This window comes from Microplitis demolitor, chromosome 9, assembly GCF_026212275.2.
Source record: "Microplitis demolitor isolate Queensland-Clemson2020A chromosome 9, iyMicDemo2.1a, whole genome shotgun sequence".
NCBI classification, from domain to species: Eukaryota; Metazoa; Arthropoda; class Insecta; order Hymenoptera; family Braconidae; genus Microplitis; species Microplitis demolitor.
In genome coordinates, this window is record NC_068553.1 from 16,604,690 (window position 1) to 16,748,868 (window position 144,179).

Consider the following 144,179-nt stretch of genomic DNA (forward strand, 5'->3'; position numbering starts at 1 on the left):
TTGACTTTAGCCCTCTCACTTCACCCCCACTTTCTCCCTCTTACTACTCACCCTGCGCAGTAGACGATTTTACTGGTATCGGATTTTTTTCTGCGCAGGTAGAGAGGGATCTCCCCCCAACTTCGACCTTACGTCCGAACTACCCCTCAACCGTGCCTACGTGACCTGACCCTCTTCCCCCGTCCCCGCGACCCCCTTGTCCAAAAAAAGCTGATGCAACAATTTTCAAATTAAAATCATTCGAATAAATTTAATGAAATTTTTATATATTTTTATGCTAAAATGTATTTATTTTTATGAATTAATGCCAACACAACCTAATTAACTCAAGTACAAATGCTAATCATTCATACAAACTCCTTTGACTGTTAATTAAACAGTATAAATCATAAAAAATGTCCATCAATCATTAAATAAAGTCATCATAGATCTTATATTTATAGATCTTGATATTTTATAGATCTAATAAATTACTTTCGGGTTGAATAAATAAGTTTTCATGATAATTTATCGAACGTTAAAGTAATAAAAGTTTCAAAAGCTTTATTTTTTCATTCATCCTTTTTTACAATACAACTTTAAATTTCATTCGCTTCCCGCGATAATAAGACGCGCGTATCTCAGTACGCATGCGAACTAAAACATAAACACGTTCAAAAAACTTGTCGTGTCTTTAAAAAAGAACAGTCGACGTAAATAATATAATTAATTATTATTCTTACATTATTAATCTATTATATTCAAATTAATAAACTGATTTGAGTGCTAATTAAATCGCTCGTAGCAAGGATATTAAGATGAGAACCTAAATAGCTACATTAGTCGCTGTTCTGTTGACATTCTAACCTAATTTCATTTGTCAAAATATATAAATTGAATGTATTCACAATAAGACCGCAGTAAGTAACAATTTTACAACAAACTCATTTAAAATCTATTATTTATTGATCTTTAATATTCCTACGTAAAAAGTCAATTTTTTTTAAATTAATTAACTACAAATTAAAGCATCATAAATTGTCTTTCTTCTTCCTGAGTGCAATAACTCTTTCCACTTTTGTATTCAAATAATTAAATCACATAAATTTATAACTCACTAACAAACTTTTAATTATAATAATATTTATTTCAGATGTACACAAAAAAAGTCAGATGGTGATCAATAGATGTTTTTTCTAAATGTACGTTAATTTTTACATTGATCATTATTAATTCTAAATCATGAATTTAATATGATTTACTTAATGAACAAGTTTGAATCCTAATTAAATTGCTAGTAACAATATTATAATTAAGATGAGAACCGGAAAAGCAACAGAAGCCACAGTTCTGTCAATGATCTAACCAAATTTTATTCGTGCACTAAAATAAACTGAACTTATTCAAAAAATGACAGGAGTAAGAGTAAGTAATAATTTAACAATTGATACATTTTAATTCTATTCTATATTGTTCTTCAATACACCTGAGTTAAAAGTCAATATTTCTAATTAATCAATCATAAATTACAACATTATGAATTGTCTTTCTTCTTATTCATGAGGGATAAAACTTTTTCGACTTCTATATTTAAATAATTAAAACACGTAACTTCATTACTCACTATCAAACATCAAATAATAATAATCTTTGTTTCAGATGTGAAAAAATGTATCCTTAATCAATGGATATTTGTTTCAAATGTACATCAATTTGTACGTTGCCCACCAAATTGACGGAATTTCTACCTATGGCACAAGAAAGAGGGTAATAACTAATGAATTAAGGAAGCTAAAATTTTATTGTGATTTCGGTAAGCAAGCAGTCTTTTCAAGGTCACGAAAAATACTATTTTCTTTTTTCATTTTTCCTTAATTTGATATAATTTCAGAATCGAAGAAAACGCGTTTGTAGATTCTCTAATTGTCGCAGTGATTTGAAAGTGTTCATTCATAGAGCATGATCACATGCAAGTGCAATTTATTATATAATAAATATAATATATAATTATATTATTTACGTCGACTGTTCTTTTTTAAAGACACGACAAGTTTTTTGAATGTGTTTATGTTTTAGTTCGCATGCGTACTGAGATACGCGCGTCTTATTATCGCGGGAAGCGAATGAAATTTAAAGTTGTATTGTAAAAAAGGATGAATGAAAAAATAAAGCTTTTGAAACTTTTATTACTTTAACGTTCGATAAATTATCATGAAAACTTATTTATTCAACCCGAAAGTAATTTATTAGATCTATAAAATATCAAGATCTATAAATATAAGATCTATGATGACTTTATTTAATGATTGATGGACATTTTTTATGATTTATACTGTTTAATTAACAGTCAAAGGAGTTTGTATGAATGATTAGCATTTGTACTTGAGTTAATTAGGTTGTGTTGGCATTAATTCATAAAAATAAATACATTTTAGCATAAAAATATATAAAAATTTCATTAAATTTATTCGAATGATTTTAATTTGAAAATTGTTGCATCAGCTTTTTTTGGACAAGGGGGTCGCGGGGACGGGGGAAGAGGGTCAGGTCACGTAGGCACGGTTGAGGGGTAGTTCGGACGTAAGGTCGAAGTTGGGGGGAGATCCCTCTCTACCTGCGCAGAAAAAAATCCGATACCAGTAAAATCGTCTACTGCGCAGGGTGAGTAGTAAGAGGGAGAAAGTGGGGGTGAAGTGAGAGGGCTAAAGTCAAGGGGCAAAAGGGTCAGTTGGCACCCGACACCCGATGTGTAGACATCATAGTCGGGGTGTCCAACTATTTTTAAAAATTCTGTTGACTTCTTTTGCAAGAATTTTTTTTTTTTTATTTCCATTAACGTCATCAATAGTCACCTTGAAAAAAATTTTTTTTTTTTTTTTTTTTTTTCAACAAGCGTTTTCGCAAGTTGAAATAATTAATTTTTTTTTCTTAATTTTTTTGTCTCATCAATTAAATACAATAGTCAACAGGATTTTTATTTATTAATTAATGACAATTATTTAAATAGATTATCAGTGGATTTCAACGATGAAAACTCTCTTTCTGATGTCTTGACTGGAAGGAAGGATGGAAGCAAACAACACTGACTTACCTCGACGGACTGCTAGCTGTCATCCTACCAGCTGATCATCTGGCATCGTTCGGCAGGGAAATAAAGTTATTTCCCTGTTGAGGTTTGTTAATGTTCGTTAAATTTTGTCACTTTCTTTTCTCTTCTCTATTATAATCTATTTATTTGATTTCATTTTTTAATATTTATCAACGGTTCCGTATCTTTTTTTTAATTTAAATTCGTTACAATTATCAATCGTCGAGTCATTTAAATTGAATTACGGTTTTTTTTAATTAAAGTCGAGTCATTTACATTAAATTCAGTTCTTTAAAATTAAATTCAAGTCATTTACAGTAAATTCAGTAATTTGATATCAGAGTCGAGTCATTTAGATTAAATTCAGTTTTTTAAATTAAAGTCAAGTCATTCGCGTTAGATTCGGTTTTTTTGAATTACAGTTGAGCGTTTGCATTAAATTTTGTTTTTTGAATATAAATCGGGTTATTTTCAGTAAATTCAGTAATTTTACATCAAAGTCGAGTCAATTAAATTAAATTTCGGTCTTTTCAATTAAAGTCGAGTCAATTAAATTAAATTTCGGTCTTTTCAATTAAAGTCGAGTCATTTAAATTAAATTTCGGTCTTTTTAATTAAAGTCAAGTCATTCGCGTTAGATTCGGTTTTTTTTAATTGCAGCTGAGCGTTTGCATTAAATTTTTTTTTTTTTAATAAAAATCGGGTAATTTAAATCAAATTCAGTTTTTAAAAATTAAATTCCGGTCATTTAGATTAAATTCAGTTTTTTTAATTAAAGTCAAGTCATTCGCGTTAGATTCGGTTTTTTTGAATTACAGTTGAGCGTTTGCATTAAATTTTGTTTTTTGAATATAAATCGGGTTATTTTCAGTAAATTCAGTAATTTTACATCAAAGTCGAGTCAATTAAATTAAATTTCGGTCTTTTCAATTAAAGTCAAGTCATTCGCGTTAGATTCGGTTTTTTTTAATTGCAGCTGAGCGTTTGCATTAAATTTTTTTTTTTTTTAATAAAAATCGGGTAATTTAAATTAAATTCAGTTTTTAAAAATTTAATTCGGGTTATTCAGATTAAATTCAGTTTTTTCAATTAAAGTCAAGTCATTCGCGTTAGATTCGGTTTTTTTCAATTGCAGCTGAGCGTTTGCATTAAATTTTGTTTTTTTGAATAAAAAACGAGTGATTTAAATTAAATTCAGTTTTTAAAAATTAAATTCGGGTCATTTAGATTAGATTTCGGTCTTTTTAATTAAAGTCGAGTCATTTACATAAAGTTTCGGTCTTTTCAATTAAAGTCGAGTCATTCGAATTACATTTAGTTTTTTTGAAATTAACGTTGAGCATTTACATTAAATTTACTTTCTTCTGATTAGGGTCGAGTCACATAAATTAAAAATTTTTTTTCTTCTTAAATTCAATTTATTTTTTAGTTAGTAGAATTAGAAACATTCGAGTCATATTTATTTTTGGGGTGTGAATTCATAAACAACAATACATATTAGCTTTTTAATATTAGAGTCACTCACATTTTATTAGAATTAGATCTTTAAGTCGAGTCATTTAAATTAGCGTCATTTTTTTTAAATGTCGTGTTAACTATATCAAATTTAGCTTATTAGAAGTAGAGTTAATTGAATTACAGTAGATTCATTCGAGTTACAGTAAATTCGTTCAATTTTAGAATATGCCATTTAACTTGAATTAATTTTTCCAAGTAGAGTCATTTGTTTTTTTAAATTTTGTCTTTTTTTTTATTACATTCATTTTAATTAGAGTCATTTGAATCACAAGCAGTACTAACCGAGTAACCTTTTTTTTTCTATAAATTGAATAACTCCCTTCTGGAGTTATTGTATTTTATTTTTTTAATTTAACATGGGGTGTAGATTGATTAGTTATCAATAGCCTTCTGCTATTGATAATTCAAACATAACTTTTTTTTTCCCATCTCACACACATACACATACGCTCTTTGCGTTTCCAACTCTCTCTCTCTCTCTTCTATTTCTTATCTTTTTCTTAATTTTTTTAATCGGGGTAATTAGATTAATTAGTGGACCAGTAATAGGTTTTTTGTTGAGAGTATTCTCTCAGTAGAATCACGCGTTTAATTTTAGAGTCAACCAACCCTTCCCTAATTCATCTCTTTCTCTTTCTATACCACCACCTTCACCCCTTTTTTTTAATAATTAATTCGCGTTGGGTTTTTGTCCGCGAAATGGGATATTGGTCTAGTGATTTAGTTGGGAGGGGGTTTATGGGTGTTAGGGATTATAAGGACATTTGGTTCTTATAATTTATTTAGAATTAAATTCACGCGAATTAGAGTCTGAAAATATGTATCGCTCTATAGATCTTAAAGGCGAAAAATATTGTTACGCTGTTATGGGTGGCCAACCATAGCAGCGTATATAAAATATTTTTTTTATCCATTAAAAATTAAAAAAAATTTATTTTTTTTTCTTTTTTAATGATAAAAAGTTGAAAAAAGAAATTTTCCCTGATCAGTTTTAATTTTTTTTGAATTATTCTGTCCCACCCTTTGAGTACCCGGGTGCGATTTGGGTGCCGGTCTCAATTCATTAAAAATTTTTCTGATCAAATCTTTTCTTTTTTAAGTGTTTAAGCGTCTGTAGAGCGATATGTGTTTTTTATTTTTATTTTTTTATTCAATTAATTAGAGTCACTTTTGCTGCGTTAGTTAATAAGTTAGTTATACTATAGGAGGGGAATAATATAGGACTAGGGGTTTTGATGTCACTAGACTGATCGGGGGAGTAGATTAATTAAATAATTCGGGGTTTTTTTTTTTTAATTAGAGTCATCCCATCTCTTTCTTCTTAATGAGTGGTAACTCTACCACTCATTTACTCTTTCATTTACTACACACTTTACCCCCCTTTTTTTAAAAAATTCGAGTATTAGCGTCACGGTTTTTTTAGATATTGAAGTTACTGGTCCAGGGGCTTTTAAATTAGAGTCAATTTTGCTTTGGGTTCTTTTTAGCTTCAATTCTTTTTCTTTCTCTCTCATACACCCTTACTTACACTACCCCTGAGACTCTGTTCATCTTTAATGAAATCGAGTCTCACCCCACACGTCGCCGTATAGTCGAGGTTACTCACAACCTCGCTTACGGCGACTTTTCTCCACACACCAATCTACACCCTTAACTTTTTTTTCCCTTAAATTCATTAAATTAGATTTAAATTAAAAAAAGACACCTGGCACTTGGGTAGGTGGCATTTGCATTAGAGTCTTGAATTTACTCGTTAGTACTGCTTGCTTGTAGTATTTATTTGATTAGAGTCACTTTTAAAATCGAGTTTTTTAAAATTTTTTTTCCTTTAATAATAAATTTAATTTAAATGGCATTTCCGCGTAAAAAAAGAGCCTTGGCACTAGGTCAGGCTGTCGCGTTTTTAAATTGTTAGTTTTTTTATAATATATGTCCTGATCTTCTGGGCTGGTACGCATAACCCTCCGGTTCGATCGATGTCGGTCCTTATTGGTCGCATGCTATAAGAAAATCTATTATTATCATGTTGTTATCGGTGTTATCATTATTATTGTTGTTGTCATAATTAATAACAATATCATTACCACTTTATGAGTGAGATAATGATAGTGTAAGTGGCCCGGGCAGGTCACATTGCACAATTGATATTAATATTGACTGCAATGGTTTTATTGATGATATCGTAATGATGTGATTTTATAGTGACTTTTGTGTGCGATCAAAACGGGGATTCGATTTATCGATTGGCTGGTGGCCTAATGCTACGCATACGGTTCGGTTTTGATGGTAATATATTATGTCGTTTCTATTATTTTTCGAAAAAAAACACACAAACACTTATTTTTTTTTATCACACATGTATTTACACCCCAATAATTTTTTTTCTAACTTCAATTTTATAAGATTAGAGTCATTTGAATTAACGCCAGTTTTTCAATGGTAGAGTCATCAATGTAGAATCATATTTACAGAATCGGAGATATTTTCAGTAGCTTCAGTTTAAAATTTTTTTTCTTTCAATCAATAAATTAAATGTAAATGCTCATTCACTTTTAATTTTTTATCGTCATTTAATTCGAGTCATTTAATTTAACGTCAATTTGATAGAAGTAGAGTCACTTTATTTAGAGTCGTTTTTTTTAACAGTAGAGTCATCTTATTCGAGTTATTTTTAAAAAAGTCGAGTCATTTAATTTAGCGTCATTTTGATACGGGTAGAGTCACTTAAATTAGGGCCATTTTTTTTTTAATTTTTTGCTTCGATTAAATAATTTAATTTAAATGCTCAGTTATTCTTAATTTTTCATCGTCGTTTAATTCGAGTCATGTAATTTAACGTCAATTTGATAGAAGTAGAGTCACTTTATTTAGAGTCGTTTTTTTAACAGTAGAGTCATCTTATTCGAGTCATTTTTAAAAAAGTCGAGTCATTTAATTTAGCGTCATTTTGATACGGGTAGAGTCACTTAAATTAGGGCCATTTTTTTTTTATTTTTTGCTTCGATTAATTAATTTAATTTAAATGCTCAGTTATTCTTAATTTTTCATCGGCATTTAATTCGGGTCATGTAATTTAACGTCAATTTGATAGAAGTAGAGTCACTTTATTTAGAGTCGTTTTTTTTAACAGTAGAGTCATATTATTTGAGTCATTTTTAAAAAAGTCGAGTAATTTAATTTAGCGTCATTTTGATACGGGTAGAGTCACTTAAATTAGGGCCATTTTTTTTTATTTTTTGCTTCGATTAATTAATTTAATTTAATTGCTCAGTTATTCTTAATTTTTTATCGTCATTTAATTCGAGTCATTTTACAAACAGTCGAGTTACTTCATTTAGCGTCTATTTAATAGAAATAGAGTTATTTTGTTTAAGAGTAGAGTCGGTTCTCGTTTTACTTAATGATAGAGACCTGGCACTCGGTCAGGTTTCACTATAATCTTTTAAATTTCTATTTTTAATACATTTCGATCGTTATTGCTCGTATATGTTAAGAAAATCTGTAATAATCATGCTGTTATCGGTATTGTCAATATTATGGTTGCTGTCATAATTAATATCAATACCATTATCATTCTATAATGATAGTGTAATTGGCCCTGGCAGGTCACATTGCACAATTGATATTAATATTGACTGCAATGGTTTTATTGATGATATTATAATGATGTGATTTTATAGTGACTTTTGTATACGATCAAAAGGGAATTCGGTTTCAATTAAGTAGTTTAATGTGAATGCTCATTCATTTTTATTTTTTTTATCGTCGTTTAATTCGAGTCATGTAATTTAACGTCAATTCGATAGAAGTAGAGTCACTTTATTTAGAGTCGTTTTTTTTAACAGTAGAGTCATCTTATTCGAGTCATTTTTAAAAAAGTCGAGTCATTGAATTAATTAGGGCCATTTTTTTTTATTTTTTGCTTCGATTAAATAATTTAATTTAAATGCTCAGTTATTCTTAATTTTTTATCGTCGTTTAATTCGGATCATGTAATTTAACGTCAATTCGATAGAAGTAGAGTCACTTTATTTAGAGTCGTTTTTTTTAACAGTAGAGTCATCTTATTCGAGTCATTTTTAAAAAAGTCGAGTCATTGAATTAATTAGGGCCATTTTTTTTTTATTTTTTGCTTCGATTAATTAATTTAATTTAAATGCTCAGTTATTCTTAATTTTTTATCGCCATTTAATTCGGGTCATGTAATTTAACGTCAATTTGATAGAAGTAGAGTCACTCTATTTAGAGTCGTTTTTTTTAACAGTAGAGTCATCTTATTCGAGTCATTTTTAAAAAAGTCGAGTCATTGAATTTAGCGTCATTTTGATACGAGTAGAGTCACTTAAATTAGGGCCATTTTTTTCTTGCTTTGATTAATTAATTTAATGTAATTGCTCATTTATTCTTAATTTTTTTATCGTCATTTTATTTAGCGTCAATTTAGTAGAAGTAGAGTCAGTAGTTTTTTGAAAGTAGAGTCACTTGAATTAGAGCCATTTTTTTTTTTATTTTTATTTCAATTGAATTAAATAATGTAAATGTACTTTAACCCCCCCCCCCTCCGCCCCTTCTTTTTTTTTTTATTTTATTGAAGTTGATTCGTAGATTCGAGTCATTTGTTAAATATAAAGTCACTTAAGTTAACGTCGTTCTTTTAACAATAGAGTCATTTTACTATTTATTTATTTAGTTTTGATAGCATTTTAATTATTATTAAAAAAAAAAAATTAGATACGCGAACCGTACCCCGACATGTTTATTTTTTATCTTTCTTTTTTTTGCATTATTTAGGAATTAATTTTAGGTTTAGAAATATGATTTTTTTGAATAGATTTCTCAAGGTTACGGAACCTCATCATGAATTGTTTAAATTTTATAAATTATTTTTTTGTTCAGGTTTAGGCGTATAATTATTTTTTCATTTTTTTTAGTATATTTTTCGAGATTCTGGGGACTTACTTAATCCTTACCCTATTGAAGTTATTGGGCTATTAATTTCTTTTTTTTTCTTTAAAATTTTTTTTTTTTTTCAGGTTTAGGTATATGATTTGGATGATTTTTTTCCTATATAATTTATGACGTGTCTAATCAAGAGTCCAATGGAATCTATTGACATGACTGGCCTACCAGGACCAGAATAATTTTGAGGACAGTGATGTTGCTGAACATCAAGGACAAGGTGATGCAGATCCAAGGACACACCGCTGCTTTAATTTTTTTTTCTGGTGGATATTTATTTTCAAATCTTTTATTTTTTCCATAAATATGTATCTCTGTACTTAATCTATTGGGATATATATCTTAGTTTCAGATCCAGTCAAGAAGAATAAGGATATCCATGGCTGCCAAGGAATACCGAGACCAGGAGAAGGAGGACCAGGACCAAGAAGAAGATGAATTATTTATTTAATTATTTATTTTTATTATTTATTATATATTTTTATTTTTTTATTTAATTTTAGCCAAATTGTAATTAGTTTTAAATACTTATTTTGTTAAGGTGTGAGTGTGATGGATGCTGTAAGAATGATTTATAATTTATTAATTTAATTTATATTTTTATTTTGTAAGAATGTGTACGAGTGGCATGTTTTTATTGCATGGCTTGTGCTTGCTTGTTTTTTTTTTATTTTTTTCGGGTTTGATCGCATGGTTTTGTTTGTTTATATTTAATTTAATTTTATTCCTCATTCTTCCCTTCCCTTTTAATTTTAAGTGTGTTTTTTTTATTCGGGTTTGACTGCATGGTTTGGTTTGCTTTTATTTAATTTACTTTTTCCTTTTTTTATTCCCGTTCCCTCTTAATTTTAAGTCTGTTTCATTATTATTAAATTTAAATTTAAGAGTGTAATCAGTGTGTGTGTGATTTTGTTTATTGGGATTTCCAGGCACGGATACTAATAGTAAGTTTTAATTTTAAGAAATTTTTATTTAATTTTATATTTATATATATTGAATTGTATTTTTTATGTATTTATTTTATAATTGTTTAATGTATAATATTTTGTATTTGTATTTTATTTAGCTTTTTTTTGGTCACCAATCGAGTGATCACTGTGTTGGTCGGGTTTTTTCACTGGTAAAAACCTCCGATATAAACCGATAGATTCCGGGTCTATCGGATTTTTATCGGAGTATTTTATCGGTGTCGAGGTTTCCCAAACGGGCTATTTTCTTTCTTCCAAAAGAAAATAGCTTAGACCAGTACAATTGTATTTTTAAACAAATACAATTGTAGGTGAATGCGCACAGTATAGGAAGTCGGTCCTCAGCCGCTTTTTTTTTTTTTTTTTTAAATAATAAATCCTAATATTTATTATTTTTAATTGAGCATTTATTAATGAAAAAAATAACCTTCCCTTTATTTTTAAGTAAATATTTTAGTTTATAAGTAGAAATAAGTATATATATATAAGAAAGTGAAAAATTATTATAATTAAGAAGAAGCAGAAGAACCCTCATAGATACAGGTAAGTAAAACAAAAAATTATGAATAATTAAGAAAAAAATAATATATTTATTTATACATATAATAATTTTTTTTTTACAATATTATTTATATTTTTTATCCGTTTCGTTACAAAAATTTTTATTTCCCGTACGATATTGATGCTAGTCAGCTGCTAATAATAATTACAACAATTTTTCACGTTAACGTAACAAATTAAAAATCTTTAGTTTATTCTTCTTAATTGTTTTTTGAAGTATCAAAATAATTAATTTTATTTTCATTATTAATTATTTTTAATACTTTATTGTTCAATAAAAAAAAAACTATTTAACTGAATAAAAATTTAATGAAAAATACTCTTTACACTATTAATATTTTGTTATTTAAAAAACTTTTATTATTTTAAAATAGTTACGTTTTAAATACATAAGTTTAATTATGAGCGTGAATGTAGAAGACATCAGACAAATTTTAAATAAATAAATAGATTAAATAGCTAAAAAAAAAATAAAATTAAAAAAACATACGCATTAAAAAAATTTCGAAACTAACAAGTGAATTCTTTTATTTATATTTATCCATTTATTTATAATTTTAAATTTGTCTGATGTCTTCTACATTGACACCCACATTTTTCCTGCTTTTTTTTTATATGGTTGTTTAAAATTCAAATTAATTTAAATATTGTGGCTCCACCTACAAAAATAAAAAGAAAATACATTTTTATAAATTGCGGTAAATAACCCAAATTAATAAATTTCCGGTGAAAAATAAATTGCATATGTATGGGTAAACGGGATATGTGTGAAAGACACAAAGACCTACCCTCGATTGTCTATTGATACGTATACATAAATCAAAGAACAGATTTAATATTCCAATAGGAAACTGTAGGAATCAATCCTAAAACGCCATGTGGGAACCCGTATAGGAATCTAGGCTGGATTCTCATATGGATTTTTTTAATAAGATCATAATGATGAATTATTATTAAATATTTCATGAATAATCTCCGTGTTTATTCGGTCTTGAATTGACTTCTTGTGTACCATTTTGATTTAATCGAATTATTTTATTTCCGCTAACCATTGTTACGTTGAAAAAAAATATTATCAGCTTCAGCAATTATCGAAGACATCAAATATTGTATAAATTCTACGTGGTCACTCTTTTCAATACAACTTGATAATTTGTTGCTATTTTTGGTTTTTTTATTGGGAGATTTCGGATTTGCTGAAGCTGTGATTATTGCGATTTCTTCTTCAGTTAAAAATCTTTTTAAATCATCCACAATCGTCAAAAATTAAAAAAAATTTCAAATAAATTCCTACTAGCCACTTTAGCTTACAATTTACGGTAATTTAATATTGAAATTACCCGAAATTTTCTGTCCGAATTTGCCGACAATTTAACAGCAAAAGTTGAAATTAAAATTTTACAGTTTAATTTTTCTTCAATTTAAAGGTAAATTTTTACAAAAAAAAAAGTCAGTAATGTTCATTCTTAGCATTTCAAAAGGTAAGCAAATTTATGCTTCAAATTGTCTACAATTAGACGATAAAAAAGTAGTTAACAATTTTTCAAGTCAAATTAACAACAAATTGCCGCAAAATTTACGTGAAAATTGCTAACTTTTTTCTAGTCAACTTTTGAAGTGAATTTTTCACTCTAATTCGGCAGTAAATGTATGTCAAGTGCAATAGCAAGTTGCAGACAAATTGTCGTAAAAAATGGAAAAATCCAAAGTTGACGGAAATTTGACGAAAAATTCAAGAAAACTTTTGCTTAAGTAAACTGTGCTATTAGGGGTGTTTCAAAATTTTCTTTTACAGTCGGAAAGTCCTTAAGCGCCACCTAGGAAACTTGACAACACCCAAACGAAACTTTTTTTTTCATGGGGCCAAAAACATGAGCGTAAATCAGCTGACAATTTTCAATTTCCACTTTTTAAATAAACAAATAAAATGTCAATAACAAAATTTAAAAATAATACCCGCCATTTTTTGAATTTCATTATTTCAATTATTAAATTCATTTGTTTAAAATTTACAAATTTTCTCACATCCGCTACATTTACTCATGAAAATCAGGCTTGAATACTCTGCCTTCACACTCCATTTTATTAAAAGACACGCAGGTTAGATTTACAAGTACTTGTACATAAGGTTACATTAATTGTGTTCGTAAGTTTCACGCAGTTTTCAATAATAAAAAGTAAAAAATAATTAAGTGCCGGGCAGTAAAATATAAATAAATAAATCAATCATGAATGACTTGGAAAAATACTTCGACGTAATGAATTCAATGAAAAAAGGAAATACGCAAAAAGTAATTGATATAGTAGAAGAATTTGGTTTATCATTCTGCTCATTGCTGGATGATGGGTATAAACTACTTTCTGTTGCCGTTGAAAAAAATCAAGTAGAAATGGTGGCTAATTTATTGCACTACGATGCAAAAGTTAACAGCGATCGTGATATCATGTCACTTCTTCAGATAGCTGCCATAAATAATAACACGACAATTTTCAAAATGCTCCTGGAACGCGGTGCTACAATAAATTATAGTCATATTTATAATAAAAAATCACCAATTAAGTTAGCAATTGAGCACAACAATATTGACATTGTGAGACTTATCGTTAAGCATAAAAATTTTGGAAAAAAATATGATCCGTCACTACTGCATATGGCTGTCAAGAACAACAACTTGGAAATGGTTCGATTATTATTAGAAACTGGTGCGGATGTAAATGAGTATGATGATAATGAATCAGCTCCAATCCATGAGGCAGTAGTTTACTGCACAAATGATATTTTGCAATTATTATTAGACTATGGAGCAGACATTAATGCTAAAAATAAATATGGAGACACTCCAGTTTCTTTGGTTTTAATGCATTCTTATGACGAAACTCCTATGATGCATTCTCATAACGTAATTCATATACTGCCTAATTTTTTTACAGTGCCCGTACCTCACACTATAACGAATAAAAGTAATTTAGATATTCTTCTAGATAATGATGCAGACATAAATAGTCCCCATATCCGTAAATATATTCTACGTACTTTTCAAGGCATGCGTCTTCATGCTAATAGAGGTGTTGAATACGGTACTTCGGAAAATAGAAAATGCATTATTAAGCATATTGTTAAATTAAAAAGTCAAAACGCACCACTATCTACAGACTATGATGAATTATTGTCTTCTCTTGTGGAACACCTGCCGTATGATAATTATAAAAAAATGTGTGAGCAAGAAATACAGAGAATTATTGTAGAAAAAATACCAAAGTCGGGGATTTCATTTCATAACATTTTGAGCAAAAATAGTAATTTTTTAGCTGCGTATGCGAAAAATGAAAATCATCAGAGGTTCATATTTTCGGGTGAAGTTTTACGAGAATTTCCGATTTATGGATCGGCGATAAAAATTCGCTTTTTGAAAGGATTAGCAAGGAAAAATTTACTGGAAAAAAGTACTAAAATTTTTAAAAATCTTTTTCCCGTTGCGTCTAAATTGTTGTCTTATGGTGTCGATAATGTATTTGAATGTTTAGATAATGATGATTTAAAACATTTTTTGCGAAAGTTCCAGTAAGATAATTAATTTAAAACATGTATGTTGTAATAAATTTTAATTATTTACTTTTAATGAGTTTTACGTTTTTTTTGCCTCCTTTTTTTTGAATTGTTTTAATTTAATAATTATATTTATAAATCAAATATGTGATTTTGAAGTTAGTAGACAATCAACAATTTTTGGATCTTCTTTTTTACCAAATTAATTACAAAAAAAAAAAAAAATTAAGAATATGCATATGTAGACAATTCAAAAAACTATAGGTTCAATTTTTTCAAATAATTTTTTTTTTATAATTTAGTGCATTAGAAAAATCCAAAAATTATTTGACGTCGGCTAACTTCAGTATCGTATTATCTTCAGGACCATTAAAAAAAATATACTGAAATTAGCCGAGGTTTAATAATTTTTTTTTTTTTTTTCACAAGAAATTATAAAAAAAATTTTCAAAAGAAATTTTCTGACCGAATATGCTGACAATTTAACAGCAAAAGTTGAAATTAAAAATTTACGGTTTAATTTTTCTTCAATTCAAAGGTAAATTTTTACAAAAAAAAAACTCGGTAATGGTCATTCTTAGCATTTCAGAAGGTAAGCAAATTTATGCTTAAAATTGTCTACAATTGGACGATAAAAAAATAGTTAACAATTTTTCAAGTCAAATTAACAACAAATTGCCGCAAAATTTACGTGAAAATTGCCAACTTTTTTCTAGTCAACTTTTGAAGTGAATTTTTCACTCTAATTCGGCAGTAAATTTATGTCAAGTGCAATAGCAAGTTGCAGACAAATTGTCGTAAAAAATGGAAAAAATCAAAGTTGACGGAAATTTGACGAAAATTCAAAGAAACTTTTGCAAAGTAAACTTTTGCTCAAGCAAACTGCCATTATGGAAGCTTCAAAAATTTTCTTTTACAGTCGGAAAGTGCGCAGGCGCCACCGATGAAACTCGCGCGTGAACGTAACTTCCTTCGTCATGGGACCAAAAACATAATGAGAGTAAGTCAGCTGACGATTGTCAATTTCAAATTTTTAAATAAATAAAATGTCCCGTTGTGTCTGAATTGTTGTCTTATGGTGTCGATAATGTACTTGAATATTTAGATAATAATGATTTAAGATATTTTTTGCGCATGTTCCAACAAAATAATTAATTGTAAAATATGTATGTCGTAATAAATTATTAATTATTTACTTTTAATGGGTTTTACTTTTTTTTCTGCCTCGTTGTCACTTTTTATGGATTAGTTGCCATGGAACCATAAGTAAATATGAGTCTAATTTTATTTTTTACAAATTCCTAATAATAAAAATTATAAAAATTTACAGTGTGCAGATAAAAGTTGATAAAAAAAATATTAGCAAGAAATATTTTTATTAGAACAAGTAATTTTTTTAAAAAAGGCGCGAATGAAAATTCAATTATAAACTAATTTCAAAAAACAATTCTGATAAATTTTAATTTCAAGTCGTTTTTATGTTTAACAATAAATATATGTAAAAAAAATCAAATTTTTCAAACAATTAGGCTTTTTGTACCTAAAATATAAATGTCTATTTAAACAAAAAAAATAGTTTTTGAAATTTTATGACTAAAAAATAACAATCAATCTGATAAATAAATAATAAATTTCCAACTATAAATTAATTTATTGTTATATATATTCTGTACAAACATATTTACATATACAGTTCATAATAATATAATAATAATTTTACCGTGCCCAAATAAATTTTTAAAAATAACAAAAAGAATTATTAGTGACTACAAAAATGTTTTACAATAATTATTTTAAATTAAAACAATAAAAATAATTAGATTTTCTATTTCGCATAATGTACATCTCTTAAGTACATTAAATTGAGCAGTCTAATGTCAGAACTAAACTATTAGAATGTGAATTTTGTTCCTGTGATTAATTTATAAAACAAAAAAAAAATACTATCATAAATAATTATAATTAAAAAATAAAACTATGGAATTGTTTCATTTAATATTTTAAAATACTATATATTTCTTCAACGATTATAAATCGCAAGCTATTATCGTTTATATATTTTCATATATATATATTTACTCAACATCTTTTCTTCTTTTTTTTATTTTTTTTCTACAAGCGCGTAACATTTTTTCACTCATTTTCAATTAATTAACTAGTTAATTAATTAATTAATCATCAGTTCATTACATATATACAGCTGTTCTTTTCACACAATTATTCAGAAAGTATGTACACAACTTTATCATAAAATAATTTTATAAATAATTTTTTTACTCAATATCATTATTATTTTTTTTTATAATAATAAAATTATACACTCGTGTTAATTTTTTTATATTACCGCATTTACTTTTTTTATATACATTACCTTATAACTGATATATGAAAGAAATTTTATATTTTACTTGAAGTTAATTATGACATTCGATTGTTCAAATCGTCGATAATTGTAAAATTGTACATGGATTTTTTTTTTATTTAATTGACAGCCAATTGTTGGACAGTAAACATTTTTTTGGTTTAAGAGATTAGTAATTTTTTTTAAAAACTTTTTTTATATAAATTATTGCTTTCAAAAATACAACCAAGAGATCCGCAAAAAAAATTCATTCCAAAAATATTCGACGTGAAAATTTTAAACTTGAGACATTAGAATTTTAATTAAATTTTTTTTTAACTTCCGTAGATTTGATAATAAAAAAAAAAGTTCATCCAGGATTTTACAAGAGAATCTTCTAGTAAAGACGTTTTTTTTTTTTTTTACCCTCGTTCCGAAAAAGTTTCCATTAAAAACCAATAGCTCAATAAAAATAAAAAAATCATTTATAAAAAATTTCAAATTCAAAATTTTTAAAATGAGGGTAAAAATACAATTTGAAAAATATGTTTTAGTAATTTTTTTTTACTCAAATTTCGGATATAAAATCCTAGATACTTTTTTTTACTGTCAAACTACAAAAGTTTAAAAAAAGTTTCCCTTGAAGTTTAAATCTGTCTCAAGTTTTGAATTTCCACGTCGAAATTTTTTGAAATATTTTTAGAAAATTTTCTCTACACGGGTAAGAAAATAATGTGCAAATAAAACCACTGAATTATAAAACCTTTTTTTTCTTTAAAAAAAAGTTTAAAAAAATTTGAATTTGAATTATTTTTTTTTTCTATGATTCTGTACTTGGATATTAATTTATAATTTGAATTACACAACATACCTATTAAATTGACAGTGATAATTCTGATAACAATTTATATAATAATTCGATGGATTTATATATTTTTTATTGAATAAATTTTGGTACTATTCTTGACCAAAACCTTCAGTTTCTTCTATTGCGTAATTCAATTTTTCCACCATCTGGTCGTAACTTTTGTACGGCGGTAAATCTAATCTGTTGAAACAAGTATGAGATCTTGGTAGCCAAGTATCCTTGCCAACTTTTTCAATACAAAATCGTTGGGGTCCATTACTTCCTGCAATTTTAAATAAAAAAATTAATTAATTGTTAAAAACTAATTGCTAAATAGATCCAGACTAGATAAGATTTTTTTCTCTTATTTTAAAAATAAATAATCAATAACTTTACCCATTAATTCCGCAAATCCACCGACAGGTACTCGACATGTTCCCGTAACAAATTGTAACAATCTTGCTCTTTTTTCATTGTCTGTTGTTCGTACAAACTACAGAAAAAAAGTTGTTTAAAAATTACAAATGACATTTATTTTATAACTCAAGCGCATTCTCATACAGTGCCGCCACTTTTTAAAATGTTTAATGACAACTGCCATACGCGTATCAAAGTATTATCAATTTAAAAAAAAAATTAACTCACAGATGATAAAAATTGGGAGTTCAACAAAATTTGGAAAATAAATTTCAGTAAAATCTTCATGCAAATTGTATAACTCGAATTTTCAAATTTTGTAAGCAAAATTTCGTTTAATTCCTAATTGATAACAACTGTAATTTATTTTTTTTAGATTTTATACCTCGACGACACTTGTAATTCCGTCGTCTTTTTTTTAAATTGAGGTTTCAATTTTTTTTTTAGTTAATTAATAAAATTTTGATACGCTTATGACAGATGGCATTAAAAAATTTTAAAAAGTGGGGGACTGAGTGAGAAGGGCCGTAATAAAAAAAAGTTATCGTACCTGCCAGAACCAAAGAACTTGTTTACTATTTCGCGTGTAATGCCGATAAATAGAATTACGTTGCCAATCATCAACGTCTATTTCCTGCATACCACAAAGCATAAGCTCAAGCTCACGTTCGTCAAAATATTTGAGCCATTCCAGAGGTACAACAGAATTGAAACCTTCTAAAAATGCTTTTGTTTGTTCTTCAATCCCTCTTGTCATTCTCCATTCTGTCATTAATCTATAAATTAAGAATAATTTATTTAGTATTATATTAATTTATTATTTTGAAAAATTAAATAATATACTACCTCATATATTCTTCTTTGTTTTCTTCAACGACTCTTATTTTATCACCGTTTTCTTTTAGTTCATGATGAATGACTTGACCGAGTATTTCAAAGTCGACACTATAATACAGCTCTAAGCCACACTCGTCAATGTTATTTTCTTTTATCCAGACGAGTGACTTGTAAAATTCGGGATCAATAGATTCAATATCTTTCATTATTAGTTTTTTATTTAACATTCGTTTGTAAAACGGCATCGTAAATCCACTATAGATAAATCGCCCATGATATAAAGCCTGTAGAAAATAAATATATTTATTTTAAAAAACTAACTTCAAAATTTTCCCGCTAAAATTTAAAAGTTATCAATAAAAAAAAAGTGTAATTAATTGTTTGTAAATATCTCTGTAAATATTGAGTTTTTGAAAAAATTGTAAGAAATATTTTTTGTAGGGCTTTAAATTCTCTATAAGAAAGATCTCTTATACTTTTTTCAAAAACTCAATAGCTATTGAGATATTTTGAGTTAAAAATTCTAAGAATAAGATACAGAAATTTGGAGTTTAAAATTGTCTGGGATTTTTTGTAAATATCTCAGTAAATATTAAATTTTTTAAAAAAATACAAGAGACCTTTTTTGTAGCGCTTTGAATTCTCTATAAAAAAGATATCTTATAATTTTTTCAAAAACTCAATAGCTATTGAGATATTTCGAGTTTAAAATTTCTATAATTAAACACCAATTAAAAAATAAAAAATTACCATTGCGATGAATCTCCCGATAAATTTAAAATATTGCAGATGATCTGGATTAACATAAGACGCTGGATTTATTTGTAAACTATAATTACTCTTATTAGCATACTCAAATAAACAGTACATTGGATTCAAAACTTCGTGGCTTAGTAAGAAAAACCATTCTCTGGAAAAAAATATCAAGTAAAAAAAAAAATAATTTAATAATTTATTTATTAAATAATAATGATATAGTTATCAATTTAATTTAATTTACCTCGAAACTCCACCGTAATCTAATCCCTCTTCACCTTTAAATATAATATACAATCTTCGTCTCAACGCAAACGCCTCAGCGTTCATTATCTGATGATAAGAATCTTCAAAAAGTGTTTGTCGACTGACACTTATTTTAATATGATTAGGTAACGCATTGGTTTGGCACAAAAACCTAAATTGTGATAATTTCCACCGGAAAGAACGCTCGTATGCTCTTGGCACACGATAAATACCTTTTGGTCTATTAAAAAAAAAAAAAATAATAAATATTAATAATTAATAATTGATTAGTAATTTGACTTGGTCATAAACCTGCCTAATGTCTCTCCCCTAAATCAGCAGGTACTGAGTCCAAACAGCACCCACTTAACCACTTTTTTGAGTTTCGTAGCAGACATCCCGTTATAAGCCTCCGTTAAAATTACATAAATTATAAACTAACAATAGCAACAAAATATCTAAATTAATTATGAAAATTTACTATCGATCTTTCGCGGATAATAATTTTATAAATATTAAGTTAAATATTATTTATTGGTGATAATTGTAATGATTAATTACAATTAAAGCTTCTGTTACAATTTAAAAGTTTTATTTAGCATTATGTTGATCAATAACAATTATTATTATTATTACTTTCATTAATACCCTTGTCATTATTATTTTTTACATTACAATTATTATTTGTGTAAAAAGATAAGTATTTATTTTAGCGCTATAAGCACTAGAAAAATCGGGACACTGGCGCATGTGACAAAACGTAAATTTGACGTTTAAAATTATATAAAATAAACACAGGCTTATAATGCTGTGCTAGAAAGAAAAATTTGTTTCTCTGAGAATCCTAGAGATATCCTAGACTAATCCTAGACAAATCCTAGAGAAAACTTAGAAAAATTTGTTTCTTTGAGAATCCTAGAGATATTCTAGATAAATCCTAGACAAATCCTAGAGAAAACTAAGAAAAATTTATTTCTTTGAGAATCCTAGAGATATCCTAGACAAATCCTAGAGAAAACTTAGAAAAATTTATTTCTAGCACCTACAAAAACTACTTAAAATAAGTAGTCTAGAACAAAACTAAACGCGCGGTAGAGATACTGGAATTTCACAAAAAATTAACCCTATCCCCTAGACCAGGCTTATGACCTTCAACTAAGTAAAAAATAATTACCCTTTAGGTGCTCCAGGTCTCGGATCTTGGAATGTAGTAGTCCGTGTATTGTGATCAACAAAATATCTTACACCATCTTCAGTAAGACGTATTTCCCAGCCATCAGGCAATGGCGGCTCATCAATACCCGTCTCCTGACCCTGAGTCCTCGGATCCTCCCACTGCGTCGTTCTATTCTTATGATTGACATAATAAACTCTTCCTTCCGGTTGTTTTCTACGCTCCCACCCAGCAGGGAGTGGTCCAAGTGCATCATCTTCATCAGTCGCAACACTCGTTGACGGACCAGCGACAATCGGCTGTCCCCCAGCTTGGGGATAAAGGAACCGTTGGTTGCCCTGTTGTACCACGAACTGTCTCTCCCCTTGCCACTGCTGGAAATGTTGCAGTCGCTCAGTATTCGGTCGCTGCCACGTGGTGCTGCGGGTATTATGATCAACATAATAAATTCTTCCCCGTGGATCGCGACGCACTTCCCATCCAGGCGGCAACGGCTGCGGTCTCTCCCACGAAGTACTTCGCGTGTTGTGATCTACGTAATACCTCCGTCCATAAACGTCATAGCGCATGTCCCACCCAGGTGGTAAAGGTTCTTCAGCAGCTTCAACATCAGCAACAGGAACAGCAGCAGCTTCACCAGAACCCGGTTGCTGAATTTGATCATTCGAAATAACCACTGGAACTACAGGTGAATTATCATAACGTCGTTGTGATACATCCGGTAGCATCATAGACGACACGATCTGAGAATTATCATTACGTCTTTCAGCGAGTAATCGCAACCCAGTTGTTGTTGTCGTTGCCGTTGTGGCTGTTGTTGATACTCCAGGAACTCCAACTCCTCCGGCAACTGCCACTGTGCTGTCATCGCGAATACTATCAACTGAAAATGACGCAGGATTATCACGTGACATTTCTGTATGACGTGACCCAATATTGCCATCATCTCGTGAAGTATCAAGAGGTAAACGAAACGTAGCTACGGTATTATCACTGCGAGAATTCAATTGATCTGGATGAACACGTGGTCCAATCAAAACTCCATTGTGATCATCGCAAATGTCTTTGGGTAGTCGTGATCCGACACTGGATCTTGATCCATTGCTTGACTCGCCTGACAAACGACTGGATCCGACAGTAGTTCTTGATACTGATCCGTTGTCAGAAAGCGGTGGTAGTCTTGCTGATAAAACCGCGTTGCCCATAACATTTCGCGGTGTTCCGTTTGAATTGATCAAGACCGACTGTCCGAAATCACTAGGGTCATAAACTAGATATGGGTTTCGATGCTGCGTTGGTGCTGTGTTTTCAGTTCCTTGACCGCGCATCAGTGCACGGATCCCGCCGTTTAAAATACTGCGATTATTTGCTGGGTCTGCTGAATTAGCAGCACCCAGGGGATGCGAGCCAACTGATGATGTACAGGCTGGCTGACGTACCTGCTCGATGACAACTGGCGGTGTCACTGTCGTCATATCAATTTTCAGACCATCGAACAGAGTCACTAGTTCGCCGACTTTGGCTAATTGGGAGTCATGTTTACTTTCGTTTATCAAATCGAGTGTTAGCTCTAGATTTTCGAGCTTCCCACTGTAGTGTGACAGTATCTGGAATAGACTGATACGTTTTTCACCGATGATTGTGTCTTTGCGAAATGTACTGTGGTCTAGTAGACGAAAGTGTAGTTGAGAGTATGGTGTCACGAGGATTGTAAACTCCTCGTTCCATTTTGGCTGATAAGTTGCTTTTGACACTTCAGTTTTACGAGGACTTTTGTCGTCAACTGAAAATTCGACGTAAGGATTTGGCTTTAGAAAGGATGAGCTGCGTAATATTGCAGCTTCAACTGTAAAATTATAAGATATTTTTTATTATATTTCAGATAATTAATTAGTTAATTACAGGGTGGCGACAATCTGGGAATATCATGGAAATGTCAGGAAATTTTGAAAAATATCCAGGAATTGTGACAGTTCAAAATTTGAAAATTTTTCAATAATACAGTAGTCAGAAAAATTACGGGATAAAATGGCCATACAGTCGACTCGTCATAAGCCTGGTCTAGAGACAGGGAAATTTTTTTGAAATTTCAGTCTTCCGTGGGTTTAGTTTTGATCTCGACTACTCGTTATAAGCCTGTGTTTATTTTAAATAATTTTAAACGTCAAATTTACGTTTTGTCACATGCGCCAGTGTCCCGATTTTTCTAGTACTTATAGCGCTAAAATAAATACTTATCTTTTTACACAAATAATAATTGTAATGTAAAAAATAATAATGACAAGGGTATTAATGAAAGTAATAATAATAATAATTGTTATTGATCAACATAATGCTAAATAAAACTTTTAAATTGTAACAGAAGCTTTAATTGTAATTAATCATTACAATTATCACCAATAAATAATATTTAACTTAATATTTATAAAATTATTATCCGCGAAAGATCGATAGTAAATTTTCATAATTAATTTAGATATTTTGTTGCTATTGTTAGTTTATAATTTATGTAATTTTAACGGAGGCTTATAACGGGATGTCTGCTACGAAACTCAAAAAAGTGGTTAAGTGGGTGCTGTTTGGACTCAGTACCTGCTGATTTAGGGGAGAGACATTAGGCAGGCTTACGATGTGGTCGACTGAGAAAATGACCGAAAAAAAAAATTTCCAAATTTTTGCTCGTCTCAACAACGATTTACGAACTTCAAAAAATTTTTTTCGTTCATTCTTTCGTGGCCACACTGTTGTTAATAAATGAATCAATAAATAAATGAACTTACTAGTGACACTGAGCTGATGAAATCCAGATGTTCCCACTTCACATTGAGACATGGTAATCAATTTATTGAATTATTGTTTGATTATTTAATATTTCCTTTATTACCACAGTAATCATAACATCCTGCTTGAGTCAATACTGTTGTTTCCTTAAAAAATAAACAAAATAAAATTTTAAACTCGATCTTATTAAATAAACAAAATAAATATTTTTAATTATTCTACACAGATATGAATGGAATTCAAAAACACATGAGTTGACTCATCAACTTTTGCAAATATTTATTAGTTTATACTTATATCACTTACATTTGTGATTTTGTTATTTTATCTAAATATATTATTTATATAAATAAATAAAGTGTTTTTTTGGGCTCTATCGCAATTAAATTTTTAAATATTTAAAAAAATATGATCCAGGTCAACAGACAATTCAAATCAATTGCAAAAAAGCACATGTAGAAAATTTAAAAAACTATACGTGTAATTTTTTAAAATATTTTTTTTTTAATAATTTGTCGTTTTAAAAAAATTTTGAAAATTATTCGGCAGCTAACTTCAGTCATAAGTTCACCAACGTCTAATTTTTGAATTTTATTTTTGAAATAAAAAATTATAAAAAAAACTTTTTAAAAAATTGGACTTGTAGTTTTTTAAATTTTCTACATGTGCATATTTTTTTAAATTTATTTTTTAAAATTAAATCATTGAAAAAAAAAATTCAAAAATTTTGAATTGTCTTAATTTGAGAATCATTAAATTTTCTTTAATTTATTTTTCAGAATATAATTTATCTCAACTACATTAAAATTAATATAATACATATATTTACCCATATATATATACATATATTACATATATGTACACTACATATTTACAATAGAATAATTTACGTAAAAAATTACAGTTCAATTACGGAAATTATCATTATTATCTTTTATTAAATAAAAAAAAAATGACTGACGTACAGTTTAATATAATTTGCCAAATAAAAAGTATATATATGTATACTAAAATATATAAATACCCGACGAATTTTATGATTCATTAATTAAAAAATAAAAATGATGACTGATTACTGTCATAAAAAATGCCAACCAAGCAAAACTTGTAATCGTCAAAAGACAAAATTTAATCATGAAATTACATTATCTGTCCATATAAATATATATGTGTATGCCTACATGTAGTATATATATACATATATATTATGCATATTAAAAATATTATTTTAATATCTAATTCAATATATAGTTTACTAACCTAAATGGGCGATAGTAATTATCCAAAATTTATATATATACATTGCACACTTAAATCACAATTAATATATATTGTTTATTATTAATAATATATATCTATGTATTTATTATTATATTTTTTGCATTATCATTGAATAAAGAATGAACTTTACTATCAGTGAACCACCATTTTGCCATACGTCAAAATGTATATAGAAAACTAGATCTCCGTTGTTGAAAGAAAAATGAGTATCAACACGTTTATATCAAGAGGAAAGACGAAGAGGATAAAAATATTACGAATTAGTGATAAAAAAGATAGAAGAAGAAGAAGAACCAAAGAAAATAGTAATGGACATTAACACACTAAAGATGTCGCTTTTAAACTGTCTAAATAGTAGCGGGAAAAATTTGAATTTTATTTAGCACAAATAATGAGTGTAAATGTTGCAGACATCAGACAATTTTAAAACTATAAATGAATAGAGTAAATATTAATTTTAAAATTTTTAAATGCCAACTTTTTTATAATTATATTTTATTAATTATTTACTCCATTTATTTATGACTTTAAATTTGTCTGACGTCTGCTACATTCAGTCATTTTTTAAATTACATATAAAAAATTTTTTGAGTATAATGTAGCATGAGTGCGAATGAAGCAGACATCAGATAAAATTCAAGTTTTCTTAAATAAATAAGACGTACAGATGTTCCCAAGTAAAGCTTGCTTTTGTGTCATCTGTAATATAAAAGTTTGAAAAATTAAATTACAAATAAGTCATTTAAAAGATTTTTCAGTTAAAATGATTTTTTTAAGAAGGCAAAAAGAAGAAGAATTTTCTATGACTTCTAGAACCAACCTAAATAGCACAACTTTAAGATGTTATAAAAATATCTTTTAAAAGGACAATAAAAATTTTATTTTGTCTCAAAGCCAAGTTTTTTTTTAATTAATAAGACATACAGATGTTGTATGTACAATTTCTCTTTAAATTAAATTTTTTTCAGTCAACGATTATAATTACAGTGATATGTTGACAGAAAGTATCTAAAATACACATACCAGTAATTTACTTTTTCAAAACGGCTTGCACGCAAGGTTCCCAATTACGTTTACCGAAATTGACTTATAGCTAAAATGACTATGAGCGGTAGTGACACCTAGCAGAAATGATCTAAAATAAATGGAACGTGAGCCTAAATTTCGAATAACACACCAAACCAGAATGCGCATGCGCGAATATTTAAAACTATAAAACGGATGTCCAATAAAAAGTTCTTTGCAGATATATACTGAAATTTTGTTTTATTTATTTCTAGGTATTATTTTTTTTTACTTACCTGTATTTATGTGTGTAATTTATTCATCATAATTAAATTTACTTTCGTTTTTTAAAAAACGCTTATTTTTATTTGTAAAATTAAATATTTAATTAAAAATAAAGAAATGGTTTAAAAAAAAAATAAATAATTAACGAGAATTGAAATAAAAATTTATTATTAAAAAAACAAAGCGATTAAGAACAGACTTTTTACGTACATACACTCGTAAATAAGTAGACATGTAAAGTTTTATAAATGCGCATGCGCGAACATTTAAAAATTTAGGAAATTTATTGATGATAATTTGTTCTTTTTTTACTTTCTTTGTTATTTATTACTATTAAATATATGTATGTATATCTTATTTAGACATATTTATTTATATACATGTACATTAATAAATAAAATATTATATTTAAACAAAGGAATAGTATTTTCTTATTTAAATCAGAATTACTCCATATAAAAGAATTTTAATTAATTAATATAAAACAAAACTACTAAAAACAATATACTAATGCACATGCGCAAATACTAAAAAAAAATACAAAATCTCTCGAAAGGCATTCGGTAGAGATTTTTCATTTCTTTTTATACTATATATTTATAATTTAATTAGTATGAATATTAATATTTGCTTCTCTACTACAATATTTATTTTCTGTACGACAAATATCGTTCAGGAAATAAATACTTTTGTAAAGAAGCAGATGAAAAATATAAATAATATTGTAAAAAAAAAGAGAAAATTATAGTATATATTTTTCTTTATTTTTCATAATTTTTTTTTTGTTTATTTGATTGCATTAATGTTTATTATTTTTTTTACTTACCTGTATTTATAAGAATTCTTCTACTTCTTTTGAATTATATGGATTTTTCACTTTCTTATTAATAATATACTTAATTCTATTTATAATCTAAATGTTTAATTAAAAATAAAGGGAAGGTTATTTTTTTATTTATAAATGCTCGGTTAAAAATAATAAATATTAGAATTTATTATTTAAAAAAAAAAAAAAAAAAGCGGCTGAGGACCGACTTCCTATACTGTGCGCATTCACCTACAATTGTATTTGTTTAAAAATACAATTGTACTGGTCTAGGCTATTTTCTTTTGTAAGAAAGAAAATAGCCCGTTTGGGAAACCTCGACACCGATAAAATACTCCGATAAAAATCCGATAGACCCGGAATCTATCGTTTTAAATCGGAGGATTTTACCAGTGAAAAAACCCGACCAACACAGTGATCACTCGATTGGTGACCAAAAAAAAGCTAAATAAAATACAAATACAAAATATTATACATTACATAATTAACAAAACAAATATATAAAAAAACATAAATAATAAAATTTTATAAATAAAATTTCTTAAAATTAAAACTTAATAATAATAATAATATCCGGGCACGGATATCTCAATAAATAGAATCACACTCATTCATCATACACTTAAATTTAAAGTAAATTATATTCATACACACTTAAAGTAAAAAGGAATGGGAATAAAAAGAGGTAAAATTAAATTAAATAAAAGCAAACCAAACCATGCAGTCAAACCCGAATAAAATAAAACACACACTTAAAATTAAAAGGTAATGGGAAAAAGGGAAAAAATTAAATTAAATATAAACAAACCAAACCATGCGATCAAACCCAAATAAAATAAAATAAAAACAAGCAAGCACATGCCAAGCAATAAAAACATGCCACTCGTACACATTCTTACTCTATAAAAATATTAATTAAAATCTTAAATTATAAATCATTCTAATATCATTCATCACACTCACACCTGTATAAAATAATTATTTAAAACTAAATACAATTAATCTTAAATTAAATTAATAATTAATAATAATAATATTAATAATCAATTAATAATAATTATTCTTCTTCCTGGTCCTGGTCCTCCTTCTCCTGGTCTCGGTATTCCTTGGCACCTATGGATATCCTTATTTTTGTTGACTGGATCTGAAACTAAAATATATATCCCAATAGATTAAATACAGGGATACATATTTATGGAAAAAATAAAAGATTTGAGAATAAATATCCACCAGAAAAAAAAATTAAAAGCAGCGGTGTGTCCTTGGCTCGGCAACACCTTGTCCTCAATGTTCAGCAACATTACTGTCGAAAAAATTATTCTGGTCCTAATAGGCCAGTCATGTCAATAGATTCCATTGGACTCTTGATTGGACACGTCATAAATGATATAGGAAAAAAATCATCCAAATCATATACCTAAACCTGAAAAAAAAAAAAATTTAAAAGAAAAAAAAATAAATTAATAGCCCAATAACTTCAATAGGGTAAGGATTAAGTAAGTCCCCAGAATCTTGAAAAATATACTAAAAAAAATGAGAAAATAATTATACGCCTAAACCTGAACAAAAAAATAATTTATAAAATTTAAACGATTCATGATGAGGTTCCGTAACCTTGAGAAATCTATTTAAAAAAAATCATATTTATAAACCTAAAAAAAATTCCTAAAAACAAAAAAAGAAAGATAAAAAATCAATATATCGGGACGCGGTTCGCGTATCTAGTTTTTTTTTCTAAATAATAATTAAAATGCCATTGAAACTGAAATTAACTTGACTAATTGCAATAAACTAATTCATTGAAAAAAAACGTGACTCTAAAATCAATGACTCTACTTTTACAAAAATGACTCTAATCAAAGTGGCTCTACTTTCAAAAAACTACTGACTCTACTTTTAATAAAATTACGTTAAACTGAATGGCTCTACTCGTTTAAAAATGACGCGAATGAAATGACGATAAAAAAATTGAAAATGAATGAGCATTTACAATAAAATACTTAAAAGAGGTTGAAAATAAAAAAAAAAACTGACTCTAATTTAAGTGACTCGACGTTTAGAAAACTTACTCTATGCCTATTAAATAATTGCTAAATTAAATGACTCTACTTTTATAAAAAATGACTCGAATTAAATGATGATAAAAAAAAGGTGGGGATAAATGAGCATTTACATGAAATTGATTAATTGTAATCGAAACCCCTTTTGATCATATACAAAAGTCACTATAAAATCACATCGTTATGATATCATCAATAAAACCATTGCAAACAATATTAATATCAATTGTGTAATGTGACCTGCCAGGGCCAATTACACTATCATTATAGAATGATAATGGTATTGATATTAATTATGACAGCAACAATAGTAATGATAATACCGATAACTATATAATAATATAGATTTTCTTAGCATATACGAGCAATGAGGATCCAAATTGATTAAAAATTGAAAAAACTATAGGGTAACTTGACCTAATGTCAGGTCTCTATTACTGAAGAAAACAAAAACTGACTTTACTCTTAGAAAAAAATGACTCTACTTTTTTAAAAATGACTCGAATTTAATGACAATAAAAAAATTAGGAGTAAATGAGCATTTACATTGAATTGATTAATTAAAGTTAAAAATTTTAAAAACTGGCTCTAATTCAAGTGACTCTACTCTCAGAAAAATACTCAGTCTACTTCTATGAAAATTGACGCTAAATTATATGACTCGACTGTTTAAAAAAAGACGCGAATTAAGTAACGATAAAAAATCTTAAACGTAAATGAGCAGTTGCATAAAATACATTCATTAAAATAAAAACTATTGAAAACTGACGCTACTCAAAATGACGCTAATTTTGTAAAAATGACTCTAATGTAAGTGACTATAAAAAAACTGACTTTAATTCAAATGTCTCTAGTTTTATAAAATTGAATTTAATAAAAAATAATCGGGGTGTAAAAACATGTATGATAAAAAAAAGTGTGTGTGTGTGTGTGTTTTCTTTCGAAGAATAATAAAAACGACATAATATATTACCATCAAAACCGAACCGTATGCGTAGCATTAGGCCACCAGCCAATCGATAAATCGAATCCCCGTTTTGATCGCACACAAAAGTCACTATAAAATCACATCATTATGATATCATCAATAAAACCATTGCAGTCAATATTAATATCAATTGTGCAATGTGACCTGCCAGGGCCACTTACACTATCACTATCTCACTCATAAAGTGGTAATGATATTGTTATTAATTATGACAACAACAATAATAATGATAATATCGATAACAACATGATAATGATAGATTTTCTTATAGCATGCGACCAATAAGGACCGACATCGATCGAACCGGAGGGTTATGCGTACCAGCCCAGAAGATCAGGATATATATTATAAAAAAACTAACAATTTAAAAACGCGACAGCCTGACCTAGTGCCAATGCTCTTTTTTTACGCGGAAATGCCATTTAAATTAAATTTATTATTAGAGGAAAAAAAAACCGATTTTTAAAGTGACTCTAATCAAATTAATATTACATGCAAGCAGTACCAACAAGTAAATTAAAGACTCTAATGATAATGCCACCTGACCAAGTGCCAGGTGACTTTCTTAATTTAAATCTAATTTAATGAATTTAAAGGAAAAAATTAAGGGTGTAGATTGGTGTGTGGAGAAAAGTCGCCGTAAGCGAGGTTGTGAGTAACCTCGACTATACGACGGCGTGTGGGGTGAGACTCGATTTCATTAAAGATGAACAGAGTCTCAGGGGTAGTGTAAGTAAGGGTGTATGAGAGAGAAAGAAAAAGAATTGAAGCTAAAAAGAACCCAAAGCAAAATTGACTCTAATTTAAAAGCCCCTGGACCAGTAACTTAAATATCTAAAAAAACCGTGACGCTAATACTCGAATTTTTTAAAAAAAAGGGTGGTAAAGTGTGTAGTAAATGAAAGAGTAAATGAGTGGTAGAGTTACCACTCATTAAGAAGAAAGAGATGGGATGACTCTAATTAAAAAAAAAAAAAAAACCCGAATTATTTAATTAATCTACTCCCCCGATCGGTCTAGTGACATCAAAACCCCAGTCCTATATTATTCCCCTCCTATAGTATAACTAACTTATTAACTAACGCAGCAAAAGTGACTCTAATTAATTGAATAAAAAAATAAAAATAAAAAACACATATCGCTCTACAGACGCTTAAACACTTAAAAAAGAAAAGATTTGATCAGAAAAATTTTAAATGAATTGAGACCGGCACCCAAATCGCACCCGGGTACTCAAAGGGTGGGACAGAATAATTCATAAAAAATTAAAACTGATCAGGGAAAATTTCTTTTTTCAACTTTTTATCATTAAAAAAGAAAAAAAATAAATTTTTTTTTATTTTTAATGCATAAAAAAAATATTTTATATACGCTGCTATGGTTGGCCACCCATAACAGCGTAACAATATTTTTCGCCTTTAAGATCTATAGAGCGATATATATTTTCAGACTCTAATTCGCGTGAATTTAATTCTAAATATATTATAAGAACCAAGTGTCCTTATAATCCCTAACACCTATAAACCCCCTCCCAACTAAATCACTAGACCAATATCCCATTTCGCGGACAAAAACCCAACGCGAATTAATTATTAAAAAAAAGGGGTGAAGGTGGTGGTATAGAAAGAGAAAGAGATGAATTAGGGAAGGGTTGGTTGACTCTAAAATTAAACGCGTGATTCTACTGAGAGAATACTCTCAACAAAAAACCTATTACTGGTCCAATAATTAATCTAATTACCCCCATTAAAAAAAATAAGAAAAAGATAAGAAATAGAAGAGAGAGAGAGTTGGGAACGCAAAGAGCGTATGTGTATGTGTGTGAGATGGGAAAAAAAAAGTTATGTTTGAATTATCAACAGCAGAAGGCTATTGATAACCAATCAATCTACACCCCATGTTAAATTAAAAAAATTAAATACAATAACTCCAGAAGGGAGTTATTCAATTTATAGAAAAAAAAAAGGTTACTCGGTTAGTACTGCTTGTGATTCAAATGACTCTAATTAAAATGAATATAATAAAAAAAAGACAAAATTTAAAAAAATAAATGACTCTACTTGGAAAAATTAATTTAATTTAAATGGCATATTTTAAAATTGAATTCAACTCAAATGACTTTACTGTAATTAAAATGACTCTACTTTTTAAAAAATTAGTTCGATTTGTATGATTCTACTTGCAAAAAAAACCGGAATTTTGTATCACTTGATACAGAATTTAATTTATTAAGAAAAAAAAAAAAGGCGGTGAAAAATATGTGACTCTAGTTCTTATAATATGTACGTGACTCTAATTTTGAAAAGATTATGTGTATATATGAATTCACACCCCAATATTAAATATATTAATTAAAATTTGAAAGATGACTCGAATATAAATGATTCTACAGATTTAAAGATAAATTTAAACGTTCGAATTGAATTCTAAGAAACTAAAAATAATGCAAAAGACTCGACTTTAATTGAAAAAGAAAAAAAAAATTAAATGTAAATGACTCGATTTTAGTTTGAAAGAATTGAATTTAATTCAAATGACTCGACTTTGATTTGAAAAAAACTAAATTTTATGCAAATGCTCAACTCTTATTTAAAAAAACTAAAAATATTGCAAATGACTCGACTGCAAATTAAAAATACTAAATTTACTATAAATTATTTGAATTTAAGTTGAAAAAACTCAATTTATTACGAATGACTCGAATTTAAGTTCAAAAAACCGATCTAGTTTCAAATGACTCGACTTTGATTTGAAAAAACTAAATTTTATGCAAATGCTCAACTCTTATTTAAAAAAACTATATATATTACAAATGACTCGACTGCAATTTAAAAATACTAAATTTGCTATAAATTATTCGAATTTAATTTGAAAAAACTGAATTTAATTCAAATGACTCGACTTTGATTTGAAAAAACTAAATTTTATGCAAATGCTCAAATCTTAATTTAAAAAAACTAAATATATTGTAAATGACTCGACTGCAATTAAAAAATACTAAATTTACTGTCAATTATTCGAATTTAATTTGAAAAAACTGAATTTATTATGAATGACTCGAATTTAAATTAAAAAAACCGAACTAGTTTCAAATGACTCGACTTGGATTTGAAAAAACTAAATTTCATGCAAATGCTCAAATCTTAATTTAAAAAAACTAAATATATTGTAAATGACTCGACTGCAAATTAAAAATACTAAATTTACTATAAATTATTTGAATTTAATTTGAAAAAACTGAATTTATTACGAATGACTCGAATTTAAGTTCAAAAAACCAAACTAGTTTCAAATGACTCGACTCTGATTTGAAAAAACTTAATTTACTGTAAATGACTCGACTTGAATTTGAGAAAACTGAATTTAATTCAAATGACTCGAATTTAATTTGAAAAAACTTAATTTTAGTTGAAAAAACCGAATTAGTTTCAAATGACTCTACTATTCATAAGCGTAATGATTTTAATTTAAAAAAAAAAAAAAAAGATACGGAACCGTTGATAAGAATTAAAAAGTGAAATGAAATAGACAGATAATAATGGAGAATAGAAAAGAGAGTGATAGAAACCAAAAAACAATAACAAACCTCAACAGGGAAATAACTTTATTTCCCTGCCGAACGATGCCAGATGATCAGCTGGTAGGATGACAGCTAGCAGTTCCTTGAGGTAGGTCAGTGTGTTTCAATTCCATCCTTCCTTCCAGTCAAGACATCAGAAAACGATAGTTTTCGTCGTTGAAATCCATTGAAAACCTGTCTAAATAATCAACACTTTTTAATTAAAAAAAAAAAATACTTTTGACTTTTGAAATTTACTACACGAAAAAAAAAATTAAGAAAAAAAAATTAATTATTCCAACTTGCGAAAATGCCAGTTGAAAAAAAAAATTTTATTTGAAAGTGACCATGAATCACGTTAAGGAAAAAAAAAATTAAAAAAAAAAAGTCAAAAGTATTTTGAAATATAGCTGGACACTTCGACTACGATGTCTACACATCGGGTGTCGGGTGCCAACTGACCCTTTTGCCCCTTGACCTTAGCCCTCTCACTTCACCCTCACTTTCCCCCTCTTACTACTCACCCTGCGCAGTAGACAATTTTACTGGTATGGGCTTTTTTTCTGCGCAGGTAGAAGGAGATCTCCCCCCAACTTCGACCTTACGTCCGAACTACCCCTCAACCGTGCCTACGTGACCTGACCCTCTTCCCCCGTCCCCGCAACCCCCTTGTCCAAAAAAAGCTGATGCAACAATTTTTAAAATGAAATAATTTGATTAATTTTAATAAAATCCTTATGTTTTTTACATTAAAATGCATTGATTTTTATAAATCAATATTAATACAAGCCCATTCACTAAAATTCAAGTGATTATCATGAATGCAAACACCTTTAAAACGTGATTAAAAAGTTAAAACTATCAGAAAATGCACTTCAATTATTATTAAATATAATTATTATGCATCTAGATGTTTCATACATCTAATAAAATAACTTGCGAACAAGTCTCGAGTCTTATTTCAATCAAAATCTTTTTTTTTTGTTAATTAAAATAAAGTTATTTGCATTACTTTTATTTTTAATCAACTAAATTTTTAATTCAAAAAATCTTCCGCGAGAATATGCCGCGCGTCTCTCAGTGCGCATGCGACCTTAATTGTAAACTCACCCAAAACATCAGTCGTTTCTTGAAGAAAGCAGCTGTCATAAGTTATAAAGTTAATTATTAATTCTTAATTATAAACTTCTTAGGATTTATTTAATAAAGTAATTCATGTGTCAATCAAATTGCTTGTAAAATTATTAATATAAGATTCGGATGAACATCAGTAGCCACAGTGCTGTCAACAATCTAACCTAATGTTGTTTGTCCATAATAATAAATTAAATTAATTCAAAATATGACAGAAGTAAGTAATAATTTAACATTCAACTGATTTAAAAATTATTATTTATTGTTCTTCAATATACTCGAGTTACAATCATTTTTTTCTTTAATTAATTAATTATAAATTACAATATTTATCTACTGTCTTTCTTCATCCTAACGAGTGAAAAAATATTTTTTATACTTTTATATTTAAATAATTAAAACACCAATTTATTACTTGCTACTAAATATTAAATAATATTAATTTTTTTTTCAGATGTGCAAACGAAAAATAATTAATCAGGAGATCAATGGATATTTTTTTTAAGTTGACGTCCATTTGTACATTGCCCACCAAATCAAAGAAATTTTTTACTAAGAGACTAGAGAAAAGCTACTGGCTACTTAATCGAACACAGAGAATAATTTTATCATGTATTTTTCCAATGCGTTATACTCTTGGGTGAAAAAAAAAAGTATTAAGTGAAAAAACAAGCGCTATATAACTGTCTACATTTATTAAGATGATGGAATTACTGTTGAGAAGTGACGATGATCAATCAAAAATTTTCTACGATCATGACATACAACTCATTTACTTTTAAAAATAAAAATTTATTCCGAAAAAACGTGGCATATTTTTGCGAGAAATTTTTACAAAAACCAATGAAGATAATAATCTTCTCTTCCATGAAATTAATGTATGCCGCCCGTGAATGCTGATAAGGTTTAAATTTATACGTTCAATCATTGATTATTAATGACTCATCTGTTCATTATTATCTCTTACAATTATTGTTATTTTTACGCTAATTATTTCATTATCGATACGCATGTTTGTATAATTGATATTAATTACTTTATTAATTAATTCAAGTGTTAGGAAAAACAAATAAAATATAACGAATGTTATTTATAAAAAAAAATTCTTTACTACTTATTTTAAAAGTTTCCACGATTTTTTATCTTTAAATATTATTGATTATTATCACTTATTACTACTCGTAATCACGTGACGAATGTAAGAAACTGTAAACTCAATAATACTGACGATTATTATGATTAAAGTGTCAATGGGCTATAAAAAAAATGAAACGTGATATCAATTCATCAATGTTTATCTTCTATAAGATCACGATAATGAATTTAACGTCACGTTAACTTTGATAAAAAAATTTAAATATCAATTTATATTTTTCTTTCAGTCATTCATTCATTAATAGTTTTTTACTCGAGTTATTGAGTCATTGTAAAAAAAAATCACTTTTAAGTAAATGATTTCATTTATTTAACGATAAGACAAAATAAATTAACAAAAACAATAAACAGCAAATAAATTCATCCAATTTATTTGCTGCTACAAATTCAAAATCGATCTCTTGAAGCAGCTATTACAATTTGTCTTTAATGTAATCTAATTTATTATTTTTTTTTTTTGATTAAGAATAGATAAAAAAAATTTTCAAATGACATTAAATCTAAATAAATTATTGATTAATTTACATATTTTCTTTGTAATTATAATTAGAATTACAGATATTTTTTTTTTAATTAAAAGAATTGATGAATATTTGTATTTATTTTTATAAAATTTATTTTAAAAAAAGTATAATAATAAATCTTTAATATTGAAGATTGAGAATACGTTGAAGCAGTACTTGACGTTAAGTGAAAAGAAAAGAGGCTTGATAATTGTAATTAAATGTTTGAATAAAAATTTTGTGACGTTAGAAAAATATTTCTTAAAAAAATCGGTAGAACACCTCCATTGTAGAAAGCAATAATTAATAATTAGCCTTGAAATATTAATCAAGCTAATTGTCGATTGTAAAACGCCAATTAAGAATACCAAGAACAAAAGTTGTTGTTAATTTTCAATGTATGATTAATTGATATAAATCTTATGATTGGATATAGGAAAAAAAAAAACTTATAACTGATCCAATAAATGTACAGTGTACAGAATTCATCGATGTCCAGATATATAGATTTATTATACAGATACAAACGACTTCTTTCGTTGTCTCTCTTTATGATTATTTTAATAATTATTAATAATATTATTATTGTAGAATTAAATTTTTAAAAAGTTATAATTAATAATTTTTATTGTACGTTAGTATTTAAATGTTATTTAGTGTACAGATTTATATAATTATAAGAAAATAGATAAAAAATTACAAAAAACCGATAATATAAATTATTTAAATTCAGTCTTGCTAAAAATCTTAATGTACATGCCTATATTACGCTAATGCGTTCAGATTAATTACTTGATTTTATTAATTACAGTGTATTGAGTTGCTGATCTCCTGATTAATTATTTTTTGTTTGCACATCTGAAAAAAAGATTACTATTATTTAATATTTAGTAGCGAGTAATAAATTGGTGTTTTAATTATTTAAATATAAAAGTATAAAAAATATTTTTTCACTCGTTAGGATGAAGAAAGACAGTAGATAAATATTGTAATTTATAATTAATTAATTAAAGAAAAAAATGATTGTAACTCGAGTATATTGAAGAACAATAAATAATAATTTTTAAATCAGTTGAATGTTAAATTATTACTTACTTCTGTGATATTTTTAATTAATTAAATTTATTATTATGGACAAACAACATTAGGTTAGATTGTTAACAGCACTGTGGCTACTGATGTTCATCCGAATCTTATTTTAATGTTTTTACAAGCAATTTGATTGACACATGAATTACTTTATTAAATAAATCCTAAGAAGTTTATAATTAAGAATTAATAATTAACTTTATAACTTATGACAGCTGCTTTCTTCAAGAAACGACTGATGTTTTGGGTGAGTTTACAATTAAGGTCGCATGCGCACTGAGAGACGCGCGGCATATTCTCGCGGAAGATTTTTTAAATGAAAAATTTAGTTGATAGAAAATAAAAGTAATGCAAATAACTTTATTTTAATTAACAAAAAAAAAAAAAGATTTTGATTGAAATAAGACTCGAGACTTGTTCGCAAGTTATTTTATTAGATGTATGAAACATGTAGATGCATAATAATTATATTTAATAATAATTGAAGCGCATTTTCTGATAGTTTTAACTTTTTAATCACCTTTTAAAGGTGTTTGCATTCATGATAATCACTGGAATTTTAGTGAATGGGCTTGTATTAATATTGATTTATAAAAATCAATGCATTTTAATGTAAAAAACATAAGGATTTTATTAAAATTAATCAAATTATTTCATTTTAAAAATTGTTGCATCAGCTTTTTTTGGACAAGGGGGTTGCGGGGACGGGGGAAGAGGGTCAGGTCACGTAGGCACGGTTGAGGGGTAGTTCGGACGTAAGGTCGAAGTTGGGGGGAGATCTCCTTCTACCTGCGCAGAAAAAAAGCCCATACCAGTAAAATTGTCTACTGCGCAGGGTGAGTAGTAAGAGGGGGAAAGTGAGGGTGAAGTGAGAGGGCTAAGGTCAAGGGGCAAAAGGGTCAGTTGGCACCCGACACCCGATGTGTAGACATCGTAGTCGAAGTGTCCAACTATATTTCAAAATACTTTTGACTTTTTTTTTAAAATTTTTTTTTTCCTTAACGTGATTCATGGTCACCTTCAAATAAAATTTTTTTTTTCAACTGGCATTTTCGCAAGTTGAAATAATTAATTTTTTTTTCTTAATTTTTTTTTTCGTGTAGTAAATTTCAAAAGTCAAAAGTATTTTTTTTTTTTAATTAAAAAGTGTTGATTATTTAGACAGGTTTTCAATGGATTTCAACGACGAAAACTATCGTTTTCTGATGTCTTGACTAGAAGGAAGGATGGAATTGAAACACACTGACCTACCTCAAGGAACTGCTAGCTGTCATCCTACCAGCTGATCATCTGGCATCGTTCGGCAGGGAAATAAAGTTATTTCCCTGTTGAGGTTTGTTATTGTTTTTTGGTTTCTATCACTCTCTTTTCTATTCTCCATTATTATCTGTCTATTTCATTTCACTTTTTAATTCTTATCAACGGTTCCGTATCTTTCTTTTTTTTTTTAAATTAAAATCATTACGCTTATGAATAGTAGAGTCATTTGAAACTAATTCGGTTTTTTCAACTAAAATTCAGTTTTTTCAAATTAAATTCGAGTCATTTGAATTAAATTCAGTTTTCTCAAATTCAAGTCGAGTCATTTACAGTAAATTAAGTTTTTTCAAATCAGAGTCGAGTCATTTGAAACTAGTTTGGTTTTTTGAACTTAAATTCGAGTCATTCGTAATAAATTCAGTTTTTTCAAATTAAATTCAAATAATTTATAGTAAATTTAGTATTTTTAATTTGCAGTCGAGTCATTTACAATATATTTAGTTTTTTTAAATTAAGATTTGAGCATTTGCATGAAATTTAGTTTTTTCAAATCAAAGTCGAGTCATTTGAAACTAGTTCGGTTTTTTTAATTTAAATTCGAGTCATTCATAATAAATTCAGTTTTTTCAAATTAAATTCGAATAATTGACAGTAAATTTAGTATTTTTTAATTGCAGTCGAGTCATTTACAATATATTTAGTTTTTTTAAATTAAGATTTGAGCATTTGCATGAAATTTAGTTTTTTCAAATCAAAGTCGAGTCATTTGAAACTAGTTCGGTTTTTTTAATTTAAATTCGAGTCATTCATAATAAATTCAGTTTTTTCAAATTAAATTCGAATAATTGACAGTAAATTTAGTATTTTTTAATTGCAGTCGAGTCATTTACAATATATTTAGTTTTTTTAAATTAAGATTTGAGCATTTGCATGAAATTTAGTTTTTTCAAATCAAAGTCGAGTCATTTGAATTAAATTCAGTTTTTTCAAATTAAATTCGAATAATTTATAGCAAATTTAGTATTTTTAAATTGCAGTCGAGTCATTTGTAATATATATAGTTTTTTTAAATAAGAGTTGAGCATTTGCATAAAATTTAGTTTTTTCAAATCAAAGTCGAGTCATTTGAAACTAGATCGGTTTTTTCAACTTAAATTCAAATAATTTATAGTAAATTTAGTATTTTTAATTTGCAGTCGAGTCATTTGCAATATTTTTAGTTTTTTTAAATAAGAGTTGAGCATTTGCATAAAATTTAGTTTTTTCAAATCAAAGTCGAGTCATTTGAAACTAGATCGGTTTTTTCAACTTAAATTCAAATAATTTATAGTAAATTTAGTATTTTTAATTTGCAGTCGAGTCATTTGCAATATTTTTAGTTTTTTTAAATAAGAGTTGAGCATTTGCATAAAATTTAGTTTTTTTCAAATCAAAGTCGAGTCATTTGAATTAAATTCAATTCTTTCAAACTAAAATCGAGTCATTTACATTTAATTTTTTTTTTCTTTTTCAATTAAAGTCGAGTCTTTTGCATTATTTTTAGTTTCTTAGAATTCAATTCGAACGTTTAAATTTATCTTTAAATCTGTAGAATCATTTATATTCGAGTCATCTTTCAAATTTTAATTAATATATTTAATATTGGGGTGTGAATTCATATATACACATAATCTTTTTAAAATTAGAGTCACGTACATATTATAAGAACTAGAGTCACATATTTTTCACCGCCTTTTTTTTTTTTTCTTAATAAATTAAATTCTGTATCAAGTGATACAAAACTCCGTTTTTTTTTGCAAGTAGAATCATACAAATCGAACTAATTTTTTAAAAAGTAGAGTCATTTTAATTACAGTAAAGTCATTTGAGTTGAATTCAATTTTAAAATATGCCATTTAAATTAAATTAATTTTTCCAAGTAGAGTCATTTATTTTTTTAAATTTTGTCTTTTTTTATTATATTCATTTTAATTAGAGTCATTTGAATCACAAGCAGTACTAACCGAGTAACCTTTTTTTTTTTTATAAATTGAATAACTCCCTTCTGGAGTTATTGTATTTAATTTTTTTAATTTAACATGGGGTGTAGATTGATTGGTTATCAATAGCCTTCTGCTGTTGATAATTCAAACATAACTTTTTTTTTCCCATCTCACACACATACACATACGCTCTTTGCGTTCCCAACTCTCTCTCTCTTCTATTTCTTATCTTTTTCTTATTTTTTTTAATGGGGGTAATTAGATTAATTATTGGACCAGTAATAGGTTTTTTGTTGAGAGTATTCTCTCAGTAGAATCACGCGTTTAATTTTAGAGTCAACCAACCCTTCCCTAATTCATCTCTTTCTCTTTCTATACCACCACCTTCACCCCTTTTTTTTAATAATTAATTCGCGTTGGGTTTTTGTCCGCGAAATGGGATATTGGTCTAGTGATTTAGTTGGGAGGGGGTTTATAGGTGTTAGGGATTATAAGGACACTTGGTTCTTATAATTTATTTAGAATTAAATTCACGCGAATTAGAGTCTGAAAATATATATCGCTCTATAGATCTTAAAGGCGAAAAATATTGTTACGCTGTTATGGGTGGCCAACCATAGCAGCGTATATAAAATATTTTTTTTATGCATTAAAAATAAAAAAAAATTTATTTTTTTTCTTTTTTAATGATAAAAAGTTGAAAAAAGAAATTTTCCCTGATCAGTTTTAATTTTTTTTGAATTATTCTGTCCCACCCTTTGAGTACCCGGGTGCGATTTGGGTGCCGGTCTCAATTCATTTAAAATTTTTCTGATCAAATCTTTTCTTTTTTAAGTGTTTAAGCGTCTGTAGAGCGATATGTGTTTTTTATTTTTATTTTTTTATTCAATTAATTAGAGTCACTTTTGCTGCGTTAGTTAATAAGTTAGTTATACTATAGGAGGGGAATAATATAGGACTGGGGTTTTGATGTCACTAGACCGATCGGGGGAGTAGATTAATTAAATAATTCGGGTTTTTTTTTTTTTTTTAATTAGAGTCATCCCATCTCTTTCTTCTTAATGAGTGGTAACTCTACCACTCATTTACTCTTTCATTTACTACACACTTTACCACCCTTTTTTTTAAAAAATTCGAGTATTAGCGTCACGGTTTTTTTAGATATTTAAGTTACTGGTCCAGGGGCTTTTAAATTAGAGTCAATTTTGCTTTGGGTTCTTTTTAGCTTCAATTCTTTTTCTTTCTCTCTCATACACCCTTACTTACACTACCCCTGAGACTCTGTTCATCTTTAATGAAATCGAGTCTCACCCCACACGCCGTCGTATAGTCGAGGTTACTCACAACCTCGCTTACGGCGACTTTTCTCCACACACCAATCTACACCCTTAATTTTTTCCTTTAAATTCATTAAATTAGATTTAAATTAAGAAAGTCACCTGGCACTTGGTCAGGTGGCATTATCATTAGAGTCTTTAATTTACTTGTTGGTACTGCTTGCATGTAATATTAATTTGATTAGAGTCACTTTAAAAATCGGTTTTTTTTTCCTCTAATAATAAATTTAATTTAAATGGCATTTCCGCGTAAAAAAAGAGCATTGGCACTAGGTCAGGCTGTCGCGTTTTTAAATTGTTAGTTTTTTTATAATATATATCCTGATCTTCTGGGCTGGTACGCATAACCCTCCGGTTCGATCGATGTCGGTCCTTATTGGTCGCATGCTATAAGAAAATCTATCATTATCATGTTGTTATCGATATTATCATTATTATTGTTGTTGTCATAATTAATAACAATATCATTACCACTTTATGAGTGAGATAGTGATAGTGTAAGTGGCCCTGGCAGGTCACATTGCACAATTGATATTAATATTGACTGCAATGGTTTTATTGATGATATCATAATGATGTGATTTTATAGTGACTTTTGTGTGCGATCAAAACGGGGATTCGATTTATCGATTGGCTGGTGGCCTAATGCTACGCATACGGTTCGGTTTTGATGGTAATATATTATGTCGTTTTTATTATTCTTCGAAAGAAAACACACACACACACACACTTTTTTTTATCATACATGTTTTTACACCCCGATTATTTTTTATTAAATTCAATTTTATAAAACTAGAGACATTTGAATTAAAGTCAGTTTTTTTATAGTCACTTACATTAGAGTCATTTTTACAAAATTAGCGTCATTTTGAGTAGCGTCAGTTTTCAATAGTTTTTATTTTAATGAATGTATTTTATGCAACTGCTCATTTACGTTTAAGATTTTTTATCGTTACTTAATTCGCGTCTTTTTTTAAACAGTCGAGTCATATAATTTAGCGTCAATTTTCATAGAAGTAGACTGAGTATTTTTCTGAGAGTAGAGTCACTTGAATTAGAGCCAGTTTTTAAAATTTTTAACTTTAATTAATCAATTCAATGTAAATGCTCATTTACTCCTAATTTTTTTATTGTCATTAAATTCGAGTCATTTTTAAAAAAGTAGAGTCATTTTTTTCTAAGAGTAAAGTCAGTTTTTGTTTTCTTCAGTAATAGAGACCTGACATTAGGTCAAGTTACCCTATAGTTTTTTCAATTTTTAATCAATTTGGATCCTCATTGCTCGTATATGCTAAGAAAATCTATATTATTATATAGTTATCGGTATTATCATTACTATTGTTGCTGTCATAATTAATATCAATACCATTATCATTCTATAATGATAGTGTAATTGGCCCTGGCAGGTCACATTACACAATTGATATTAATATTGTTTGCAATGGTTTTATTGATGATATCATAACGATGTGATTTTATAGTGACTTTTGTATATGATCAAAAGGGGTTTCGATTACAATTAATCAATTTCATGTAAATGCTCATTTATCCCCACCTTTTTTTTATCATCATTTAATTCGAGTCATTTTTTATAAAAGTAGAGTCATTTAATTTAGCAATTAGTTAATAGGCATAGAGTAAGTTTTCTAAACGTCGAGTCACTTAAATTAGAGTCAGTTTTTTTTTTTATTTTCAACCTCTTTTAAGTATTTTATTGTAAATGCTCATTCATTTTCAATTTTTTTATCGTCATTTCATTCGCGTCATTTTTAAACGAGTAGAGCCATTCAGTTTAACGTAATTTTATTAAAAGTAGAGTCAGTAGTTTTTTGAAAGTAGAGCCACTTTGATTAGAGTCATTTTTGTAAAAGTAGAGTCATTGATTTTAGAGTCACGTTTTTTTTCAATGAATTAGTTTATTGCAATTAGTCAAGTTAATTTCAGTTTCAATGGCATTTTAATTATTATTTAGAAAAAAAAACTAGATACGCGAACCGCGTCCCGATATATTGATTTTTTATCTTTCTTTTTTTGTTTTTAGGAATTTTTTTTAGGTTTATAAATATGATTTTTTTTAAATAGATTTCTCAAGGTTACGGAACCTCATCATGAATCGTTTAAATTTTATAAATTATTTTTTTGTTCAGGTTTAGGCGTATAATTATTTTCTCATTTTTTTTAGTATATTTTTCAAGATTCTGGGGACTTACTTAATCCTTACCCTATTGAAGTTATTGGGCTATTAATTTATTTTTTTTTCTTTTAAATTTTTTTTTTTTTCAGGTTTAGGTATATGATTTGGATGATTTTTTTCCTATATCATTTATGACGTGTCCAATCAAGAGTCCAATGGAATCTATTGACATGACTGGCCTATTAGGACCAGAATAATTTTTTCGACAGTAATGTTGCTGAACATTGAGGACAAGGTGTTGCCGAGCCAAGGACACACCGCTGCTTTTAATTTTTTTTTCTGGTGGATATTTATTCTCAAATCTTTTATTTTTTCCATAAATATGTATCCCTGTATTTAATCTATTGGGATATATATTTTAGTTTCAGATCCAGTCAACAAAAATAAGGATATCCATAGGTGCCAAGGAATACCGAGACCAGGAGAAGGAGGACCAGGACCAGGAAGAAGAATAATTATTATTAATTGATTATTAATATTATTATTATTAATTATTAATTTAATTTAAGATTAATTGTATTTAGTTTTAAATAATTATTTTATACAGGTGTGAGTGTGATGAATGATATTAGAATGATTTATAATTTAAGATTTTAATTAATATTTTTATAGAGTAAGAATGTGTACGAGTGGCATGTTTTTATTGCTTGGCATGTGCTTGCTTGTTTTTATTTTATTTTATTTGGGTTTGATCGCATGGTTTGGTTTGTTTATATTTAATTTAATTTTTTCCCTTTTTCCCATTACCTTTTAATTTTAAGTGTGTGTTTTATTTTATTCGGGTTTGACTGCATGGTTTGGTTTGCTTTTATTTAATTTAATTTTACCTCTTTTTATTCCCATTCCTTTTTACTTTAAGTGTGTATGAATATAATTTACTTTAAATTTAAGTGTATGATGAATGAGTGTGATTCTATTTATTGAGATATCCGTGCCCGGATATTATTATTATTATTAAGTTTTAATTTTAAGAAATTTTATTTATAAAATTTTATTATTTATGTTTTTTTATATATTTGTTTTGTTAATTATGTAATGTATAATATTTTGTATTTGTATTTTATTTAGCTTTTTTTTGGTCACCAATCGAGTGATCACTGTGTTGGTCGGGTTTTTTCACTGGTAAAATCCTCCGATTTAAAACGATAGATTCCGGGTCTATCGGATTTTTATCGGAGTATTTTATCGGTGTCGAGGTTTCCCAAACGGGCTATTTTCTTTCTTACAAAAGAAAATAGCCTAGACCAGTACAATTGTATTTTTAAACAAATACAATTGTAGGTGAATGCGCACAGTATAGGAAGTCGGTCCTCAGCCGCTTTTTTTTTTTTTTTTTTAAATAATAAATTCTAATATTTATTATTTTTAACCGAGCATTTATAAATAAAAAAATAACCTTCCCTTTATTTTTAATTAAACATTTAGATTATAAATAGAATTAAGTATATTATTAATAAGAAAGTGAAAAATCCATATAATTAAAACGAAGCAGAAGAATCCTTATAAATACAGGTAAGTAAAAAAAATAATAAACATTAATGCAATCAAACAAACAAAAAAAAATTATGAAAAATTTTCTCTTTTTTTTACAATATAATTTATATTTTTCATCTGCTTCTTTACAAAAGTATTTATTTCCTGAACGATATTTGTCGTACAGAAAATAAATATTGTAGTAGAGAAGCAAATATTAATATTCATACTAATTAAATTATAAATATATAGTATAAAAAGAAATGAAAAATCTCTACCGAATGCCTTTCGAGAGATTTTGTATTTTTTTTTAGTATTTGCGCATGTGCATTAGTATATTGTTTTTAGTAGTTTTGTTTTATATTAATTAATTAAAATTCTTTTATATGGAGTAATTCTGATTTAAATAAGAAAATACTATTCCTTTGTTTAAATATAATATTTTATTTATTAATGTACATGTATATAAATAAATATGTCTAAATAAGATATACATACATATATTTAATAGTAATAAATAACAAAGAAAGTAAAAAAAGAACAAATTATCATCAATAAATTTCCTGAATTTTTAAATGTTTGCGCATGCGCATTTATAAAGTTGTACATGTCTACTTATTTAGGAGTGTACGTATGTAAAAAGTCTGTCCTCAGTCGCTTTGTTTTGTGAATAATAATAAATTTTCATTTCAATTGCTATTAATTATTTATTTATTTTTTTTTTTTTTAAACCTTTTCTTTATCTTTAATTAAATATTAAATTTTACAAATAAAAATAAGCGTTTTTTAAAAAACGAAAGTAAATTTAATTATGAAGAATAAGTTACACACGTAAATACAGGTAAGTAAAAAAAAATAATACCTACAAAGAAATATAACAAAATTTAGATTAATATATGCAAAGAACTTTTGATTAGACACCCGCTTTGTAATTTAAAATTTTTGCGCATGCGCATTCCGGGTTGATTTCCTATTTGAAATTTTGGCTCATGTTCCATTTACTTTTCGTCGTTTCTGCTAGGTGTCACTACCACTCATAGCCATTTTAGCTATGAATCATTTTAGGTAAACGTAATTTGGAACCTTTCGTGCAAGCCTTCAAAACAGTATTCAAAATACTAAATTACAAAAAAAAAAAAAATTTCCATGAAAATACGCCTTAATTACAATCATAATAATAATTGAAAATATTTTAGTTAAGTCCACAAATGGATGACTTTTTCCCTACCATATTTTTTTACAATAAAGTCATTATTGCGTATGCGCCTTAGTACACATAAAGAGAGATTTAATTTTTGAAACCACGTGCCGATTTAAATAAATTTAATAAAAATGTTTTCTAGCAAAGTTGAACATTTGATAGTTGATACTAGTGCATTTATTAAAAATGTATCACTACAGGTAATTAACTGATAATTTTTTTATTAATAGTTTTAGTTAAAAGTAAATTTGAATATTTTTAGGTTACCTCGAAACAAATTGATAAGTGACGATTTTTATTTACATTAATTTAAATTTGATTTTATAGGATATTGCAGTTAATGTAATTACTGAAGAAAGTGTTACTGCAGAAGTTAAAAGTAAAAGACAATTACGAAGATTAGTTGCTCTTCCTTATAATCTTGTGGTTAAAGATGTTGATCCTGAACACATAAAAACTGGTAATTTTTTTTTTAAATTTAAATTGTCTATTTATATGATACTGAAGTTATCTGACGTCTAATGATTTTTTAATTTATTTAAAAATGATGAATTATAAAAAAAAAGAATATTTAAAAAATTGCGCCTGTAGCTTTTCAAATTTTCTACGTGCACATATTTTTTTTTAAATTGATGTTCAGACCATCTGTTCATTATTATTTTTATTAGTAATTATTAATTAATTTTTTTCTTTGTTCCAGTAACTGAATTTTCAAAGAAAACTGGTGACTACAAAAGTCTATCGTCAACAGATATCAAAGTAATTGCGCTCACATTACAATTAGAAATAGAAAAAGTTGGTAAAGATCACATCAAACTTGTCCCAACAATTGTAAAAACAGTACCAGCAGTTAAATCAGAACCTTTAGCTCATCCTAAATGTATTGCTGGGTTTTTCGTTCCCGGCGGAAGTGATGATGAAAGTGATGATGACAATAAACAAGATAGTCAATATCAATCTTTAATAGATCAAATAAACAATACTGCAGCAGGTGATGAACAATCAAAAACAAAATCATCTGATTCAAATGACGACTCAAAAGATACTCCTGAGTTGGGTCAATATGACCCAGCAGATTTGGCGGATAAATTTAAAAACTTAGACTGTACTGCTGAGGAAATTGAACTGGATGACAAAGATCATACTGTTGATGATATTTTGGCACCAGTAAAACAATCTGAAAGTGATGATGATAATGATGATGATGATGATGAACTAGAGTCAGAAACGGAAGACAGTGATGATGACGGCTGGATAACTCCTAATAATATTGCAGAATCTAAAAAGCAAATGAATTCCGAGACATTATCAGAGAAATCAGTAGCGGTTGCATGCATGACAACAGATTTCGCGATGCAAAATGTACTGATGCAGATGGGTCTCAATGTTGCAGCTCTCGATGGTCGTATTATTAAACAGTTACGAACTTACATCTTCCGTTGTTACGCTTGTTTCAAAAAAACAAGCCGTATGGATCAAGTATTTTGCCCTAATTGTGGAATGAAGACGTTAAAAAAGGTTGCGGTATCGCTAGATGAAGATGGCACTGAAAGAATTCATATTAATTATCGAAAACCATTGAGTACACGGGGAAAAAGATTCTCATTGCCGACACCAAAAGGCGGTAAACATGCCAACAATCCTATTCTTTGTGCAGATCAACCTATTCCGCAACAGCGAGTAACGAAATTAGCACGTATGAAAAATAATCCTCTTGATGATGATTATATTGCTGGTTACTCCCCATTCGTTACAAGAGACGTTTTTTCAAAATCAGCGATGCTGGGAATTAGGACTCAACATTCGGAAATAAAATATTGGATGAAAAAAAATCCTAATGAGTGTAGGAAAAAAAGAAAATAATTTAATAAATTTTTCGTTTGTACCTCCAAATATATTTTATTATATTAATTTTTAATAAATTAGGATAAGAGTAATATTATCTTACTATAAGATTTATAGTGATATGGAGACTGTTCTAGTACATATTTTATAGTCAATATCTTTTCAGTAACATTTTTTTAAATTTACAAAATTATCTTCTATAAATTTAGTTTTCATGCTATTTAAATAAATCATGTCAATTGTTTCCATTAAATTTGTGTCAAGTTGTGTAAAATTTAAATTAAAAAAAAAAAATTAGCTTAACAAATTTTAATTTTTTAAAAAGTAAACGACATACCTAATTATTTAAAATGCATAAACAAAATCCTTTGTGTTATGTTTTAAGTCTTCGTTATTAATTTAAATTAAATTAAAAAAAAAATTTTACCAAAAATTATATTAGATTTTTGCAAATAAAAACAAAAGTAATGCTCCGGGTGAGGATCGAACTCACGACCTTAAGATTATGAGACTTACGCGCTGCCTACTGCGCTACCGAAGCAATTACATGTAGCAAGTGGTTTGTCGGATATGAATCATAGAATTGCAAAAAAAAAAAAACAGATGGCCCCAACTATAGAAATCAATTTTTTAAAAATATGATTTCATATCAAATTATTTAAGACGCGTTTTCATTTGTTTCTCTATTCGCACTCAACTGGATAAACGGTACTATCTCTGTTGCACTTGTACATTAAATAGGAACTTTGTCCAAGCTTTTCTCGTAAAGAAATGGAAATTATCGAAAAATTCAAGTGCACTTCACTAGTTCATAGAGTAAAGCATCGGGTCTGTGTCTTTATTTTGCGTTTAGAGCTTTTATTTCAGAGAAAAGCTGGGACAAAATTATCTGAAAACCGTTGTGAACAAAATAAGTTTATATTTGTATTGATATGTTTACTCACAACATCTCTACTCAAGGAAAATCGTTATAACTCTACTCATTTACTTCTTTACTCAGCCTCAACTCCTCAAAATTGTTCAACTCGACGATAATCTACTAGAATTAAAATCCAAAATTACTCGAGTAATCTTAGAAATCAACTCTTTCATGTTTCTTTCGTCGCTTAATATCAGTAACAAATTTATTATAATTTAAATAAATTAGATACATTTTCAATATCTTCCATATTAAACAAAAAAGTTATGATCTAAACTTCTTAAACAACGGATGTTTATTCGCTGTCGATGAAGACGCTGATTTTTTATACTCGTAATAAACTGCATCGTCTGCTCCAGACATCGATGCTAAGTTTCCAGCTTTTCTCATAATCTACAAAAAATATTAATTATAACCTTTATGCATACGATCATATCGCCATAACAATAAAAATATAAAAATAACTTACAGGACGAGGACCATCACCCGGAATTCTTTCCTCATCAGCATCCGTATCACTGGCTAGCAAAACTTGCTGCAATAATTGACCCTGTTCCTCTCTAGTTTTATAAAACAAATCTGGCTCTTCATCCATTCCTGACAATTTAGTGATAACTTTATACGCGTACCCCTGGTTGACAAGAAACCGCTGACGTTTTCTTGAATAATTCATTTCAACAGTATCCTGTGATACTAATGTATAAAAGAACGCATTATATTCTTCAGCAATCGCGCCTTTTTTGGCTCTCAAAATCCGTCCCAATCGCTGCGCCTCTTGTCTTCTTGATCCACCATGCGATGAAATTTGTATCAGCACATTTGCCTCTGGCAAATCAAATGACGTATCAGCAACTTTACTTACAAATATCGTGTTAACTTTAGTATTAAATTTGAAATTTTGTAAAATTTGAATTCGTTCATTCTGACTAGTTGGCCCATAAATATACGGCTTGTTCATTTTAATCGCGTAATGTTTCAACGCGAACACATTATCAGAGAATACAATCGTCTTGTCACCACGTCTTTCATGATAACGTATCAAATATTGACAAGCACGAAATTTACTTGGATTCATAACGTACAGTAACAATTTTCTGCTCATTTTACAGTTCAAATATTCCCGATAGAATTCAGGTGTCATCGGACACCAAACTTCAGCACACTGTACCCGCGCAATAAAACCACGTTTCTGTAATTCCAACCAATTGGCCTCATACAATTTAGGACCAATCAAAAAATTCAAGTCTGCTATTTTATCATCTTCTCGCAATAGTGTTGCAGTCAAACCTAATTTACAATGCGACTGTACAATAGTTAATACACGACGGAACATTTTAGCGGGTATCGTATGCACCTCATCTAAAACCATAATACCCCATTCTTGTTCCTGCAACCATTTCATTGTTTGCTCAGCTTCCCATGAACGTTTCTGCGTGTGAGTTATCATGGAATAAGTTGTCACAAGTATTCCGCAACCCATTGGTTTGTCTTTGGCTTCGCTGGTGAACCGGCAGATCATCGAGTCATCGGCAGTCGACCACATTTTAAACTGTTGCTTCCATTGTTCGACTGATACACCCGAATTACAGAGTACGAGAGCACGTTTGCGTACAGTACAACATGCTGTGACCCCAACTAAACTTTTACCAGCACCGCAGGGCAAGACGATGACCCCAGAACGTGCGCGTCCATTACCGAACATTTTGCGTAAACTTTTTTCTTGGTATGGCCGCAATACTGCTGATGGTTTCAAGTCAATGTTTATGTCTGGATTGATTGTGTCATTTCGGAAATCATACTCTGCTAGCAGTGGGTACTCTAATTCGATGCAACGCTTTTGAATTACTTCTATTTTTTCTTGATTGACTTCAAAACTAACTATTTTTAGTTGCTGGTCTTCCTCTTCGTCTTCATCTTCTTTGTCCATTTTATCAAAAAATTTTGTAATGTCTTCAGGTACAGGAGCTGTTTCAGCAGCTGGATCTTTAGTGTCACCAGTGCTGGATGCTGCTGGGTTCACTGCCAGTGGTTTAGCACCGAATTGCGGGGCAGCTGTTTTAGTTTGGATGTTCGTTATCAAGCCGTCTTTCTCAGGATCATCGACTTTTTTACGGAGACGGCATTCTTGGATAACTGGATCTTTTAGTAATTTTTGAAGTACGTCAGGAAATGGTGACTCGACGAAATATTTGTTGTGCTTCAAGACTAATTTCACCTGGACAATTAAAAATGTAAAATAGTAAATAGATTTTATTACTCATTACAACTAAGTAACAGAGTATTTGTTATTGCAGGACTTACTTTGCCGTATGATAGTGTACATAACTGTATAAATTCAATTATACCATCGGGAATACTCGTTTTACTTAATCTTTTTAAATATTCAATTATATCATGGGTTTGCAATCCGACACTCACTGCTGCGTAGAGTGAGTAAGCTGTTAATTTGTACTGAAAAATAATTATTTATTTTAAGTTATACAAGATTTTCAGCTGACATACCAGCATCTATATGCGAAACATTCTAGAAATCTAATCATCCAGTAGAATTTTGCTTTCAAATTTTTTTCATTGCGCGAAAAACGTTCCTATCTTTAAGTTTATCTTTGCTGATATTTGAAACTAATTTTTCCATCCCTGATTAAAAGAAACGATTTGCAATGTTAAATGCCCATAAGAAGAGTGATTCAAAAGCATTAAAAAGTATTAAAATTTTTTTTTTCTAATCGTTCTAAATAGATTCTTTTAATAAGACTATTCTTTTTCCTGTGTATAAATAATTTGAAAAGTTTAAAATTATCCGAAAATTTTTGAATAATTCGTACGTTTGCACTATTCGCATACAGTTAATTAATAGGAATTTGAATTAAATTTTAAAAAAATATAAAATACCTCATGAATATGCTCAGGTCGACAAACAGGTTCTGAGATAGCAATTAAAAAATCATGAGCGTGTCGATAAACTGGTGAAAATGATTCCAAAAAAATATGACCATTTGGCGCCTAAAAAAGAAATATTTAATTACAATTGAATACTTAAAAGAAAGCAAAATAAATAATTGAAATTTAAATAATTTTGTTACATACAACCCATAGAGGTCTCAGTGCATTATCTGGCTTTAATATCATCTGTGAACGATAATCTTTCGCACCGAATTCATCCTCCAGAGCATTTTCATCCATTTTTTCAGCATCATTTTTAGCAGCGTCTGGTATACCATCAGTGTCAATATTTTCACCGTAATCATCATCATTGTAATCATCTTCTTCTTTGCGTTTTTTTGATTTCGTACGATCTATACATAAAAAAAATTATACTAGACATAAATAATTAAAAAAAAATGACCCTGAAGTTAGCAGACATCCAAAAATTTTAAATTTCTACAGCGAAAAAAATTTTTACTGGAAAAAATTAAAGATATGGAAAAATTAAAAAAAAAATAGTATATTTTAAATATAAAATGAAATAGAAATAAAAACAGCAACCGGGGATTTATTTTATTTTTAAATTTAAATACAAATTTTTTACAACAAATTTTAGAAAAAACAGAAGACTTTTAAAAAATTTTCATCAACTTATTTTTAATCTTTTAATTTTCATTATAATTAAGTAATTAAAAATTTAAAATTAACAATAAGTAATTAAAATAATATAATAAAGTAAAATAAGGTTACCATCTTTTTTTACGCGTTTCGGTGGCCCCATTTTGATTTTTTAAATAAAACTTATTATCCTAATAATTATTTAACTTTCAACTTAACATACAAAAATAATTATACTAAATAATAATTAAAACAACTGTTTTTATAATTAAATACTTTAATTGTACTTTCATATACTGTTTACAGACGTTTCCTTTATTTTTATTTTTTTTTTTTTTTTTACAGACAGTGGCTCCTTTATTGTCATTTTCACCGGCAAAATCCGTTGATAAAATAAATACCTAATTTACAAGGGTGAATGTAGCATACATAAATTTTAAATTAATTAAATAAAATATTTTATATAATATATTATATAATGAAATTTTAAAAAATGCGCGCTGATTTTTAAATTATCAAAATACGCATTTTTTCATTTTTTTTTTTCTACTCACGCTATTTATTGATTCAAAAATTTAAAAAACTGTCACTTGTCAGTTACAACTTAACAGACAGTTTACAACTTTTTCGTTTTTTTTTCAACAGGCAAATAAAAAAAAAACTAAAAATATGCACATGTAAAAAATTTAAAAAACTACAATTGCAATTTTTCAAAATATTTTTTTTTATAATTTATCTAAAAAAAAAAATCCTAAAATTATTTGACGTGTAACTTCAGTTATCAGTTACATTCACACTTATTTTAAAAACCGCGCTTTCTTTAAATTTCATTAATTTAATTAATTAATTTTTTTTATTTAAAATTTATAAATTCTCTCGTCTGCTAATTCACACTCTTTTTTTATTCTTTTGTTTTAAAAATATCATTTTTATTCACATGTCCATAAAATTTTTAAGGCGCGTTTTCAATTTTAAAATCGCGAATTATTATTATTATTATAATTATTATTGTCTATGTTGTATATATTTATGTGTATAGTAGTAATTGTCATTTGTCATTTGTCTTTTGATAAGAATTTGTACCGATGGTCATAAATTCCAAAAGGTTACAAAGTTGATATTTCATCTTGATATATTTTTTTATAAAATTATTTAGTATTTAAATTCCACATAAAACAAAAAAATAAAATCAAAATGATGGATATGGATAATAATTATTATGAAAAAACAATCAACTCATATGGAACAATGAAAACAAATAAAAATTTTCAAATACAAACAAGAAACAAAAAAGTTAATCCAACTTTTCAACCACTGATCCAGCGTGTAATAAATTTCAAAGCATTCGGTAAGTCAAAAAAATATGTAATTAATAATATATATGTGTATATTGTATATAAAATAATTATTTATTAAATTAAGCAGGAGTTAAGCACAAGAAAATAATTTTAAGTGATTTTTCTTCGAGTAAAAATAATGACGAAGCTGATCGGTTTAGTTTACTGATACCTTATGCTGATCAAATGTTGAACTGGAAAATTTTATTCGATCAATCGAACCCAGAACTGGGTCCGGATTTTGAATTTGATGATAAGACATTTCTAACTGATCCTGATTTAGAAGAACTGGAAAATAATGTGCCGAGTCTTGTTAATTGGGACCCACGTGATCCTGATTGTTTGATTAAAGTGATAGTGGAATTTATTGTCTACTATCGCAAACATCAGGTAATTAATTAATATAAATTTATATATTTTAGCCGGTATTTGACTAAATCACATGGTTTAATTAAAACCCGAGGTACGAAAGAATACCTGACCTCATTTACCTCCTCCAGAAAACTTATTAACGTTGCGGCAGTCGAATCGTTACCTGGTTCAACTAGATAACATTTATCAGCACAAAAGCTGCATCTTTCTCTTCCAGAGTTAATTTCTGAACATCCCATAGTGTCCCAGATAGCAAAATGACGTCTTGATAAGTTTTAAATGAATTTCTATTTATGATTTGGACATCTCATCAACATCTTAAAGGAGTCTTTAAGAAGTTCTCAAGATGTCAAATGAGCTACCTAGCGAGCTCAGTAAGACGTCTTTAAAAAGAGTTATTTTTTCTGACTTCGCCAATAAGACTTCAGTATGAATTTACCATGACGTCTTTAAAGAGCTCTTAATTTTGACTTCATAAAGAAGTTTAAAAATGAATATATTTAGTCGTCACAAAAATGACGTCTTATTTATGGAGTCTTCAAGAACCTAATTAAGAGTTCTTAAAAATGACATCTTTAAGAAGTCATTATAAGCCTTCAAAAAGACGTAAATTGAACACAATTTCAGACTGCGGATGATGTCAACCTTCACTCTGATCTAAAATCCTTTTTCATCCCTTGTCACACAATATCCTATTTAATTTGTGATAATTAATTTATTAAATTTCTTATTTAGGTTGAAAAGTTGAAAAATCATGAACGTTTGTCACATGAATACGAGATGTTGTTAAAAAATACAGAAATATGTGAAGAAGACGTTGAAGTAATTCTAATACCCGACACAATAGATCCAAACGAAGCGCGTTTTTTCATACGCATCGCTCTGGACTTTTCACGATTACCTCGTCGCAGTGGCAACGAAACAGACCGAGATGCCATTACGTTACAAGTGACGTTTTCTCAATTATACTGGTCTCGTATTGTCCCTCTGCTGTACTTGTCAACCAGCTTAGAAGACGTGCTTGGAAATTCAAATACGCTTCATTTGCCGCCTTTTCAACCAATGAAACACCTGATGACGTACGTTCAGGAAATAAAGAAACTGATTACTGATAAAATGAATGCAGTAATAGAAAATTTTGAGAAGAAACGCGAGTTTATTACTATGGCTCTCGTATTACAGGGCGCTAGTGTTATAGAATACGACGCTCTTGACTTTTCATTCATTACTCTCTTACTTAATCACAATGATTTTCACTTTTTTTTACATATCCATCTATCAAATAAGTTTCCTTCTGAACCACCAAACTACACATTACAGTCTTGCTATCAAACTAATCACTCTGATGAACTTCCTAAGCGTAATGTTTATAGTATTCCTTATAGTCCGCGTTGGAAACCCATTAGAATGATTAGCGAAGCTTTTCATTATATTTTGGAAACTGAAGTTGAGAAATTTAAAAAATTGTCAAGAAGTCGTCGATATTGATTGATGATAATTATTATTATTTATTAATTAATTAATTAATTAATAATTATTATTATGCATCTTAAAAGTATTTAATTCTTATATTAATTTGTTTATTTAAATAATTTATGCGACAAGACTTTACGTTTAAAAAAATTTGAGTTTACTTGAGCATTTATATTTTTTTAAGAAATTATTTTAATAATTTTTCAGTTATGAAATATTTTTTTTTTTTTTGGTTTAAAAAAAATAAATAGAAGTTTAATTTTTATGAAACCAAAAATAGTTTATAATTTCAGTGCTTTTTACTATTATTTTTATTTTGTTACAGGTTAGATGTAATAAGTATTTCTTTTGTTAGTTTAGTGGATTTGGAAGTTGATAATTTTTTTAAAGATTGAATAAAAAAAATTTTAATGGGAAAGGTATTAATTATAAATTCTTACTGCTGTCTACTAAAATTTATTCTACGGTTCTATTGCCTATGGAAATATTGAATATGTAATTTAATTGCGAAAAAAATAATTGCAGTTCTATTGCCTAGAAAAATAATTCATGATGTTTGATTGATTGCTATTTAATTGTGAACCCAATCAAAGAAATTCCTAACTAATGTAGACAAGCTTCTGATTTATTTGCTGAGAAAATCTTGTACTTGTTGAGGAGAAATGATCAATGTTAAAGACCGATCACTTGATAAAAAAAACGCAGCTGGTCTGAAAAATATCAGAACCTCGGTAGTCTTGACAATAGCAACTGTAAAACTTGACAGAGTTTTCTATCAGAAATTAGTGAGCTGATCAGGTGATTCCCTAAGTCGACTATGAGATTCAACCCAGTGTCTTATTATGGACCGGGCGAGTTATACTTTTGTCAAGACTACCGCGGTTCTCATATTTTACAGATCAATCGTCTTTTTTTTATCAAGTGATCGGTCTTTGTCATCATTTCTCCTCAAGTACAAGATTTTCTCAGGAAAATCAGGAGCATCTACATTAATTAGAAATTTCTTTGATTGGGTTCACAATTAAATAGCAATCAATCAAACATCATGAATTATTTTTCTAGGCAATAGAACTGCAATTATTTTTTTCGCAATTAAATTACATATTTAATATTTCCATAGGCAATAGAACTAGAATAAATTTTGGTAGCCGTAAGAATTTCCAATGTACGAAAAAATATTGTAGGCAATTGAGTGTGATTGTAATAAAAATTCAAAAATTTAAAAAATTAATCAACTTCTGGATTAAAGTGATAAAGTTTCTAATAAAAAATTTAATAAAACAGTTAATTGATTTGTCTTTTTTTAATATGTAAGGTACAATTATCATAATTTATAAATTTACATTTACAATTCTTAAATATAAGATTTATTTTTTTTTTATTTATTTAGTTTTTAATATTAAAATAAACTTACACTGCAATAACACTATATCCTTAAAATAATCAGTGGCTTATCGTTCTTACGCTCTTTTATTTTATTTTATTTATTTATTTAGATTAATTAATTTACTTTATTATCAACCTCATTACCATCAATTTTTTTTTATTAAATTTCATTTTATATCAATAATTAACTTTTCAATTAACTAACAATTATATCAGTAATTTTTAATTAACAAAGCATTCGAGATGAATTTTGAAAATTTTTTTCCCGCCACTTGAAAATAATTTTTTGTTACAACAATTATTTATATGCAACGTGAGTGTTCTTAGTTTTTCATAAAATAAAACAAAAGAAATTTAAATTAAATTAAAAAAAAAAAAAAAAAAAATTTTCTAATAATTAATTTATTCAAAATAAGATTAAAAAAAAAAAAATTCTAAAAAATGTGTAGAAAGTGATGAAATTAATTATTACGAATGTATGTATATGTATATATATATATATATATATTTTTTTTAAGTAACTATGATTAAAATTAAAAAAAAAATAATTATCTTTGTAATTATTTAAAAATTAAGCCATATTTAATTAATTTATAATAATTAATAAGTAAAAGATTGAAGAGAATACTACAATAAATATTTTTAACCAATAAATATATATATATAATATATCAAAATATGCATTCATTATAAAACAGGTTCTTCCACAGTGTGATTTATTTATTTATTTTTAATTATTATTATTATTATTATTAGTATTTATTTATTTAGTTATTTGTTTTAGATGAATTTTAATTATTGGACACTTGTAACTTTGGCTCTGTCGACGTACCTGTTAATCGGAACACACTCTCGAGAAATACACCCGCGATATTGTGATCAAGATGATGACAAATCTAACATAATACTAGATTCCTCGAGTGCTGGTAATGGTAATGCATTTTTGTCCTCTTCAATTCGCGCGTCAGATAATTTTAAAAATTTAAGAACTTTGTCGGTCGCGTGAATACCAAAATTACTGGCTTCGCTCTGGAAATATATAATTTATTATTTAAAGGTATTGATTTTTTTTTATTGATTTTTAAGCTTCAGTGGTCACACCCGGGATTAATTTTAATATTCGTTCATAAGATTCTAGTGTTTTTAATGAGTTACAGGAATCGGAGATATTTTTATCAGAAATTTGAATTTGAATTTTTGAAAAATGGAAAAAATGGCATTGCGTTAAAAAGTATTTATGATTTTGATATAAAGTGAATATACTTGGACATAGAAATTATGAAAAATTTTTATTTCTTAAAAAATATAATTATTTTAAAAAATTAAATTTGAAATTTTCCCGCGAAAATTTAAAAGTTAATAAAAAAAAGTATGATTGGTTTTTTGTAAATATCTCTGTAAATATTGAGTTTTTGGAAAAATTGTAGGATACCTTTTTTGTAGGGCTTCAAATTTCCTATAAAAAAGGTTTCTTATACTTTTTTCAAAAACTCAATCGTTATTGAGATATTTTGAATTTTAAATTCTAAGAATTAGAAACAGGAATGCCAAGTTTAAAATTGTCTGGGATATTTTCGATTTCTCATGACCATTGAAGACAAAGAAAAATAGAGTACTTACCGATGTCGTTAAATTCATAAAATTGTAAAATTTCTGTAGTATAGAAATCATCAATGAGAAATTATGGTCAGGAAGTTTACCGCGTACTAGTGTTTCATATTCCTATAAAAAACAAATATATATTATTAATTACTTATATCAGCATTCATTCATAAAATTTATACAGGCGAGTCGCGTTATAAGTCCTATTAGTGTCTCTCTCATATTAACGCGAGTCTGGTTAAAAGAAAAAAATACAAGCCAGACTTATAACGCGACTCGACTGTATGTAGAAAAAATATATATACCATATTATCCATAATTAAATTTCCAAGTAAAAGTACTACATGCGCACCAATCATAGTGTGTTCCATATGACGACTAGCTTTCTGTAAAACTGCAATCAAAAATTAAATAAAATATAAATAATTAAAAATTTAATATTAATAAAAAAAAAAAAAAAAAAAAACAATAATAATAATAATAATAATATATTACGTTTAGCTACAGTCTCAGCAATAAATTCTTCTTGTGTTTTAGCAGGAGCTGATACAGTTTCTGATTGTTCAGAATCTTTTTTTCCATCTAAAATATCATCAGTTTTTTGTTCTTCCCCACGTGCCATTTCTTCTTGTTTATAAAATAAATCAATAAGCGCATCAACGCCACCTTCTTGATCTAAATTAAATAAATAGATAAATGATATAAATAAAAATAAATTTATTAATATTTATTAAACTTACGATCAAATAAATTTTCCGGACACGGTGGTGCCCTAGATTTAATGAGCAATTCTTTGTTATCATCGCACTGTTCAATTAAATTAATTAACAGTATAAGTGTCAATATCATCATATCAAATCGTTTTTCTTCCGGTAATGATTCTGGTACTCGCAATAAGAGATTCAAACTACAGTCTAATACATTACTTTGTGATCCAACTGATTTACTACCAAAAGCTATAAAAGAGAAGAAAAAAAAAATTAATTAATTATCATTAAAAGGATATAAAATTTTAAGAGATAAGTAGATAAAATAAAGTCACCATTTAAAAGCTAATTAAATTCTCTACACTTTTGTTGACAAAAAAAATCTTAAACTTTAATCGCGAAACTTTTAATTCGATAATGTTTTTTTTTTATATATAAAATTGTAAAAAAATTTAATTACTTTTAAAATGACTTTTAAATTAATTAATGTAATTATCTCGTAAATTTCAGCAGATATTTTGTAAGAGGTTCAAATGAACTATTTTTTAATTAACGATGTTTCTACTCTAGATAATAATAATTCAGTCGACTGCGTCATAAGCCTGCCCGTAAGTCTCTCCCCTAAATCAGCAGATACTGAGTCCAAACAGTACCCACTTAACCACTTTTTTGAGTTTCGTAGCAGACATCCCGTTATAAGCCTCCGTTAAAATTACATAAATTATAAACTAACAATAGCAACAAAATATCTAAATTAATTATGAAAATTTACTATCGATCTTTCGCGGATAATAATTTTATAAATATTAAGTTAAATATTATTTATTGGTGATAATTGTAATGATTAATTACAATTAAAGCTTCTGTTACAATTTAAAAGTTTTATTGAGCATTATGTTGATCAATAACAATTATTATTATTATTACTTTCATTAATACCCTTGTCATTATTATTTTTTACATTACAATTATTATTTGTGTAAAAAGATAAGTATTTATTTTAGCGCTATAAGCACTAGAAAAATCGGGATACTGGCGCATGTGACAAAACGTAAATTTGACGTTTAAAATTATATAAAATAATCACAGGCTTATAACGAGTAGTCGAGACCAAAACTAAACGCACGGAAGACTGAAATTAAAAAAAAAATTTCCCTGTCCCCTAGACCAGGCTTATGATGAGTTGACTGTGTTAAAAACCAAGTACGACACCAGGTACTAGTTCCTCGATCGAGTACGAGGTCTATATTATTAAGAAAATAAGGAAAATTTTGTTCTTGTCATATTTATATAATAAAGTATGATAATATTATTAAATTTGGTATCATTATAAAGTTCTTGACTTGAATTTATGCCTTTTCATACTTTAAACTCTTTTTCTATTGCTGAGTATTCAAATAAATCAACTTATCTATATCATTCGAATAACATTTAAATTACGCGGGAAAAAGAATTGTATTTATTTTCTCGAAATTAATTAATATTTCAATTATACTGTCACTAAATATGACTTAATATATGTATGTATATAAAATTGAAAGAAAATAAAAGAAATTGATTGTATGCTATGTCTTCCTTGATAAAAAAATCAGAAATTTAATTTGATATCAGTAAAAAAAATATATCAGACAACTAATGAAAAAAAAATTTGACTGTAGATTTTTTTTTAAGGGTCCTATGACTATACAATCATCGAAATCAATAAGTTTGCGAATCAGATGAAATTTGTCTCAAATTTCAATGAAAATACAAATAAACAAAAGATTCTAGAGTCTAGAGTTCAATAAACATTTAAATTCAAATCATATTCAATAAATTTGGTACCAATACTCGGACAGTCATCTAGAGACTGCAGGTTGCTCGTAATAATTATAATAATAATAAAAATCTTACATTGTCGATTGAATCGATGCGTGAGATTAATAAGAACTTTTAAAATAGCAAATATGCATTCACGTATGACAGCCCCAGTTGACGTTTTATCACTGACATCAATAGTAGGATAAATAACAATCTCCATTCCACAGAGATGATACAAGCTGACCATAGTGCTGACCAAAATACCCATCTCATAGTTCAACAAATAGACCTGATTCTCTTCATTCATGTGGGTCACATTTTCCAGAACTCTCAAACATCTATCGACCTTTCTAAGTTTATCAAGCAAGGGCTCAGACCAGCCAGTTCGCGTGACGTTGCTGGCCTTGATGAATCGATGGCAATCAGTTATCGTCTTAACGATATGCTCAAGACCACCCAGTTCTCTCAGCTCCTCCTTGAACCACTCGCCAGCACGTTTGGACGTCAAACTCAGCAGAGTCTCCATGGCCAATTGTCCCACAGTAATATTGTCCAGATTTAGGTGCTTAGCGTGACCTTGGGACTGGATATCAGCACACAGCTGCCGCACTTTTTCCTTATTTTTCTGCAACTCTGTACGACTTAGCCCGCAGTCATCGAGAGCGTCTTTGTGGCTGGCATCCGACTCCAGAAGACTCAGCATCAGTTCAAGACAATCGCGGTCTAAGTCCATAGCAAGCCGATCCTGACTCAGCACAAACATCACCGTCGCTGTACACAAGCCAAGACTTTGGTCTTTGGTCGCGTCATGCAGAGCTTTGAAGAATTTAGCGACTGTACCATGCGCTCTTACGTGCATCCGGAAAGCCGGCGCCATACATTTGCTGGCAAGTCGAATCGCACTCAAGCATCGAGTCGCATTCGGGTTATTCTCACGCAAAGTGTCTAAAATATATTCAACATCGTCATTAAACTCCTGGAATTCCCCGCTCTCTTGTATCTGATGAGCCTTTTTTACATTTTTTACAACAGTATAAAATCCCTTGACTTTTTTCCCGCATCTCACGCTCGTTATTGCCTCGGCATCGTCACCGAACTCGGTGTCGTACTCGGGATAAGTCACGACTCGAGTCAGTGTCGAGTCTTCGAGCTCGTCGAAGTCAACACCGGGTCCAGCGCTGGTGGATCCCGATGCTGCATTAGGTGCTGAAGTATTCGCTACGATATTTTCTGGCGCAATCGATTCCTTGTCGTTGTCGCACCACTTGTGCTTATAAAGTGCGCGACGCTTGTTGCCATTTGTCGCTCCAGCTGACCGACTTTTGAAAATACTTCCCTTCTTGACAGCTGGTTTCGCTGTCATCGGAGTCTGCTCGACAGAAACTGAACTTGGTTCGCTTGTTTGAGTTTCTGTTTCCGTGTTACCGCTCGCTGCTTCACTGTCTTCGCTTCCGGAAAACCAGTCCTGGTCGACGAGAGCTTTGGCGACTGGTCGGTCCTCATTGTGATCATGGTCCTGCTTTGTCTCTGTTGACTCTGTTTGATTGTACGTCGGGTTATAAATCGGTTCCTCGTCGTACGTGTGGTGGGAATTGTCAGACACTGACTCTGGGTCCGATTGAACGTCTGACTGCGGTGGAGCTGGCGGTGGTAAATCTATAGAGCAGTGCTGGACATCTGTGGTAATACTTTCTAAATCTTGAGGTTCGGATTCATCAGCAGCTGAAGGTACTGACAGTGAAGGTGATGCTGGCGGGTCTAGTCTTGATGACGAAGGATCCCCTGCAGCTTCACTGGAGAGAATGTCAATGAGTTCTTGAGTTGATGTTGGCAGTGGATGATTACGTCCAATTGCTGGCTCTACCACAGCCGGTTTGGTTTGATAACTCGGACAGTCAGTCTTTACTATGTCGTAGTGAGATATGAGGGTGTTGTTTGAGTCAGTTACTGACTTACGGAGAGTTAGTGACAGCCCAGATGAATTTTGTCCCGTTGGTGCGGGTGCTGGTGGTGGTGTGAGATCCAAGTTAAGATTTTTCGCCCGGCTACGAGTCGTACGTCGGGTTGGCACATCTTCGTCTAGAGGAATAGAGACAGTTGTCACTGAAGGCTGCTGTATATTTAGTGGCTTCGCTGAGGTTCTTTGGTCCCTAATTTCGGGACTGCTTTTTACTAGGTCCTGTTTTGCCGGGCTTGGTGGTGAAATTCTGTACGTGTCAGGTTCACACTCTGTTACTTCTTTACTGTCGCCACTTACTAAGCGAGCAGTACCTTTGCATATTCTCAATACTATCGGAGGTTTCCCATCATCGCGAGTCGACGTATCACTCGAGCTACTGTCCATACACTCGCTTATTTTACGCACTGGTGTGTAAGCCTTGGCTTGGACTTTGCTAGCCGTGTGAACTTTTTGCGAACGAGCACGCGGATGGTGATGGTGGTGATGCTGCTGCTGCAGCTGCTGGTGATGATCAGGTACAGGTAACTGTCGATTTAAATCAACTTTAGATTCGTCTACCACAGGAGCATTCCGGCTTTTGAAAAATTTTTTCGGTTTTACTACTGGCACTGTTGGTACTGATGCTGTCACTGATGATTCTGACTTAGGGTCTAGGTCAGTTTCAAATGAGAACGGATCTTTGTTTGAATTTTTAGTGTTTACTTGAGCATTTTGATTACCGTAATCCAGTTTCATTCTTTTGGTACCAAAAGTCTTGTGGATTTCGTCTTTACGTCCTGTAATTTATTTAAAATTTATTTGAAAATTTTGATAACTGACAGCTGAAAAATTTATACAGCAATAAAATGAATAAAAAAAATATATATATTTATAATTACCATTGATGTTGGTACTTCGTATTGATGTAAATGATGTTATACCCCATTTGCCAACAGTACCAGCAGATTTAGCAGCTGATGGGCGGTTACTATTTTCCCGAAATAGCTTGTCAAATTGAATGCTACCAGGTGTAACACTATTCACCTTACGACTGTATGATTTTGTATAACTACGTGACGTCATTTTATTATTAATTTTTTTTTATCACGACAAATAATTAATTTCATTTAATTATATTTTATTTCATAAATATATTTTTATAAACTCACTGATAACACCACCGTAAATCTTCATAATTAACGTAAAAAAAAAAAAAATGTATAATAATAATAATAATAAAACAATTAAATGAATTAATTTAAGCGCAAGAGTAAAAAAAAGTTACCAGAAATTTGAAAATTTTAAAATAAAATTTCTTTTATGCTTTCTCATTAAAATTATTAAATTTAAATTTAAAAAAAAAATATTTGGTTATAAAACAGATAATTAGTTAATTCGGAATTTAATTTGCGGTAGATATTAAAGAAACAAACGCCATGTTCTATTTGCTACTCTCGCTCTCTTGCGCTTCGTTTCTCTTTCGGTTTTCTGTCTTTTTTTACTGACTCCGATGGATGCACTGAGTAATTTATAACCGATGTATATATGTATATATACTTGTGTGTGAGGTATATTTTATCTATTATTCATTAAGATATAACTTGATAATTTAATTGTGATTGTCAAATATAAACTTTATACTAAACACTAAACTATTTATAGTTACGTATTTCTTGTTTTTTTTTCTTCTTACTTTTATGTTTTAGATAATTATAATTAATGGAAATGTATGAAAAAAATTTAATTATAATTATTTTAATATATTAATCATAACATGATTTTTGCCATCTGTCGATGTGATGGTTTTTTGCTTCGACTTGGACCCTACCACTTTTATTTTAATAAGACGGACATTTTATTCAAAAATATTACACTTGGCCGAAGCGCCACCACCTGTCACTTTTTAAAACTAAATTTTTATTTGAATAATTTATTTTTTTATTTAATTATTTATAATTTAATAATAGATGTCATAAATTTGTAACTGAGATAAAATTTATTAAAAATTTTGAAAAGTAAATTTTGTTCGATTGGTAAAAAATTTAAAAATCGCGCCAGATTTGAATTATAATGAATTACAATAGTGAAAGTGGACTTTTAATTAATTAATTAATTAATTAAAGTAATGAAATTTTAAAAAATGCGCGCATTGATCTAAATACGAATTTTTAAATTTTTATTTTATTTATTTATTCAAAAATTTTTAAATTGACATCAGTTATATTCACACTCGTTTTTTAATTACAATGTTAATTTTTACCATAAAAATTTTTAAAAAATATGCACGATACTTTTTTTTAAATTCTACATGTCAATATTTATTTTATTTATTAAAAATAAATTCAAATTTTGAATATCTGCTACTTTCAGGATCACAAAATTTGGATACTGAAGTTAGCCGTTGTCTAGTAATTTTTGAATTTTTTTTAAAGATAATTTATAAAAAAAAAAAAAAAAATATTTGAAAAAATTACACATGTAGTTTTTAAAATTTTCTACATGTGCATTTTTTTAGTTTTTATTTTTTTGTAATTGATTTGTTGAAAGAGAAATTTAAAAATTTTAAATTGTCTGCTAACTTCAGGATGATAAAATTTTTCTTAAGTTGACGATCTTGTTATTTTATGAAATCATTGATTTGGTAATTTGACGTCATTATTTTTTATTTATCTTGAATTTATAATCTTGTATCAGACGGCTAGACAGGTATACAAATATATAAATAATTTATTATATATAATTAAATTTAAAAAAATGAAATATGTCTGAGGGATTTATACATTCGGTAAAAGTTCCACGGCTTTATAAAACGGCCTCTAGTACCGTTAAAAAAATAGTTGAACACAAAGCCAGTTTGAAAGAATTAGTTTATGAACGAAAACACCCGGTAAGGTTATGTGAATAATATATATTTATTGTCACGTGCTTTTACATTTAATCAATTTTTTTTTTCATATAAAATTTTTAAAATAAATCATTTATTTTAATTTTAATTTTAAATATTCTGTCAATAAAAATTTTACAATTTTAAAAAAAGAAATTTGGAGCTGATAAATTATTTTAATATTTATAAAGACCGGATATAAAAAATAAAAATTAAAATTTAAAATCTATATTTTGAGTGTAAATGTATTAGATATGAGACAATTTGTTAATTTAAATAAATTTAAAATAAGAAATTTTAAAAAATGCGCGCGCGAATTTTTTAATTATTTAAATACGCATTTTTGAATTTTTTTCCACTTACATTTTATTAATTTGTTTAAAATTAATTAAATCGCTAATTTTCAAGTACATTACACTCATAGTTTATATGGGAATTAATTTTTATGTGTGAATGTAGCTAAAAAATGTAAACTTTTTGAATTTTATAATAAATTAATAAAATGTGATTAGAGTAGAAATTAAAAAATGCATATTTACACAAATGAAAAATCTGTACGCGGATTTTTTATTATTTCATTATTTTAATTAATTAATTTATTTATTTAAAAGTTATAAATTGTCTCGAGTCAGTTACATTCGCTCATTAAATTTTTTATGGGATAATTAAAATTTACTACAAATTTTCAAATAAAAAAATAAGTAATCATTAATTTGTTAAAAGTTAAAATGTAAAAGCAATAAATAATTGATAATAATAATAATTCGCAGGAAATAGGGCAACGAAAAATTGAATTATTTTAAAGAAGTTAAATATAAAGTAATTTACTACGATACTAATCAGTAGACAATTCACAATCTTCGATTTATTTTTCAACAAATCAATTAAAAAAATTTTTAAAAATACGCAAGTGGTCTAAATCATTTTCTTGAATTTTAGCAGGTACTTTTTTATCTAAAAATAATTACTATTACTTTGATTGAATGAATTCTAGTTTAAACCCAAGTTCAAAATACGATCTGTCCTTAAATTGTTGAATTATTCTGAAATGAAACAACTACGAAACGTTTTACTTAATTCAAATAATTAAATTATTCTATAGCCACATTTCCTACGAGTTAATTATTATTGATCTCAATGTTAATTAATATATATTAATATACATACATATATTTAAAATTTGTAATATATAATTTTGAAATAAAATTAGAATGTAAAAGCACTTTATGCTCTCGCTGCAACGACATTGCAACATTCGTCTCAATTAACTCAATTACTTGAAAAAACTCAATTACTGAAAAAAGAACCACGATTGGATCAATGGCTAGCACGTGTCCTAATAACCGAACTAATATGGGGGAAACAAGTCTTACAGTCCGATGCAAAACCAATTTTGACAATTAAAAATTACGAAAATCAGTTACGAGATGAATTAAAAAACACTACCGATATTAAAAAACCATTCAAGAGAGGTAATCAAATTTTTTATTCGTTTATTATTAAAAGATGATTATTATTTTTTCAGAAAACGTCGGTTTCCTTGATCACCATCAGCTTCATTTGAATACTGAGCTCTTTTGGCGCTTTTTAAACTGGAAGTCATAAAATCTTCATTACGAATTGATTTTATTTAAAATAAAATTTAAAAAATTTTTATATTGTCGTTGATATAAATAATAGATAATGAGTTCTTTTAATGCATATCTTACATTATTTTTTTACACAGCGTTAATGTTCACTTTACCATTCGTTTCATTTTATGGAACAAAACATTATCTAACGACTCATTATAAATTAACTGACTTTGAATGTAATTGTATATCAGTAACTGCTGCTGTAATAACTGTAAATTTAATAATAGCGTCATTTGTTTACAAAGCGTTGAATGAACCGGATGATCCGAAAGAATCACAAGATTCTGTTGATTCAAATCAGCAAGAAATTAATACTCATAATAAAGATGATTAATTTTTAAATATATTATTATATTTATATGAAATTCCATTTATTGTACGGGCTTTAAATTTATCATTATAAATAAATTAATATTTGTAATAAATGATGTTTATATTTATTTTTTTTAATTTTAAAATTATGATACTGAAATTAACCGTCTGATAATTTTTGAATTTTTTTAAGCGGTAAATTTAAAAAAAAAAATATTTTAAAAAATTCCACATAAAGTTTTTTCAATTTTCTACATGTGCATTTTTTTAGTTTTTGTTTTTTTTGCAATTCATTTGGTAAAAAAAAAATTCAAAAATTTTTGATTACCTGTTAACTTCTAGATCATTAAAATTTTTTTTATTTAAGATTACTTATTTTATTTCAGTGGGTAAGCCACGTTATGTACGAGTTAATACGCTCGTAATGACAGTGGATGACGCAATAAGAGAATTTATAAATGATGGGTTTACTTTATTACCGAAAAGTAAAAACTATCAGTCATATCTCGAGACACTGGAAAATTTAAGCGGTTACTCGTTTATTCAAGATTTTCATTTACGCGAATTATTTGCATTTGCTGCTGGTACCCATTTTTATGATCATGATGGATATAAATCTGGCGCCATTGTCCTTCAGGATAAGGTAATTTATTTGTAATTGTTACTAAGTCAAAAATTTTTTCAAATTCTACTAAAGTTTATTTATTTATGATTTTTATATTTCTTTTTTTAGGCAAGTTGTTTACCAGCTCATTTATTAAATCCACCAACTGGGTCAGTTGTTTTAGACATGTGCGCAGCACCTGGTATGAAGACAACTCATTTGGCAGCGATCATGCAAAATGAAGGGTTAATATAATAATTTACTAATATGAATAAATAATTTTAGTGTAATCTAATTCTGGAAATTTTAAACTCAAAATATCTCATTAGTTATTGAGTTTTTGAAAAAATTACAAGATACCTTTTTTATAGAAAATTTGAAGCCCTACAAAAAAGGTCTCTTACAATTTTTTCAAAAACTCAATATTTACAGAAATATTTATAAAAAATCAATCATATTTTTTTTATTGATCTTTTAAATTTTTGGCGGGAAAATTTGAATTTCATTAAGTAAAATAAATAAATTTTTGTTATCAATTCTTTGTCCAAAGGCATTCAATATCAAATTTTTATTTGTCTTCCACAGTCACAAGAATTTAAATAAACCCCAGTCAATTTTAAACTCGAATTTTCTATATCTAACTCTTGGAATTTTAAACTCAAAATATCTCAATAATTATTGAGTTTTTTAAAAATTTATAAAAGACCTTTTTTGTAGAGAATTTGAAGCTCTACAAAAAAGGTCTATTGCACTTTTTTCAAAAACTCAATATTTACAGAGATATTTACTAAAAACCAATCACACGTTTTTTCTCTATGAAAAATTACTAAATATTTATTTGTAATAAAATTTTTTCATAACTTCAGGAAAATTTATTCCGTTGAAAGAAATGAGCGAAGATATCAAGTACTTTGTGACTTGATACAATCATCCGGTGCCAATATTGTGACGACAATAAATGCCGACTCATTGACAATCGACTCAACAAAATATCCTGATATCGAATATATTCTAGTAGATCCCAGTTGCTCTGGTTCGGGTATGGACCGTCCAGAACTTGATGAATCTGCTGGTATATGCGAGCCATCGCGTCTAAAAAGTTTGCAATCATTCCAAGTATTTTTATTGCGTCACGCGTTATCAAATTTTCCGTCAGTTAAACGGATTATTTATAGCACGTGTTCAATTTATGCTGAAGAAAATGAAATGGTTATCGATGAGATTTTAAATGACATTGGCGATGCCTATAAATTGGTTCCGGTTAAAAAATTATTGAACAATGAATGGATTAATTACAGTTCTGTTGAGTTCAATTGCAAAGACAATTGTTTGTATGCAAGACAAGATGTTGATTATTGCAATGGATTTTTTGTTGCTGTCTTTGAACGTAATTTCGATGTTCCGCTTCCGGATTTCAAAAAATTCAAGAGTGGATTAAAAGGTGAGCGGGTGGATAATGACAGTGATGATAAAAAGTTTGATAATAGAGACAAGAAGAAGCGAAAAAATAAAAGGAAATTTGAAAATTGTGAGGGAGAGACCGAGGAACAAGAGAAAGAATTTAAAATTAATGAGACTGGAGAGAAGAAGAAAAAGAAGAAGAAGAAATCGTTGGATAAAGATGAAAAATTGGAGGTGAAGAATGAGGTTGGAGATGAAGAAAATTGTGAAAAGAAGAAGAAGAAATTATTGAGTGAAGAGGCAAAAGAAAAGGCTGAAATTAATGGAGAAGAAAATAATGAAGAAATCGGTGGAAAGAAAAAGAAGAAAAGAAAAAATGAAGAGATAGAAATTAAAGAGGCGGAAGAAAAGTATGAAATTAATGGAAAAGAAAATAATGAAGAAATTGGTGGAAAGAAGAAGAAGAAAAGAAAAAATGAAAAGACGGAAATTAAAGAGACTGAAGAAAAGTATGAAATGAATGGAGAAGAAAATAATGAAGAAATCGGTGGTAAGAAAAAGAAGAAGAAAAAAAATAAAGAGACGGAAATTAATAATGAAGTTGGTAACGATATAGTTATCAAGAAGAAAAAAAAAGAAAATTAAGTTATAAATAATTGTAATATTTGACAAATGATTTTGTAAATAATAAAGACAATAAAAAAAATGTTATTAAAAAAAAAAGATTTTTTAAACAATTGACCCAGAATTGGAACAAATACGAAAATCCATAAAAATTTTTGAATTTTGTCAGTAAGTCCAAAGATCGTATAGAAGAATTTACAGTTTATTTTATAAACGACTGGAAAGTAAGTTTTAGATTGAAAAATTTTAAACAATATAAATATGAATATTTTTGTATCCTTTGCTTGTTCGTATAAAGTTAGTTATTGATTTTAAAGAAAAGTGAATTTATATCTTTAATCAACTGGTTATAATATCTTTAGGCCTTAAGATATTCGTGTATTTAAAACTACGGCAGTATTCATATCTACCCTACAATATTATTTTCTTTGATAAATTACAAAACAATGGGAAAAGAATTCAAATATAGTCGACTATTTGTCATAAGCCTGGTCTAGGGGACAGGGAAAATTTTTTTTAAATTTCAGTCTTCCGTGCGTTTCGTTTTGATCTCGACTACTCCTTATAAGCCTGCGTTTATTTTATATAATTTTAAACGTCATATTTACGTTTTGTCACATGCGCCAATGTCCCGATTTTTCTAGTGCTTATAGCGCTGAAATAAATACTTATCTTTTTACACAAATAATAATTGTAATGTAAAAAATAATAATGACAAGGGTATTAATGAAAGTAATAATAATAATAATTGTTATTGATCAACATAATGCTCAATAAAACTTTTAAATTGTAACAGAAGCTTTAATTGTAATTAATCATTACAATTATCGCCAATAAATAATATTTAACTAAATATTTATAAAATTATTATCCGCGAAAGATCGATAGTAAATTTTCATAATTAATTTAGATATTTTGTTGCTATTGTTAGTTTATAATTTATGTAATTTTAACGGAGGCTTATAACGGGGTCTGCTATGAAACTCAAAAAAGTGGTCAAGTGGTCGCCCTTTGGGCCAGTACCCACCGATTAAGGGGAGAGACATCACAGCAGGCTTATGACGTAGTCAACTGTAGATATTTTCATATCAAATCCTTATAAATATGTTCATTGCATCGCTTATGACGCGAGACTATTTTTACATAAATTAACATAACAATCATAATGTAGATAAAATTTATTACAAATTTAATGTCTAATTATCGGACTTAAAATTTAAAATGTCGAGTGAAAAAATAAATGAGCTCGTCACATGCACTTGACCGTTAAAACTCATCCGAGTAAAATTACAATAAATTTCATTAATTACCTCCTATAACGCGATTATTAAATTTATTTTTTCCATTTTTTATGATATTTTTATAAAATATTTATAGAATATCATACATTTAATATGTAAATTAATTTATAAGTAGGTCAGAGTTTGAGCTTAGAGAAAAGTTCATTGTGATTAAGTCGTGGGTAGTCAGTAGTCGAGTTACCCAGTGACTCAACTTAACTGACCGACGAGGTCGATCAGGAAAGCACGAAATTCTTATTACAACGACACGATTAACGGCATTCTACGTCATATCACGTTTTACTAGGTATTATATAACGCTGCGAGCGGTAATCTCAACTTCTGGAAAGTTAAAAAAAAATGTTAATTAAAAAAAAAAAAAAAGAAAACAAATAATCGTGTATCCTTTCACCCACTCGTTGTTTGACCAAGTCAACACGCTAAAACCTCATTCGCATTACGAAACCCAGTGGAAAAAAATTATATTGTTTGAGTACACGACAGCCTTGCAAAAGATTCAAGAAAAATTTTTTTTCAATTATTTTTTAAAAGCATTCTAGTAAAAAATATAAATAATTATGATCTAGAAGTTGACAGACAATTGACAATTTTTTGATGTTTTTTTCGATAACTCAGTTACAAAAAAAAAAAAAAAAAAAAAAATGCACATGTCAAAAATTGTAAAAACTATCGGTGCTTTTTTTTAAAATAATTTTTTTTTTATAATTTATCGTTTTTTTTAAAAATCAAAAAATTTTTTAGACGGCGGCAAACTTCAGTATCAAAAAAATTCATAATTTTTAAAATATTTAATTAATTTTTAAAAAATTTTCGAAGTATTAGTGTAGTAAAAAAATTTTTATAATTTATGAGATCGATTTGATCACTAGATCACTAGATCAATTTTTAGATAATTTAAAAAAATAGGTTGATATTAACGGAAGTCAAGTGCGTGACTTGAAGTCTCAGTAATAATTTTCTAATGCCACTTGGAGGCTTCCTAACTCCACACCTATGCTACTTAATATGTATATACTTGCATATACTTGTGTACGTTTACTTTCTTTGTGATACACAATTTTCTTCCACGAAACTACCCCGTTATCTCACGCTTGCTAGAGCTTTGTTTCTACACCCGCTACATTCCCCTTTTTTACAGATAATCACCTTATTATATTAAATACATGCTGAACATTAAAGAAACTCCAAGGTAAGTGTACTGTTATTACGTTGGATATGGCCAGTTCACTTGAGAAAACTTTACTTAATTATTCTGAGTAAATAATAACACTCAGAGAAAAGTCGCCCGTTGATCGACGACAAAAAATCACCCGGTTTTTACGGCAGCTGAAATTTTTCTATTTACTATAAATATTATAAAATATATATATATATATATATATATATATATATATATATATATCCTGGTATCTCGGTATCTTGATCAATAATCAATCTGTTAGCAGTGAGTCTGCAAGACTAGATTTGAAAATTGTAACTCGTAGCTCCGGAAAATTTTCTAACATCACTTTCCACTTCTTCGGTGAATAGAAAATTTTCTGAGGCTGCCCCAAAAGCAGCCGGAGCACGACTAGATAAGTCACCATTATACAAAAAAATTCTTGGCAATGTTCGCCGGGAACTTGTAGATCTTTTTCAGCCCTAAGTTCTGATTATTCAAATTTTAAACTTCCCGCGAAAAAAATAAAAAATTTAAAAAAAAGGAAGTTATGTATACATGCAACAAGTTCACACTTCCTATCAGGGAAGCCGCTCTCTAGTATCCTAGTGTAGAGCTCTGGCAAAATGCTTTACCTCCTGGATATTTCAAATACCAAAACATCTGGACTCTTGATCACCTGAGGACCTGGGTAACTGAAACCTGGGGATATCCTAGACGTATGGACTATTGCATTATAGTTCACTGACACGTAGAGAGTCCACGCCGACGCCTACAGGTCGCGGAGCACATAAGTGCGGGTAAATGAGTACGAAGGGAGCGACACTCGACGTCGGGACGCCACTGTCGAAGGACGCGTGTGACATTAATATGTAAAACAACTTTAGAGTTTATCAGTTCGATTATTTGAATTTTAACGTCACTTTTTTTTAATTTTTTTTTTTTTCGTCGGTTAATTTTTAATGAAGACGTTTAAATATATTAACATTTTAAAAACTGTGGGAAGTTTAATAAACTTTTAGTGCGACGGTGAAATTTTTTTTAAAGTGAATTTGTGATATTTTATGTTAATTATTTAAAAAATAATTAATTAATTTAAATATACATTAAAAATCTGTAGAAATAAATTATTTTTTTTTTTTAATTCAAATTTAAATTCAAAATAATTTTTTTTTTATTTATTAAAATTCATGTTAAATTAAATTTTTTTTTTTTTTCAAAAAGTAAAAACGAAAAATTATGGAATTTTAAAAAAAATGATAATTACAATTTTTTTTAAATTGGAATTTTTTTAAAATTGGAATTTTTTTTTCAATTCGCGGCTGACCAATGATGGGGATTTTCTACTAGTATTTAAAAAGACATGAGTTTAAATTTTTGAAAAACATAATTAATTAACTGAAATATTATCGTAGTAAAATAGTAAAATTAAATGTTCAACCTGACCCTGGTCTGAAGGTTTACGAACTCGAAAGATAGCCAGTATCTGAGGGCATTGTACCGGATGGGGGTGAATGACTAGAAGGGCGAGGTCTTTAGACACCCAAGAATAAGAATGCAGATTTTGCATAACGTCGCATAATTTTCTACTTCTTTTTTATTAAAAATTTTTTATTTTTTCAAAAATTTTCTAAAATTATTTCTTTAATTTTAAATTATTTTCTTTCATGTAGTACATTATCAAACAAAAAATCTTTTCGAATTTGAGTCAATAAAATTTCAAATTTAGAACCATTGCAATAACGAATTTAAATCATGGGTCGAGGCCGTTGATGATAATGTTAGTCTGCAATAAAAAAAAACTGCAGTTATAAAAGCCCTCATCAAATAATTCCGTGTGTTTATTATATATATATGTATATATATAATAAAATAAGTCATAGTTTTTCTTCAAGTCTTGAGTCATGACTAGTCAATCGATCCGTACTTAGGATTATTACGTGACACGTCAATTGTAACCAAAAGAATTTATTCTAATTTTTTTTTTCTTCATTAACATAAATTTTTTTTTTTTTTAATTATTATGACATATTGTGGTAATTAAAATTTTTATAAAAATGTAATTACAGTTTTTTAAATATTAAAAAAAAAATTTCAATTTTTGGCGCAATTTTTTTTTAATTATTATGACATTTGTCGTAATTAAAATAAAAAAAAAATTTAATTAATTTTTTTTAAATATTTAAAAGACTAATTTTAAATTTTTCACGTATAATTTTTTTTTTCATCCAGCTAACGAAGGAGAGACAATAAAATAAAAAAAAATAAATTTTTTATAAACGTTAAAAAAAAAACTTTTTTTAAAAATCAAAATTTAAAAAAAAGTGCAATGATCGCAATGACTCATCAACAAGCATCGAGAGGAAATTCTCACATGAATCAGTATGAAGAATTAAATGGAGTATCGATGACAAATGGGGGTATAAATGGTAGCGGTTCAGGTGCCGGTACAACAGGAGTCACAAATTCAACATCAGGAGTAGGAGTTACAGGAACAAATCAAAATACTGAGAATTCCGCAAAAAGTGTACAGGAGGCGCCACACCGCGAGGACAATCTGAAATCACAGAGCCGACGTATTGGATCGGCAGCAAAGACCGTCGGTAGCTCGTCGGAGAACGCGGTTGCTGAAAAGCACGTAATCGACGACGACACCGAGGAGGAGGAAGAGGAAGAGGACGAGGACGAGGACGAGGAGGATCATATAGAGGAGGACGAAGAGGAAGACGAGCAAGTAGTAAGAGAGCTAAGACGTGAGGGTAATATTAGTAACGGTACCACGAGAATGTCGACGACAAATGAAATGGGGCAAGAATTGGCGGGACGTGAGACGGCGCGTGGCCCCTCGTCTGCTATTCCAATGAGCATCGGGGTAGGGATGCCGTCAGTTGAAACTGGGGAATTTAGTGGTGGAAACGTCGCCACCGGAGGTGGCATGGGCGGCTACTGGAGGCAGAGTAGACCCTCCAGTCCCCGCATGCCGCCTCCTGAGCAACCGGAGTCCAGGCCAAAGAGCCGACACGACTCTATTGCTAATTCTACAATCACTACTACAACTAGATACAATAATCTTGGATATTGGAGAGCTAGACGTGTTACTTTTTATAAAAATGGAGATCCTTATTTTCCTGGTGTGGAATTTAGGTAAGTTTTTTTTTTAAATATTGTAATCAGTTTTGTTCTAAATTATTTTGATAATATAAATAACTACTTACTTGTTTTTGAAAAATATGACAAGTAAATAGTTAAAAATTAATTGACTTTTTTTTCTATTAATTGATTGATCAATAAGGGTGTAATTAAATAAAATAAATGTAGATTCAAACCTGGACGTGATATTGGATCACTGGAAGCACTTCTTGATCGGCTGTCTCTGCGTCTTGATCTTCCACGAGGTGCGCGTCATATTTTTTCGATGGACGGAGATAGAAAGCTCAATCTTGATGAGCTTGAAGATGGAGCTTCTTATGTCGTGTCTAGTTACAAAACATTCAAGGTAAATGTTAATTATTTAATTATATTTTTTTTTTAATATATATACATATGTAACATATAAAATAAATATATAATTAGCGATAGTAAAATTGAGGAAAAAATTTTTCAAATTAATTATCTATTTCGCGATATTTTTAATTAATAATACTAATAATTTATTATTAATTCTGTAAAAATTTCAGTCTTTTAAAATTCGAAATTTTAAATTTTAATAAAATAAAAAAATTATTAAATCATAATTATTTAGGATCAGTTTTTTAAATCGGGCTTAAATTAATATTACTCGTATATCTACATTGATAATATATAGATATACTGGCAATAATAATTTAAACCTGGATTAAAAATAAACCCAGTTTGAAAACCCTGCCCTTAATAAATTAATAAAAATAAAACCCATTGTTAATCTGTTTTAAATTAATGAGCCCGAAATTTGTGTGATTGGTGTCCGCACATCAATAGCACGAAATTAGCAGCATTTAAAATGAAATAAATAAAAAATAAATTACATCGCGATTTAAATTATAACATGTCAGTTTAGTTGAGTTTACGCGTCTTTTGTGTTTTCCGTAATTTAGGATTAGGCAATAATTGGTAATTAAATAGCCAATTAAATATCATTAAAGTAATAGTAGATATAAAAATATAAAATAAAAAAAAGTACTCGTGATAAAAGTTATCAACAATAATGGCTGAAAAATTATCATCATACTTTGAAAATAATAATAAAAGCTCATTTAAAATTTTTGAATGCTGTAATTTAGATAATAATAATCAAACTCCCAGAAGTTCACGTCGTGTCCAGAAGAAATTATTTCCTACCGATTTAAATGATAGAGTCATTGAACAAGTAAATTATTTTTTACCAAGTATTTATTATCTAAAAATCCTGTTTCAAATTTCTACGACAGCGTAATACAAATTCGTAAATTTCCTAAGCCCATTTTCCACTTGAAGCCTTCATATATTAAATATTTTTCTGCCGTATATATTTTTGTTCGATTAATATTCAAAAATGAGCATAAAAATTTGACTGCATAAATATGATAGGACAAGTTCTTAAATCATTTCGTATTTATAAATCAATATATCATATATATCATCCCCTGCTTCACAGATAAAAATCCTAAAATATATAACACACTTATTATTGTATATTTGCTTACATTAAGTATTGCACGCTTCTGTAATTTTGTAGGACACTCATACTTTTATCATAATTAGTCATCTGTACAGTAATCAAAGTGCCGCGACTATAATTCTATAAATTGTACATTTCGTGTACTAACTGTGTTTTTTAAAATATAACTCATAATAATAATAATTAGTGAATAATTTGATTCTTTAACTCATTTTCTTTTAATGAAAACGAAGAGTTAATATTCATGAGAAGTTCTCTCACGCTCTTTTCATCAATTGGCTTTTTTTAAGTTTGAATTTAAAATCCTCACCCTCTTTTTTAAATATTCTTGACATATATTATGCACGCAGACATATAAATTTGAATTTTAAATAAATTATTGTCAATTTATAAAGATATTATTCGCTGCGTATAATAACCTCTTGAATAAAAAGTTTAAATAAGTGTGAGTATGAGTGTTGATCTGGCCCAGATCAACTAGACGTAAAACAGGCCGCACGCAACTTAATGTTTGCAAAGAAGAAAGAAAGAGAAAGATAAATATAAGAATAAGAAATAAATATTATATGGGACAATTTTAGATTTACTAATTTATACTTCATGTTTTTTTAACCGATTACTCATTTAATAAAATAAAGATTTTTTTTTTTAATTTTTAATTCTTGGGTTTATTTAAAATTGCGGGAATTTTAAATTTTTTGAATTCTTGTATTCTGGATAAAAATTATTTTTTTTTTTATAAAAAATTTTTTTACTTTAATTTAAAAGATTTAATAAAATTTGAATTAATTTAAAAAAAAAAATGGCCGTAAAAATCAAATTTAAAAATTAAATTTTGAGAAATCAATTTTAGTATTTAGTCAAAAAAATTTAAGTAATAGCCAGTAATAGACATAAAATTTAATTAACGAAAGTTTAATGAAGAATGACCTGAAATGAAGATTTGCAAGCTTTTATGAGTTTGTAAAATGAGTTTGATCGTGATTGATCGTAAGCCTACACCCAATCTGGCAATTTGTTAGGCCAGGGTGTGACTAAAAGTCAATAATAAAGAATGCACCGGTTGCAAAAAAAAAAAATGCATGTCGTGGGATAAAAAATCTAGCTTTGATCAGGGTCAGGTCTTAGTAATCCATTTAAATGGGTTTGGCGTTATCACCCTTTTGAATTAACGACTTTACCGCCCTATTAAACCCTTCAATCTTATAACTTGCTCGTTAACTTCCAACCCCTTTTATTGACACTCGGAATTGGACATAATTTATTTTTTATTGTTTTTTAATTTTAAGTAAATTAAGAAAAAGGATTTTGAGGGAAAATGGGCCAGGGTTATAAAAAAAATTTTAATTAAAAATTTAAATATTGGCGGCTTCGTATTTAAAAAAAACATGTTATTTAAAAAGTGGTGTCGATTTTTCACAGTCACCTAAAAAATTTTGGTATCTAATTTTTTCCCGGGTATAATATGTAGTGTTAGTGGAGTGGGAGTATATATATATATATATATATATATATATATATATATATATATATATGTATATATTTTTATTGAAATTTAGTTAGTGCACGTGGTGATGAAAAGTCAACGGACAGAGGGGTAAATGTTAAGATAAGAGTGGGGTACGTAAAAAGAGGGAAAGGGAATTTTAATAGTGGGGAGTGTCTGACTTGCGCGATACTTATTCTACCTGAAGATTTATTTATCTTTTTAATTTTTTTATCTATACAGATAATAAATCGTGTTGATTTATTCGTAAGAGTTGAACCAATTGACAAAATAATAAATAGTCATTATATATATATATGTATAAATTTATAATAAACATATATTGTTTATTTAATTAATAATATCAATGATCTCTTTAATTATTTTAGAAAAAATTTACGCCGGTAAAAAAAATTCATTTCAAAATTGAACTTGCGAATTTGAGAAAATTCGAATTTTCAAATATTTTTGAAATTTAAAAAAAAAATTTGAGTTAAAAATTTTCAGCTGAGTGATTTTCAGTCACGTTTTTTAAAATTTTTAAACCAACAATACTTTTGAAAATTTAGCTGGTTTTTAAAATTTAAAAAAAAATAAAAACATTTTCAAATTCCTATGAATTTTTTTGAGTTTTATCAGAACTATCCAAGATAATGAGGTTAAAAATTAATTCAAGTTTCAAAACTAATCAATTGAAACTTCAGAACTGAATAAAATTTGCAAATTTTGATATGAAGATTTTTGGAAAATTTTTTTTTACGTATAGGAATAATATTTCTTTACTAATGAATTTTATGGGTAAATTATCTAAGTATGTGTGTTTGTTAAAACTCTTGAATCACGCATAAAAATTATATCAAAGCGCTGGAATGAATCACGCCGTTGAAGGGGAGAGTCAAAAGAATCTTTAGCAGTAGGGGAGGTCGGTTGGCCGGTCTTAACTTCCGTTCAAAGAGGTTTATAGAGGAGTGTACTATATAGTCGTATAGTTGTGTACATACAGGTGAAGAGTTGATGTAAGGCGCAGGACAACCGCAAGCCGAACTAAAGAGAGACCGTATCTCATTGACCGCCGGTCAGCGTCGGGGATCAATACATTAACTTGGACAATTTTACCTTTGCATTCTTTTAAATTTTGTTTATTCAATTGATTTTTTTTTTTTCAATTCTATTCTAATTATTACAGAATAAAAAAAAATTAATTGAAGGAAAAATTTTGCGACAGGATTAGAAGTAAGAATTAAAGTTTTTCATGCAGGACTACCCTTCAAAAGTTTCTTCCCCTTAATCGGCAGCTGAGTCCAAACAACACCTTTAACCACTTTTTTGAGTTTCATAGCAGACCCCGTTATAAGCCTCCGTTAAAATTACATAAATTATAAACTAACAATAGCAACAAAATATCTAAATTAATTATGAAAATTTACTATCGATCTTTCGCGGATAATAATTTTATAAATATTAAGTTAAATATTATTTATTAGCGATAATTGTAATGATTAATTACAATTAAAGCTTCTGTTACAATTTAAAAGTTTTATTGAGCATTATGTTGATCAATAACAATTATTATTATTATTACTTTCATTAATACCCTTGTCATTATTATTTTTTACATTACAATTATTATTTGTGTAAAAAGATAAGTATTTATTTTAGCGCTATAAGCACTAGAAAAATCGGGACATTGGCGCATGTGACAAAACGTAAATTTGACGTTTAAAATTATATAAAATAAACACAGGCTTATAACGAGTATTCGAGATCAAAACTAAACGCACGGAAGACTGAAATTTAAAAAAAATTTCCCTGTCCCCTAGACCTGGCTTATGACGAGTCGACTGTATGATTTTTATTGAAAAATTAATTTTTATCAATAATACAGAAGTACCGTTTTTGGCCACTTAGAAATTTTGAATAAAATAATTTGTAAAATACTCAACAACATAATTAACTTTTTTAAATGTGTTTGAATACACTATTGCAATGATATTTTTTTTAACACGTTTCCATTATTGAAAATAAAGTATTAAATGTCCAAAAATGGAGCAGTGGCCACAAATGGTACTTCTACCCTATTTTTTTTGTTAAAAATGAAAAGTTAAAAATTAAATAAGCATTCATGTAAAAGAAATATCACATAAAAAGTAATAATATATATTTAAAATAATAACAATAATAAAAAATATATAAATGCATTATTGCTTATCGGCTCGAAAGATCTTCAGAATAATAAAGGTATGAAATTGCGGTCGAGGAACTCAATAAGAAAATTAAATTTCATATTCCACTGCATAGTAAAATATATATAATGACTTTTGTGGTAATATATCTAGTAATATATGATTCGATAAATTTATTCGATCTATCTAGGAGCCATCCTTTTATTGTAGACATTAAATGTCTGCAACTTCTCTCTACATATAATATTTTATATGTATATTTTATTCATATACATATATATATATAATATTGTTATCATGTTTTATCAATGTGTGCTATAGTGCAACGAACGTTTTATTACTCTGGTAGTACAAGTGAATAGATTTACGTCATATCAAAGTCTAAGTTAATTGCACCTTTGATTATTTAAATGTTAAATTGTTAAGGTATACAAGGCAATTTATACATATATATGTATATATATTTAACGTTTATACAAAGGATGATACTACTGGTACGAGCATCGATGTCTCCGTTTATTATACGAACCCTATGCTTCCGTTTGTATCTCCAATAACATTTAATATTATTCATGCGCATGACAGTTTTACTGACTGACTGAAATATGTGACATTTTTTAATTTTTATCAATGCATTTATGTGGTTTTTAAATTCAATTGTGAATTTAAAGTTTCGTTAAAAATGATTTTAAATTAATAAATTTATAAATAATGAAGATAATTAACAACCAGGACCCAAGGGTGTCTATTGACACTTTAATGAGGTCCAACTTGGACATTATTAACGGTATAAACATTCAAATTAATTTAGGATAATTTCTAGTATGTATTAAAAATTTTAATTTTCCCGCGAAAATTTAAAAATTGTCAACAAAAAAAGTGTGATTGGTTTTTTGTAAATATCTTTGTAAATATTGAAATTTTGAAAAAATTATAAGAGACCTTTTTTGTAGGGCTTTAAATTCTCTACAAAAAAGGTACCTGGTATTTTTTTCAAAAACTCAATAGTTATTGAGATATTTTGAATTTAAAGTTTCTTGAGGTCTTTCAGATTTCATGCGTTCGTTAATAATTAATAAAATTTATTAATTTTACATGAATATTCCAATCGGAAGATTTTTTTAGATAATGTAGTATTTATATTAATGATACCGTATTCAAATTAAAAACAGAGATCAATGATGGTGATGGTATAAAAGTTTGAATAAATTTTCGAAAAATTATTAACGATCTTTAGAAAAAATATCTTATCATTTAAATAAATAATGTTACTAATTGCTATGCGTGACAATCTGTCAAATCAACACAAATTAATATTCAATCTTTGAATCTCTGCTTACGTGTCACGTTACACCCTCTTTTATTTTATAAACTCTACATACATAAACCAACAAAACTACGGTAAATAAAAAAAAAAAACATTTTAACGAGCCATTTTTTAACTTCCAATTAACCTCCATTACAGATGTTGCCTTCAAAATTTTTTATAACTCTATTATTATTGCACACTTAATAATTTAAAAGTTGAATAAAAATTCATAATAAAAGTAATGATTAAAAATAAAATGAGCGATTGAGGTGTGCAATTTTGAATTTTCCAAGATTTATTTTTTTACTTTTCATACGATTTGTACAAACTAGTTTTTAGGGTAAAGTTTTTAAAACCGTTCTGAATTTCTTTAATTTTTCAAACTTAATTCATGAAATTGTATTGAATTCTACTTTTGATTTTCGACAATGCTTGAATTTATAAATTTTTATATTCTGGGTTTTCATCATACATATATATGTCCAAGTATTTTAATGCGCATACAAAACAGAGACCTACTGATAAAAACCTGGTGAGTTGTACATGAATGTGACGATAGATGGAGTTTATAATTTTATTTAGTTCCTTTCTGAAGACTTGGGTTAGAGTTTTTATAATCCATATTTTCAGCGGTTTCAAGTACTCTAGTTTCCCTTCAATTATCGCATAAATCTTTCGCCTTTTACTAAAGATTTCCGTGGAGGGGAACAATTGATGAGTCTTATAAAAATTTTTTGTGTGCCCGGCGGAAGCTGGGCCAATAATAAACCCAAATACAATTATTGAAATATCTTATTACACCTGAAATTCTTTGGAAATTGTAAGTTCATTACAAAATCCTCAGTACTTGGTATTTTCGATTTGGAATTGTCCCAAGAATAAAAAAAACTTTTTTTTCTGATCCGCTATGGTGATTTGTCTACTCGTTCTTCAGTACCTATTACTAGGCCGTTAACCAACATCTACAATTGTTGAACATGTACGTTAACGTTATTGAACGTTGGCTGTTCATCAGCCGATCCACATGGTAACGGCTGGTTTAAGTGCGTCGGGATCTTTACAGTTCTTTATTTCCTCAGTGCAACTACACCGTATTCTAAGTTTAATTTTTATTGCCTATAAATCATGATTAATTTTTTCTATGATAAATTCCGTGCACAACTTTTAAAATAATTATTACAGTCGACTACCCGTTATAATATACTGCCCTAGTAAAATAGTTTTCTGTATCCGTTTATCTTGTATTATCTACAAAATCCAATCGTTTTTATTTTTACACGCAAACGTCATTAATATAAAAATCCCCTCGAATCAAAAAACATTAACAGGTGCTTTAATTTATTTTTTTTTTCTCTCACAATTTTTTTTTTCCCACAATTTTTTTTTTCTTATAGCAATTGTACAAGCATCTTATTTGCATTTAATCACTTGTACCACGATAGTACTAACATATCGTGTATCACGAAGAGACTTTTTGAACGACAAAAAAATATGATTTATTTGTTTTATATTATGTTTATTTAATTAAATACCAATATGTTAACCCTCGAATTTTTTTTATAAATTAACTATAGAAAAAAAAAATATTTATATATTTTAGGATCCACATCCTGTAATTAATTGTAAGATTACGGTATTAAATACTTGAGCTGTAATTTTAAAAATTTTCATATAACGTTAACATATTGCTCAAGTAAGATAAGAAACGTTGGGTAAGAAATTATTAAAATTTTATTCCCGTACTTGAGTAACATTAAATGACAGAGTGATTATATCGTTAAATTATACTCGTAATCTTACAATATTATTTTTTTTTTTAAATTAAGGCCAATATAAATTGACATATTAGCTATGTATCTAGTACACATGCTAGATTACATCTTACTAGTATTATAAATATTATGATAATAAGTAATTATAATAATAATAGTCACGACTTATTAAAAAAAGAAAAATTGAACAATATTTTTATAAAATTCATTAGAGAAATAGTGAATATTCGGTCTTTATCGCCGAGTGGTTAATGTCATTGCTTTCAAACCTAGTAAACAATGAAGCGCGGGTTCGAATCCTGGTGGTTGCAAAATGTCATATTTTTCTATATCTTTAATATGAAATACAGTCGAAGTCCATTAAGTCGGAATTTTCTGAATTTTCATTGACTCCCACTTCACTCTACGCTGTATCTAACCTCATATTATACATTTATGTGTCTATATATTTACATATAGATATAAGAGTGCATGTGTGTAGTTTACTTTTTAAAAGAGAACTAGCATTTAATAAATGGGAATTTTCAGGAAATTTACGCTTTTTCGTAAACTGTCCGAGTTGATGGAATTTAACGGAAAAAAGAAGTGGATTACGTTACGGCAGAGTTAGGGGAGACTAAAATTCCAAGAAAAATTTTCCCTATGTCCTCTGGACCAGGCTTATGACGGGTAGTCGGCTGTACATATGATAAAATTACGATATGCATATATATATGAAAAATAGGCGCTATTGTAAATAAAAAACTGGAAAAATTTCGAAAAATTCTGTGAAAATCACAGCTTCGAATAATAATTCTATCAAATCGAATTTTCAATAGTAAATTTCTCTTTGCTTGATAATTCAGTAAAACCCTTTGCTTATTATTTGAAACTAGTTTTTACGGTTTTTCATTCCAATGCGTTTATTTGTATAATTATTAATTTGGTTGTTCGAGTGATATATCTTAATTGCGAATCTCTGGCAATTAATTCTTATGTTAAAAAGAAAAATTTGAATATTAAGTTCATTTAATTAGAATGATGGATCACTACGTATAAATAATGAAATCAGATAAAGGTTGTATTAAAAATTATGTTCAGTGGATTATATAAAATAGGAAGACTTTTGTTTAGATCTCAAATGTTTAAACAAAAGTTGGCGTGACTTAAAATCAGTATATAGATGTACACGTCGGTGCAACATAATAAGTTGCTGTAACGTGTAAATAGACATTTATACAATATATGTATTTGTATGCATGTATGTATGTGTATTAAGTACCGCAGCAAGTCAGCATTGCTGTGACAGCGCGAATAAGACTTATTACTCGTTAAAACACGTGCATTAAGTCAAACAAGTTGCTTCATTACATCATTCCGCTTTTTTTTTGTATTGATTTTTTTTAATAATTAATTAATTTTTTGTTAAAAAATTATTATTATTATTATTATTATTATTATTATTATTATTATTATTATTATTATTATTATTATCATTATTATTATTATCATTGTTTTTGTAGTCGTCATCGTTGTTGTTGTTGTTGATGTTCTTGATCTTACTGCTGTTGTTGCTGTAGTTGTTTTTGCCCTTGTTTTTGTTATTGTCTTTGTTCTTGTCATTGTTGTTGTTGCTTTAGTTGTTTTTGTCCTTGTTCTGACTGTTGTTGTTTTTGCCCTTGTTTTTGTTATTGTCTTTGTTCTTGTTATTGTTGTTGTTGCTTTAGTTGTTTTTGTCCTTGTTCTTGTTATTGTCATTGTTGTTGTTGTTGTTGTTGTTGTTGTTATTTTTGTCCATGTTGCTATTGTTGTTGTTGTTGTTGTTGTCCTTGTTCTGACTGTTGTTGTTTTTGCCCTTGTTTTTGTTATTGTCTTTGTTCTTGTTATTGTTGTTGTTGTTTTTGTTCTTGTTGTTGTCCTTGTTCTGACTATTGTTGATGCTTTAGTTGTTTTTGTCCTTGTTCTTGTTCTTGTTATTTTTGTCCATGTTGCTATTGTTGTTGTTGTCCTTGTTCTGACTGTTGTTGCTGTAGTTGTTTTTGCCCTTGTTTTTGTTATTGTCTTATTTCTTGTTATGGTTGTTGTTGTTTTTGTTCTTGTTATCCTTGTTCTGACTATTGTCCTTGTTGTTGTTGTTGTTGTTGTTGTTGTTGTTGTTGTTGTTGTTGTTGTTGTTGTCCTTGTTCTGACTATTGTCCTTGCTGTTGTTGTTGTTGGTGTTGTCCTTGTTTTGACTATTGTTGTTGCTTTAATTATTTTTGTCCTTGTTCTTGTTATTGTCCTTGTTGTTGTTGTTGTTGTTGTTGTTGTTGTTGTTGTTGTTGTTGTTGTTGTTGTTGTTGTTGTCCTTGCTGTTGTTGTTGTTATTATTGGTATTGTTGTAATCATTTTTATTTAATTGCATCAATGTTTAATAATTAGATATAGTATGAATCATAATTAATATTAATTGTTGATTAAAACAATTAATTTAAAAAAAAAATGTAATTTAAATAAATGTATTATTTTTACGTGATTTTCTTTCAAAGAAAAAATTTATTTTCGTCCTACTTACATTATCGCAATGAAATAAAAAAATTTCAGTCTGGGTTATTAATTTTCATAATTATTATCAACCACCAATTAATTCTCACTCTTATCATCTATCATTTTTTTTTTTTTTTAATTATACTGCTGATATTGGTTGCATGTAAAAAAAAATCATAAGAATATAGTTTCATATTATTTTAAAATAAATAATCACAAAACTACATCATTGTTGATAAAACTGATCGATAATATTAAAAAATTAAATAAAAAAAATGATAATTATCATCAATTTTTTTTGGCGGATATATGAAATTAAAATTTTCAATCAATTGTCAAAAAATTTCTTTGCTTCAAATCTCTACCTCATATTTATAATTTTAAATTATATCAATAAATATTCTTTTTTTTTTTTTTTCAACAATTCAATGAAGTAAAATTTAAAAAAAAAATCCAATACTTGAATTTTTCAATTTTCATTGACCGAAAATAAGTAAAAGTATAAATTTTCATAATTAAAATATAAAATTAAAAAATAATTATCAAGAAATAAATCGTAGGTACACGACCGACAAATGCGTTAAAAGGTCAGGGGTTGAACACCGTTAGTGAACCCAATTGAATATTCTGTTTAATTTTCATTGTTAACTTGCTGCGTGTCGCATTAATTTTACCCCCAACTTTTTTTCCGTCCCAACTGATTGAATTATTCAATTGATTTAATTTACTCTCAAACGTATTTGATACATATATGTATACTTTTATTGCCATACTTGACATGTTTTCTATATCTTTCTCTGTCATCATCAAAGCTATTGTACACTCGAATGAAACAAACGGCCAATAAGTAGTGTGTGTAATGGCCTTGGCCTTGGTGCATGCTTTCGCGACATCGAGCAACTGGGATTTACGCCGCCCCAGGCAACGAAAAATGTAAATTACTCGCGACTGAATTAAAGAAGGGGTAGTTACTCTAGTCAACGACTAAACTGTGAATGGACTCGTCCTCTATACTATGTTTACTTAAATGTATACGCAGATGGACGAAGTCCATTTGCTGACTAAAACAATATTGATTTTCAACAAATTAAAAAACTTTGCTTCATTAATTTAGTTTCATTAACTACTTTAAGGTATTCATTATCGGATAAAATATTGTCTTATTTAAAATACTTCTTAATTTATTAGAATTTATGACAGTTCCCGGGTAAAAAAAATTATATATGATTATATACTAAAAGTACATATAATTATCTGCAACACCGCTGAAAAAATTATATATACTTCTATGTAATTATATATGATTATACCGAATTATATACAAACCACGAAATCATATATAATTATATATAATAATAATTAGATAATATATAATTATATGTAGCTCTATATAATTATACAGAGCTATTTTTCATATATAATTATATCATTCTATGTGATAGTATATATAATTATATAGGGCCATTTTTCATATATAATTATATGAAATATTATATATAATTTTTTTACCCGGGCTTGAATGATTATTATAATAATTAAATATAAAAATTATAATTTTTGGTGTAGAGTAATTTCATAAAATGTAATTAATATTTCATAAATTTAATTATGAAAACTCATCAATAAATTATCAATAATAAACCCATGTCCCAAATAGATGTTAACTCTAATTTTGACATCTACTTTTGGAAACTTTGAACTTGAAATATCTCCAAAGGTATTGAGTTTTTCAAATAACAATAAAAAACCTTTCTTGTAGAGAGTTTAATGCTCTACAAAAAAGGTCTCATACAATTTTTTGAAAAAGTCAATATTTACAGAGATATTTGCAAAAAACCAATCACACCTTTTTTGGAACACTTTTAAATTTCCAACGGAAAATTTTGAACTTTTTTTAAAAATATAAACATATTTTTTGAAATTTTAAATTTTTTATCGATTCTATATCAAAGTACATTTGTCTCCTAAAAATTTGCCGCCAAATTTGATTAAAAATTACCAAAGTAATATATATTTATTTGCAAAAAGTCGTTTTTTAAATTTTTCTCAAATTTCACTGATCAAAAAAATAATTTTGAATGAAATTTTTTAATTTTCACTTAAAATATATTAAATTGAAAACTATTTTTGATACTTTAAAAACTAAGCTCTCCTTTTATGAAAAATTAAAAATTTGAAAACTGATCAGAATTTTCTCGATTTGAAAAGTTGCAAAAAATTCAAAAACTTTCGGATAACTCTAAAGTTGACAAATAACTCGAAACGAATTATTCGATTAAAATTTCGAATCGAACAGTTAGATTTGATTCGATTCGATTAAAACCCGATTCGCACGCCCCTAATATATATGTACATATATATTGTAAAGAGATGGAAGGGATGAAAAGGAATCAGGGTGGTTTTGACCTTCACCCTGTGCTAATCCACTCAACTATTATCATACACAAAGAACATTCAAGTAAACGTTTACACTCATATATAAAACAAATATGTAATTGAATACATAATATCACTTTGAATCTTTAAATTAACATTTAATAGCTAATTAATAATTAATAAATATTTAAAAAAAAATTATGGTAATAATATGATTTAAAGAATGTATATGTACACATATATTTAAATCATTTAAAAGAAAACGATCGATTTCTCATGGTCACATAACAAATCTCAGGGTTAGAAAAAAAGTACAAGAGACTGGTCATAAAATTCTTGGCATTTTGCCTAAGCCTTCATACCATGCGTGCTTTAATACATATATGTCAATATATAATATATATTTTTAATATTATTTTAATGTTAAAGATCACACTAGGCTTGAATTTCTTTTTTATTATTATTTAAAATGAATTTTGTCTGGTCTAAAGTTCAAATTTATTAAGTTTTGTTCAAGGTCTTGTTATCATCGACGTTTTTGTGCTAAGGTGGATCCTCTTATCAATTATCTTTTATCAAGTTTAAATTAAATAAGGAGTGTCTTAAATTTGAACCAATAAATTTCCACTTGTCTAGTATACAGCGAATTTTAATTTAAAAAAATAAAATTTAAAGGCGGCCCATTTTATCTCAACGTCAACTTTTTTGAATTTCCAAAATAATTCAAATAATGAACACTTTAAAAAATAACTTCTTTTATTAAATTTGAAATTTTTAGGCGGGAAATTTAAAATTTTTAATTTTTCGGACTGATCAACTTGCCCCATATTTATGCAAACCGTAACTGAGTATTTTTTAAAATAAAAACAAATTTTTTTTTCTTATATGGACACTTCATTCAAAAATATGTAACTTTGTTGATATTGAAGGTAATTGACGTCCAATAATTTTTGGATTTTTTTCAAAACCATTGATACAAAAAAAAAAAAAATTTGAAAAATTGCACTCGTAGTTTTTTAAATTTCCTACCCGCGCATATTTTTAGTTTTTTTTTTTTGTCATAGATTTTAAAAAAAAAAAAATCCAAAAACGTTCACTATAAATTACTTTAACCGAACAAAAAAAAAAAATAATTTTTTGATTTTTTTCAAAACCGTTGATACAAAAAAAAAAAAAATTTGAAAAATTGCACTCGTAGTTTTTTAAATTTCCTACCCGCGCATATTATTAGTTTTTTTTTTTGTCATAGATTTTTCAAAAAAAAAAAAATCTGAAAACGTTCACCATAAATTACTTTAACTGAACAAAAAAAAAATAATTTTTTGATTTTTTTCAAAACCATTGATACAAAAAAAAAAAATTTGAAAAATTGCACTTGTAGTTTTTTAAATTTCCTACCCGCGCATATTATTAGTTTTTTTTTTTTTGTCATAGATTTTTCAAAAAAAAAAAAATCCAAAAACGTTCACCATAAATTACTTTAACCGAAGAAAAAAAAAATAATTTTTTTTGAATAACGTATCCTTATTGAGTATCCCACATACTCGAGAGCCCTTCAATCCTCCCCTTATATTCCACTCCCTATTAGCGGTATCCAAGTCACTACATATATGTATAAATATACATAAGTCATTGTGTAGTGGCCTTGGCGTGGTCTATCGTATCAGGGGCCGAGTCCAGTAGGGTGTAAGGTGGGTTAAGTCGACCAGGGCCCAGTGTATTATATATCCTGATGAAGGCAGGGTATCAGAGCATAACTGGAGTAAAGTCGACGTTGCTATAACGCTTTCTCCTTTCCTTTAATACCCAACCTACTAACAATTTACTAGCTCACTAGAAAATTTAACATCAGTCCTCAATCGGGCATCCAACAGTCGACAGCTCGAGTTTTCTGTCCCCACGACTTAGCCTCGTGACCAACAAATTGTAAAACAGGTCGTTGCGTGTTGAAAAATAAAATTACTCTTCAATTATTATTATTATTTTTTTTTTTTTTCATTTAATGCACGTAAAGTTTAAACTTTAGTGCAATAAAAATAAATACTGATAATAATAATAAGTAAATTAATTTAAATAATTATTTGTTGGAAATAAAAAATGAGTGGCTGATATATACATATATATTTTGTCTGTACTGCAGTGATCGTGGTATATATTGAGTCAGACAATTTTTTTATCATGTGATAAATATTTTTACTAATGATTTGATAAGTGGGATTTGTTTTTGTGTCTGTGATTTATGAGTTAGTTTTTTTTTTTTTTAAATTAAATAAATAAATATAAAGTGGACGGATGTATTTAAAATTTAAATTTTAATAAAATATTCACCATTGAGTCGCCAAGCTGTTCGTACCGTTCGGAGTTTGGCCGGGAGCCGGAAACGCCCGAGTCAACGGAAGATTCTTTGGTGGATTTTGATAGCAATTCGAGAAGATTTAGTACTGCTACCCAAAGTACATCCTGCTGGAACGGGTGTGATAGTTTTGTTGTGTTGATGAGTGACTCTTTTGAGGTCATTTCGCTGCCGGCCGATATGCTCCAGGTGGATATTCTGAAAAAAATTTACGACGTTAGAAATCATACTCGTTAGCAGTCTCATAATTTCTTTGATTTATTTTTTTTACAATAAATTATAAAAAAAAAAAACATTTGAAAAAATTGCACTTGTGGTTTTTTGAATTTTCTACATGTGCATTTTTTTGGTTTTTTTTTTTCGTCATTGGTTTGGTGGAAAAAAACATCCGAAAATTGGCTGTTAATTTCAGGATACGTTAGAATAAAATTAACAATTTTCGGTTTTTTTTTTTTCAACAAATTAATTAAAAAAAAAAAAAAAACTAAAAATATGCATGTGTAGAAAATTAAAAGAGCTGTAGGTGCAATTTTTTAAAATATTTTTTTTTTTTTAATTTATCGTTTCTAAAAACGATAATTATTAGACATCAGTTAACTTAAGTGTCATAAAAATTTTAAAAAATAAAAAATCGAGAAAAAAAAAATAAAAATTATAGAGCCGTAATAAAATTTATTACTGGCCAAAAAAGGTGGAGTTCCACTTCTGCATATTTATACCTTTCCGCTGTATAAATTAAGAATTTTTAAAGAAACAGAATCACTACAAAAAAAAATTTGACAAATGTCAGATTTCAAAACGAAGGAATTTGAAAAAAAATTTTTTTTTAATAGATGTAACTATATTTACTGAAGTAAGAAATATAGTTTTTAAAGAATTTTACAAATCAATGAAATCTGATCAGATTTGAATGATATAATTTTTTTAAAATTTTCGCGGGTTTTTTAAACATAAATATAAATAATAAATTTGTATTATAGCCGGCGAGCTACGGGAAAAAGGGCAACACCTGGTACACACCACCAGGAGGTGTTAGTAGGGCTGGAGCAGGAGGCGGATGGCAAAGTCGACCCCCAGCGGTAGCGAGTCTCAGCAGAAAAGCTTCAATTACTGAAGAAGCGCCACCCCCAGGGGGTGGAAAACCCTCCTCCGGTCGGGTTATTCGTATTGTCAACAATCTTGACCATACTGTCCAGGTAAATTAAAAAAAGTAAATAATTATAGAGGGTAAATTTATATAAAAAAGTTTATAATTTATAAAATAATTTTGGTAGTGTCGTGTACTGTTGAACTTAAGGACATCGCAGCCTTTTGAAGAAGTTCTTGAAGACCTGGGCCAAGTGTTGAAAATGAACGGGGCCAAGAGAATGTTTACAGTCTCAGGACAAGAGGTCAGTTGTAATAAGAAAACTTTTTTTTTTATATTTCAAAACATAGGTCGGGTTTGTAGATAGGGCTGGGGCAAGTTGGTCAGTTTAAATTTGACAGTAAATTTTTTTGGTCCTTTGTTACCTGAATTATTTTATTGAGAATTAGAAAAAGTTGACCATGAGGTAAAATAGAGCGACGAAAATGATCAACTTACCCCATAATTTTTACAAATTTGACATAAAAAAAAAAGTTTTTTTTACTCAAAAATGGTCTGATTTTACAGCTGAACTCTACCAAAAATTTTGTGTAATTTTCTCCTTTATTCTCATATATTTATATATGTGTGCGTGTATTTATATGGTAAATAAAAAAAAAAATTCCTACAAAAAGATATAGACATAGCAGTAGTGAAAGTACGCGATTAGTCAGCCAGACAAATTCGTCGTTGATAATTTCACTTAAGATACGAGATTTTTGATAACCACTTTAATTAATTTCTTTATTCAAATTACCCTTAACTATTATTAATTTATTTCATATCAAAACTACAATTTCTCCTCATTCTTATAATTTTATTTTCACTGAAAATTTGAAAGTATAAATTAAAAAATATCAAATATCAATTCCCTTTGATATTTTATTTAAATTACGCTCCAAAATATTCATAAAAATTTCAATAAAAAAAAAAAATAATATTCATATTTAATACCCAATTATTTTAATTAATCATAAATTTCTATTACATATAAATTTGAAAAAAAAAAAAAAAAAATAATTATAAATTATATTTTTCCTGAAAATTATTTTATAGTTGACTGGCGAAAGTTTTATCATTTATTTATGCTAATTAAAGAAGACGCGGCAACGGCATCGTCCTTATACAAAAACAGTTTGAATAATGTTATTCATAAATATGCATGTGGCCCTTGGCTTAACGTTTAGAGGTGGAACAGAAACACGTATATATATTTTAACATATATATATATCAATATACGGATGGAATAGAGTGAAAAGCAAAACCGAGGCGTGACGACCAAGACTCTCAATCGGGGTCGACTACTTTACTCGTTTATGTGAACGAGAACTAGATGGAATAAGGTCGCGGCCTGACAAAAGGCGAGTAATCTAATCAGCGCAATTGTTAGATTTACCAGGCAACCTTATATTAGTAATTCTTATCGTTATTATTCTGTACACTTTATTATGCGATCTATTATAGAACTCATTACCGAACAATGCGTGTTTCTAATACATATGTTTATATATAATGTATATTATTATAATATGTAATAGTATGATCTATTAATTTGTAATGACTTTTTTTATATAAACCGAGATCTCAATAATCAGTTTGAATCGTAGATCAAATTATCGAGATAAAGAAATTTTTTTATTTCCGGATGTAACGTGAGACATTTTTCGGAGGGTGGCGCCGGAATTTCTGATTTAATTTATTGGATAAAAATGATTACACTTTTACGTGATAGATTTTTTATGTTAATATATATATTAATGAGTTTTAGATACATTTTTGTTGTAATGGATGACGTAATTGTTACGTTGATTATTCGAGGTAGATGTAAATAGGGTGATAAAGATAATGAAAAAAAGGAGGAAGATAAAAAGGTCAGAGTTTCATCTGGCTTTTAGGTCAAAAAATATGAATTACAAATTGACCACTTGGGATTTTACGATTGAAAATTTGCTTAGTTAATTTTTTTTTTTTTTTTATATGAAATATTAATGGTTACAAAGTTGGTGTGGGCGAAAGTTTACTTTAGTTAAAGTACACGGGAAGGAAATTGATGAAATGGCGGCAATAAATTAGGGAAAGTACCCGAGTGTTGTGAGAACGTGTCCTAGTAAAGGGTGACGTAGAAAAGACATAAGGGCCCGTACATTTTTTTTAGTCGATTAATTTTTTCATTGAAAATTTCGGAAAATAAAAATTTTTCTCAATTTTTTTTAGTACGAATTTATGGTTCCCTGAGTAAATACTGGGAACTATGAAGGAAATTTTTTTTTTCTTAAATGGATTTTTTATTGAAAAGTATAAGAGTTTAAAATACAATTTTTTTTTAATTTGTATTTTTTTTATAAGTTCTTATGATTTCTGGATTAGGGACGTGTGTAAATAAAAGGTGGAAAAAGTTCGAGGTCAAAATTTGAAACTTGAGACAATTTCGAATTCCTGTTATACTTTAATACGAAATGAAAATTTTACGAGAACGTTTTCGGAAAATTTATTTATTTCTTACTAAATTTCTCAAATTAAGCTGAAGCTAGCGGCCAGAAATTTTTGCGTGGCCGCTACTTATTTCGGCCGCTAGCTCCAGTTTCATAATTTCTCAAATATGAAAAAGTTCGATTTTTCCGGACTTTTTTCTAACTTTTATAACGACGAAAACTAGTGGAAATTTAAAATTTTTGTTATTCCCGTCACTCAAATGGAATTTTTTTTCAATTCAAAAAAAAATTCCAAATCAGAAATTTTGAACTTTCGTACTAATGAGACTCACGGAAAAATTTCTTGAAAATTGAAAATTCTGGCCATCAATAAATGGCATTTTTATACTTGAAAAATTCAGTAAGAAATAAATAAATTTTTCAGGAACGTCCTTGTAAAATTTTTATTCCATTTTCCAATTCCACCCTAGAATTTTTTTCATACCCGGCAGAATTCCAACCACGTTGTCTTTTTTTCAATTAATTGATAAAAATTTAATACGCTAATTGTCTGAGAACGTTCTTAGATAAGAAAAGTTACAATAATTTAAAAAAAAAAATTTTTTAAAAGGTCCGCAGCTTTTCTCAATTGAGAAATGAATTTGCTGATGTGGATACATTTTACCTGGGAACTGGAGCATCAATGGGTATTAGCGGTGCCTCAATGGTAAGCTCATCCCCAGCTCGTAGATCGCGATCTCGTGGACCACCGGCATTACAAATGTCTGGAGCTAGTGAAGATGTCGTTCGACAACGACGTGCACGTAGTAAAAGTCGTCCACGTGCCCTTTATGCCGCGGATTCTGAAGTCGTACGAGTTAATGGTAAACCTGAAAATAGATAAATTATTCCTTTAATTAAAATTATAATTCTTATGTTGATTAATAAATAAATTTTTGAAATTAGATTACAGTGTCGTCGAAGTACTGAGAGAAGAACCAGCCCGCGTAACAATAAGAGGATTAAGGCGGTCGTTTTATCCTCCATCGCACTTGCCTCTGGTTGACAATTCACCTCCTGATAAAAAACTTCAACTCGAGTGGGTCTACGGATACCGAGGGACAGACACCCGGAGAAATTTATGGGTTTTACCAAGTGGAGAACTTTTATATTACGTCGCAGCTGTTGCTGTTCTATTTGACCGCGAGGAAAATACGCAACGTCACTATATTGGTCATACAGAAGACATCACTTGTATGGAGATACATCCAAGTAGAGAACTTGTAGCTTCTGGACAACGTGCTGGTAGACATCGCAAAGCACAACCGCATGTTCGTATCTGGTCCACGGAAACTCTTCTCACGCTTTATGTTTTTGGAATGACGGAGTTCCAAATGGGAGTATCAGCCCTCGCGTTTTCCCAACTTGTAAGTTTTAGTTTTAATATTTCGCGTGTCTGTAATAGAACATATGGAAAATTTTTCTGAATTGTCTGTTATTAAATATTATTTGTTATTTGACAAATAGAATGGAGGAAGTTATGTTCTTGTTGTTGATTCGGGACGAGAAGCCATCTTATCTGTATGGCAGTGGCAATGGGGTCATCTTCTTGGAAAAGTTGCGGTAAATTATTATTATTTATTATTTTATCATTTATTTTTACACTGTAGAAAAGCGGTGTTATTAACTCACACTGGTAAAATAGTGATAAATGGTGTTATCCAACCGGTGTTAAAATGGTGTAAATAAGAAGTAAATTAACTCCGATAAGAGCAAAGGGATGTAAGTATAAGTTAATTCCCATAAAATTATGGTAATCTTTTCTACACTAATATGGTAAATATTACTATATATTACAGTAATAATTACCATTTATGATAATAGTTACCGTGTATTATCGTAATAGTTAATTATATGATAGTAATAATTACTATGTTATGGTAACTTCTGATATAGTATATAGTAATAGTTACCACATATTACGGTAATAGCTACCGTATACTATGTTAATAGTTATCATATGTTAGGGTAAAAGTTAACATACATGACGGTAATAATTACTATATATTATGGTAACTTATACTATAGTATATAGTAATGGTTACCACACATTATGGTAAAAGCTACCGTATACTATGGTAATAGTTACCATATGTTAGGGTAAAAGTTAATATATATGACGGTAATAATTACTACATATTATGGTAACTTATACCATAGTACATAGTAATAGTTACCACATATTACGGTAATAGCTACTGTATACTATGGTAATAGTTACCGTATATTAGGGTAATAGTTACAATATATGACGGTAATAATCACCACATATGTTATTGTAACTCTGCCATAGTATATAGTAATGGTTACCACACATTACGGTAATAGCTACCGTATACTATAATAATAGTTACCATATGTTAGGGTAAAAGTTAACATATATGACAGTAATAATTACCACATATATTATTGTAACTTCTGCCATAGTATATAGTAATGGTTACCACACATTACGGTAATAGTTACCGTATACTATGGTAATAGTTACCATATATTAGGGTAAAAGTTAACATATATGACGGTAATAATTACTATATATTATGGTAACTTATACTATAGTATATAGTAATAGTTATCATACATTACGGTAATAGTTACCGTATACTATGGTAATAGTTACCATATATTAGGGTAAAAGTTAACATATATGACGGTAATAATTACTATATATTATGGTAACTTATACTATAGTATATAGTAATAGTTATCATACATTACGGTAATAGCTACCGCATATCATGGTAATAGTTAACATATATTAGGGTAAAAGTTACCATTCATTATGTTAATAGTTATCCTACAGTTAAAACTATTACTGCAGTATGATGTAATATTTACCGTGGTAGTATAGGAATAATTACTGTAATGACATAGGTAATATTTTCATACTTTCATAGAAACATATAGATAGGAATTGGTACTATAATTTGTATGGGTGCTATTCTTATAATCGATATTTCAAAAAAACTTACTACCATACGATATAGAAACCATTTTCAAAATGCGTTATAATTTTTACCATTAATTTCTCCCATGTAATACGTCATTAAAATTACGAGCTTATCGTTAGTTGATATAAAAAAATTACTTTTATTTTTACACCTCTTAACACCGGAAACATTTTAACACCGTTTTCAGGATTTATTTTAACACTGGGGTAATGTGGGCTTACACGTTTTCCTACAGTGTAAATAAATTGATAAAAAAATTTATGTAAGTAAATAATTTTTTTTTTTAATTATTAGACTCTACAAGAAGATTTAACCGGAGCAGCGTTTCACCCCCTAGATGACAATCTTCTAATAACTCACGGTCGCGGTCACTTAACATTTTGGAACCGTCGTAAAGATGGATTTTTTGAGAGAACTGATATCATTAAACCAGTACGTTATCAAAATTTTCATTTTTTTTTTTTTTCAAAATAATAAGAATGTCTCTTTATAGCCATCGAGAACTCACGTTACAAGTATTCAATTCGAGCAAGATGGCGACGTAGTAACAGCAGACAGCGACGGATTTATAACAATTTATTCAGTGGATGCGGACGGCGCTTATTTTGTTCGTATGGAATTCGAAGCCCATAATAAGGGTATAAGTTCTCTAGTAATGCTTTCCGAAGGTACTCTATTATCCGGTGGTGAAAAGGATCGTAAAATAGCTGCTTGGGATTCGCTACAAAATTACAAACGAATTACCGACACTAAGGTAATTTTTTAAAATAAAATAAATCTTATCAATGGAAGTAAATATCATCAGAATACGGAAATCTTAAAATATCTCAGTAAATATTTAAGTTTTCAAAAAATTACAAGAGACACTTTTTGTAGAGCTTCAAATTCTCTACAAAAAAGGTATCTTATACTTTTTCAAAAAACTTGATATTTACTGAGATATTTTGAGTTCAAAGTCAAAACCCAAAAAAAATGTTACAATTTTTTTTTTTTTGCTATCGTAAATCGATTGAGAGACAATTATTCTTAACTTGTGACCTTTGCAAACTGATAATTTAATATTTTAGCTGCCAGAATCATCAGGAGGAGTACGAAGTATTTACCCACAGAGACCGGGAAGAAATGACGGAAATATTTACGTCGGAACAACGCGTAATAATATCCTTGAAGGCTCGTTGCAACGGCGATTTAACCAAGTCGTTTTTGGACATGGAAGACAACTTTGGGGACTCGCTGTTCATCCGGATGACGAAGTATTTGCGACTGCGGGGCATGATAAAAATATCGCGCTTTGGAGAAGACACAAATTGCTTTGGACGACTCAAGTAATTTTTTTCTACAATACTGCAATAAAATTTCTGATGTACTGGGATATTTTTTAGATTTAATTGATCATGTATTATCATTATTGATTTATTTAGGTTGGATTCGAGTGTATTTGCATCGCATTCCATCCATTCGGTGTCGCTTTGGCAGCCGGTTCGTCTGAAGGTCATCTTCTTGTACTAGCAGCTGATACCGGAGCTGCAGTAGCGACTCTCCGCGTTTGCGGTTCACCTTTATCGTGTATTGGATATAATCCAAGTAAGATTATAGATAATAGAAATGCTACTAATCGATTACACGAGATCGGGGCAGAATATCTGAGCGCGTAATTCTATTGTGATTTTACAGCCAATGAAATTCATCTTTTACTATTTTGAATAAACCCGTCATTATTTTGCTATAATTTTTACTTTTAAAAATTTCCATTCCGGAGCACAACACAAAAAAAAAATAAAAGAATTTTTTTACTTGTAATTTTAAAACAAAATTTTACGCCAAATTCTGTTTTGCTAAAAAATAAAAAAAAAATTATCTAAATATTTAGTGTCTCATTTTACCCCAAATTATTAATGTTAATAAAAAATCAGCAATAAACTTAAAATAATAAAAAAGTTTTCTTCTAAAAAAATTAGAATTTTTTAATTTTTTACCAAAGTCTTTTTGCCCCGGTCTCTCTTTTTTTTATGCATAAAATTTTGAACTAATTTTTTTTTTATTATTATTTATGTAGCGGGTGAAATAATAGCAATGGGATCACAAAATGGCAGCGTCTATTTATTCCGTGTGTCTCGCGACGGATTTTCTTACAAAAAGAGCAATAAAATTCGCGGTACCCAGCCATTGGTTCAACTTGATTGGAGCTCGGATAGTAGATTCTTACAAACAGTTACTCAAGACTACGATCTAGTTTTCTGTAAGTATTATATTTTATTTTTTAAATAATTTTATTACTATTCTTAATAATAATCTGTCTCTACTAATTTTTTTTTCTTTTGTTTTAGGGGATGTTAAAGCTCTACAATCTGAGAAAAGTCCGATTGTTATGAAAGATGTCAAGTGGCACACTCATAATTGTACTGTCGGCTACATGGTTTCCGGTATATATATTTATTTTAATTTCTTAATGGAGAAGGAATGTATCAAATGCCTACAATATATTTACGTACATTGGAAATTCTTACGGCTACCAAAATTTATTCTAGTTCTATTGCCTATGGAAATATTAAATATGTAATTTAATTGCGAAAAAAATAATTGCAGTTCTATTGCCTAGAAAAATAATTCATGATATTTGATTGATTGCTATTTAATTGTGAACCCAATCAAAGAAATTTCTAATTAATGTAGATGCTCCTGATTTTCCTAAGAAAATCTTGTACTTGAGGAGAAATGATCAACAAAGACCGATCACTTGATAAAAAAAAGACGATTGATTTGTAAAATATGAGAACCGCGGTAGTCTTGACAAAAGTATAACTCGCCCGGTCCATAATAAGACACTGGGTTGAATCTCATAGTCGACTTAGGGAATCACCTGATCAGCTCACTAATTTCTGATAGAAAACTCTGTCAAGTTTTACAGTTGCTATTGTCAAGACTACCGAGGTTCTGATATTTTTCAGACCAGCTGCGTTGTTTTTATCAAGTGATCGGTCTTTAACGTTGATCATTTCTCCTCAACAAGTACAAGATTTTCTCAGCAAATAAATCAGAAGCTTGTCTACATTAATTATGAATTTCTTTGATTGGGTTCACAATTAAATAGCAATCAATCAAACATCATGAATTATTTTTCTACGCAATAGAACTGCAATTATTGTTTTCGCAATTAAATTACATATTTTATATTTCCATAGGCAATAGAACCGTAGAATAAATTTTAGCAGCCGATCAGTAAAAATTTCCAATGTACGAAAAAATATTGTAAGCAACTGAGGCCTTCTCTTTATTAATTACGTACTCATTCAACTTTTCTAATTTTTTTTTTTAGGCATGTGGAACAATCGTTACTATCCACTGACGACAGTGATAACGACATCAAGTCGCTCAGCAGCTCATGATATGCTAGTGAGTGGAGATGCCGAAGGATATTTAAGACTCTTTAGATTCCCATGTACCAGCGCAAAAGCTGAGTACGTTGAAGAAAAAGTTTACAGTTCACTTGTGGCATGTGCTAGATTTTTATACAACGATCAAAATGTTGTAACCGTCGGTGGTACTGATGCAGCTCTCATGCTTTGGGAATTAGTAGACGAATAAACAAATAGATAAATAGTTTTAAAAAAATTTTTAAGTAAAATATAAAATATATATTGTCAAACTTTTAATAGAAAACGAACTCCAAGCGCCGGCCGTAAGTGGAGATCTGTTTTAAAATAAAATCGTAACTGCCGAGAATATGATTTTTAAATCAAGAATTTTTTTTTCTGTAAAAGTTAATTTTATTAACTACTTATTGAGAGACATCGACGTTAATATATATTTGATTATATTAATATATAATATTCTAATTCTTAAAAAAAAATTTTAGCGTTACCGCAATAAAATTTAAAATGAAAGGAAGTTTATGGATATAAATTGTCTAACTCGTAAACTATTGAGTTTATGCTCATAATATAAGAGGTGTGTTTTGTAGAAAATTTAATTTTCTACTGATAATTTATTGACAATTATCTTAATTCTTAAAAGGTCACACAGAAACCGGGAGACTAGACAATTTTGAACTTCAAATTTGAATTTTTTAATTCTGGAAATTTAAAACTCGAAATATTTCAATAACTATCGAGATTTCGAAAAAACTATAGAATATCTTTTTTGTAGAGAATTTAATGCTCTACAAAAAAGGTCTCTTACAATTTTTCAAAAAACTTAATATTTGCAGAGATATTTACAAAAAACCAATCACACTTTTTTTTATTGACAAGTTTTAAATTTTAGCGGGAAAATTTTGAACTTAATTACTAAAATAAATAAGAATTTTGAAATTTTTAATTTTTTTATCGATTCTATATCAAAGTTCATTTATTTCTCAACAATTTGGTGCAAATTTTACTTGAAAATATTAAAAATTACCAAAGTTATATATATTTTTATGCAAAAAGTCATTTTTTAATTTTTTCTCAAATAGTTTTTTAAATTTAAAAATTCAAATTTATTCCGGAAGTGTGACCAATAAGAATTAAAATTAAAAGTATAAGATTTTAGGATTAATTATTTTTGTGTGTTGTTAAAAAACACAAACGCACATGATATTATTTTGACTTGACTTAATATCGTAGACTTTTAGCAATAAACTATGAATTTAAAATAAAATCGATTACTTCTCGATTAATAAATATGATAATTATAAATATAAATATAAAATACATACGTAGAGACGCGGGCGTCTCAATGATATAAATAACTATGTAGTTAAATTGTCAAAAATAAGTTGTCAAAATCAAAAATTTAAAAAAAAATCAGCTTCAATCGCCTAGCACTTCATTAATAATTAGTAAGTTCGCAGGGCAATCATTGCCAATAAAACTGCCCATCATCATAATTACAATAATTTCAGTATACAATTTTCACCTTTACAATAATAAATATTACTTTTTTTTTATTATGCGTAAGTGGAAATTTATTTATGTGACATGATGTAGAATAATTTTAAATGAGGCGCTAAAGAAAATAAAATTTCTTCCACCAAAAAAAAAAAAAAAAACAGAATTAGAAGCCGCTTACGAATAATAAAAAAAAGAATATTTATATTTCCTACAATTTCGAGACATCTTAATCGATTCTTTGAACTGATGGATTTAAATCAAACCCTGGTGGATTCAAATTACGGTCAATTAGAGTATTTGCAGTAAAATTAAGGTATTTGTCCATAAACCTGCGGTAAAATTGTGGTAATTCACCGAAAATGTGTAGATTTACTTCGAAATTAAGAAAAATGCAACAAATTGCCGTATTTTACTGCAATTTTCCCGAGAAAAACCATAAATTACCGTAACTGCGACAAATTTTCCGTATTTCGCGGTAAAAGTACAGTAATTTATTGCGTATTTGTACAAAATCTGCGGTATTTTACTGTAAGTATGTGGGTTTACTTCAAAATTAATGAAAAATGCTGCAAATCGCCGTATTTTAGTGTAATTTTCCAGAAAACCCGTAAATTACCGCAAATACTGCAAGTTTGCCGTATCAGTGCCGTATTTTGTGGTAAAAATACAAAAATTCATCATCTAGTTGTAGAAAACTTGCGGTATTTCACCGTAAACATCCAAAATTGAGAAACTTATTCCGAAAATTGCCGTATTTTACCGTAATTTTCAGATAAAAACCGTAAATTACCTCTAATACTGCAAGTTTGCCGCATCAGTGCCATATTTTGTGGTAAAAATACAAAAATTTATCTAGTTGTAGAAAACTTGCGGTATTTCACCGTAAAAATCAAAAATTAAGAAACTAATTCCGAAAATTGCCGTATTTTACCGTAAGTTTTAGATAAAGGCCGTAATTTACCGCAAATGCTGCATGAATTCCGTAATTTTCGGTAAAACTGAAGTATTTTTACCATAAATGCAGTAAAATTGCGATATTTTTTCATGTAAGTACGGATTTAATACAAAATTACAGTATTTTTACCGTGTAGTGAAGCATTTTTCTGTATTTACAATTAAAAATTCCGTAAATTGTTATAAAATTGACACATATTATCGTAATATACCGGAAAGGTCGTAAATTACCTGGATTGTGATAAATTACTGTAGAATGGGCAATTATACCGTAGCACTGTCGCATTTTCAAAGTAAAAATACGGTAATTTAAGGTAAATATCGTAATTTGCGGTGATTTGAATTCGCTAGAGAACAAGAAAAAACTAATGCACGTAAAATAGTAAACAATGTCGCTGGACGACGCAAAATATATTATTACCAATAATATTTTATTTATTATTTAACTTGATATGATAAAATGTTCACTACATTGTTCACAAATATACAAATATATATGATTATTGTCAACCATATATATTGTATTTAAACGACTATGTACTGTATATTTATAATATAATAGTAAATAGAATTAGATGAAGCACAAGGGATTTTTTGAGTTATTACTCAGTCATTTAATAAAATGATTATAATTAATTGTACAATTAACCCTTGAGCTTCTAATAAATAAAAAATATCTTTAAAAAAAATCTTTGTTTTTTATTCATGCAAATAAAATGAGTGTGAGTCTACCAGATATGAGACAATTTATAAATTATAAAGAAATAAATAAATTATTAATTTGAAAATTTTTTTATGATGCTGAAGTTAACAGACAATTTAAAATTTTTGGATTTTTTTTTTCAACGAATGAATAAAAAAAAATAAAAACTCAAAAAATGCACCTGTAGAAAATTAAAAAAACTATAAGTGCAATTTTTTTAAATATTTTTTTTTTATGATTTGCTGCTTTAAAAAAAAATTCAAAAATTATTAGACGTCGGCTAATTTCAGTATCATTCAATTTTTCTGAACTAACTTCAATGTTTTTTAATTTTCTAAGTATGAACTTATTAATTTTTACTCTACACTCGATTTTTTTATTCAAAAATTGTCAATTGTCAGCTAAAATTCACCATGCAAATAAATACCATGACTGAAGTTCGCCGACGTCCAATAATTTTTTTGATTTTTTTTTAAACAAATAAAAAAAAAATTTGAAGAAATCGCGCCTATAAATTTAAATTTTTGTACATGTCCTTTTTTTCTTTTTTTCAAATTTAATTTAAAAAAAAATCAAAAAATTTTTAATTGTCTGCTAACTTCAGGCTCGTATAAATACCTTGTATTTTCTTCTTCTTCTCCATATTAATAATTAATTATTAATTAATTCATTATTTTCAACTGTCTTCTGAACTCCGAGGGTTCAAATTATTTGTAAAGGTCACGAATTTTAAAAACATTTTACTTTTATCTCAGGTTCAGATTTTAAATACTAAACTTTTTTTTTTTATAATAAAAAAATGACGGACGGACGTTACTAAAGTCGAGCTTGGACAAAAAAAACTAATTTTTTTTGTCAACAGCAAACTTGGCAGCGCCCCCTCGCGCCTCTCAATTTTTAAATCTGACCAATGACACTTTTTTATATGATCCTGAAGTTAGCAGACAATTAAGAATTTTTTTTTCAACAATGAATTAAAAAAAAAATAATAATAAAAATATGCACATGTAGAAAATTTTAAAAACTAAAGGTGCAATTTTTAAAAATATTTTTTTTTTATAATTCATCAATTTGTTGAGAATTCAAAAATTATTTGACGTCTGGTAAATTCAGTATCATTTTTTTATGAGGTACCAAACTTTGCTCGAATTCAAGGATAATTTTCATGAGTGTGATTTTTATCCCCACTATATCGACTTACTCTTCCTTCGGTCGATGTGTGTATCTATAATATACACGCACGCGTGCTATAACAGAAATGAAAATATCGATTAAGTACATAAATTTCAAATAATTACCAAAACATAAATATAAATATAAGAAACTTAAAGGTAACGGAAAATTAATTTAATTTACCTGTTAATTCATTAATTTTGTAAATATTTTTTAAAAATTCAATCAACTAGCAGCTGCTACACTCACACTTATAAATTATTAAATTTCAATTTTGAAATTTCGCGCCGTTGGCGCTACTGCGCGTTGCTATATTCAACGTTCAAATTTTTGCTAAAGTGGGGGGCTCGATCAATCGCAAAATCGATTGCTGTGTATCAACTGACGGTTCGATAGCGGCAGTTAGTATCATCGAAAATGACAGTAGTAGTCCAGGTCCTTCTTTACATTTGAATTTTGACGCCATTGCAGTTAAGTCGCGTAAAATTGTGCAGTGATTGTAAAATTTATCTTTTATTAATTTAAATTGTCCAAAGTATCTGTGGTGTAGTTAAGTATTTAGTGCTAGTGTAAAGTGTTAAGTGTTCGTTCGAGTGTAAAGTGTTGCTGATAGCTGATGCTGATGTCTTCCAAGTTCCTGAGCAAACTCATCTGGCATCGTCTGGTGGGAAATAGCAGTCAAGTGACGTTTTTTAGCTGGAATACACTTGGAGCAATTTAATTCAAATCTCCAAGTGTATTAGGACACCCTTCTGCGCATTATTTCCCCACCAAGGTTTGTTCAAACACTCAAGTGTTTTTTTTTTTTTTTTTTTTTTTTTCAATTTTTTGAATATTTTTCAATCATATTCTGCCGCCATTTTATTTTGACAATAATAGACAATTATCGATTTTTTTCTTCAATAAATCAATTACAAAAAAAAAAAAAATAAAAAAATACACGTGTAGAAAATTAAAAAAACTATAAGTGCAATTTTTTTGAATATTTTTTTTTTGAAAAAATTTCTAGGAAAATTTTTAGCGGGTAAATAAAAAACAAATTTTAAATGATTTATTATTTTTTTTTTTATTAAATTCTATTTTCTTCCGCGATTTATACAATTTTTATATATATACCTCAAATATATATACATATATAACATATTATTTGAAGCAATTACTTGAGTGATTGCGCCCAAGTTCGATTTGTGCTTAATTATAATTATTTTTTTTTTTTGATAAGTAAAAAAAAAATTAGTTAATCAATTAATTAATTTATTAATAAATAAATTAATTAAAATATTAAGCGACGCCAATATTCGACTCGATATATTTATAATTTAATATTCAAAATTCCAAGGCATTTTATTTTTTACACGGAATCGAGCGGGACGTCATCACTTATAAAAATTACTTAACACTAATTTAAATCGGAAGATTTTATTGAGACAATTTTAAATTTAAGAGAACAATTATCGTAGAGCACTCAATGCTTATTATTATTATTGTAATTATTATTATTAATTAATAACAATTAATTTACAAAGCTATTTTTTACATGCATACATTCTTATCTCTAATTCAAATTAACACTTTGATTCGCAATATTTTTAATTATCGAAAATTTATAGACATTAGTGAAAATTTTATTATCAAATATAAATAAATTATTATTATTTATTATTTATTATTACTTTTATAATATTGATAGCCAGTTAAGTCTAAATTATAGTATTTTTATGAACATTATTTATTTTTAAATAAAACTAAAATTATCAAAGCTCATTAATTTTTAACTGCTTTTCTAAAAAAAATTATTTACTAGCTAACCCGTGAAAAAAAAGTTGCTTTCAAAAATTTTACAAAAAAGTTCATGATCATGAACTTTGAAATTGGAGACAATTTTGAATTTAAAATTGAATATTTTTTGAATTTAAAAAAAAATCAAAAGTAAAAAAAATTCTACTCGCCTCAAGAAATTTTTTGTATTAGAATTTAAAATCAGAAAATTTTGTTGTATTAAAAAAAAATTTCCTTTAATCAAGAAAGAATTTTTCCTTGAGTCAAAAAAAAAATTTTCTTTGAGTTAAGAATAAATTTCCTTGAGTCAAGAAAAAATTACTTGAATCATGAAAAAAATTCTTGAATTAAGAAAAAAAATTTCTTTGAGTCAAGAATAAATTTCCTGGAGTAAAAAAAAATTTCTTGAATCATGAAAAAAATTTCTTTAGTCAAGGAAAAATTTTTGTGCTTCAATTTATAATGCAAAATATTTTTTACACCAAGAAATCTTTTTTTTTTGTGCAGACCTTGAGTTCTTGAAAAAAAATTCAAGAAAAGTTCATTACTTATTTATTTTTTTCAAACCAACAAAATTTTCCCCGAACTTTATCGACTCAAAAAATTCAAAAAAACTTTCTGTTAAAAACTTTTTTTACTCTTCGTTTTCCAAATTCAAAAAAAGATCTCAAAATTCAGATTCGTCTCAATTTTTGAAATTTATAATCATGAATTTTTTTTGAAAAATTTTAACATTTTTTTTCCGGGAAATTAATTTAACTACACGCTTAATTAAATTCAATTTACATTAAAACTATCAACTTTACAGATATAATTATAAGAACCTTTTTTACAGAGATTTAAATCCCCAATAATTTTTGTTCGATGCATTTTTCCGTAGCATCAATAGTTTTTACACAATTTCATAATAAATCTCATGCGCTCTCAAATTTTTCCAATTGCTTTAAAAATAAATAATTTAATTAATACCTCAATTTATCTAACACAGTTAATCATTATTAATTATTACATACTAATTAACTAATACTTATTTAATTTATTTAAATAGTAAATAAATAAAAAATTTTTTTTTATTTTTTTTTTTTTTAATGTCTATTAAAAATATTGTTTTTTTTTTTCTTTTTATATTAATTTAATACTTCTCTTACGATATTAATTTTCGAATGGCATTCACAATTAATTTCAAAATTATTAACATGTGTAAAACAATATTTATAAAATAAATTTACTTAATATACGAAAATTACAAAACTTTTTAAAAATAATATTTTCCAAATTTCATTAGAAATCGAATTAAAAAAAAAATTTGTTTTTGAATTAATTAATTATCATTTATTACATTTGTTTCATCTTTAATTTTAATTAATTTTTAAAATTACAATTATTATTTTATTGTAATGCTCAACATCACTTTATATTATTTACTGTACGTTCAACAATTACTTTTTTTTTATTAATTAATTTATTAATTTTCAATTTTTCGCATTTGTTTTAAATCTAAAGCCGAAAATCAGTCTTTTTATTAATTAATAAATTAATTAATTAATTAATTAATTAATCAAGTTGAACTATACATTTTTAATAGATCACTTTATTTTTTTTTTAATAAACTTTACAAAAAAAAAGGAACAAATGTTTAAAAAAAAAAAATTCATTAAATAAATAAACGAAAAAAAATTGTAAAGTAAAACTTGTTCCCTTTTTTTTTAATTAATTAGTTAATTAATACACAAATTTTTATAGTAGTTTTTTTATTATACAGGCACTCTATCTGCGGAAGTATTTGTTATCTAAGTACTGTCATAATAATAAAAAAAAAAAAAATAATAATAATAAGAAATAAAATTTTTTTAAATTATGATTGTTAATTTTTTAAAGTGATTATTAATAAGTGATTAATAATAAAATTAATCTCAATTGGAATTCGAAAAATAAAAAATACTATTTTGTAATAGAATTAACTTAATTAAATATAAAGTTTACCGTGATGACCAATCAATAATACATTAGAAAGGGGAGGCATCAGTTGCCTGCATTGTTTTTGCTGAATGTGTCAAATGCCTACAATATATTTACGTACATTGGAAATTCTTACGGCTACTAAAATTTATTCTAGTTCTATTGCCTATGGAAATATTAAATATGTAATTTAATTGCGAAAAAAATAATTGCAGTTCTATTGCCTGGAAAAATAATTCATGATATTTGATTGATTGCTATTTAATTGTGAACCCAATCAAAGAAATTTCTAATTAATGTAGATGCTCCTGATTTTCCTGAGAAAATCTTGTACTTGAGGAGAAATGATCAACAAAGACCGATCACTTGATAAAAAAAAGACGATTGATTTGTAAAATATGAGAACCGCGGTAGTCTTGACAAAAGTATAACTCGCCCGGTCCATAATAAGACACTGGGTTGAATCTCATAGTCGACTTAGGGAATCACCTGATCAGCTCACTAATTTCTGATAGAAAACTCTGTCAAGTTTTACAGTTGCTATTGTCAAGACTACCGAGGTTCTGATATTTTTCAGACCAGCTGCGTTGTTTTTATCAAGTGATCGGTCTTTAACGTTGATCATTTCTCCTCAACAAGTACAAGATTTTCTCAGCAAATAAATCAGAAGCTTGTCTACATTAATTATGAATTTCTTTGATTGGGTTCACAATTAAATAGCAATCAATCAAACATCATGAATTATTTTTCTAGGCAATAGAACTGCAATTATTTTTTTCGCAATTAAATTACATATTTTATATTTCCATAGGCAATAGAACCGTAGAATAAATTTTAGCAGCCGAAAAGTAAAAATTCCCAATGTACGAAAAAATATTGTAGGCAACTAATGCCTTTCCTTTTAAAAATACAAGTCAATACATTATGCATTTTTCTTTTGCTTTTTGTTTTGTCGAATTAGATTTTATTTATGAACATGCGAGATTATTAATTCCGACTAGCTGCACGTTCGATAGAAAAAAATTTTTTTTTTATAAGTAGTAATACTTTTTTGATATATTTCATTTTTATTAACAATTTTAATAAACGATTAAATTAATTTCATTTGTATCATATATATTAAAATGATTGTGCATAAAGTTTACAATTAAAAATTTTTATAAATTAATTTTAAAGAATTTGCGAATAAAATTTTAATTAAATAATTATATTTTATTTTAATTATTCGAAATTTTTATGTTTGTCAGTTTTCGAATTTTTCACAAATTTTGAGTATTTAATTTTTTATTTCCACATTTTTCAAAACTCCAAATTATAAAATCTTCAAATTTTGAGCATTTAATTTTAAATTTCAAAAAAATAATTCAAATTACTCGCTTCGAATTTCCACTAAATAATTTTCAAAATTTCAAACCCGTTCCCGCTCAAACTCCATTTTAAATTTCAAATTTCCCCCAATAATTTATACAATTTTTTTTACAATAATTTACAGTCAATTCGAAAACTTACAATTATAAAATTAAAAAATAGCTTTCAAATTATTCGCATATTCCCACTAAATATAAATTCCCAAAAAATATTACTGCCCAAAAAAAAAAAAATTTTTCCATATGAAATGAATATGAAAAATAAACAGAAAAAAAACGTACAATAAAATAAGCACCTTAATGAATAATTATTACTACCAATTAACAACATAAATAATATTTATGTATTATCTGTAATTATTTCATCATTACTCGAATCTTTCCCTGAATTACTTTTTATCTGTTGGTTTAATTCTCCATCTAAATTTTCTATGTTATAATTTTCCTTTGGTGTGAAATTTATCGGATTTTTTTCAACTTGATCATCACTAATTTTTTTTCTTTTCCCGCCATCATCAGCATGATCATTTGCCTCATTATTTTTTCTTTTACGTTCGTCATCGGTCTTAGTGACGTCATTGCAGTCACTGGTTTGTTGCTGGACAGTTAAATTATCATAAATTTTAATGTTTTGATTACTGACAGTACCGACATCAACGTAACACATTTTTTCGGGTTCAAATGCCGACTGACTGTTGTCGTTATGACTCGGGGTGTCGTAGCACGGAGTCGAACTCGGCGCGTAAACGTTTTCTAATTGATCGTAGTGACTACTCATTGATTCGCTGCTACGTTGACTTAAATTAGATAAATTACCGCATAGTTTACTCGCTGGGCTCTTAATTATGGGAAACAAATCGCGCTCGAATGCCCGGATTTCGGAATCTTTTTTTTCTTGGGCGCGCGCTACGAAACGGGTTATTGTTGATGATGGTGCTGCTATTGTACGTGACGCGGGACTCGTTCCTGCTTTGGTGAACAATTGAATTGGCCGTTGGAAACCTTTTGACGGGTGAGGTGGAATTGACACGACTTCGCACTGAGTGAATCCAACCTCTGGTGATATCAGATACTGGGTGAATTTTTGGGGAAAAAATTCTATACTGTGGTAATTTCGGTAAATCCGTTCCTAAAAAAATTATATTTTAATTATTAGTTTTTTAAAGTATATGGTGTTAAAAATATTTTAAGCGGATGTTAAACTAAAAGCTGATAGTAATTAAGGCTGAGGATTTTTTTTTAATTAGTAATCTAATAAATTAATTAGTAGTACTTACGGTTAGTCCTTTTTTCTTGCCGTAACTTGGCCAATTTTGTGCTTCTAATACTAATACCCCACCGGGACGTAACTGAGCGTGCATGCGCTTGAATGCCTGCTTCAATCCCGAATCACCGTGATTTAAATGAATCCATTTAGTGATTGAGAGACAGAGAATTGTATCGAATTGTGGCTGCTCTGATTTCAATAGGGAATCATCTTCTAGTACATAGTTACCCTGAAAAAATAATAATAATCAATAACTCAATTATTTTAAAAATTTATTTAACACCTGATGTCATTTACATCATTCGCGGCCCGATATCTCATCACCTCTTGAGTTACAAAAAAAAGTAAAGAATACAAATTTGTACAGAATAAAATTCTACATAAAATTGATCTTTTACTAAAAATCGATAAAGCCAATAGTTTTTGAGATATCGATCGTCATTCAAAATTTTGTCGCGCGGTATTTTCTATGTTGCGCCTTTTCGGACATTTATTCAATTTTTTGACTTTAAAACAACAGATACGACAATTTTTAACAGGAACAATTTTGTTCAGAATTAAATTTCCTACAAAAAAGTATTCTTACAAAAAAGTCATAAAGTCGATAGTTTTCGAGATATCGATAGTCATTTAAAATTTTTTCGCGTAGTATTTTTCATACCCCGGTACTTCAGACAATTATTCAATTTTGTGACTTAAAAACAACAGATATAACAATTTTTTACATAAACAATTTTGTTCAGAATTAAATTTCTTACAAAAAAGTATTCTTACAAAAAAGTCATAAAGTCAATAGTTTCCGAAATAATCCAGTTTTTAGCTCCCGTTTATCAAATTTACTCCAAAAAAAGCTGAAAAATAATTCATAATCATCTCAATTAATTAAAAAAAAAAAAATAATTACCTGGACAAATGTAACATTATACGGAAATCCTTTATGGTTTTTATTTTTGGTGAAGCCCGGTACATCAATAGGCCCGTAATTAATTGGCATAGACATCGGGAAGAAACTAGAATCGCAGTCATTAGTTGCGTTGCCATTGTCATCATTGCTAGCCGGTGATCTCACACAATTAACATAATGTTTTATGTTACTTCTCGCAATACCAATCAACTTTCGATCAATATCAATGCCAGTGACACTGCGGGCCGCTAAATCTCGTGCCACTGATAGCGTAATATGTCCGATGTTGCACCCAATGTCAAGAATATCTTTGTTGTAAAACAATTCTTTGCGTTGCGCGAAAACTGTCAGTCGCGGGTCTATTTCATGATGCGGATTGCGATATCCATAGTAACGGTCATAATTGCCGTACTGATAACGCGAGTTTTTCTCGCGGAATTTCGGAATAATCAATCCCGTCTGTGATCCTTTTTTCTTCTTGTCCTGATTGGGTCTATGCGGCGGTCTCGTTTTCCAAGCGCCCGGTTGCGGTATAACTGGACTTACTATTTTATCTTTAATATCCAATTTGCGTACTCGTTTATCTTTAGTTTCTATTTCTAGTCCTTTTAATCGCAACTTATTTTTATCTTTTTGAGGACTCGGTGCTTCAACTTTTGTTTCTTTATCTTTCGAATCCTTGTCTTTAATTTGCTGCTGCTGCGGTTGATTAACTTTGGAGTCTTTGACCTGTTGATTTAGCAACTGCGGCTGCGGTATTTTAATTTCTGTATCTTTGACAGATTGCTGGGGTGTAGGTGTAGGTGTCATTTCAGCAACTGGAGACGATGGCAATGACGTAACTGGTGAGGAAGCTGGGTCTGCTTCAGGAAACTCTGGTTCAGTTGAAATAATTTCTGTCAGTTCGTCTTCCATTGAAGATACTACTGAGCAAGTTCTCGATAACAAAGCTGGTGGTATTTCCGGTATTTCTGATGATAGTTCCGGAGTACTTAACGTTATTGCTGGTACTGTTGGTGGCTCTGATGATGATGATGTTGATGATGAGGATGATGATACGCGAAATTTTTGTGATTCTATTGGTGGCAGTAAAAATATTTCATCGGATTTAACTTCTGTTGTTTCGCTGCCGCTGTGGCTGACGTCTTCTTTACCAGAACCCGAGGACGCGCGTTTGCGCTTACGGTTGCGCCGCTTTGAAAATTTTTTTGTTGGAGAAATTAATTGTTTTTCGTACTCATCATCATTGCAGTTACTTAGACTAAGTGGATCGTTTATATTTGGCGGTATTATTACTTCAATTATACCTTTGCGGTGTTTTGGTGTAGGCAATGGACTTGATTTAGGTGTGACAGCATTCATAGCCCGGTTTATTTCCTCATCTTGCATACTATTTAAATTTAGTGGATCGCAAATATTACCGCCTAGTAAAAATTTTGTTGGTGGAATTATTCCTCCCTCTTTTTTACGCCTCTTGTATGGGGGAAAAAATTTATTTGCATTACCGCCGGTAAAACTTTGCAGCCGTTTACGAGAAAATTTAAAATGCCGTGATTGATTAAACATTTTGCGGGTTTTCTCATTTTCTTTTTTTCCCACGTGACCGACTTTTGAAGTGCGATCTACTTGAGCTGATGACATTTTTTTTTATTGCTTTGTTTTATCTGAAAAAAATAAAAATACTTCAATGATATTGACAAATAATTAATTTTATCATTTAAAAATTTCAATATTTTTAAATTTATTTATGAAATTTATTTTTCATTAATTTAATTGTCAATTACAAGTTTTTAATTAATTACCAAAATTACTGTAATTAATTATTTTTGTAATTCAAAATTTGCACACGCACCAGTACTAGAAATTTCCAAAATTTTAAATAAAAGCGGAAGTCTCATTAATTTGAATTTTTTCAAATTTCATATTTTTAATTCTTTTTATTAATTACTTTTAATTACTGTAATTATTTCTTTATTTAAAATTTACATACGAGCCAGTACTAGAAATTTTCAAAATTTAAAAAAAAAGGGGGGAAGTCGCATTAATTTGAATTTGTCCAAATTTCAAATTTTGATACTTTTTATTAATTACCTAAAATTACTGTAATTATTTTTGTATATAAAATTTGGACATGCGCCAGCCCTAAAAATTTTCAAAATTCCAAAAAAAAGAAAGGGGGGGAAATCTGAACAATTTGAATTTAAAAAATAAAAATCTTAAATTTTTCCAATAAATTACAAAAAAATCTAGTAAAATAATTATTAAAATCATTTAAAAAATATATATAAAACTATATAGTGATATATTTTTATTATCTAAAATATTTATCACCACGTGGACTGAATAAATAAAAAAAAAATAAAAAAACAAGTCTTAAACATCTTGCGGAAAATAAATAAATTATGATTGTGATAATAAAAATTTTTAAATGATAAACAATAAAAAATAATGACAATAGTAAATTAATAGAATATTGAATAGTAAATTAAAAAAAAAAAAAAAAAAAAAAAAAAAAAAAAAACAATGATAGTAAACTCGCGATAGGCGATAAATTATAATAAAAATAATATGAGCAAGAGTAAGTTGGGTGATGAATAACATTGATGTTGATGAAGATGTTAATTTTATGTTAAATTATCGTTCCCGCGTTAGCACATGCGCACTCAGTAGTTTATACAGTCCGAAAGCGGATGGTAAGTAATGCCTAGATGTTAAATTTCTTAATTAATAACTTTATATGTCTATTTTGATATATTACATACCTTTTAATTATTGTACGTCGAATGCACTTGATTGTTTGTCCACTCGATAACTTTATTAAGCACAATAATGCGCCATTACTGGTTAATATGTGACGCAGAGAGATCAAACGACGATGTGCGACCATCAACGATGGCGAATAGTTGCTTGAGATATAATTCACTTGCCTGCTATACTATTTCTCCACCATTTTCCATGTGGGTAGCGCTCGTGTACTCGACACTAAATTATTCGGGTGTTTTCGTATGTTTCCGAGTTCCCGCTAAATTTTAGTAAATCAAAAAAAATTTCGGTTTTTTATTTTATTTTCGGGGGTAAAAGTTAAATTATTATGATACTTAAGTTAGCAGACGTGATAATTTTTAAATATTTTAAAAAATAGCAAATTTAAAAAAAAAAAACAATATTTTTAAAAAATGCACTTGTAGTTTTTTTAATTTTCTACATGTGCATATTTTTTTTTTTTAATTGTTTAAAAAAAATGAGAATTCTTAATTGGCTAACTTCGGAATCATAAATTATTACTTGAAGTTAACAGACAATGAACAATTTTTTGATTTTTTTTTGTTTTAATAAGTTAGTGACAAAAAAAAACTAAAAATATGCACTTGTAGGAAATCTAAAGAACTATAAGTGCAATTTTTTTGAATATTTTTTTTTTTGAACTATCGTTTAAAAAAACATCCAAAAATTATTAAACGTCGGCTAAATTCAGTACTGTAATAAAATTATTTGTTTAAATTTTATTTTCAGGGAAAAAAAAAATTAATGCTTGGAAATTTAATTTCAGGTGTAAAAAATAAAATTTTTAATTTGGGAAAATAAGGATTTTTTAATTAATTTTCAAAATTTGAATTTTAAAATATTTTAGGTGTCAGAAAAAAGTGACATTGATTTTTTGTAAATATCTAAGTAAATATTGAGTTAATCAAAAAATTGTAAGACACCTTTTTTGTAGATTTTTAAATTCTGTACAAAAAAGGTATCTTGTGTTTTTTTTTAAAATTGAATAGGTATTGAGATATGAGAAGTTTAAAATCATCTGTGGCCATTGGGATCTTATGTATTTAAATCGGGTTTAAATAAATTTTACTCGTATAAATTTATTATTAATTCTGTAAAAATTTCAGTCTTTTAAAATTTGAAATTTTAATAAAATAAAAAAATTATTAAATCATAATTATTTAGGATCAGTTTTTTAAATCGGGCTTAAATTAATATTACTAGTATATCTACATTGATAATATATAGATATACTGGCAATAATAATTTAAACCTGGATTAAAAATAAACCCGGTTTGAAAACCCTGCCCTTAATAAATTAATAGAAATAAAACCCATTGTTCATCTGTTTTAAATTAATGAGCCCGAAATTTGTGTGATTGGTGTCCGCACATCAATAGCACGAAATTAGCAGCATTTAAAATGAAATAAATAAAAAATAAATTACATCGCGATTTAAATTATAACATGTCAGTTTAGTTGAGTTTACGCGTCTTTTGTGCTTTCCGTAATTTAGGATTAGGCAATAATTGGTAATTAAATAGTCAATTAAATACCATTAAAGTAATAGTAGATATAAAAATATAAAATAAAAAAAAGTACTCGTGATAAAAGTTATCAACAATAATGGCTGAAAAATTATCATCATACTTTGAAAATAATAATAACAGCTCATTTAAAATTTTTGAATGCTGTAATTTAGATAATAATAATCAAACTCCCAGAAGTTCACGTCGTGTCCAGAAGAAATTATTTCCTACCGATTTAAATGATAGAGTCATTGAACAAGTAAATTATTTATTACCAAGTATTTATTATTTTTAAAATTTAGACTAAATCCGGAGTAAAAGTCATTCAAACGGAAGTTTATTTTAATTTTAAAACTCTAGTTCGGAGTAAAATTCATTTCAAAAAATTTATTTTATTATTGACTCAGAGTCAAAATGAATACGGATTTAAATAAAATCCAGTTTAGTCCGAAAGTCAATTCAAATTTATTCAAAATCCATAATTACTCTGAATTATGATCCTGAAGTTAGCAGACTAAAATTTTTGGATTTGTTTTTTCAGCAAATAAATTACAAAAAAAAAAAACCAAAAAAATGCACATGTAGAAAATTAAAAAAGCTACAGGTGCAATTTTTCAAAACTTTTTTATTTTTACAATTTCTCATTTTTTAAAAAATTAAAGACTCATCAGACGTCGGCTAACTTCAAAATCATTTCAAATTGACTCCCAATTTTTAAGTGAATTTAAATATAAGTAAAAATTTTTAGGTAACTGTGCGAAGTGAAAAGTGCGTAACAAGATGTTCATTAAATATAAACTGCGTAAAAACTCCACCGATGATAAAATCTCCATATCATCAACCATCAGCTCCGACAAAACCGCGCCGATTTACCGACAAATCAGATCTGAAACCAAAGAAATTGATTTTTAAAGACATCGAGGAACCAGAATCTGATCCAATCGAGCAGCCATCAGCGATTGGGATTAAATCTGATGACAAAGTCCTGCAGGAAAAGCAGCCGTATTTTTCCAGAGGACCAACGTCAACATCGACATCAAATAAAAACAATGAGCGTTTTAAAATGAAGCGGAAAAATATAAACGACAATAAAGAAAATAATATCGAGTTTCATTATCAGGATAATAAAAATTTAAATACAAATAACAATAAAAGTTCAATTAAAAAAGGATCGACATCCTTGACCCAAAAAAATTCAAACGGCAAAGTCGGACTCAAACATTTAAGAGTATAATGGATTTATTTACTTTTTTCTTTTTCTTCGCGTAAGAAATTTAATTGTCTTCATTTATTTATCGTGTTAATTAATTATAAAGTTTAATAACAGTAAATTTATTAACAAATAAAATTATGTTTAGTTACTTTACGGTCAAGTAGGTTTTAAATTTCTATTATTGAACTTTAATCATGAATAAATAATTTATTCTACAGATTAATTGTTCTTTTTATTTTACTACTATATATTTTTATTTTTTTTTATGTAACCTAATTACGTGTTATTGCTATGCGTTGGTATGATAAAAATAACCTACAAAAAAAAATAAAAATGTAAGAAAAAAAAAACATTGATTGCAAAAAAGAGAACGCGCGCACGTGGCGCCAATCGATAAAAAAAAAATTTATTTAAATTTTTTAGCGACAATCGGTAAATGTCACTTCTACTTTAGTGACTTTTTTTTGTTGGTGATAATATAGTTTTCTTGTTTTGAATTTAATGATAAGGTACTTATTTAACGCGAGACTGCGTTTTTATGTTTATTTTTGTCTTCATAATATATGATGGGTCAATTATTGATATTTATATTGCGTTACTAATTACAAAATGACGTTACTTTTTTTTATTGTCAATACTGACATTTTAAAACTCGAAATAAAAAAAATAATTTTGAAAAGCTACTTAGAAAAAAAAAATATTTCTACCTGTGTAAAAAAAAAAGTGAAAAAAAGTGTTGGCTATTCTAAACTTAAAAACGTGAAACGACAGATTTTTTTTTAACGAATTTGAAATTTTGAACTTTATAACTTTCTAACTAACCAACAGATTTGGAAGGTTAAGGAGGCAATCAAAAGAGGTCGAAAACAGTGGGAAGTTTTAGGGTTGGCCCGCAAGACCCAACATTGGAGACAGATTCGAGACAGATTGGAGACAGATTTGACGCCCAGAATTTGAAAAAAAAAATAACATTACGTTAAATTACACTATTATTTGCAATAAATTTATGCACAGGACATTTTCAATTTTAATGATGGTAATGTATGAGTTACAGCACCAAATGTGATATATATAATAAATTTTTGGCGACTATTTCAAATATATTGCTTAATTAATAGGCAGAGTCTGTCTACACGATTCACGCTACGGCCCGTGACTGCAAGAGAAATTTTCGAGGCAGATTGGAGACATGGAAGTTCGCCCCGTGACTGCAAGAAAATCTACAAGTCACGCTACGACCCGAGGCTGCAAGACTCTATGAGTTATTAAATCTTAAAAACCGTTTCTTTATTAATGATTGTTGATACTCAAATTTTCAAACTTCAGTATAAAACGTAACTCATTAGAGCTTTGAAAGATCATAAAAAAACAACCACATGCAATAGCATTTTCGAGCTCAAAAACAGCGGGAAGTTTTGGGGCTGTCCCTCAGGGCCAACCGACGCCCAGATTTTCTATAAGAAGAACACAGAAAAACTATTTTGATCACTGGAGAAAAATATTCATATATTCTATCATCACCTTAACAGATCTCACTAATTTAAATTATTTTTTCCCGCCAACCGTTTGTTTTTTTTTTTTTAATTTTTCAAATTTTAGTCCTCTTATAATCATGATCATCATTATCATTGAGAAAATATAGATCTCATAATTTAAAATATGGCAACAAATATTTATTTACTTATCATCATCATACGATAATAGTTATCATATATATAAAACTTGCGGACAGCTTAGTCTTATTATATAGTTTGAAAACCGATGATGAACTTTAACTTTTGCGATCGAGATATTGATTATTTAGGTCAAGTAATAATATTTATTTTTGATATTTTCTTAATGATATTTATTAATATATAAATTATTGTACATAAACATATATATATATATATATATATATATATATATATATATATATATATATATTTCTTATTTTATTGTTTTTTTATAAACTCAAGTCATTGATAAAATTATTGCGAAATATAAAATTATTATTTTTATTTTAAGAAAACGATTATTAGCCTTAAGGCCATAATTATAAATATATATATACTATATATATTTTATTTTTATTCAAAAGTTTCATTAGAATACCAGCATTAAAAATATTAATTAATAAATTATAATTTTAATCTAAATATATATATATATATATATATATATATATATATATATATATACTAAGTCAATTAAATGACTATTGACACTGGTCAATATAAAAAAAAAAAAATAATAAATATGAAAATGAATCGAGAGTAGTATTAAAGATGACATTTTAAATCGTTATGTTAATCATCTGGCATCAGGAGTTCGGGCAGGGTCATCAGGCCACTTTGACGTAAACGGATGCGATGATCCCCATGCCCCCAGGTCTTATATATGTATAATAATCTCTCTCATATCACTTGAAAAAGTACTTGAATAGAAACATACATACATATATACAATACAGGCATGTGGTTTTATAATAACAAAAAAAAAAATTTTTAAGTTTAATGACATTATAATTATTCTTAGTAATTTAAATAATTATTAATTTAAATTTGAAAAAAATACGAATTTTGAGAATAATATTTAATCGTTACATTAAATATTTAAAATAATTGTGATTATAATTCTTTTTCACAATACGATATTCACGAAAATGATAACCTCGGGTTATATATAATATATTACAGTGTATGGATGTATATGTATATACTTACTCAACCATAAAATATATACTTACATGGTAAAATGTATAGTTATATATAAAGACTGCGTTATCACCCTTTTTTAACTTGGTAAAAAGTCCGACGATCGTGTTGCTAACTGCTTCACAATAACCCATAGGTTATCATTTGTAATTCATATATACATATATTAATTCAGAAATTAACTACATATATATGTATGTTATAAGTATAATGTCGCAATCGACTATTCTATTTAATTTCCAGTTTCTATTAAATATATATTAGACGTTTCAAAAAAATCGACTTTTTTTGAAACCTTTTCTTAAATACACTGAAAAATTTCCAACAAATTTTACTATGGGTGCATTGTAACCCCGGACCATAAGAAAATTGGTACAAAATTTTCAAGTGTCCCATAGTAAACGGTATGCGCAGACGACACAATTGGGACCTATGCGCATACGTTTACTATGGGACACTTGTAAATTTTGTGCCAGTTTTCTTATGGTCCGGGGTTACAATGCACCCATAGTAAAATTTAATGGAAATTTTCCATGGTGTAGTTCCAAAGAGATGAAATCAGATTCCTGTTAAAAGATGCGTTCTTCATATTAATATTTAGAGGTTATGAAAAGAATAGTGTTTAGATCGATTTTGAGAGCTTGACTTAAAAATGTAAATAACTAGAAAACAATGGGGAATTTTGAAAAAGTTTATTAGAGATAATTTGTAGGGAATAAAATTGTCTACAAAAAAGGTTCTATGACATTTTGTGATAAGTCTGATAGTTTCGGTGTAAAAGTAGAAAGATCTCAAAATTTACTGAAAATTTGACTTGGAGCTCCTATAACTTTTGAAATTTTGAATTTATCAAAAAATAATAAGAGACTTTTTTTGTAGAGCGTTCAATTCTCTATGAAACTATCCTGAGCTTATCTGTACAATGAGCCATTGCCGAGGTATAAAATTCAAAACTTAAAATTTTTTTTCCATGTTATTCAAATGGGAAATAGAAACTAGGCGATTTTTTTTGAATGAGTAACGTATATACTTATATATAGATATAAATAAGAGATTTCTAAAAATCAGTGATAGATTGTTCTTATCATTTCTGATTACACTATCATATATAGATATATATATATATAGCTACTAGATTCACTGAAATTAATGTAATTTTTTATATATATTTTAATAATATACTTAAATATTTCTAAAATAAATTATTAATATAATTAAAAAAAAAAAAAAAATAATTTTCTCAATCTCAAAACTATATATATATTAGGGTGATTCAAAAAATAATAAATTTTTTTTTTTTTTGAATCACCCTAATATATATACTTCATATAAAATGTGGATAATTTTTTTTTGATAATCAAAAAAAAAAATATAATTACTTTTATATAAAAAAATATTATCATTAAGGGAAGTTACGCAAAAATACGAGGTTACAGAAAAATATAAAAAAATTCCAGTTGATAATATATTTGAGACAATATAATCTGTTAAATTTACGATCAATTTACTTGTCGTTTTTTTATCATGCATTTGTATGTGTGGCTGTAACGCTTAATGTTAAAAAAAAATACTTTAGATAAATGATTAATTATAAAATTAAATTAATATTTTAATAATAAATGTCTATATATAAAAGTATAAGTACTTAGTAAACTGTCATTGAGTTCAAGATAAAAAAACTCAAGTTTATATGAGTCATATATGTACATATATAAAATTAATTCGATTTTCATACGACTGAGTTTTTTTTTTATTTTAAAGGGGAACTTCTTTTTCTTAATTAATATTTTTAATTTATATATTAATTGTCTACTTAATTTTGAAAAATTAATTTTTTTCAAATTCTCTACTCATTAACTATTGAAAATTTTTTCCTGTATGTTTATTTTCACATTCGTTATCCGACGGGTGAATGAAATTTGAACGCGCGCAAAATAAATTTATTTTAAATTTCCCGGGAAAAAATATTTGGGAAATTATTGAATTTTATTTGAAAAAGGCCGAAAATTGGCCAATAAATTGAGTAAGGGCTTTTTCCAATAATATTTAAAAAAAAAAAAAAATAAAACTATAGAACGGAAAATTTTCAAGTTTTTGGATATTTTTGAATCTACTTTTCGGCCAAATTTAATTTTCGGTCTTCTGTTCACTATCTGGGCATTTTTTTGGCCATTTAACCCTTACTTGTAAGAAAATAACTAATAATTGGACACAGTGTAAATGGATAATTTTAATTGAAAAAAAAAAAAAAAAAAAAAAAAAAAAAAAAAAAAAAAAAAAAAAAAAAAACATTTGTAAGTAAACAAAAAAAAAATCTTAATGTACTTAAAATAATACAGAACTATAAAACGTAATAAATAACATCATTAAATTGTCATTTAGTTCATAAATTAATTACTGAAATTAAGACGGAAAAAAACTGTCGATTTAAAATTTTTGAAATACTTCGATGATTGATAAAATATCTATATTAATAACATGATCGATAATGATCATTAATTATTATAGATCAATATATAAGTACATACTCATACGTGTATTCATTATTTTTTTTTTTTTTTTTTTTTTATAAACTATCTACTATTATATATATATGAAATGACATTATATAAAGTATGAAATAATGTCCTTAACAAATATAGGAGTGGCTTTTTCAGAGGATCGATCATAAAATTAAAAAAAAAAGAACAGGTGACACAATAAAAAAAAAAAAAAAAAAAGACACAGGTTGTATACGATTTTTTAGACACAATATATATATATATATATATAGGAAAGATACATATATATAGGAAAGAAGGATTTCTTGATGCAAAAAATTTCTACTTGCCTTGAAAATTTTTATACTGGTTAGCCGACGTCTAATAATTTTTGAATGTTTTTTTCAAAACAATGAACTGTAAAAAAAAAATTTTTCAAAAATTGCACTTGTAGTTTTTTTAATTTTCTACAAGTGCATATTTTTAGTTTTTTTTTTTTTTGTAATCGATTCATTAAAAAAAAATCCGAAAATTGTCAATTGTCTGTTAACTATGATACTGAAGTCAGCTGACGTCTACTAATTTTTTGATTTCTTTTTTACCGATAAATTATTAAAAAAAAAAATATTTTCAAAAATTGCACTTATAGTTTTTTTAATTTTCTACATGTGCATTTTTTTATTTTTATTTTCTTTTTCATAATTGACGTTAAAAAAAAAATCCGAAAATTGAAAATCGTCTGTTAACTTCAGAACCATAATTTTTTCATTATAAATTGAAAAAAAAAAAAAAAAAATTTTTAGGTCGAAAACAAATTTCTAGCGTCAATAAATTTTTTCTAGTCCAAATAAAATTCAAGTTTTCAATTCGTAATTCAAAATTCCCTCACAAGAAATTTTTTTTGCACCGTAACTTTGAGTCAAAAGAATTTTTCTCAGAGGAAATTTTTACTTTATTCAAAAAATTCAAATTTTCAAAAAATTTTCTCGTCAAGAATTTTCACTTTCATCCGCTAATTTTTTTTTCTGTCTTTATATATTACATTCGATTGTTGATATCCATGAATAAATATATAAACTTGTTAAGTAAATATATATATATATATTTATCCATGTACTTTCGAATAGTACATAATTCTACGCACGTGATATATAATACACATAAACAAGCGCAATAATAAATGCGTTAATAAGAATCTATTGTACTTTGCGTCAATCAAAGTCCAGTAAAGGTCGCGTTGAAACATAGAGACAGAGGTAGTTTTCTTTGGTTGTAGTAATATATACCACTGGGTGTGGTATTTATATATATATATATATATATATATATATATATATATATATATATATATATATATAAGTCCCTGAACATGTATGTATATATATATATATATATATATATATATATATGTGTATATATATGATAAAAAAAAATATGCGAAAATAAGCATAGCAGACGAGCTGAAAATAAAATAAAGAAGTATAGCAGGAAGGCACGGTCGAGAGGGTGAGCTTGATTAAATGGAAGCCTGTCGTTCTCCAGTGTCCGAGGAATAGAAGTGTGACCACTCCCTTAAAATGACTCTTTTATATTTATATATATACATATACATATACATATATATACTTGTAAACTTAACTATACTGTTTATACAGACAGGTATGATTTGAGAATTCGTGACAAATTAAAAATACGCAATCGATTTATTTTATCGGCGTCATATTTTTTCCTTCGAGGTCCTTTGGATTTTATTACTATGTGTATTCAAAAAAATTATCACAGGAAAATTGATTGGAAAATTGTCATTAGAGCTGAAGAAAAAAATTTTATTTTTAAATTAGTAGCTGATATTATTGTAGATATTTGATAAAAGTGGAATTAATTTTTTTAATAGAAAGGTTTTATGGGTGATAGCCGTCAATGATGTGTGAGAAATTAATTAAGATGTCGTTTATCATCATTATATTACATTAGCTCGGTCAATGCCGTGCAGTGTAAAGTGTGTAATATTTATAGATGACGACTCTTTCAACCAGTTTGAATAGTTATTTTTGAATTTAGCTATTGCATACCTTAAGGCGCGAAAACGCTGGACATGATACTGAAGTTAGACGACGTACAGTAATTTTTAGATTTTTTTTCAAAAGAATAGTCAACTCCTCATAAGTCTGGTCTAGAGACAGGGAAATTTTTTTTTAAATTTCAGTTTCCGTGGGTTTAGTTTTGATCTCGACTACTCGTTATAAGCCTGTGTTTATTTTATATAATTTTAAACGTCATATTTACGTTTTGTCACATGCGCCAGTGTCCCGATTTTTCTAGTGCTTATAGCGCTGAAATAAATACTTATCTTTTTACACAAATAATAATTGTAATGTAAAAAATAATAATGACAAGGGTATTAATGAAAGTAATAATAATAACAATTGTTATTGATCAACATAATGCTCAATAAAACTTTTAAATTGTAACAGAAGGTTTAATTGTAATTAATCATTACAATTATCACCAATAAATAATATTTAACTTAATATTTATAAAATTATTATCCGCGAAAGATCGATAGTAAATTTTCAGAATTAATTTAGATATTTTGTTGCTATTGTTAGTTTATAATTTATGTAATTTTAACGGAGGCTTATAACGGAGTCTGCTATGAAACTCAAAAAAGTGGTTAAGGGTGCTGTTTGGACTCAGCTCCCGATTAAGGGGAGGCTTGTAACGCGTAGTCTACTGTACAATAGAATTTTCTTTTTATATTTTTTCATTTAAATAAAATATTAAATGTCCTAAAATGGAGCAGTGATTTGATCTCATAAAAATAAATATATATGAGATGCATGAAAAATTATTCAGTTATTTTTCATTGGATAGAAACAAAACAAAGTAATACTTAAATTATTTAAAGTTTATTCTTTTATTTATGGGAAAAACTGACGTTATCATACAAGAATTTCTTTATATATTAATATATATATATAAATATATATATAGTGTGCAATACAAACTCATCAATAAAGCAGATCTTATGATAATCTTTTCGAGCATAACAAGTGAACGCACACATGAAGAGAAAGTCAAGAGAAAATATATATGTGTATATATATAATTTTAAATTAATTATTAATATATAATTTTGTAAATATTTCTTAAGTAATGATTAAATTTTCTAATTCTTAATTGAATTATAAAAACATATAATGATAATGATTTTCACTATTTATTTTTATTTACATTTATTATTATTTTTTTTTTTTTTTTTGATAACAATAATACTTTAAAGCGATTACTTATAAGATAATTCTACAGTGACTAGAGGAAAAAAAATGTCATTCTTTCCAATTGTGTTTACACACAAAATTCCAGGTCTGAAATTTTAATGCCTGTATATTGGTTTTTTTTTTTTTTTTTTTTTTTTTCAATATGCGTTTAAAGAAAAAAATGTAAGACTATAGAAGCCCTAATAATTGAGTTGCTATTTTCTTGTAAAAAAAAAAATGAGTATGTTTTAATGGAAGGCGGGAGTAATTAATGGGCACTACAAATAAAAATACCGTTGAGTGATCTGATGTATAAATTTGAATTTGGAATTGAAAAATTAATTTTTTCCTAGCGATTGATGGTCGCTTGTGACCAGATAAAACAACCAAATAAATTTTAAGTGAAACTTGCGAGTGTACAGAAATAGCGAACAGGTGCAGACGAAAAGGCGACTGGAAAGTCGTTGCTGTCAGAGTTAAATGTTAATATAAAATAATAATGATTATAATAAATTTGAAAAAAATTAAATGAATAAGAAATAAGAAATGAGGAGTACTGTGAAAAATTTGAGTCATAAACCTCTCCCCCTCAATCGGCAGCTGAGTCCAAACAGCACCCTTGACCACTTTTTTGAGTTTCGTAGCAGATCCCGTTATAAGCCTCCGTTAAAATTACATAAATTATAAACTAACAATAGCAACAAAATATCTAAATTAATTATGAAAATTTACTATCGATCTTTCGCGGATAATAATTTTATAAATATTAAGTCAAATATTATTTATTGGTGATAATTGTAATGATTAATTACAATTAAAGCTTCTGTTACAATTTAAAAGTTTTATTGAGCATTATGTTGATCAATAACAATTATTATTATTATTACTTTCATTAATACCCTTGTCATTATTATTTTTTACATTACAATTATTATTTGTGTAAAAAGATAAGTATTTATTTTAGCGCCATAAGCACTAGAAAAATCGGGACACTGGCGCATGTGACAAAACGTAAATATGACGTTTAAAATTATATAAAATAAACACAAGCTTATAACGAGTAGTCGAGATCAAAACTGAACCCACGGAAGACTGAAATTTCAAAAAAAATTATGATACTGAAGTTAGCCAACGTATGATAATTTTTGATTTTTTTTTAAAGCGGTAAATTTAAAAAAAAAAAATATTTAAAAAAATTCCACATAAAGTTTTTTCAATTTCCTACATGTGCATTTTACAATTTTTTTTTTTTTCACAACTCATTTGATAATAAAAAAAATCCAAAATTTTTTGATTGCGTATTAACTTCTGGATCATAGTTCGCAGACGTTTAATAATTTTCGGACTTCTTTTCGAAAGGATGAATTATTAAAAAAAATATTTTTAAAAATTGCACTTATAGTTTTTTTAATTTTCTACATGTGCATATTTTTAGTTTTTTTTTTTTGTGATTTAGTTGATGAAAAAAAATCCAAAAATTATTACCCGTTCCCTAACTCCATGACCATAAAAAATTTCCCGTCTCCTAAACCAATTTTATAACGAGTCCTGTATTAAAAATCCATATCATAGTGAAATAAAATCCAGACGACTCCAAAATCACAGATAAAAAAACAAATTCCCCATTTACTCCTCATGCAGTAATTCTTTTTTGAAACCCCAAAACTCCTGGGGAATTTAGATTTCAATAAAATCCGTAATCACTCCCAATTTTTTTACAGTATATATATATATATATATATATATATATATATATATATATATATATATATATACATACATATACATATATATAAATTCTACTCACACTGCAGTTTTCATTCCTTTTACTCATTTATTTAAATTTAGTCTCGTCGCATTGACGCCAGGCTCTCTGGTAAACGAGGCGTGTCCTCGCGAACGACACGTCTTCGCTAATTGCAACCTGGCGAACGATTAATGCGTCGTATAAAAAAAATAAAACACACACACGCAACATTCTGAAAAATGAGATAAAGTTTAGTATACATGGTATAGAGTAGCGTTAACAAAATAAGTAAAAAGACAGTGAATAAGTAGCAAATCCTCACACGATCGTGCGAATCTTTAATACTCAGTTATTGTCTGAGCAAATAAGTGAAGACATTTCTGATTAATGGAGTTCCATTTTGTTTATTTAGTTTTTTAATTGCAGTGTTTACTGAAAGCTATTTTACTCATACATTTATATATATCTATCTATAGGCATTAAATATACTTGAAAAATATTACGACAATAAATTATAAGATCATACGAGGAAAGTTAATCAACAAATTATCTTTTTTTTTTTAATTACATATCAGGTCAAATCGGTTATCAATTGACCTCATATATATTTTTTTTCATATGCGTTTATTTAAATTTAATCCCAAATTTGAATTTAAAAATTTTTTAAAAAATTCATTGCCAAGGTGATAAATTTTTTTTTTTTTTTTTTTTTTTAATTACAGTATTGTAATTAAATACAGAAACTACTTTAGTACCCGAGCTCCCCACTGTGATATTTTTATTCCCGCGCATTTTTACCGGCTTTTTTAATCCCCCTCCCTTTGACCATTAGTTAATTTTCTGACGCGCATGCGCAGAGACACGCGTTCATGAATAATTGCGTCTGCGCAATTACAGTAGAAAAAAAAGTGTAAGAATGAAAATGAGTAATAAAAAAAGACACATAGATTGAAGTGATGGAAGATAAAGAGAGAAAATGTCAAGTGAAAGTGAGACAGAGGATTGCGCATCCCCCACTATGACTACTGCGCAACTTGAGCTGCGCATACGCCTGCTGTCCGTCCCGGACAACCAACGGCGCTAACGCGCAGCTCAGTTTGCGTCGCGCGGTCTTTTCATACGAATGTGTCTTCGTGTTACTTATTTGTATTACCATTACTGCCAACTCACTTTCCCTCTCGGCTCCGGTTCTTCTAAAAGTACTTTGACTCTTTCACTTGCGTCTTACACGCACACGGGGATAGACATCGGCCAGTTTTACGTTAACGAATTTCATTTTATCTATAATTCAAATTCAAAATTAACAAAAAAAAAAAAATTATTCTAAAATATCTGTTATATTTCTTTTAAAATTAGTGATAATGTTCGTGATATTTTTTTCGCCTTTTTATTTTTTATTTAAAAATTCGAAAAAAAACGTGGTCACTAATTCCGCATTTTAAAATCAGTTCTTAATATTTCTCAAGGTATTTTTAAAATTTTTTTTTATACATATATATAGTAGTCGCGATAAGTGCATGTTTTTTTTTTTTTTTAATTTTTTTTGGTTATCCGGGATAGTGCGGTGATGAAAAAACGAAAAAGACAAGTCACGTTTTAAGTTCAACCTGATATTTAATAAATTTAGTGTTTTATTTTAAAATTCGCGCCAATAAATTTGAATTTAAAATTAATTTTTTTTTTTTCAATTTAATTAGTAAATTATTATTATTATTATTATTTTTTTTTTTTTTGGGTAATAGTCGATGTGTAAAAAAAAAATGATAAATCGCGTCGCGACTCGCCGGCGTCGAGACACCAAAATGGACGTCGGCATCGTCGATCTTTGTTTGACCGGCAGTTTATTTTATACTAAATTAAGAATGAGCGACAAAGAGAAGTTGAGAGAGAAAGTAACAAAAAAAAAAAATTATAAAATTTAAAAAATAAAAGAAAACAGACACAGCAATTTATAATACGCGCCAGTAGTTTTTTTTTTCAAGACAGAAAAATAAGACGAGTTTTTAAAAAAAATATTTATTTCAAGGTGAGTAAAAATTTATTCACTAACCTCGCAATCTGCTAGTCGCCATTTTCAATTAATTTACATCGTTTAATTAGTCATGCAACCGGAGTTATTTATTTAAATGCTAATAGATAATTACCTTGAGTTTTTTTTATTTTTCATGTAAATTTGAATTTAAATTTAAATTGAAAATTTTACTTTGCAAGAAAAGCCGGTTGTCTTATCAATAAATAAATCGATATATTTATCAGTAAATCTCGAAAAAAATAATCGATTGGTTCCATGGAAAAATAGTTTCTCGTTGAGGCAAAAAATTCAAAATGGCGGGTAATTAAGCGATGATTTTTAGTTATTTTTGGTTTTATTTATTAAGAGATCGTTGTTGCTACCCGACAAAAATGAATTCGAGGAAAGTGAACAGAGGTCGTTCTTTAACATGTAAGGCTTCCGGTGGGTACCACGAGGGTCGCATGGCGGAATGTAATTCGGAAACAGCCGGCATGATCTTTTTAGCAGACTTGTGACACGCCCATCGGTCTCTTATATTTTATTTATCAGACAATTTTACTTTAATTATTTTTCATATTTATATTTATTACACGAGCCAACAATTTCGCGGTAGACAATTTCTAAGAAAATTAACACGTGGTTCAGGTAAATTTGAATTTTTATTTTTATGAACAAAATTTTTATGTTTAAAATTCCCGCTGTAAAAAATTAAATTTTTTTTTTTTGTACAAGAAAATTTTGCACTGAAATAAAAACCAAAAATTTTTGTTTTCAATTCAAAATTCAAAAAATTTAATGATACTAAAATTAGCCGACATATAATAATTTTTGTATTTTTTAAAAAATGATAAAATATGAAAAAAAAAAATATTTTAAAAAAATACACTTGTAGTCTTTTAAATTTTCTACATGTGCATTTTTTTACTTTTTTTTTTTATTCAAATTTAATTGTTAAAAAAAAATCCAAAAATTTATGTCTGCTAACTTCAAGATCGTAAATTAGTCAGCGTTTAACCTTTGGATTTTTCTTTTTAGATAAATTATTAAAAAAAAAAATATTTGAAAAAATTGCACTTATAGTTTTCAAAATTTTCTACATGTGCATTTTTTTAGTTTTTATTTTTTTAAAATTTATTTGTTGGAAAAAAAAATCCTAAAATTTTAAATTATATGTTAATCAAAATATAAAATTTCAGAGTAAAATTTCTTTTAAAAAATTTTGCACTGAAATAAAAAAAAATTCTGTTTTAAAAATTCTAGAAAAAAAAAATTCTTGTAAAAAAAAATATCAGGATCCAACCAAACGGCCATCTTTCGAAATAAAAAAATAAATTAATGCTCATTATGGATATTAGAGTTTTTAAATTTGCATAAAGGCGGGATACGGTTGATACAACTGGTCGGGCGATAACGAGCGAGTGTTGCTCGATGAAATCCTCGCTCGTTATTTTTTATCTCTTTTTTTTCATCTTCCTTTTTTTTTAATTCCTCATCTTTATTTTAATTTTTTCCCTATCTCTTGTACATCAAAATTTTTACAAAATTAAAAAAAAACTAAATTAACCTTTCCTCTAAAAAATTAATTTTTCAAATTCGTTTGATAAATTTCCAATCAGTCACATTAAAATTTATAATTTTGAATGTGCAAATAAAAATAAAAATTAACATGTCTCGGGTGCAGTGGTCGCTGAGCCTTAACTTTTTTTAAAATTATATTTTTCTTATCCATGACGACACCTGCATGTAAATGCGGGTATTATTCGGCGTTTGAATATTTAAAAGTAAAAAAAAATTCAAGAAATAAGTGGGGAAATATTGGAGGGGAAAAATATGGTGGCGGTGGAGAACAAGAAGAAGAAGAAGAAAAAGAAGAAGGAATAGAATGAAGAAAAGAAGGAGAATATAAGAGATTCAGACGCAGCATGTCTACGGATCAGGTCTCCATGATGGCGTTTATTTATTACCAGTATTAATACCAAGACTCGTAGAGCTGGTCGGTGATTACATAAAACTTGTCTCCGGTTTTAGTTTTTTTTTTTTTGGTTGAATAAAAAAATTTTATCCGATAGCTTTCTGTTACGTTTCGTCTAGACATTAAACAGTGATGTGATTTTTTTTTTTAAATTAATATTGAAATTTTTATCGTTTCCTTATGGAATTTGTTGGAGTGTTTTAATTTTTTTTTTTTTTTTTTTTTTTTATTTAATGGTGAGGAATTTTGAATTCTGGAGGATCAGTGATCAAGACTGAGAATTTCATCAAACGGAGTATCTGTTTACATCTTACCGGGCAGCATTAGATTTAGTTTAGAAATTTCTAATACTGTCAGGTAAAGATGTCGTCAGGGTTCCGAGATCTACAGAAATTTATTTTATTTTATTTTATTTAGAAAAGATTTTTTTGTTACTGTAAGTTGCAGCTCAGAGAATGGATGTAAAAAATTATTTAATAAAACATAGTTTGAGATGTAAGTCGACTCCATTGACGGTAAATTTTATTTTATATGTCTGATATTTTAGGGAATTTTTTAAAAATTGAAATTTTATGGAGAAAAAATTTAAGTAAGAGATTAAATTTTTTTAGTAATTGGAGTAATAATTGAATTTTTTAATTTTATTTTATGTCAAATTTTTGGAAAAATTTAATTAATTTTTGTACTTGACGATAATTTACTTTTTTAAATTTTTAAATTCCAAAAATTAATGATATTGAAGTTAATCGACGTCTAAAAAGTTTTGGAGTTGATTAAAAATTGTAAATTATAAAAAAAAAATATTTTAAAAAATTGCACATGTAGTTTTTTTATTTTTCTACATGTGCATTTTTTTTTTTGTAATTAATTTGTTGAAAAAAAAACCAAAAAATTGATAATTGTCTAACTTCAGGATCATAGCCGACGTTCAATAATTTTTGGGATTAATTAAAAACGATAATTTACAAAAAAAAAAAATATTTTAAAAAATTGCACTTATAGTTTATTAAATTTTCTACATGTGCATATTTTTTTTTTATTTTTTTTTTTTTGTTATTAATTTGTTAAAAAAAAAATGAACAAAAAAATTCGGAATTGTCAACTGACTTCAGAATCATAAAAACGATAATAAAAAAAAAAAAATTTTAGTAATAAAATAACTATTTTTATTGAATTTCATCATCTATAGAATTTATATATATAGTTACATATACATATATATAAGAATGTTAATTTATGAACGAATGAAAAAAAAAAGAAGAAATTTTCTAAATAAAAAATGTATATAAATATAAAGTGATACGTTGCCATCTTTATATTCTCGAGCTAACGCATAGCACAGCTAGAATAGATAATAAAAAAAAAAGAAAAAGTAAAAATGAACATAAGTAAGAGTACGGAAGGCGTTAAAACAGACATGAGACGACTGTACGACATAAAGTCACCAGTCATCGTCTCGACTCACAGTAAACTTTTCGTATTTCAATGGCGACAAGACGCTCGAAACGAAATTTGGACCATGGCCAGACATGCCTACGTAAAGTTATCTTTAAAAAAAAAATATATATGTATATATTTATATAAAGAAATAAAAGGAATTTGAGAAGAGAATAAATAATGTCTCTGAGTCGGATCTTAACTTTGGTTTCTCATATTTTAAATATGAAATATATTTAAGTGTCTACCCGTTATAAGCCTCCCCTAATCGGCAGCTGAGTCCAAACAGCACCTTTAACCACTTTTTTGAGTTTCGTAGCAGACTCCGTTATAAGCCTCTGTTAAAATTACATAAATTATAAACTAACAATAGCAACAAAATATATAAATTAATTATGAAAATTTTCTATCGATCTTTCGCGGATAATAATTTTATAAATATTAAGTTAAATATTATTTATTGGTGATAATTGTAATGATTAATTACAATTAAAGCTTCTGTTACAATTTAAAAGTTTTATTGAGCATTATGTTGATCAATAACAATTATTATTATTATTACTTTCATTAATACCCTTGTCATTATTATTTTTTACATTACAATTATTATTTGTGTAAAAAGATAAGTATTTATTTTAGCGCTATAAGCACTAGAAAAATCGGGACACTGGCGCATGTGACAAAACGTAAATTTGACATTTAAAATTATATAAAATGAACAAGGCTTATAACGAGTAGTCGAGACAAAACTATACGCACGGAAGACTGAAATTTAAAAAAAAAATTCCCTGTCCCCTAGACCTGGCTTATGACGAGTCGACTGTGATTATTTTTCTAGAATTTCTCCAGCCAAGCGTTACCATACAGCGACAGCTAGAGCTACGACATTTCCGAATGTACCCAAAGTAATTAATTTATTAACTAGTCTCATTACTTGCGCGGTAAATTTAAATATTTGAAAAATTAATTATTAGAAATTTGAGAAAAATTAAAAATCATGTCAAAATAAAATGGCGGCAAAATATGATAGAAATATTTGAAATATTAAAAAAAAACACGAGTGTTTGAACAAACCTTGGCGGGGAAATAATGTGCAGAAGGGTGTCCTAATACACTTGGAGATTTGAATTAAATTGCTCCAAGTGTATTCCAGCTAAAAAACGTCACTTGACTGCTATTTCCCACCAGACGATAAAATATATAAAATAAACGCAGGCTTATAACGAGTAGTCGAGATCAAAACTAAACGCACGGAAGACTGAAATTTCAAAAACAATTTCCCTGTCTCTAGACCAGGCTTTTGACGGGTCGACTATTAATTGTAAACTAAAGTTCAAATTTTGAAACCTGTCAAAAAAAAAATTTGGACTTAAGTCTCAAAGTTTTCGCAGAGCTTTTTGAATACTAATTTAAAATTTGAAGACTGGCAACCCATGTAAAAAAATTCGTTTCAAAAATTTTCGACTTGTAGAATTTCTATACTTGAGACACATTAGAACTGAGTAGAATTTTTTTTGAAATTTTGTAAGCAATTGAAATAAAAAAAAAAATTATCTAGGACTTTATACTAAGTTCCCATTTAAAAAGTTCAAAATTTGAGGTTTTTAAACTTTTTCAAAACCAGGGTAAAATGTAGTAAAAATTCGCATTGATAAAGTATTAGATACATTTTTTTTTACTATAAAAATTACAAAAGTTCTAATCTGTCTCAAATTTAGAAGTTCCACATGTCGAAATTTTTTGGAATTTTTTTTACACTGACGTCATGTGTGTCATTAAAATTTAATTAAAAAAAAAAATTATATTGACATCAACTTGTGCGCTACAATTATTATCAAAATATATATGATTTATTTTCATACATCAATTTTCCGGTTGTTAAATCTCATTAAATTGCAACATAATTGTCATACATTTTTATACTTTGTTTCTCATTATTAATTTTTGGAATTAATTATTTATTCAAAAAAAATGTAATTCTAAATTTAAAATAAAATAATTTTTTAAATAAATGAACTAATTTTTTTTTTTTTCCCATTTACTTTTTGTAAAATCAGATATGCGATTATTTATAACGAACATTATTTTGTATTCGCGTGACAAAAAGTTTACATGAAGCAAAAAAAATTCCCAGAATCGTGTCGCGGTCGTTGCGTAGGCATACATTTATATATATTTTATAAAAGTAGTAAAAAAAAAACTTGAGACATCCATACATATAATACCCTCATACTCAACAATGTCCTTCATAAAAGCGAATTAACTTTCTTATTCTCCATTTTGGTGCGCGCCTCGTTCTCGAGGTATCGTACGACCCTATTATTGTTTTCTCACTTGACTTTGAGCTTGAATTTGTTTTATTACGAGGGTTGGTTCTGTATAATTAATATATAATACAGGATGTTAAGGAATTAACTGATAAATAAAAATTCCATGGGCAATAAATATATGCTTATATAAATATATATATATGTACTGTAAGATAAGAAATTTTGTTAGGATTTTTCAAAATAACTTATGAAATTTAAAAAAAGCTTATGAATTTTGATTTGCTGACGTAATTTGAAAAATTGAAGTATAATTTTGAATTGAAAAATGGAAATATATAAAAATATATCTGGTTTTATTTATAAAAATTTTTAGCGGGATTTTAATTCAAAAATTTTGAAAATAGTACTGAATTTTTTTTTACAAAAATTTGAATTTGTTTTTTGTAATTTTGAGTTTATTAGTCTTACCATGAAATTTTTTATTCTTCAAAAAAAATTTTACACATTTATTGCGCCGAGAAAATTTTTGGTCTTCAATTCAAATTCAAAATAATTTTCGCGCCAAGAATTTTTTTTTCTGTATAAATTAAAATTCAAATTTTTAAGAAAATATTTCGTGATTTGAATTTTTGAAATTTTTGAAAACAAGTTGATTAATATTATATATTTTTGATAAATTTGAACTTAAATGACTTCAAGTAATTTCACGTAATTTGAAAAATTGAAGTATTATTTTGAATTCAAAAATGGAAATATATAAAAATATATCTGGTTTTATTTATAAAAATTTTTAGCGGGATTTTAATTCAAAAATTTTGAAAATAGTACTGAATTTTTTTTTACAAAAATTTGAATTTGTTTTTTGTAATTTTGAGTTTATTAGTCTTACCATGAAATTTTTTATTTTTCAAAAAAAATTTTACACATTTGTTGCGCCAAGAAAATTTTTTTGTCTTCAATTCAAATTCAAAATAATTTTCGCGCCAAGAATTTTTTTTTCTGTATAAATTAAAATTCAAATTTTTAAGAAAATATTTCGTGATTTGAATTTTTGAAATTTTTGAAAATAAGTCGATTAATATTCTATATTTTTGATAAATTTGAACTTAAATGATTTCAAATAATTTCCTTCGAATTTCCAGTGATTGCCTTTGAATTTTAAAGAAAATTTTAAACAGTACAAGAATTTAAATTCGTTACTAAATCTGAGACCGGTGAAACTTGGCAGTTATACTTATAACTACGCTTACCACGTGCTTCACAGCCATACTTTACGGCCGTTAAATTTTTTTTTTATCATCAATTTTCTCCGTTGAAATTTATTATCAACTAAAATGATTAATGATTACACTTAACAAACAACAAATCAAACAAAAAAATCAACATGTACATTCAGACTTTAAATTTATGTTACAATATATGTTCATAAACTCTAAAGTTAAAATTTAAATCAAAGTAAATTTAAAATTTAAAATTTCTACTGACTACAAAAAATTCAATTTTATTTTTTTTCAATGTAATTTTGGATTTATTGATAAAACGGTAGAACAAAAAAATGAGTTTCAAAAATCATTGAAACGGGACTAAAAATTTAGTCAGATCTCAAATTATAAAACAGACAATTTTGAACTCAAAATTTCTAAGCCTAATTTATTTGAATTTTAAACTCTAAATATCTCAGTAACTATTGAGTTTTTTGAAAAATTACAAGATACCTTTTTTGTAGGAAATTTAACGCGCTACAAAAAAGATCTCTTGTAATTTTTCAAAAGACTCAATATTTACGGAGGTAATTTCAAAAAAACCAATCACTTTTTTATGACTTTCAAATTTTCGCGGGAAAATTTTGAATAATAATTTGAACAATAACTATTGAGTTTTTTGAAAAATTACAAGATACCTTTTTTGTAGGAAATTTAACGCGCTACAAAAAAGGTGTCTTACAATTTTTCAAAAAACTCAATATTTACCAAGATAATTCCAAAAAACCAATCACACTTTTTAATAACTTTCAAATTTTCGCGGGAAAATTTTGAATTTCATTTTTTAAAGTAAATGAATTTTTTTTTACAAGTATCCCTGTAATTTACTACAAAATTTAAAGTAATACATTAAAAATTACCAAAGTCATAGTTATTAATATAAAAGTTGAGTATTACCTCTATTAAATTTATAAAAACTAAATATTAAACCAGAGCCCGATAATAAAATTTATTAAAATAAATTGACTCTTAAAGAGTAGGAGAAATGAAGGAAATAAGGCGCGATGTGGATTAATATTCGTGGCATGTAATGTACGATACGGATGTCGAGTCGTCGACTTAACTTTCAGGGACGATGGTACACGAAATAAAACTGGTTGGTTCGTTGGTAAGTTTAGTTGGTTCATTCGTGCTGTTCTTATGCCTTTACACATACATTTAAACATAGACACATACATATATATATATATATATATATATATATATATATATATATATATATATATATATCTTCCCCTATACTTGTACAGCACACCATACTCTAGTGTGTGTTCATATATATATATATATATATATATATATATATATATATATATGTATATATAATATAAAAAATAAAGATTTCAAAGGAACCAATAGTATTTCGGCAGTATGGTATAGAAAGCTCACTACCACTCCACACAATATGTAGCATAAAGTATGAACACACTATTACAAGCTCACCATTACCACCCGTCGAGCCTAACGATCATACCAAGTTCGATGAGCTCCCAACGATTCGTTTCGCCGCGGGTCGCTTTATTTCATGCTATGCGACTTGCCCAAATTGCCAGCCCACTTGGTTCAACAGTTGACAAACTAAATCGATATGATAAATAAAAAAACAATTTATCGAAAAAAAAATAGTAGAAAAATTACAGTTTCAAATATCAGCAAAATCTCTACTTTTGAAACTGAAAAATTTCAGTATTTTTGTGATGAGGGTCCAGTTTTTGCACTAAAACGTGATTTTGCCGAACATGTATAATGTAACGGGCAAAATTAGAATTTTACTAGGGCAAAATGGAATGCTTGAAAAATTTTTTGAAAAATTTTGTTTTTCCAAAATTCATTTTAAGTCTCTGTGAAAAAAATTTATTGTAAAATTCAAAATAATAAACTTTATTTAAACTGAAAATTCAAAGGAAAAATTAATGACTTTTCAGCAAAAAATTATTGAGCATGCATGAAAAATTGGAATTTACGAAAAAAAGTTTAAAATCAGTTTTTTCTGGTCGTATATGAACTGAAAAAAATTCTAAAGTTTATCACTTTTAGCAGTCAAAAAATGGTTTCAGAAAAACATGTTTTTGCTGAAATTTTTCAGTGGACTCAATTTATTCTCAAAAAAAAACACAGTGAAAACAACTTTTAGAAATTTCGTATTTTTTTCTCATACAAAATTATGCATTGAATTTTCAATCTATTACATTTTCGTGCAAAATTTCGAAAATTTAAAAGAAAATTCAACATCAGTTTTTTTCCGTACTTTGCACTGAAAAAATTCTAAAATTTATCACTTTTAACGGAGTCAGAAAATGATTTCAAAGAAAAATTTTTTTCCTGAAATTTTTCAGTGGACTCAATGTATTCTCAAAAAATACACAGCGAAAAAGACTTGAAAATTTTGTATTTTTTTCTCATACAAAATTATGCTATTGAATTTTCAATCTATTACATTTTCGTGCAAAAATTTGAAAATTTCATGAAAAAATTCCATTACCATAAATAAATTTCAATTTTCTTCTGTCAAAAAAAAATGTTTACTCCTTTTCTGTCTGTGGTCTGTTTTGCCTTCAGAGAAAACTTTTTATGGTGAAATTTGGTTCAATTTTTCAAATCAAAGTCAAAAAAAATCCCCACCCATACAATAATTTTCATTTCACATCAAAAATCTTGTTTTTTAACAAAATTAAAACATTTCCGTGAATTCGTTGCCTAATTTTTGACGCAGCATTTACTCAGCAAAAATATTGCATAGTTTGAAGCAAATGTACAAATTTTTCGCGGCCATTTGTCGTGGATTATTATCACTCTGTTTAATATAAAGAGCCCAGAGTGTAGGATCATATGAAAAGTACTCAGTAATAAAGTACAGTCTGTATTATATCAGTAACTGCGAATAAGCAAACCATAGTAAGAGCGAGAAAGATACAAAGCATGGTAAATTATAAGTAATGAATACGTGCAGTGGTTTAAATTAAATTAAAGAGCATCAGATGATAGGGACTAAAGATTTTTTTTTTCCATAGTTAATTTAAGTCTGCCTAGATCATTATATAGCCGGAAAATATTATCCTATGCAAGCAATTTCATCGTTACTTGGCAAAGTTAATGCCGGTGGTATGAACGAGAAGCAAAACAGTACAAGAGGCTACAAGAGTCTACATGCCGGGTTTGAATCTTTATTGCGACAAGAGGTACGCATTTATGTTAAACAATCTCTTTTCCTTTTCAAACTTTTCTACCTACTTGTTTTCACATCCTTGTCTGTGTAAATGTAACTAATTCTAGCCAACTATTTGCCGACTTGCGTGTATATTACACGTGTGTGTAGTTACATGTGGACATAATTTATGCATGTACTGCAATTGCACGTGTATTATACTATACAAAGGCTGCGGTTATCTTCCGTGATCGCGAGAAGGTAACCCACGACCTTAACGTTGTTGAACAGAGTCAAAAGTGACGACGAACATGAGTTTGATGCAATCGTTTTTAACATCTTATTGAACTGTTGTCAATAATTTATGCATTGAATGGTAATTTTTTATCAATTGATAAGACCCGCATGAAAATATTATATATGGTAAAGATATATTAAAAAATATATGTTACAGATATAAATATATAGGTGACGATACATGAAATCTTATATGGAAATATATATAGATTTTGGCCGATTTTATTATATTTCTATATATGTTTGCTCTTATATGATTTCATATATTTTCGTATAACCAATATATTATTTATATATTTGAAAACTTATAATTTTAATATATTTAAAAATAAATGTTATTTATATATGGAAACAAATAAGAATACATATATAATTCATCATTATATGCTACGATATATGTACCATGTATTTAACTTTATAAATTTTTGTATATTTTTCGATATATAGAAGCATATAAGTCTCCTCATATATGTAAGAATAAATAAAATATATTCTTTTCTGTCTTCCTCTCTCTGTTATAAGATTCAAACATTGTGTTCAGAATATATATATATATATATATATGTGCTAGCTTACAAATTTACATATATAATTATCAATATATGTAATACATATATGTGCTAACTTATAAGTTTACATATATGATTATAAATATATATAATACATGTATTAACTTATAAACTTACATATATAATTAATTATATTAAAACTTAGTATATTATATATAAGAATATATATATCGTTTTGGCCACTTATATGGTCCCATATTGATTATATATTTTTCCATATATATTTATCATATATGGTATTTTTATGCGGGAAAAATTACTGGTATTTAAAAATCAGTCAAAATTATTCGCGATAATTATTTTTAAATTTGAATTAAAATGCGCGCGTATATTTAAATTTCAAAAATTAAAGTACAAAAAATAATTTTTTGCGAGTTATTTTTTGAATAAAAAATAAAAATTAATTACAAAAAATTTGAATTTATTCAGTCAAAAAATTACTCGATTTAAAATTACCTTCGACGAATCTTTTGTCGCGGGAACGGCCTTTAAATTTAAAAAATGTCCCAAGGACAATTAACAAAAAAATTGCGCAGTTTTTTTTGCCCGTCAACAAATTAGTTTTTTTTACTAGAATTTTTTGCAAGTACATACATACTTTTAAATTTTTCTAACAAAAGATATGTTAATTTAAATAAATATAATATGTAATAAAGATTTAAAAAGTGGACTATATGCTGCGATGGAAATAAACTGATACATTCATTCTTCCACAGAAGAGCCAATAATTTATACACTCCGGTTGCCCGGTCGTATCACTCTCGTCGCGAGAGCGGCTTAAACGCTTCGGTAATTTCGTTTAATGACTCGTAACGAGCGTCGCTTGCAATCTACATACTGTTGGCTCTTCAGGACATGATGCGCGAACAGTGAACTTGACCGAGAATGTAAATCAAATGGGCTAAAAAATGGCAATAAAAAAAAACATCAACTTCAATTAAACATTTTTTTTGCTGACTAAATTTATCAGCGATCCCTTCATGAAAAAAATAATTAACAAATATCAATTATTTTTTTTTTTTTTTATAAGATTGTTAAAAAAAAATTCGGTCTATAGAATATATAAGAAAATTTTAACATAACATGGAAATTTTTTCCATACATCAGAATTTTTATTGAAGTGACGTTTTAAAGCTCGATTACGCGTTAACACGTCACGTGGTTTATTCTAAGCTATTACTCTAAC

The 144,179-nt window shown here is 27.7% G+C and overlaps 10 protein-coding genes, 3 long non-coding RNA genes and 2 other non-coding genes across 19 annotated transcripts; 9 read left to right on the forward strand and 6 right to left on the reverse strand.

Moving 5' to 3' along the window:
* Positions 1-637: 637 nt before the first annotated feature.
* On the forward strand, positions 638-10,851 carry LOC128668570 (uncharacterized). 3 transcript variants are annotated; one of them, XR_008404203.1, is made up of 6 exons: positions 638-899; positions 1,133-1,404; positions 1,639-1,792; positions 2,987-3,162; positions 9,619-9,810; positions 9,891-10,851. It is a non-coding gene; the product is annotated as an uncharacterized LOC128668570 (long non-coding RNA). The 3 variants fall into 3 exon arrangements; XR_008404204.1 differs by having other exon boundaries at positions 2,987-3,152; positions 9,679-9,810; XR_008404205.1 differs by lacking the exons at positions 2,987-3,162; positions 9,619-9,810; positions 9,891-10,851 and adding an exon at positions 1,871-2,174.
* A 2,286-nt stretch (positions 10,852-13,137) lies between these two features.
* Positions 13,138-14,693, forward strand: LOC103578484 (putative ankyrin repeat protein RF_0381). Its single transcript, XM_008559608.3, has 2 exons — positions 13,138-13,973; positions 14,056-14,693. The coding sequence occupies exons 1-2, from the start codon at positions 13,302-13,304 to the stop codon at positions 14,071-14,073; spliced, it is 690 nt and encodes a 229-aa protein (XP_008557830.1). The 5' UTR covers positions 13,138-13,301; the 3' UTR covers positions 14,074-14,693.
* Positions 14,694-16,313: 1,620 nt separating this feature from the next.
* On the reverse strand, positions 16,314-25,533 carry LOC103578483 (E3 ubiquitin-protein ligase Su(dx)). Of its 2 annotated transcripts, none has more exons than XM_008559606.3 (9): positions 25,280-25,533; positions 24,019-24,165; positions 21,239-23,084; positions 20,063-20,305; positions 19,813-19,972; positions 19,072-19,346; positions 18,776-19,001; positions 18,205-18,301; positions 16,314-18,091 (listed from the first exon to the last, which is right to left on the reverse strand). In XM_008559606.3, the coding sequence occupies exons 2-9, from the start codon at positions 24,068-24,070 to the stop codon at positions 17,919-17,921; spliced, it is 3,072 nt and encodes a 1,023-aa protein (XP_008557828.1). In that variant the 5' UTR covers positions 24,071-24,165; positions 25,280-25,533; the 3' UTR covers positions 16,314-17,918. The 2 variants fall into 2 exon arrangements, with proteins under 2 accessions (XP_008557828.1, XP_008557829.1); XM_008559607.2 differs by lacking the exon at positions 25,280-25,533 and adding an exon at positions 24,849-25,043.
* A 2,463-nt stretch (positions 25,534-27,996) lies between these two features.
* LOC128668624 (uncharacterized) lies at positions 27,997-34,120 on the reverse strand. The gene is made up of 3 exons (XR_008404274.1): positions 34,051-34,120; positions 28,647-28,839; positions 27,997-28,566 (listed from the first exon to the last, which is right to left on the reverse strand). It is a non-coding gene; the product is annotated as an uncharacterized LOC128668624 (long non-coding RNA).
* Positions 34,121-38,664: 4,544 nt separating this feature from the next.
* Positions 38,665-45,609, forward strand: LOC128668622 (uncharacterized). The gene is made up of 4 exons (XR_008404272.1): positions 38,665-38,740; positions 39,066-39,237; positions 44,767-44,959; positions 45,040-45,609. It is a non-coding gene; the product is annotated as an uncharacterized LOC128668622 (long non-coding RNA).
* Positions 45,610-47,243: 1,634 nt separating this feature from the next.
* Positions 47,244-49,244, forward strand: LOC103570148 (RNA-binding protein NOB1). The gene is made up of 3 exons (XM_008547767.3): positions 47,244-47,551; positions 47,679-47,811; positions 48,052-49,244. The coding sequence occupies exons 1-3, from the start codon at positions 47,483-47,485 to the stop codon at positions 49,212-49,214; spliced, it is 1,365 nt and encodes a 454-aa protein (XP_008545989.1). The 5' UTR covers positions 47,244-47,482; the 3' UTR covers positions 49,215-49,244.
* Positions 49,245-49,328: 84 nt separating this feature from the next.
* Positions 49,329-53,984, reverse strand: LOC103570147 (general transcription and DNA repair factor IIH helicase subunit XPB). Its single transcript, XM_008547766.3, has 6 exons — positions 53,791-53,984; positions 53,203-53,411; positions 53,008-53,118; positions 52,417-52,566; positions 50,585-52,330; positions 49,329-50,508 (listed from the first exon to the last, which is right to left on the reverse strand). The coding sequence occupies exons 1-6, from the start codon at positions 53,819-53,821 to the stop codon at positions 50,380-50,382; spliced, it is 2,376 nt and encodes a 791-aa protein (XP_008545988.1). The 5' UTR covers positions 53,822-53,984; the 3' UTR covers positions 49,329-50,379.
* Trnam-cau (transfer RNA methionine (anticodon CAU)) lies at positions 49,665-49,737 on the reverse strand. The gene has a single exon. It is a non-coding gene; the product is annotated as a tRNA-Met (tRNA).
* A 721-nt stretch (positions 53,985-54,705) lies between the features above and the next one.
* Positions 54,706-58,128, forward strand: LOC103570146 (BRISC and BRCA1-A complex member 2). 2 transcript variants are annotated; one of them, XM_014444206.2, is made up of 3 exons: positions 54,706-55,006; positions 55,081-55,385; positions 56,103-58,128. In XM_014444206.2, exons 1-3 carry the CDS (start codon positions 54,853-54,855, stop codon positions 56,853-56,855), a joined length of 1,212 nt encoding a protein of 403 aa, XP_014299692.2. In that variant the 5' UTR covers positions 54,706-54,852; the 3' UTR covers positions 56,856-58,128. The 2 variants fall into 2 exon arrangements, with proteins under 2 accessions (XP_014299692.2, XP_008545987.2); XM_008547765.3 differs by having other exon boundaries at positions 55,084-55,385.
* Positions 58,129-58,694: 566 nt separating this feature from the next.
* On the reverse strand, positions 58,695-66,091 carry LOC103570145 (protein wings apart-like). The gene is made up of 7 exons (XM_008547763.3): positions 65,174-66,091; positions 62,429-65,071; positions 60,569-60,784; positions 60,324-60,503; positions 60,134-60,222; positions 59,847-59,948; positions 58,695-59,255 (listed from the first exon to the last, which is right to left on the reverse strand). The coding sequence occupies exons 1-7, from the start codon at positions 65,355-65,357 to the stop codon at positions 59,106-59,108; spliced, it is 3,564 nt and encodes a 1,187-aa protein (XP_008545985.1). The 5' UTR covers positions 65,358-66,091; the 3' UTR covers positions 58,695-59,105.
* Positions 66,092-66,933: 842 nt separating this feature from the next.
* On the forward strand, positions 66,934-71,817 carry LOC103570144 (28S rRNA (cytosine-C(5))-methyltransferase). Its single transcript, XM_008547762.3, has 5 exons — positions 66,934-67,161; positions 68,369-68,630; positions 69,491-69,747; positions 69,838-69,953; positions 70,575-71,817. The coding sequence occupies exons 1-5, from the start codon at positions 67,036-67,038 to the stop codon at positions 71,752-71,754; spliced, it is 1,941 nt and encodes a 646-aa protein (XP_008545984.3). The 5' UTR covers positions 66,934-67,035; the 3' UTR covers positions 71,755-71,817.
* Positions 71,818-76,531: 4,714 nt separating this feature from the next.
* On the forward strand, positions 76,532-102,947 carry LOC103570152 (echinoderm microtubule-associated protein-like CG42247). Its single transcript, XM_053741729.1, has 15 exons — positions 76,532-76,961; positions 77,070-77,337; positions 77,512-77,689; positions 93,794-94,009; positions 94,088-94,204; positions 96,983-97,235; positions 97,318-97,778; positions 97,879-97,974; positions 99,657-99,794; positions 99,856-100,116; positions 100,430-100,687; positions 100,784-100,946; positions 101,419-101,601; positions 101,690-101,785; positions 102,679-102,947. Exons 1-15 carry the CDS (start codon positions 76,532-76,534, stop codon positions 102,945-102,947), a joined length of 3,387 nt encoding a protein of 1,128 aa, XP_053597704.1.
* LOC128668685 (U5 spliceosomal RNA) lies at positions 84,447-84,566 on the forward strand. The gene has a single exon (XR_008404337.1). It is a non-coding gene; the product is annotated as a U5 spliceosomal RNA (small nuclear RNA).
* A 9,454-nt stretch (positions 102,948-112,401) lies between the features above and the next one.
* On the reverse strand, positions 112,402-117,291 carry LOC103570141 (7SK snRNA methylphosphate capping enzyme). The gene is made up of 4 exons (XM_008547759.2): positions 117,102-117,291; positions 114,340-116,003; positions 113,446-113,664; positions 112,402-113,297 (listed from the first exon to the last, which is right to left on the reverse strand). Exons 2-4 carry the CDS (start codon positions 115,978-115,980, stop codon positions 112,509-112,511), a joined length of 2,649 nt encoding a protein of 882 aa, XP_008545981.1. The 5' UTR covers positions 115,981-116,003; positions 117,102-117,291; the 3' UTR covers positions 112,402-112,508.
* LOC103570151 (probable protein phosphatase DDB_G0282105) lies at positions 116,930-119,993 on the forward strand. The gene is made up of 3 exons (XM_053741730.1): positions 116,930-117,032; positions 118,805-118,890; positions 119,380-119,993. The coding sequence occupies exons 1-3, from the start codon at positions 116,930-116,932 to the stop codon at positions 119,863-119,865; spliced, it is 675 nt and encodes a 224-aa protein (XP_053597705.1). The 3' UTR covers positions 119,866-119,993.
* Positions 119,994-144,179: the final 24,186 nt, after the last annotated feature.

What these genes read in the sequence shown, in the direction of transcription:
- LOC103578484 (XM_008559608.3), top strand. Translation starts at nt 13,302, where the DNA reads ATGAATGACTTGGAAAAATACTTCGACGTAATGAATTCAATGAAAAAA.
- LOC103578483 (XM_008559606.3), bottom strand. Translation starts at nt 24,070, where the DNA reads ATGTCTCAATGTGAAGTGGGAACATCTGGATTTCATCAGCTCAGTGTC. An exon ending in GATTACGGTGGAGTTTCGAG is followed by an intron (nt 19,973 to 20,062) that starts GTAAATTAAATT and finishes ATTTTTTTCCAG; the next exon opens with AGAATGGTTTTTCTTACTAA. An exon ending in TCGGGAGATTCATCGCAATG is followed by an intron (nt 19,347 to 19,812) that starts GTAATTTTTTAT and finishes TATTTTCTACAG; the next exon opens with GCTTTATATCATGGGCGATT.
- LOC103570148 (XM_008547767.3), top strand. Translation starts at nt 47,483, where the DNA reads ATGTTTTCTAGCAAAGTTGAACATTTGATAGTTGATACTAGTGCATTT. An exon ending in TTAAAAATGTATCACTACAG is followed by an intron (nt 47,552 to 47,678) that starts GTAATTAACTGA and finishes TTGATTTTATAG; the next exon opens with GATATTGCAGTTAATGTAAT. An exon ending in TCCTGAACACATAAAAACTG is followed by an intron (nt 47,812 to 48,051) that starts GTAATTTTTTTT and finishes TCTTTGTTCCAG; the next exon opens with TAACTGAATTTTCAAAGAAA.
- LOC103570147 (XM_008547766.3), bottom strand. Translation starts at nt 53,821, where the DNA reads ATGGGGCCACCGAAACGCGTAAAAAAAGATG. An exon ending in GTACACTATCATACGGCAAA is followed by an intron (nt 52,331 to 52,416) that starts GTAAGTCCTGCA and finishes TTAATTGTCCAG; the next exon opens with GTGAAATTAGTCTTGAAGCA. An exon ending in CGGGTGATGGTCCTCGTCCT is followed by an intron (nt 50,509 to 50,584) that starts GTAAGTTATTTT and finishes TATTTTTTGTAG; the next exon opens with ATTATGAGAAAAGCTGGAAA.
- LOC103570146 (XM_014444206.2), top strand. Translation starts at nt 54,853, where the DNA reads ATGATGGATATGGATAATAATTATTATGAAAAAACAATCAACTCATAT. An exon ending in AATAAATTTCAAAGCATTCG is followed by an intron (nt 55,007 to 55,080) that starts GTAAGTCAAAAA and finishes TATTAAATTAAG; the next exon opens with CAGGAGTTAAGCACAAGAAA. An exon ending in TCTACTATCGCAAACATCAG is followed by an intron (nt 55,386 to 56,102) that starts GTAATTAATTAA and finishes TTTCTTATTTAG; the next exon opens with GTTGAAAAGTTGAAAAATCA.
- LOC103570145 (XM_008547763.3), bottom strand. Translation starts at nt 65,357, where the DNA reads ATGACGTCACGTAGTTATACAAAATCATACAGTCGTAAGGTGAATAGT. An exon ending in GCATCGATTCAATCGACAAT is followed by an intron (nt 60,785 to 62,428) that starts GTAAGATTTTTA and finishes TCTCTTTTATAG; the next exon opens with CTTTTGGTAGTAAATCAGTT. An exon ending in TGCTGAGACTGTAGCTAAAC is followed by an intron (nt 60,223 to 60,323) that starts GTAATATATTAT and finishes TTTTGATTGCAG; the next exon opens with TTTTACAGAAAGCTAGTCGT.
- LOC103570144 (XM_008547762.3), top strand. Translation starts at nt 67,036, where the DNA reads ATGTCTGAGGGATTTATACATTCGGTAAAAGTTCCACGGCTTTATAAA. An exon ending in TTTATGAACGAAAACACCCG is followed by an intron (nt 67,162 to 68,368) that starts GTAAGGTTATGT and finishes AAATAAAATTAG; the next exon opens with AATGTAAAAGCACTTTATGC. An exon ending in TAAAAAACCATTCAAGAGAG is followed by an intron (nt 68,631 to 69,490) that starts GTAATCAAATTT and finishes ATTTTATTTCAG; the next exon opens with TGGGTAAGCCACGTTATGTA.
- LOC103570152 (XM_053741729.1), top strand. Translation starts at nt 76,532, where the DNA reads ATGACTCATCAACAAGCATCGAGAGGAAATTCTCACATGAATCAGTAT. An exon ending in CCCTCGCGTTTTCCCAACTT is followed by an intron (nt 97,779 to 97,878) that starts GTAAGTTTTAGT and finishes TTTGACAAATAG; the next exon opens with AATGGAGGAAGTTATGTTCT. An exon ending in AATTGCTTTGGACGACTCAA is followed by an intron (nt 100,688 to 100,783) that starts GTAATTTTTTTC and finishes TGATTTATTTAG; the next exon opens with GTTGGATTCGAGTGTATTTG.
- LOC103570141 (XM_008547759.2), bottom strand. Translation starts at nt 115,980, where the DNA reads ATGTCATCAGCTCAAGTAGATCGCACTTCAAAAGTCGGTCACGTGGGA. An exon ending in ATAATGTTACATTTGTCCAG is followed by an intron (nt 113,665 to 114,339) that starts GTAATTATTTTT and finishes TTATTTTTTCAG; the next exon opens with GGTAACTATGTACTAGAAGA. An exon ending in GCAAGAAAAAAGGACTAACC is followed by an intron (nt 113,298 to 113,445) that starts GTAAGTACTACT and finishes TAATTTTTTTAG; the next exon opens with GAACGGATTTACCGAAATTA.
- LOC103570151 (XM_053741730.1), top strand. Translation starts at nt 116,930, where the DNA reads ATGAATAACATTGATGTTGATGAAGATGTTAATTTTATGTTAAATTAT. An exon ending in ATACAGTCCGAAAGCGGATG is followed by an intron (nt 117,033 to 118,804) that starts GTAAGTAATGCC and finishes GCTGTAATTTAG; the next exon opens with ATAATAATAATCAAACTCCC. An exon ending in ATGATAGAGTCATTGAACAA is followed by an intron (nt 118,891 to 119,379) that starts GTAAATTATTTA and finishes AAAAATTTTTAG; the next exon opens with GTAACTGTGCGAAGTGAAAA.